Source organism: Anoplolepis gracilipes, chromosome 16, assembly GCF_047496725.1.
Source record: "Anoplolepis gracilipes chromosome 16, ASM4749672v1, whole genome shotgun sequence".
NCBI classification, from domain to species: domain Eukaryota; kingdom Metazoa; phylum Arthropoda; class Insecta; order Hymenoptera; family Formicidae; genus Anoplolepis; species Anoplolepis gracilipes.
The window spans coordinates 7994921-8138376 of record NC_132985.1 but is presented as its reverse complement, the minus strand read 5'-3'; the positions used below and the strand labels follow the sequence as shown (position 1 = coordinate 8138376).

Below are 143456 nucleotides of genomic sequence, written 5' to 3'. Positions count from 1 at the left end.
TAATACTAGTTTCACTCTAAGGCCTAACTTGAGTTTTTTCTAGCAAATTTACAACTCGACTCTCTAGTCTGATATTAATGCAATTCATGCGCTGTTTATTTGGTGGCAGATAATTTTTATAGAACACATATAGAATGTTCATGACCACCCGTATCAGCCGATTTTATTTCAAAAACAAAGCGCGATAGACAAAAATGTTTCGCTCTATGCATTGACAACCTGAAGAGTCACACACATAGTTACATAACACATAGACACATCGTCGGCGCGCCTAATATCAAGTAACAGTGGGAGGCTTCTTCGTCCCGCGCGCTCCTGCCAGGCGCCGATTGACTGATCTCTTATAATTAATATCTCATTAACTATTGCGAAAATTGCAAAATGGTAGATAACTTTTTTACTTAGTTTAACCTACTCTACCTGCACCTGACGGGTGGTTCGCGAATTATGGGACACCCTGTATAGAAGTTCTCTCTTTGAATTTTGGCGTTCAGGTAAAAAAAAATTTGAAACTGTTTAGCATAGATACAGAAAGGTCACAAAGAGAGAACTTCTATATAAATGGGAAGCACAAATTGCTGAAGGTGGAACGAGAAATGAAAAGTTATTGCAAATTTCCACTTATGTATTAAATCAATTTCAGAATGCATTGGACAAATCAGTGCCTATACATGATCTGGATATTAAAAGATGGGCTCTAAAGGCGAGAGATGATTATAATTTATCACACGACATTTATTTACGGCTTCCTCGAAATGGATACATATATTTAAAATAAGACACCGGATTGTTTCGAGAAAAATTAATAAATTTGTCACTCGAGCGCAAATAGTGAATAAAGAACAATTGAAAGAAAAAGCTAACGAATTTGTGGAAAATGTAAAGTCAAAAATTGTACTAATTGGGGAAGACAATGTGTATAATTCAGATCAATCAGGTTTCAATTTGGAAATGCATGGAGGACGTACATTATCCTTCATAGGAACATCAAAAGTTGAAACTTTAGCACAATCTCTAAATTCCTTAACCCATAGTTATACAACCTATTGTATCTGCAAACGGACATTTAATGTCTCCTTTGTTGATAGTTTTGAAAGAAAAAGATGGTAAATTTGGACCAATAATTGAAAAAGTTTTATACAAAGCAGATAATATCCTTGTTTTTGCTTCTACTTCCGGTAAATTGACATCAGAACTCGCAATTAGGTGGTTTGAACAAATTTACTTACCTAACACTAATAAAAAATCTGTCTTGTGTTTAGATTCATGGACGGGGAAAAGCGAAACAAAATTTAACAGTATTGAACATGGAAAAGAGATAGATATTTTGACAATTCCTGCCGGAACGACCGGTATAATTCAGCCATTGGATGTATATACATTTAGGCCGTGGAAAAATTTTTTAAGACATTTTTCAGATTTAATTATATTATATAATTATAATATAAACTTACATTTAAGAAATAACATACTAAAAATTCAATCTCTTACTCACAATCAATTTTCATCTCCCAGATTCAGAAATCTTTTCAAGTATGCGTGGTATAGAAGTGGTTATATTGAAGAGAAACCACCTAAATGCGAGACACCAGCAAATTTTTGTTTTATAAATTGTAATCCTTTTTGTAATTCTTGTAACAATATTGCAATTTTTAGATGTGCTTGGTGTACGAAATCAAAATGCATAAAGCATTTTTTCGACCCAAGCAATTCTGGACGTCCTCATTATTGTACAAATTTCAAAGAGTAAAAATTGTTATTAATAAAATTATACCTATATAAAAAAATAAAACAAAAAAAGGTATAAAAAAAAACTTACAAAAAAAATTTTATATTCCATAAAATTTTAAAAAGTCGCATTGAGGAAAATACGGATGCGTCGCGTGTATATAGCGTATCGCGCGTGTATAAATGTGTGATTATCCATAGATGTAGCGGTCTTTCTGAAAAGTGCGATTTCGGAATACAACCTTATCATATATGGTTGAATTTGTCGACAAATTTGAGACAAATTTTAAAATTTTCAAAAATGGAGGGAGGGGGTGAAAATTTCGTAAAATTTGACATTTTCGGAAAATCTGATTGTACTGTTATAAACTATGTTAATAGCCATAATTTTTATTTGAAACTTTTTCTTATATCTCTTACTGTTTCGACAGTATTTACTCAGGAACATAAAAATTAATTTTTTTCAAGAGGGTGTTTCACTCCTTTAACGACCGTATGGGCACGTATAAAAAAATACGTGTCTCTTATTTTGACCTAGATTACAAAATACTCAAAGCTTATCAAAATCGGAGTGTAACACTTGGGTAGGGTTACTTGTTAGTATCTCGTTAAAATAAAAACAGCTTTGACAACAGTTCTACTGTATAAAAGTTGTTGTAACAATGTGCAAAAATTCATTTGACATTTTCTGAAACTTAATGACATGTAAAAATACAAATAATCCATATGCAATTTGCTGCTTTATTTTCATACATTTACATATACGTATATCCCACATAGCACAAGATATCATTCGAATATTCTATACTCATAGTGTGAATATACGTGGTGTACATAACATACTGAAAACGTCCCTATAATATCTCGTATAGTATATTATTTTTCGTATATTCTTGAGATACACTAGTAATATCTCGTATGGTATATTAATTCTCGTATATTCTCTGAATATACTTTTGAGTTACGCGTCTGTTTTTATAACATGTTCATATTTATATAATGGATTGGTTAATTGATATTAAGCTTTAAGATAGGCTTAAATATTGTAAATGGACTCTATGAATGTTAGCTTAGATATATATAAAAGCGCCTTAATTTTGAACATTCGGTGCCGGTATTGCGGCACACATAGCTGCCTCTTTTCCGCCTACGCGTTATGCTTGTGCGTAATGATACATGTGTGTTACTATACATCAAAATCGTTTTCATCAGGTATGTAATCTTCCTTTTTTTATTCTAAAATAAATTATATTAAACATAAAATAAAATTTTTGGATATATTTTTGCATATATTATATTTATATTTTTTGTTATAAAGTACAGGATAAAACATTTCACAAATTTGAGGTTATGCTATCAATAAGTTGCATAAGAAAAGCAAAAATATAATAAATTTTTAAATAGGGCTCTGCCTTTTTATTATCTATTTTTTTAAATATGCTAATTTATATGTATAAACTTAATTTCTACAATAATTTTATATATAAATATGTATAATATAGCGAGCTCTCTAAAAATTCCAACATTTATAAACATATATACTTAAGTTTATCATATACTTAAACATATAAACAGTTTTTATTTGTATAATACTAATCTAAATCTCATTATCGTGATCTAGATATTTCTGTTCTACTCAATATCATAAAGTTTTGTAAGCGTGACAAAAATTGTAACGATATAATAGCGATCGTTCCCCCATCTGTCAAAGCTGATAATCTTTTGGTTTTTACCTTGAGATTCAAAAATTGAGAGAAGGAGGAGCAGTCAGCAACAGACCGTCAAAGAGTAAACACGTGTGAGTTAGCGAAGGACCGTCTATCTTGAAAGATAGTGAGCGAAGAACTGCTTCACTTATATAAATTTTGCGAACGTTTATTAATTACGAAGTGTCTTGATTTACTTTTATTTTATATTTTTTTGTAGTGTAATATCGTCTGCTAAATATAGTATATGTATATCTTTTTTTTATTAAACAAAGATCTCATTTATATATAGACCAGCCATCTTAAAAGAATTGCTTACAGACTCATTTTTATATCAGAAGTGGGATACGAAAACGCGTCACGGACAAGTAAAACGCGTCATATATTAGAGCGAGTGTTTTAATAAAAGAGAAAAAAAGGAAGTGCAAGCCTCAAGTAGAGTACAGTAAGAGCATTTAAGAAAATTCAATAGGAAACAAAAGGACCGGTAACGGTGACGTGGCTAAACACAAAAAAGGAAAAAGAAGACCTTATCAGCTGTTGTGGAAAGGTCGAGGTAAAGAACGTTCTGAAAGTTAAAAATATAAATACATTATCAACGACTCTTGAGGTCACCGCTATATACATATATACAGGGTGGACCATTTTAATCCATCCAGTCGAATAACTCGAAAACCAAGCCCAGGAGAGAAAAATGTTTCAGATAAAAGTTATATGGTTTCGAGGGGGCCATAAGATGGTACCATTGGTTTGACCTTGAAAAGTCATTTGAAGGTCACGTGAAGGTCACGTTTTTTAAATGGAACACCCTATATATTTTTACATATTCTTGTAGCTCATCTCCAGAGCTTCCCAAAATCTTATGAGACAAATCAATTGGTGTAAAGAAAACATATAATTATGTTAAAGTAAAAATGTGTAACTGTTAGTTGCAAATTCAGATTTTTACTTGAACATAATTATGTGTTTTCTTTACACCAATTGATTCGTCTCATTATTCTGTGCATAAAAGTATTAGAGTAAGATAATCAAAAAATGAATATTTTACGAGATATCTTGTATTTTATGTCAAAATACTGCAACTTTGAAGCCTTATAACTCAAAAAATACTTAATGAAAAATACTTTGTCATAAGTGTTTCGGAAAGCTCTCGAGATGAGCTACAAGAATATGTAAAAATATATAGGGTGTTCCATTTAAAAAACTTGAAGTGACCTTCACGTGACCTTAAAATGATTTTTCAAGGTCAAATCGTCGAATATCTCAAACATCAAGCCCGGGAGAGAAAAATGTTTCAGACAAAAGTTGTTTGGTTTCGAGGGGGCCATAAGATGGTACCATTGATTTGACCTTGAAGAATTATTTGAAGATCATATGAAGGTCACCTCAATTTTTTTAAATGGCATCCCCTATTTTTTGTTACATATTCTTGTAGCTGACCGCGAGAGCTTTCCAAAACATTATAATCAAATGTTTCTTCATTAAGTACTTTTCAAATTATAAAGCTCCAAAGTTGCAGTTTGAAAAAATTCAAAATATCTCGTAAAATATTCACTTTCCGATCGTCTTATCTTACATGATCCAGCCAGTCAAGGCAAGATCTAGGCATGATCCAACCAGTAAAGATAAGATCCGAGTATGATCCAACCAGTGAAGGCAAGATCTGAGCATGATGCAGCCAGTAAAGGTAAGATTCAAACATGCTCCAGACCCTACACACACACACGCGCACGTACACACACTTTACATACACTTGCACACACTCTACACACATATTCCACACATACTCACACATAGGTTATGTGACATAACCTACACGCATGTACACACACTTTACATGCTCTTACACACACCACACAAACGCTTCACACACATACACACACACATCCCGCATACATTCACACATAACCTATACACACATACACATACTTCACACACACTTATACATACACATCCCACATTTATATACACACAGATAATCGGCCCATATAGACGATTGCTACAAATTCTGTTCGCAGAAGTACAAACCGATTGATCCCTTGATTGTTCTTGATGTTCTACTCATCTCAAATAGTCTATTTTTTAAATAATATACCCTCTATTGTTTCCAAAGAAAATATCGACCAGAAAATTTATTTGTCACTATTTAGGAATCAATTGATTACGAAAATCTCTTCCACTGTTGATCGGAGTATCAAACTTTATTACTCACAATCAGAAGCTTACGTCTGCCGACAATACCTATGGCTGATTATCGTCCCTCAGAGATTGTTGATATTCTCCTTGGTCTCGGAAAATGTCAACTAAATTATCATGAAGCTTCGCAAGTTTACCGGAATCGTTACCCCGAAAGAAAATCATACATCCGAATCATACTACAATCCGGGACCTCGAACTAAGAGCTCGCCAAGACCGTTTAGAACGTCAAAGAACACATCATGAGTATGATGAAGATGATGTGCGTGTGCACGTTATCTTGGCATTCATTCATCTTAATCCTCATACAAGTAGTCGTATTATGGCTAGAGAAATTGGTATCCCGAGAACAACGATCTAAGAATTTTGAAGAAAATGAAGTACCATCCTTACCATATTACGTTAACACAAGTTCTTACTCAAGCAGATATGCCGTTGCGTGTACAATTTTGTCAATGGGCACAACAGATGATCCGAGCTGATCCGAATTTCTTCTATTATGTTATGTTCTCTAATGAATCGACGTTCAAAAATAATGGTGAATTGAATAGACATAATTGCCATTATTGATCGGATGTTAACCCACATTGGCATAGACAAGAAGATAATCAACATCGCTGGAGTGTGAATGTTTGGTGTGGTATTATAAATGGTTTCTTGATTGGTCCTTATTTTTTTGAAGGAAATGTTAATAGTGCAAATTTTTTGGAACTTCTCAGGGACCACAATTGCTTGAAGACGTTGATTTTCATACACGTCAAAGAATGTGGATACAAATGGGCACCACCTCATTATGCGGCAATAGTGAGAGCTTATCTAGATCGAGAATACAATGGCAGATGGATTGGGCGACGAGGGGCCATCGCATGGCCTCCACGATCACCTGATCTAACTTCACTTGATTTTTATTTATGGGGATATATTAAAAATGTGGTTTATGAGCATGCTACAACTAGAGAAGATATGATAGAGAGAATAAGAGTAGCTTGCGCAAATATACCGCGAGCTGTCTTATTCAAAACGGTCAGGCACTTCGAAAATAGGTTGGAATTATGTATTCAAGCCAATGGAGATAATTTTGAACAGTTCCTTTGATAAAGATCTTACCTTGACTGGTTGGATCATACTCGGATCTTATCTTTACTGGTTGGATCATGCGTAGATCTTGCCTTGACTGGCTGGATCATACTCGGATCTTACCTTCTCTGGCTACATTATGCCTAGATCTTACCGTCACTGGTTGGATCATGTCCAGATCTTGCCTTGACTGGTTGGATCATACTCGGATCTTATCTTTACTGGTTGGATCATGCCTAGATCTTGCCTTGACTGGCTGGATCATGTAAGATAAGACGATCGGAAAGTGAATATTTTACGAGATATTTTGAATTTTTTCAAACTGCAACTTTGGAGCTTTATAACTCGAAAAGTACTCAATGAAGAAACATTTGATTAAAATGTTTTGGAAAGCTCTCGCGGTCAGCTACAAGAATATGTAATAAAAAATAGGGGATGCCATTTAAAAAAATTGAGGTGACCTTCGTGTGACCTTCAACTAATTCTTCAAGGTCAAACCAATGGTACCATCTTATGGCCCCCTTAAAACCAAACAACTTTTGTCTGAAACATTTTTCTCTCCCGGGCTTGGTTTTCGAGATATTCGACTGGATGGATTAAAATGGTCCACCCTGTATATAAATAGAATTTGAAACGGTTGAAATTACCGACGGTTAAAATAAAAAAATTTTGGAGCATTGATTATTAAATTGAATTTCGAGAAAAATATACTAATTACTAGAAATCAATATGAATCGCGAGATATTGGAAAATTTAACCATCAACGAATTGAGAGAACTGGCGGGTCAGCATAAAGTGGATACTAGAGGCAGTCGAGCGAGTCTATTTGAGCGATTATTAAGTCATTTTGAGAGAAACGGTTGGCCAGAACAAGGAATCTCCGGAGCGGATGGAAGTGAAGAAGAAGAGGAACCAAGCCACGGCGCGGCGTAGCCATTAGCACGGAGGCAGGGCCGGCGTCTCCGGAAGCGAGAGCAGGCATGCCTGCAAATAACGGAGCGCTAGAGGGGGGCTAAATATGAATGACATAGTACAATCGATGATACAAGTGTTGCAGGAAAGCCAACGGACGGCATCTTCAGTAGCTACGGTTGGAAGTATACACGTGAACGGACGTGCTACTCCATCGAGACCTACGGAACGGAATTCTTCGCAGAACTGGCATCAAGTGAAATGTGCGGGAAAATTAATTCCGAATTTTACGACTAAAGATGAGGAAAATATAACTCGGTGGTTGGAAAGAGTATCCGGCATTGCACGTATGTACCAATTTGAGAACAATGTTTTATTATTAGCTGCTGTCGGTCAGTTAAAAGGGCGAGCGCTAGACTGAATTTCGAAAAAAATATACTAATTACTAAAAATCAATATGAATCGTGAGATATTGGAAAATTTAACCATCAACGAATTGAGAGAACTGGCGGGTCAGCATAGAGTGGATACTAGAGGCAGTCGAGCGAGTCTATTTGAGCGATTATTAAGTCATTTTGAAAGAAACGGTTGGCCAGAACAAGGAATAATCGTCAACCATTAGAATCAGTCTCTACTCTGGGAAAAATTCAAATTTCAAATTAGGAGATATTTTGAGCGTAAGGAGTCATACACAGCAACATTGGCGAGAATAAGCGCACGGATATGGAAATCGCACACGGAAAAATTCGTAGATTACGCCGAAGCCAAATTAAATCTAATGCAATTCTTATCTTTAACGGAAAAGGAGAAAATTGAATTATTAGCAGATGGAGTGCGGGATTATACACTACGCAAATTAGTTCTAAATACATGGATTGATAATGTTCCAGACTTTATAGATCATGTGAGGAGAATTACCGAGGATAATATAATGGTCAGAAAAGGAGAGTCGACTAATAAACAGCCGTTTAAGAAAACTAATTCTTATGGAAAGAATATGGAAGAGGGGAAAACATGTACCATTTGTAGCAAGCCAGGTCATGTTGCAGCCGACTGCAGGATGAGGAAAATTTCTTGCTTCAAATGCGGTCAACTCGGACATTATAGTACAAAGTGTCCTAAAAAAGAGGCAGAGCAAGGTTCGTTGAATCATGTGGAAGAGTAAAAGCAAGAGGCGTCCAATACGGTAGCACCGCACGAGAAGGATGTCGAACAGATCGGCCAAATACGCAGAGTGCAAGGAGCTAAGTCATATATTAATATTTTTAGATTAAGTAATAATAAGGAGAAAATTCGCGCATTGTTAGATACGGGTAGTCCCGTTAATTTAATAAAAAATCAGTTTATGAAAAATTGTTTAACAATCGGGAATTATTTAAAGTTAGCAAAAATGTTAATTATATAGGTGTTAATGAATCGCCGGTAATGATTTACGAAAAGATTTACGATCAAATTGTTATTGAGAATGTAACTGATGCGGGGTTTGACATTGTATTCTTGGTCGTTGATGACAAAACAATGTGTTATGATGTAATTATAGGTAGGGAATTTTTCGATAGTTCAGATTTAAAATTAACATATTGTTACGTCCAGGCCCGTGAGAAGGATGGGTCATAGGAAGGGCGTAACAGGAACTGTTCCGATGTCAAAAGTTTTATCGACGAGTGACTCGATCGAGCGAGCTGCAGATTACCAACACAGGTAAATGACAGGTGTCGTTATTACTCTGTTATGCAAACGCTCTCTCGGTGGTCCTTTTTTGGTAAGAGAATCGAATCTCTTTTACGCGGGACCAAGTGTGATCTTTCGCGGGGAGAGTGAGGGAGTTAAATAAATTTACCGATCATTTAATTATTTCTGTTTACAATTATTCAATTAACGCTATACAAGATCTTATTGTTTTAAAGTCGGCTTTAAAATTATTTGTATGAGTATGTGTGTGTGTGTGTGTGGATCGCGGGTGTTACATAAGTACAAAGGTCATCAACCAGAAAGGAAGGGGAACGAGTGCGATTTTAAAGATTTTATTCTGGTTGGTATTCGTTACAATAGTTTATTAGAAAAAATAATGAAAATTTAGGAAAAGTGTAATACGTGTTACGACGCGATTTCGACGTCCTCGAAGACGCTATCTATCAGGTTGAGGAGAGGACATATGTAGATGAAAGCTCCGATTCTAAAGAGGGAAGCGCGAAGGTGTCAGGATCTGCTGGGGAGTATTCCAGAGAGGAGTCGGGTAATTCTATCGTGTGGTTTGACGAATTATCCGAGAGGATCACGGACGAGGAATCAAAAAGGTTGGGGGAGACGACGGCGGTCATCGGATATGTCGATAACCGAAGGTGAAAGGGGTATATGACGGGGGAATATGACGGGGAAGGAAAATCTGTTTCAGGGTAATAATGTGTAGGTGGGAAAAGCGTCTTCAATGGGGTGGAACAGCGCGGGTACTGCGGGAAAGAAGGGGGAGAATCAAAACTGTTGTTATTGCACACGGTCGTGTCGTCCGATTTATGGTCTCGGCTGGCTCGCGAGAATCGGCGGGTCGGCGCGATTTTAGGCACTTAATAAAAGAACAGGTTTGAATAAAGGGAAAAGAAACGACGGCAAAAAGAGAGAAGGAAAGTAGACTTACTACTTAGGCAGATTTCGTCGTGTTTCGGCTGTTGTCCAAGTTGTGGTTCAGCTGTGGCTTTTGCTCAGCGGGTGGTCGTTGCGCACTGACTTTAATTGTTTTTAAGATTTAACCAGAACTCTTGATATGTAAAGTGAATTTTTTGAGGTCAGTGAACGACCGAAATAAGTATGATTGAGCGAGAGTTAACTGTGCCGAATGACTCTAATGCTGCACTACTAACTAATTTGAATTTTATGTGTCTCTAATGCGCGAGTCTTCCCTTTTTATATTAAATCTTGAGGGCGTGTAAATTAACAATTTTGGACGGGAGTATTTTTAAGATTTCGACGTGTAAAAAGCTGTCGCTTGGTGAGGTCCTTCCCTCCTTATTTTTGATTATTGCTGATTGGTGAGCTCTGTACGCCCTCTTGGGAGATTTGGAGGTTTTTCATTTGTTTATCTTTTGAGATTATGCAGTTGTGTTTGTTGTTTATTCATTTAGGAAATCTCACTATCGATCTTTTCAGGCATCATGTTTAATGACGGTCCTTTTTATTGCGCGACCCTTCTTTTTATGACTGATCGGACGATTATTGTTTCGTTTTCATGGGAGGAAAAATGTGGAGCGTAACAGTATTGTACAGAGTAGCTTATCGCTATTTAGAAATTTATAAACAGCTGTCACTTTAGATGGTCCGTCAGGTGAGCTCTCTTATCGAATGCTTCTTAAGTTTTCGTCGCTGTTTCAAATTTATGCAGTTCTAAATAACAACTGCTTCGAGTTACGGTGACTCTGTTTTATTTAAAATTCTTTTAGAGCAGTTCAAGTGTTTATACTTTATTCAATTTCTAAGACTTCTTTGGTTGTCTTATTTAGAGTTGGTCTCGCCTTACGGAGGATTGTTAAAAATTTTATTGTCGACGTAACGTAAGATTCGTGGAGTGTGACTAAAGTGACAGCTCTCACGGTTTGATATTTTGCCGTAGAGCGTTCTCAGAATCACTATCTCTAAATGTTTATGCATTTCGAAAAGAAAGAATATAGTGAAGTCTACAGAACGTAACAATATTATAATAACCATTTTGAGGTTGAACGAGTGAAAGCATGTAATACGACAGTTGATATTCTAACGATAAACGCGATAGAAGCAACGGAGAAATATGATATTATAACAGCCAAATTAGACAAGAAATTACACTTAAAAGATAAACAGGAAAATGTATATTTGTTAAATGTATATAAAGAAACAGATGAAGAAGTAATTGAAAAAGAAAAAAAATATTATAGCCATGAGTTGAAAACGTTAGCTATTGTTAAAGCGATAGAGCGCTTCCATGTTTATCTGCAAGGTGTGAAATTTCGTGTCCTCACTGATTGCAACTCATTGGTATTAGCAATGAAGAAAATCAATATCAATCCGAGAATTGCGCGTTGGAGTCTTATGCTTCAAAATTATAAATTTGAATTAATACACAGAGGTTCTAACAAAATGTTATATGTGGATTGTTTGAGTCGCAATATTATGACAATAAACTTAGTTACATTAGAAGATGAAATTATGTACAAACAATTAACTGATCAAAAGCTCAAAGAATTAGCAGAAGAATTAGAGTCAAAAGATCACAAATATTTTGCATTAATAGATGGCTTTGTATTTAGGAAATATAAAGATAAACATTTGTTTGTTGTTCCGGATAACATGGTTAATAATGTGATTAAAATTTATCACGACGACATGGGGCACATAGAAATAAACAAAACAGTACACGGACTTTTGGGGCATTATTGGTTTCCTTGTCTGAAATTGCGAGTCAAACAACATATAGAAAATTGCGTCAAATGTTTAAGCTACGGGTTAATAGGAGGAAAGCCTGAAGGTGAGATGGAGATTTTTGAAAAGGTTGCTATACCGTTTCATACTCTTCATTTGAATCATTTCGGACCGCTTGAAATTACTAGAGAGGGTTATAAATATATACTTGCGATTGTAGATGCGTTTACAAAGTTTACGTGGCTTTTTGCTACGAAATCTACAACTACTGAGGAAGTAATAGAGAATCTAACAATGTTATTTGACCTTTTTAGTTTTCCGAATCGTATAATCAGTGATCGAGGAACCGCGTTCACGTCTAAAAAATTTGCTCAATTTTTAAATGATAAACATATAGATCACTCGATGACAGCGGTAGCCTCACCGTGGGCAAACGGGCAAATTGAAAAGGTCAATAGATTTCTCAAATCAATATTATCAAAGATCGCAGAAAGTCCAGAAAAATGGAAAGAGGTGTTAGGTAAAACACAGTTTATAATAAATAATACTTTACATAAAGCAATTAACACGAGTCCAAGCAAAATGTTGCTAGGATATGAACAGCGTCAAAATCAGGATGCAGAATTGGCAACGCTAATCGAAAAACTAACATAATAGATAGTGACCTAGAGAAAACGCGAATCGAAATTCGAGACTCAGCCCAAGCCGTAAACCGTGCATTGCAAGAATACAATAAAGTGTAATACGATAAAAAACATAAAAAACCTACTAAATATAATGAGGGAGACCTAGTTTTTGTTAAAATATTGCAAAATAAACCGGGTTTAAACCAAAAATTGTTACCGAAATTTAAGGGTCCGTACAGAATTAAAGCGGTGTTAAAGAAAAATAAATTTGTTGTTACTGATGTACCGGGATATAATTTAACACAAAAACCTTTTAATACAATATTATCGTCCGATAAAATAAAACCGTGGATACGAGTAACCGAAAAAGAAGATAGCGAAGAAGAATAATTGAAAGTAAAAAAAATTAGCATGTAGTTTTTTTATTATTAAGTAATTAGATTAGGTTTATATAGAATGCTAGAGTAAATCATTTTTATAATAACATAAGTATTTGCTTTATTTTTGTTTATTTATATTGGAAAATAAAAGCAATATAGCGTTAGAATTAAGTAGATTATGATAATGGCAAAATATGTGTAACAGAAAAAAAAATTAGCGTTCGAGGATGAACGATAAGGTCAGAATGGCCGAAAACTGTAAGCGCGACAAAAATTGTAACGATATAATAGCGATCGTTCCCCCATCTGTCAAAGCCGATAACCTCTTGGTTTTTACCTTGAGATTCAAAAATTGAGAGAAGATGGAGCAGTCAGCAAAAGACCGTCAAAGAGTAAACACGTGTGAGTTAGCGAAGAACCGTCTATCTCGAAAAATAGTGAGCGAAGGACTGCTTCACTTATATAAAGTTTGCGAACGTTTATTAATTACGAAGTGTCTTGATTTACTTTTATTTTATATTTTTTTGCAGTGTAATATCGTGTATTAAATACATATATCTTTTTTTTTTGTTAAACAAAGATCTTATTTATATATAGACCAGCCATTCTAAAAAAAATTGCTTACAGTTTTATATTTGATATATGTAAAGTATATTGCTATCCTTATGTTGCAGCGTTGTCATACAAAAGCAGTTTCGCTTATTGTTAGTAGAAGCTTGGTGTGGAATATAATATAAAGCTTATTGTAAGTAATAATAATATATATAATTAGTCAAAACTTTATAAATGTTTTGTTTCCGCTCTCTTTTGATTGTATTGTGTAGCGACTTATTATTAGTACATCTTTAGATATATTAAAATAATGTCAATATATTTATATTTGTATAATACATTATATAGTTTTGACACTGATATATATACATCTTCAACACATTTTTATCAGTGTCAAAACTATGATGTGTTATACAAATATATAAATGCTTCATATATATATTGTAATATATCTAAATGTGTACTAATAAGTCGTTACGTGCAATATAATCAGAACACACACACACACACACATACACACACGCGCGCGCGTCGTGTGTGTGTATGTGTGTGTGTGTATATGCGCGCGCGCGCGTTTTTCTTATGTGAAATTTTTTTTATGTTACAGCGTTGCTATAAAAGAATTTAAAAATTTATAAGTAGCAATCTATTTTAAAAATCTGAGCCAAAGTAGTCAGAAAAAACATTGACTATAAAAGACTACAAATCAAGTACGTTTTATATATTTTTAATTATGATTTTTGTAGTCATATTGATCAAATTATCTTTAATTGCAACTTTTACAATTTATTTAAAGGTAGGATGTCTACTTTCTGAACAAATATAGAAAATTTGCGATTATCAGGGATTTTTTTATAAAAAATTAACGAATGAAATTAAATGAAATTTTCACATTTTTTACAAGTTTTGAAAGTAGATTTTTTGAACTAGGACACATTAAATCACATTATTACATAGTGTGCGATTTTTTGTTGGAACAGTTATATAAATTTTTGAAAATATATTACAGAGTTTTCTTACTATTTTAGAGATTTTTTTACTATTAATTAATATTATTAATAGAGCTGTTGCAGCTCTCGAATATGTATGTGTATATGTATATATTTTTTAATATATATATTTATATGTATTTATATATATATATATATTTATATATATTTTTTATAAGAACAACAGAGATAAGGAAATTTAAAAAAATATTGCACTAATAATTAAATGATATCGAAGAATAATAGCTTGTAATAATTTAAACTTGTAAAGTTTATGTAACATATATGTAAAATTTCCCATTATCAAATTTTGCAATAATATAATTGCTATGACATGTTAAAATAAACTTTGATTTCCTATTACCAAACATTGCAATATTTGCTATAATATATGCTGCAGATAAACTTAAATTTCCTATTATGAAAAAACAAAATTTGCTTTTGCTATTTCATAATGGAAAATCAAAGTTTATCTTAACATATCATAGCAATTATGTTATTACAATATTTGATAATGAAACATTTTTATACGCTATATTACATATCTTTATACTATATCAATCAGTATAATTGTGCAGTTGATATATTTTGTGGATATGTAATCAATAATATATTTTTTAAATGTATGTATTTTTAAAAATGTTGATCAATCTTTGATCAATTTTCTCGAAAACATTGTATTTAAAAATATTGTGTGCTAATTGGGTAGTATTACATTATCATCTGTGTCACTTGTTGGAAAACTTCTCTTATTTTATTTTGCTAATATAAAAAATTTTGCATATTGAAGAAATATTGTGTATATTTTTATATTATTTTTATTGCTATACTTTTATTGTTATTAAAGTATTATGCATAATTTTAATATAAATTATTATAATATAATGAAAACAGTGTAATTTACTATACTATTAAATCTTATTACATTAAAATACATTATATTTTAAAGATATATAGCAAAATAATAAAAATAATATAAAATACAGTATAATAAATTAATTTAAGATAATTCTCTTTCTCTTTCTTAAAAAATGCAGTAATAATTACTATTTAATCTAAACAGAAATATATCAGGTTGGCAAGGATGAAATTTGTAGTTAATAATATTGCCAACTTTAACAGTTTATTATTTGACATTGGCTTAATATTTTACCGTTCTGTTTTTTTTATTAGAAAGTTACACATCTCGCCTGTTTAAAGAAATCATTGTAAGCTCTAAAAAATATTAAAAACTTTTTTTAAAAATTAATTTTGTTGAAAATGGAACGGTCGCAAATTCGCACTATTATGCAGTATGAGTTCTTACGTGGAACTATGACATCGCAGACCGCGCGAAACATTAATAGTGTATTTGGCTCTAGTGTTACTACGCAGCAGACAGTATCAAATTGGTTCGCCAAATTTCGTACAGGTAACTTTGACCTCACAAATGAGCCACGCGGTCGTCCAGAATCAAAGGTCAATAATGACGAACTAAAGGTCACCGTTGAGTCTGACCCATCTCAGAGTGTCTATGAATTATCGTTGAAGTTTGGTGTTAGCAAACAAACAATATTAACTCATTTAGCTCAAATCGATAAAGTGAAAAAGTTGGATAAGTGGGTTCCACATGAACTGAATGAAAAACAGAAACAAAAGCGTTTGGAAGCTTGCTTGATGTTGCTTTCTCGTCACAAATCTGATCCATTTTTTAATCGAATTGTCACTTGTGATGAGAAATGGATCCAATATGACAATCGCAAACGTTCAGCACAGTGATTGGACAAGGATGAATCATCAAAACACACTCCAAAGCGTAATATTCATCAAAAGAAGCTGATGGTGAGTGTTTGGTGGTTTAGCGCAGGTGTGATTCATTATAATTTCATGAAACCTAGCTCATCGATCACAACAGAAATATACTGCAACCAACTGGAGGAAATGATGCAAAAACTTAAAGAAAAACAGACTAGATTGGTCAACAGATCGACTCCTATCTTATTGCATGATAACGCTAGACCACACACTGCACAAATGACTGTGGCAAAACTACAGGAATTGGAGTTGGAACTTCTTCATCATCCTCCATACTCACCAGACCTAGCCTCCACTGACTACCACTTCTTCCGCAATTTGGACAATTTTTTAATAGAAAACAATTTAATTTCGACAATGCTGTAAAACTGGCCTTCCAGGAATTCATTGACTCTCGTCCGCCAGGGTTTTATACCACCGGCCTGAACAACCTGCCGCTTAAATGGCAAAAGTGTATAGATAATATGGGTGCATACTTTGATGAATAAAATAATTCCTTATATTCGTAAGTTATCAACCAACTTTGCCTTTTTTCTACAAATTTCATTCTTGACGACATAATAATGATTCGAAGACGGGCCAAGAAAGACATTTCGTGCATATCAAAAAGGCACTTAAATCGATTAATTGCACAAAAGTGAGAGATTATATGTGATAGTTTATTAAATACTGCAGCATTGCGTAATGATAACTGTGAATATCAAAAATATTTAAATAAGAATTTTGATAATAATTCACGTATAATAGATAAATATCATGAGATATCCATTGCAACTGAAAATAACACTATTTCTGAAAATGAGAATAATATGAGATATGAAAATGACGAATCAGTTATGCAGTTAAATAAAGAAGATTCTGAAGAATCTTCTGGAAGCATTTCTCATGAATTAATATCTAATGTGATTCTGAAAATACTAATGCAACAACAGACAACGATTTGAAATATAATCTTGTTACATGGGCTACAAAATATCAAATTTCACTTATTGCTCTCAGAGATTTACTTCAAAGATTAAAACAACATTCTTGTTTTTCTAAATTATCGATAGATGCACAAACACTGTTACAAACACCAAGAAAACAAGAGATACGCACTGTGATACCAGGAACATATTACCATTTTGGATTACTGCATTCTATATTACAAATATTGACTTTTACAAAGGATTATATTGATTGTATAAAAATAAGTATTAATATTGATGGATTACCACTGTCAAAATCTTCATCACAGTAATTCTCGCCTATATTAGGTTCTGTTATTACATATAATAATGTCTTTATAATAGGACTTTATCATGGAAATGATAAACCAGTAAATGCTAATGATTTTTTGAAGGATTTTGGCAGTGAAATGAAAGATATGTGCGAAAATGGCATTAACTTCAATGGTCGTAATATACAATGCAGACTTGAGACTCTAATTTGTGATGCACCAGCAAAATCATTCGTTCTATCTATAAAAGGGCATTCTGGATATTCGAGTTGCACTAAATGTCAAACAGAAGGAGGATATATAGGAAACCGAATATGTTTCCCAGAAATAAATGCACCACCTCGAACAGATGACAATTTCATCCGAAAAATGATAATTACAAGCCAGATATTATCTGTAATTTATTGGAAGTGCCTCATTTTAAGCATGTTACACATGTTCCATTGGATTATATGCACTTAATATGTCTAGGAATTATGTGCAAATTAATATACTTATGGCGAATTGCATAATCGTATACAGCACAGAGCTGTCGAAGAAATTTCGACATATTTAGTGACACAGATAAAACCTTCCATACCTGTCGAATTTGTAAGAAAACCACGAGCACTTAATAGTGTAAAACTATGAAAAGCAACTGAATATGATATTGTTATACATAGGTTCATTGGCTTTTCAATCTGTATTAAAAAGGAAAATGTATATAAATTTTTTAACACTACATGTAATTATCAGAATTCTTTCTTCACAAGATTTATATGAATATTTATAGTACGCGCAAGATTTGACACTGTTTTTTATCAAAACATTTATAAAACTCTATGGAGTTCAGAATATGTCGCACAACGTTCATAATCTTGTACATCTTGTTGATGATGTCAAAAGATTTGGTTCACTTGATAACTTTAGCGCATTTAAATTTGAAAATTACATGAAAACATTAAAAAAATATATTAGAAAAGCGGAGAGACCTTTACAACAAGTAGTAAGAAGATATATCGAAAAAGAAATAAACTCAGATTTGTCATTATCTATTTTATCACATTCTGTTCTGGGACATTGGAATTTAACATCATTGCATCATCAAAGTCCACTTGTATCGAATTGCAACAACCCAAAATATAAAGTTGCAAAGTACAATGGAATAACATTAAAAGCTGAAACTCTTGCAGACAGCTGTTGTAGTCTAAATTGTAATGCTATTGTAGTTGTAAAAAATATAGCATATTGTACTAAACAAAATGTACCTGTGATAATAGGCCATGAATTTTTAGAAAAAAAGGATTTCTTTAATGTTCCTTGTCCATCTTCATTGCTCGGAATTTATATTGTACACTCATACTCAAATTTAAAATCATGGACATTAAAAAATATAAGAAAAAAATATGTACAATTGCTATATGGCGAAGATAAATATTGTGGGATTATATTATCACTTATATGCGTATCTGTAAATGTGTGTGTGTCTGCGTGTGAGGGCTTACTAGAATTTGTCGGCGAGCTCGCGACAAAGATGCAACAACGGCGTGACAACCTCGCGACAACGTTGCGACAACGTCGCGACAACGACGTGCGATTTCATCACGGCGTATGTGTTGAAATAGCTTTTGGAAGACTGAAAGCTCGCTGGCGACGACTACTTAAACGAATTGACGTACATTATACTTGCGTACCACATATAATATCAGCTGCCTGCATTTTACATAATATAGTCGAGACGCGAAAGGAAACATTTTTATCTGCGTGGGAACATGCAGTAACAGATGTACAAACCGGAATTCAGCAACCAGAACTAACAAGAGCTCGAAACTTAGATAACTTTGTTGCCAGTCAGATAAGGGATACCCTAAAAAATTATTTAAGTGAAAATTTTGAGCTCCGAAGAACATTTATAACATAAATAATATAATATATATAAAAATAACTTGTATAATAAAATGTAAATAACTAATAATGTATAATTGATAATATAACTAATAATAACTATATGTAAATACTTGTATTACTTATTTAATTTTTATATAATATAAAAAAATTTTGTACTCTTCATGAGTTATTTTTTCGCTGCCTATCTTATAGCACAAATTATAATATAATAAAATAATTATTAAAAAATTGTACAATGTTATTCATATGTGATTATCGGTATTTAAAGTAATTTATAATTTATAAAATAATTTTCATTTGTAATTTTTAAATTAATTTATAATTTACTTTTTTTATTTATTTTTATTATAGTAATCACATAATACAATCAGTACAAGTCAATCAGTACAATTATTAATATATATATATATATTTATATATATATATATATATATATATATATATATATATATATATATATATACATACAGGGTGGACCATTTTAATCCATCCAGTCGAATATCTCGAAAACCAAGCCCGAGAGAGAAAAATGTTTCAGACAAAAGTTGTATGAATTCGAGGGGGCCATAAGATGTCACCATTGGTTTGACCTTGAAAAGTCATTTGAAGGTCACGTGAAGGTCACTTCAAGTTTTTTAAATGAAACACCCTATATATTTTTACATATTCTTGTAGCTCATCTCGAGAGCTTTCCAAAACACTTATGACAAAGTATTTTTCATTAAGTATTTTTTGAGTTATAAGGCTTCAAAGTTGCAGTATTTTGACATAAAATACAACTTTTTTAAATTTATATCGAATCTTTATGGCGACCATTGCACATTTCTATTGAAGTCATGGATCAACTGTAAAAAGAAGTTTTTCACCTCCAAACATCAATTGACTTTCTTATTACGGTACAGAAGACTGGATCTCGTTCCTACACACATAAAGAACCTCAAGATTGACATTGAATTTCACAGTTTAAGTGTTAACCACAAATTTCAAAAGTTTTTAACTTTAAGTCAGCATTCTTTGCTAAATTTCGAGATCGAAGACTTGAACATTAGTTTGATGTATTTTAGAAAAAGGATCAGTGATATTGAAAAAGGACTCTTTGAATGTTTACCACACGACTTAGTTTTCGACTTTTTTAAACTTAGCAAACAAAGGATTTTTTCATTCGGTTTAAAGATAAAAAATAATTTAATTAATAAGATTGACAAATTAAAATTAAAAAATGATTTCAAAGAGGATCCTTTTTATAATATTGATAAATCCAAATGGTTTGTAAACATTAGTGATAAGACCATTCCTGATTATGTCTCCACGCTCTTAAGTTTGGGTGACAATTTTGCGCTACCCATAAATCCGTCACGCAGTAAAGATCGCGTTGATTATGTATTAAACGTTGTTAAGAATTTTGAGGCGTGTTCTAGCAGGAGTCCAACTGATCTTTTAGAGACTATCAGAATTTCTGTTGCGAATACACTACAGAGATTTTTGTGTTCGCGTTGTCATGTCAGTTATATTGAAAGACATATTGGGCAGGCCTTCTCACTTTCGAGAAAGTTTTTGTCTGATAATAATGATTTATTAGTTACCAAAGCCGACAAGGGACAGTCCACAGTCGTAATGAACAAGACTGATTATCTGTTAAAAATGGAATTGATATTGAGTGATGAATTTACTTACAAGAAAATCAATAAAAATCCGACAAAACCACTTACGAACAAGATAAATTCATTATTAAAATCTTGGCTCAGCAACGAGCTCATCGATGAAAGAACTTACAAACATCTTAATTGTACAAATGGAAATTTGCCTCGTTGCTATGGGTTGCTCAAGATCCATAAACCTGGTTTTCTATTAAGAATCATTGTTTCGACTGTTGGCAGTGCTTTGTACAATTTATCTACTTACATACAAGATATACTGCAAAGGTCAATTATAAAACCAGCTTCACATATAAACGACGGATGGTCTTTTTCCAAAAAGATCAAGGACGGTATTATTGAGAGTGGTCAAGTAATGATATCATTGGATGTTAGCTCGTTATTTACTAATGTCCCCAAAGAATTGGTTCTGAGCGCCATTGAAAAACGATGGAATAACATCAGTTCTGCTACTAGCTTTAAGACTAAAGCCTTTCTCAATTTATACATGTGGTTTTATACTATGTTGAAATCAGACAACATCGTGTATTTTTTACTGATACATCATTTCATACGCATATGTAAGCGTATGTAAGCATCGATAATAGTAAAATATAAATATGAGTGACTTTTTTACATAATTTGAACTGTTCACATTGACATATATATTTTTATACATTTAGGCGCAAATAACATTTAGTTATTTCTGATGTACATATATGACTAAATTATTTATGCATATATATATATATATATATATATATATATATATATATGCATAGTATATTACACACACATACGTGCATACATATACGCATATATATTTTTGTCTCTCACTGTATATATATATATATATACAAAGGGAAAGACAAAAATATATATGTATATGTGTATGCACGTATGTGTGTCTACCATACCATGCATATGTATATACATATATGTATATACAAGGTGTCCAAGAGCACTTGTGCCATAGAATGATGTTATTGGTTTGATCTTGAATAGTCGTTTGAAGGTCACTATCATAAATGGAACTCTCTAATATTCTATTGCAGCTTACCTCGAGCTTTTCAAAACACTATGATACAATATGAATAAATAATAAATATAAATATGAATAAATATGTAATATGATATAATATTTGATTATATTTTTTGTTTAACATTTTTCGGTAAAATGTATTTATATTTGAGGTCGTTATTTCAAATGAGACATCCTGTATATACAGGGCGCGTTCGGGGAGACACTATTAGCGCTAACAGTGTCATTCTATCTTTGTTACTCATTAAAAGTTGAACAAAGATAGAACGACGCTGTTAGCGTAGCGTCTCCACGAACGCGCCTACAGTGATGTGTGTGTGTTTGTTTATATACGGAATTTTTTTAAAGGGAGAAAGGTGATATAAAATAACAAAATGCCACTTCCACATTTATTAACTGCTTTCATAATTTTACACCTTTTAGTATAAAGCTTTCTTACCACGACAAGGTAGTTGTAAATCGAGAAAGTTTAATTAGAAATATAATCGTAATTACAATTTCTAAATATTATCCAATTTATGTCGCGTTTGGTGTCGTTTTAATCGTAAAAATTTCGTTAATTGATTAAAATTATTTTCAAGCTGATAAAATGCGGAATAAGAAATTTTATTTTTTATAATAAGATAATATGTGATGCGAAAAACAATTGATAAGGGAGTCCTCGCGAGCGGGACTTCCTTAGCTATCTCGCTTGCTCCTCGTCCGTCCTTTTATTGAATAAAATGTTAGATTTTTATTTCGCATTTTATCGGCTTGAAAATAATAAACGACCCCAAATAAAATGTTTAAATTAAATACAATATAATTAATATAATTAATATAATATTAATTAATATAATATAATACTAAATAAATATAATATAATAAAATGTTCATATTTGTAGAGATAAGGAAAGATCGCCGATGCCGTAGAAAGAGCGAGGACACATAACATATTACCTTATTATAAAAAATAATATTTCTTATTCCGCATTTTATCAGCTTGAAAATAATTTTAATCAATTAACGAAATTTTTACGATTAAAACGACACCAAAATAAAGATATTTTGTATTTGCTACAACTCTCAAGCTTTATTACTCAACAAGTTATTAACAAAAATACTGTATCATAGTGTTTTGAAAAACTTTTGAGGCAAGCTGCAATAGAATATTAGAGAGTTTCATTTATTTGATAGTGACCTTCAAACGACTATTCAAGATCAAACTAATGGCATCATTCTGTGGCCTCCTTCGAACCGAATAACTTTTGTTTAAAACATTTTTCTGTAAAATATATTTTTTACTAATATTTGAGGTCAATATTTCAAATGAGACATCCTTTATATGTATATGTATAAAGTGATATGTATGTTTATATGTGCGTGCGTGCGTGCGTGCGTGCGTGCGTGCGTGCGTGCGTGCGTGCGTGCGTGCGTGCGTGCGGGAGTGCGGGCGGGCGTGCGTGCGGGCGGGCGTGCGTGCGGGCGGGCGTGCGTGCGGGCGGGCGTGCGGGCGTGCGTGCGTGCGGGAGTGCGGGCGTGCGTGCGTGCGGGCGTGCGTGCGTGCGTGCGGGAGTGCGGGCGTGCGGGCGTGCGGGCGTGCGGGCGGGCGTGCGTGCGGGCGTGCGTGCGTGCGTGCGTGCGTGCGGGAGTGCGGGCGTGCGTGCGTGCGTGCGTGCGTGCGTGCGTGCGTGCGTGCGTGCGTGCGTGCGTGCGGGAGTGCGGGCGTGCGTGCGTGCGTGCGTGAGTGCGTGCGTGCGTGCGTGCGTGCGTGTGTGTGTTCATATATTTTAAAGATAGAAGCAGAATTTTTTTCAAAGGGAGAAGGGTGACATAAAATGTCACTTCCACATTTATTTAAAACTGCTTTCATAATTTTATATCTTTTAGTATAAAGCTTTCTCACCACGACAAGGTAGATGTAAATCGAGAAAGTTTTTTGGGTTTTATTGTTACCCAGGGAGGAGGCAAGTAATTCCATTGCTCTTCCACCCTGCAAACACCCAATATTTGCGATATTCATGGAATTATACAATATTTGTATATTGAAAATATGGACAACAGAAGGCCTCTTCATCGCGTACATTCCCATAACAACGCAATCACAATATATGTATTTTTTTCGTCTCCGACTAATTGCAAGTGAGTCATTTGCATTGAAACGTCTTTTTCCAAAGATATTCATTAGAATTTTTACCATTTTGGAAAAGCCGACAGTTCATTTTCTATTATAATGTTTAGAAAATGTTCATATATTTAACCCGATTAGAATATTTCTCATTACAAGGATTTCCTCCTAAAGCTATAGTTGTAGCAAAAGTTGCAGCATAAATTCCACAACATGTGCCATCAGGTTGTGTTTGAACCTTTTCAAATATTATATTACTTGCACTTATTTGTGGATAACGATGATGAATGTAATTTTTTTCTTTAGGTATCAATTTATCGTATGTACAACCGGGTACTGTCGTACACTCGAAGCTTGGTACCGTCAAAAAATATACATCGCCAGTGATCACTGCAATTTCCCCCAATAATTTGTAAGTTTTTGTCGCTACCACTTGCTTCAATTAAGTGAGGATATTCCAAATATAACACACTTTGTGTTTCGAAACAAGACTTATTTTTTACGACGTGTAAAAATCGATCCAATGATTCGTCGTTTATTTTGCTATGTATAGGTAATACATTATCCTTTACTAGATTAAAAGGAGCAATCGCTTTGTCTAGAAATTCTTTTTGTTTTGTCATATCGTCTGCAGTTAGTTCTTCATTTTTCGAATCACTAACAACGATGAAATCGTCATCTTGCTCTTCACTCGGAGTAATAGCAGCAATATCAGTTATTGTTGCTTCCAATGGCAAAACGTTCGGTTTGAATCTTTTGCTCTTTTCTGGGCCATTTTCGTTTTCGATTATATTTCGTCTACTTGTTCCACTAAATTTTTTTTGTGCTGCTGCTTCTTTAGCTTCTATAATATATCTTGGATTTCTAATAGGCATATGCCTTTTATGACGACTGTCCAAGATTTCTGGAAGCATGCATTCATTATAGAAGCGTGTTAAGAAAGGAAGCATTTGATATCTCCAAAAAATATTGTCTACATCAATACGCAATATTTTCATGCTTTTTGGAGTCCAAATGACAAAAATGCAATATTCTCGTCGTGTTATATTCAACTGACCCTAAATTTGATAATAATATTGGTTATTTCGATTCATTTTGTGTGGATCTTTTTTATCAAAAATAATTTGTAAAGAAGACAATGTCTCAATGGCTTTTTCTGCTGTTAAATTTTCAGCCAACAGAGGACATTTGATTTCCACTAAACCATTTTAATTGATAAGTCCGTCAGGAGAAACACCCAAAAATGGATTTTCAGTATCGATGAATAATCCATAGAAGGTTTCACTTCTTTGTTTAATTTTTTGGCTAGTTCTTTCCTCGCTATTTTTTCATTGTCACGACCATATTTTACAGCTGCATTATCAGTGAATGAAGGATATAAAATGGATTTTACCGTTGATGCGCAAGGCGTTGTCGGTCTCATGCGACATACGGTTCCAAAATTGGATGCCATCAACATTTCTCGTCTTAATGAAAACCATAATTCTGATTCATTTTGATTTCTTGTTCCGAATTCGATTTGTTGCCAGTTTTTCGCATTTTCGAACAATTTTTCTAAATGGTTTTGTCGAAGTTGTTCGAATACCTCAGATGGAAGATCTGGTTTTTGCAATTGCGGACCATAATGAAGATCTGCTCCTGGCTCTGTTTTGAATTTTTTTTGTCTTCCTTGTTCCTTTCGAGATTCTCTAGTTTTTGCAACTTTTATTTGTCGTCTTTTTTCAAGATTCTCGACAATAGGTGGAACAACTTTACACATGTTTTCATGCAATTGCGTAAGGACTTGTTGTGTATTATATTACACAACTGCTCCCGCAACTCTAGCATCATAAGAGCCTCGTTTGCCAAAATTAATACGCTTTCCACCAATTTCTTTGCAGATTATCGAATTGAATGATTCTGCAGGATTATTGGTGAAATGCAACAACAAGCTATCGGAATAACCGCTTATGTATGTGATAGCACTTTCTATTTTTTGATATAGACCGTATAATTTCAGAGATGGCACATAATTTTTTTTCGTTTCATCTTCACTCTCTTTACATATACGACCGCGTGCTTCGCATCGCTTATGTTCGCCAAAAACATGGCTAGGAATGCTCAAGATATCTTTTTGCAATTCTATAGCCTTATAATGTTGAGGTATTCGTTCCTCTTTTCTTCGTAGTTCTGCTGCCTTTTCTATCTCTTTTCGGATATTTAAAATGTTATTTTTCACTACATTTCGCAGTTGTACAAAGCCACGCTGTCTTTGCGTTTTTGGCTGAGTCGTCTCTGCCACAGTTTTCAGCTTTTTGCACAAATTGCAAAGCAAATGATTAGTGCATTCTATTTTTTTTACCGTCACCATTTGCTCACGATATGGTCTGTTATCAAGAATGGTCTGATATACGCTACTGTCACCATCGGCAATAACCGTTTTATAAATCAGACCATGCATTTCGAGGCTATATTTAAAATCTTCGGCGATTGCATCGCTCTCCATCTTTGTGGAGCTTGTGTTTCGATCAAAATTTTTGTAGCATTTGTGAACTCTAGGTTTCACACTTTTTCGCTCTGCCATATCGCATATTGCGCAAAATTTATTGCGAACATCAACGAAGAGAATCTTTTTCGTATGGTAACCAATTATAGCTCCAACACCGGAAAGAGAGTTATAAGCGGTACCATATGATCTCTTCATCCAACTACCATCTGCTACAACAGGTATATACGGAATACCGTTTATAGTATCGTTTCTCTCAAGAGCGAGTTGTTTTTCAACTTCGCCAGCCATTTTCATATTATCTAAGACTGTTTTTTTAAAATCATCAACTAAATTTTCTCTGTATTTAATATAAGATGGTTCGGACATACAAGGAACATTCATGGCTGCACATTGCTCTTGCAGCTGGGCAAAACCAATTCCAACTGTAATAGTTCCTGCTACAGCAGCCGTATTAATGTCCATTGTTTCTGACTCTGTGGGTTCAGACCAGACGCTGTCTTCATAATTGCACATTTGGCACTTGAAAAAAAACTGCGTCTTTAACCCACGGCGACGAGAACTTACGAGTTTCCAATCTTTAAATAGGCACTCTATTCCTCGCGCATGATTGTCAAAAGTTCTGTGGATTTTATTCCACATGAAAGAAAAGTCGACAATGCGACGGCCTTCGCGCATATTTTCCTGGATACGATTCATATCCAAAGGGCCATTATCGATAACAAAATCATTGCTATCTTCGCAATATTCAACATTTTTACTATATGTACTTTTACTTTTTTCTTTATCTACTTGGCATTCCATTACTCTGATATCAATTTCCGAATCAGAGAGTGATTCCACTGATTCTCGAATGGATTTGTTATTGATGTTCTGAGTAGCAATGTCTACAATAAGATGGCCTTCAGGCAAGCTTTCTTGGATACAAGAAGCGTTTGGAAGGGCTTTATTATTAACATAATAACAAAAGTATTGTTATTATTGCAATTGTCAACATTTTGATTAAACATACCTTTCTTTAATGGCTTCATGAACTTTATTACCTGGGTACTAATTTCCGAATCCATCGTATAAGGTAATTCCACTAATTTATAACAATCGATAGATTTTTTGCTAGTACCCTTTGTAACCACTGTGTTCATGGAGTCATTTTTCTCTTGTGTCCGTGCTAACTTGTTCAACTGCCTCCTGCAAAGAAAAATAAATGAATTATTTTTTGCAAAATCTTGCTGTAAAAATAAAATATATATTTATTACATAGTTTTAAAATATATCGTACATAATTTCTTTTTAAAAAAGTAAAACTTGCATCTCTGAACAATAAATATAGTCCTTCGTTTATATTGTTACATAATTATTACTAAAAAATAAAATGGCACAATAGATTATGTTTAGACAATACATATAATGCCATAATTTTTAATAAATCAAAGCGCACATGCAAACCGCATCTGGTATAAAATATTTTTTTAATAATCAGCACACGAATATCGCCTCTGGCATTATTTTTGCAACAACCAGCACACGAATATCGCCTCTGGTATTATTTTTGAAGCAACCAGCACACGAATATCGCCTCTGGCATTATTTTTGAAGCAACCAGCACACGAATATCGCCTCTGGCATTATTTTTTAAGCAACCAGCACACGAATATCGCCTCTGGCATTATTTTTGCAGCAACCAGCACACGGATATCGCCTCTGGCACTAACTACTTATAAAAATATGGATATAATAAACGATTTATGTATACCTTATTATCAAAAAGTACCCGGAATTTCTCATTTAAACGAACCGCGCTTGAGATATTGTCAAAATAATTTTTTTTCTAGATTGGTACATCTGTCAGTTGTTTACATGTCACTTTTGAAATAAATAAATAAATAAATGAACCGTTTTCATTTTATTGACAAATTCCGGGTACTTTTTGATCATAAGGTATATTTATGCTAATGTATGTATATATAAGTAATGACATATAAAATGATATATAAAAATAATGTAACAAAGTATTAGCAATAAAGAAGGATATGCATTTCAAGCAATTATAGCAACACGCCAGAATTGTTTGATTCCTTTTTCACACTTAGTTTCATTTTCATGAAAAAGGAACATAAAAGGGATATTGAAATCATGCATATATCTCATAGTAACATGTTTTTTTGCTCGATATGAAAACGATTGTTCTATCTAAAATGAACCCAATGATCCTATCATGCTCTCCAAACTGCTTCAAATGCATACCTTCCTTTAAAAATTTTTGAGTAAATACCATTTTTTATAGATATACAGGGTAATCCAAAAAGATATTCTGATGAAAAAAATTATTTAAAAAAACGCTATTAAATAAAATAAAATATAACTTATTACTCAGGAATTAGACTATAAAAGTTAATAAAAATGTTTAATTATTTTTCAACTATGACTTTGAAATATTTCAAAAATTGATCGATAATCATATGTATATGTCAGATGTAATGCTTTTTACTTCTTCAGTTATGTGTTTCTGAAGAATTTCTAAAACTGAAAGTGTAAAGATTCTCCAGGAACACGTGAATATTACTGAAGTATCACGTGTAATGAAACATTTTTTGAAGATTTTTATAAACTCGTTATTTTTTATGAAAAGAAAATATTTAAAAAATTTTGTAATCCAATTTTAGAATAATAATAATACTAATTTATTTGTTATTTAATATATTTTACATTTTATTGAAAATAATTTTCCGTCAATAAATTTTTTTGGTTACCATGTATAAAAATAATAAATGATAATAATAAGAGAAAAATAATGAGATAGAGATAAAGAGAGAGAGAGAGAGAGAGAGAGAGAGAGAGAGAGAGAGAGAGAGAGAGAGAGAGAGAGAGAGAGAGAGAGAGAGAGAGAGAGAGAGAGAGAGAGAGAGAGAGAGAGAGAGAGAGAGAGAGAGAGAGAGAGAGAGAGAGAGAGAGAGAGAGAGAGAGAGAGAGAGAGAGAGAGAGAGAGAGAGAGAGAGAGAGAGAGAGAGAGAGAGAGAGAGAGAGAGAGAGAGAGAGAGAGAGAGAGAGAGAGAGAGAGAGAGAGAGAGAGAGAGAGAGAGAGAGAGAGAGAGAGAGAGAGAGAGAGAGAGAGAGAGAAAAAAAGAGAGAGAGCAAATAAGCGACCAAATGTCTTTGTAAAAATCATAAAGCAATATATTATCAATTGTATTTATTACTGAGTACTGGGCATAAAGTATCGATGGATTTCTCTTTTTTTCTTATTTACACCATTTATCTCACAACAGTGCAAACGATAAGATATACAGATATTCGCTCACTCATTCTTTTTCTCTCTCATCTTTCTTCCTATAACCATCCCTATCTTTTTATTACATACGTGCTATATGAATAAATGATTATATGTCCACTAATCATAATGATATTGGATTTTTAATTTTTTATTCCCAATCTGAGTAAGTATAATTGTTAACTTATTCGAATAGAATTCTAGAATCTAGTTCTTTAAAATTTATATATCAATAGTTAAAATCTTGTATTATATTAGTATGAAGATATGTTATATCTAGGAATCTAAACAATAAAAGGAATAAGAAAATTTCCAACTGCACCAAAAAAGGTACAATTACAAATGAAGTTATAATAAATGTATGCCTAATTATGATTGAATTATAAATTTGATTATTTTAATGTGACGTCGTTCTAATGATCCCAATTCTATTCGAATAGGATAAATCAATTATGTTTGCTCAGATTGTAAATAAAAAATAAAGAATTCCAATATCTTTATGATTAGTAGATATATAACCATTTATTCATAGCACGTATATAATAAACAGATAGAGATGCACGTATGTAATAAACAAAAAGGGACGGTTATAGAAAAAAAGATGAAAGGGAAAAAGAATGTTAAATCTATATCCATCGATATTTTATGCCCAGTACTCATTGTCAGTAATAAATACAATCAATAATATACGTTATAATTTTTGCAAAGACATTCTCTCTCTCTCTTTCTCTCTCTCTCTCTACATCTGTCTTCTTTTTATCTTTCTGTGTAGCTGGAATTCATAGATTGGTCTTACATTCAACATCTTCTCAAGTAAATTTTCCAGATTCCATTCAGCTATCTTATTGGCTGAACAGAATCCTAGAACTAGACTTGAGATGATCCTGAATAAAAGATTCATCTATAATTCCGATTTGTATGTCTGTATCTATTTGTTATGGATGTATGTACGTAATAGATATACAATCTGTGTATGTGTGTGTGTAAGTGTGCGTGTGACGTCTGTCGACCTAGCCCCCCCCACCTTGTAAAAATAAAAAAACAAATACTGCAAATTTACGAGCTATTTATGAGCTTTCATATCCCGCAAATTAAAAATTTTGAGCTCGTCACACTAGGCAGGAATTTAATAATTTTGGTGGGGGGGCTGAGTCGACGTCGACTCAGCCCCCCCGCCCCTTAAAAATAAAAATATTCAATCGTTCTTTGCGGCAGAATTAGGAGCTATTTATGAGCTTTTAAAATAATATAATTTCGATTTTTGAGCTCACCGTTTTAACCCCAAAACAACCCTTTCATTATTTAACTCAAGAGATAACTATGCTTAAAATGAAAAAATTTAACACTTTTGCGGGTAAATATTGTTTATTGATTTATGAGCTCTCAAAATACGTGTATTTTGATTATTGAGCCGCAACCCCTTTATAGAAAAACCACCCTTCGTCTCCCCGGCACAAGAGAAAACTATACTTAAAATGAAAAAATTTAACACTTTTGCGGATAAATATTGTTTATTGATTTATGAGCTCTCAAAATACGTGTATTTTGATTATTGAGCCGCAACCCCTTTATAGAAAAACCACCCTTCGTCTCCCCGGCACAAGAGAAAACTATACTTAAAATAAAAAAATTTAACACTTTTGCGGATAAATATTGTTTATTGATTTATGAGCTCTCAAAATACGTGTATTTTGATTATTGAGCTACGACTCCTTTACAATGAAACTACTCCCAAATCTTTCCAGCACAAAAGAAACTATACTTAAAATAAAAGAATTTATTTTACGATTAAATATTGTTTATCGATTTATCAGCTCCAAAAATACGAGCGATTTTGATTATTAAGTTACAACCTTTTTACAAAAATAATCACCACGCATCTCCTTCACATAAGAGAGAACTGTAAATTTAAAATGAAAAAAAATTATTATTTTGCGAACCTATAAGAGACATTAATAATATAAAATATTTAATTATAAAACAGTTAATACGAAATATTTAATTTCTTTCATTTTAAGTATAGTCCTCTCTTGTGCCGGGGAGACGAGGGGTGGTTTTTCTATAAAGGGGTTGCGGCTCAATAATCAAAATACACGTATTTTGAGAGCTCATAAATCAATAAACAATATTTACCCGCAAAAGTGTTAAATTTTTTCATTTTAAGCATAGTTTTCTCTTGTGCCGGGGAGACGAAGGGTGGTTTTTCTATAAAGGGGTTGCGGCTCAATAATCAAAATACACGTATTTTGAGAGCTCATAAATCAATAAACAATATTTATCCGCAAAAGTGTTAAATTTTTTCATTTTAAGTATAGTTTTCTCTTGTGCCGGGGAGACGAAGGGTGGTTTTTCTATAAAGGGGTTGCGGCTCAATAATCAAAATACACGTATTTTGAGAGCTCATAAATCAATAAACAATATTTACCCGCAAAAGTGTTAAATTTTTTCATTTTAAGCATAGTTCTCTCTTGAGTTAAATAATGAAAGGGTTGTTTTGGGGTTAAAACGGTGAGCTCAAAAATCGAAATTATATTATTTTAAAAGCTCATAAATAGCTCCTAATTCTGCCGCAAAGAACGATTGAATATTTTTATTTTTAAGGGGCGGGGGGGCTGAGTCGATGTCGACTCAGCCCCCCCACCAAAATTATTAAATTCCTGCCTAGTGTGACGAGCTCAAAATTTTTAATTTGCGGGATATGAAAGCTCATAAATAGCTCGTAAATTTGCAGTATTTGTTTTTTTATTTTTACAAGGTGGGGGGGGGCTAGGTCGACAGACGTGTGCGTGTGAGTGTGCGTGTGAGTGTGCGTGTGAGTGTGCGTGTGAGTGTGTGTATGTGTGTGCGCGCGTATGTGTATGTGTGTTTGATATAACAATAAAAAATTGATGTTGTACTCACCTTTTAAACCATCCTCTCTTTGTCGAAAGCCTGGGAGCATTGAGAGGCAAGCATTTTTCGTGGTACTTGCGTCCCATCGTATATGCACATACACACTATAACTACACTAATATAAATAATCAAATTCTATAACACTATAATAAATTCGACGTTATAACCTTTTTTGAATTTTATCGCGTGCGGTTGTCACGTTACGTGCACGTTATCACCGCGCAATAGATACATGTATATTTTCGCGAGATTCATTTGTTTATACCGCGCGTCTTCAAATAAATTAAACAAATTATTTTTATTTCCAAAAATAAAGCATTTTGTCACTCTTTTCCAAAAATAAAAGATAAATTTAGAAGTTGAATATTGAAAATCAAACTAGTAATTATATGTCAATAAATGTATATACAGAGTGTCTCATTTTAAATAATGCAATCAAATATCTTCGAAACGGTACGTTAATAAAAAAATGTCGAGGTCAAATCATTGCCACCATCTGATGATCTCCTTCAAGCCATACAACTTTTGTTTGAAAAATTTTTTTATTTCGCACCGTTTCAGAGATATTTGAGTGTATTATTTAAAATGGGACACCCTGTGTATGTATCTTTATCTTCATACATTTATGTAATTTTTTATTATATCATAATATTTATAATTTTTAAATTATAGCAATATTTATAATTCATTATATAGATATATATAAAGAAATAGTATGTTATTATATAATTATATAATATGCATAACTAAAATTGTCTCAGAATATATAAAATATTATATATATAGGGTGTCTGTCCATAGATGTCGGAGCAAATATCTCATAACTGGTTGAAGTTACAAAAAAGTTTAAATTTGTACAGTTCTGAATCTGCTACAAAGTGCATGTAAAAAGAACCCCACGAGGTTTCACTACTGGCGTTAGGTTATTATAATATGGATTTTCGCCTGAGGCTCTATTGTACTACATTTTATTCTTTTATACATATGTAACATAAATTATTCAACGTAATTTTTCTGGAAGGTTTAACTTTGAACGCCGTTGCGACCTCGGGCTTCTCCGTGATCGGTCGGCGGAGTTCGAGGCCTCGGCGAGCATCGAGACCGTGTCGCCGCTCGGGTGTTTACGGTGACGGTCGGACGGTACCCGAGCGGGACTTAGTCTCTCGCTCGCCGAGATCCTTTGGTCGCAACGGCCGCGAGTTAGAAGTCTAAAAAAAGGGCGCACCCTCCGCTTTTGCCCAGTTGATAGTCACCGGGCTGCGGACTTCCGACTAATGGTCGTTCGGGAACGAAGCTGTTATCAGTAACGGGAGGTGCCTCGTTAAACATATAATAACTTTTACATTTCTATATTTATATATTACTTTGCGGGGTGTCTATTTAGACATGATACTTTATATATATATATATATATATACACATATATATATATATTTATATATATATAAATTTATATAATAAATATATATACATTTATTTTATTATATAAATATAATATATATATACATATATATATATACATTATATTTAAATATATATGTATATATTTAAATATAATGTATATATATATATATTTGGTAATCATATATACATGGTGGACCATTTTAATCCATCCAGTCGAATATCTCGAAAACCAAGCCCGGGAGAGAAAAATGTTTCAGACAAAAGTTGTATGGTTTCGAGGAGGCCATAAGATGTTACCATTGGTTTGACCTTGAAAAGTCATTTTAAGGTCACGTGAAGGTCACTTCAAGTTTTTTAAATGAAACACCCTATATATTTTTACATATTCTTGTAGCTCATCTCTAGAGCTTTCCAAAACACTTATGACAAAGTATTTTTCATTAAGTATTTTTTGAGTTATAAGGCTTCAAAGTTGCAGTATTTTGACATAAAATACAAGATATCTCGTAAAATATTCATTTTTTGATTATCTTACTCTAATACTTTTATGCACAGAATAACGAGACGAATCAATTGGTATAATTAAAACACATAATTATGTTCAAGTAAAAATCTGAATTTGCAACTAACAGTTACACATTTTTACTTTAACATAATTATGTGTTTTCTTTACACCGATTGATTCGTCTCATTATTCTGTGCATAAAAGTATTAGAGCAAGATAATCAAAAAATGAATATTTTACGAGATATCTTGTATTTTATGTAAAAATATTGCAACTTTGAAGTCTTATAACTCGAAAAGTACTTCACGAAAAAACATTTGATTATAGTGTTTTGGAAAGCTCTCGAGATAAGCTACAAGAATATGCAATAATATGTAGGGTGACCCATTTAAAAAATTAAACATGACATTCATGTGACCTTCAAATGACTCTTCAAGGGCAGACCAATGGTACCTTCTTATGACCCCTCCGAACCAAACACTTTAGCCTGAAACATTTTTTTCTGCCGGGCTTGGTTTTCGAGATATTCGACTAGATCGATCAAAATGGCTCACCCTGTATATATATATATATATACTATTATACATTATTTTTATATAAAATGTTCGGAAAAGATATTTTGGCAAAAAATTATTGTTTTACTTTCTAAAAAAAATATTATTTAAAAATCAAATTACAGAAATTAATAATTTCAAAAAATAATTAATAATTTTTATATCGGGTGTCAATTAAAATTGTCTTTTTTTAGTTATGCACTTTTGGAAAATGTCCATAAATTTTTAAATAGTTTGAAATTCTTCACTAGCATCTCGGGAAAAAAAGGTCCATATAAAATTGGCCATATATGGATTTTGTCAATATCTGAGCATATCTTGCCAAATATAGTTATATATGATAATATGATAATTAAATAAAATCACATATATGATATCATATGATTTCATTTAATTATCATATAATATCATATATGACTATACTTGGTAAGACATGATCAGATATTGACAAAATTCATATATGGCCAACTTTTTTTTCTGGGACATTAGAGGAAGAACTAATAAAAATATAGTTATACAACTAAATCTATATGTAATTATTGGCGATTCTTTGAATCATAATTGTAGTAGTACATTTTTTGTCTTGAATACCTAATTCTTGAAAAAAAATTACATTTAACTGAATTTTATTTATTTTGCCTCTGTTATGTCCCAGCACCAAAAATTTTTTCATTAGCTTTAAGAAAACACCAAATTTATAATATAAGTCTAAGCGATAAGTTACCGATTACATCTTAGCCAATAAGTTACTCATTAGATAAGTTACCCATCATAATTGTTACCGACTCTAGCCGACAGTCCGAAAACACAAATCATAAATAGTCGCCTTCCCACCACCATGGGACTCCCCCGCTATTCCGAACCCTTAGATAACCCTTCCTACGCGTCCACCCCCACTCTTCAACCCTGACCTGCACAAACCAAGGGACCTCGAAACAGTCCCAAATTTCGACACATAACTCGAGACTCTGAGCGATGCACTTCTCTTTCTAGAAGTGCTCCTCATTCTTGTAATACTATTTCGACACGCGATTCCATTTCAAAGTACCGTTCCAAGTCAACACGTTTTTCCATATCCATATTCGTTTCCATTTCAGTACGCGATCCTATTTCATACGGTTCTACTTCAACCTTATTCTACCTCACGCGAGCGCATACCATACCGTCACCTCGTTATACTACGCCTGTACACCCTGCGTCAGTTCTCCGCGCCGATAGCTCTCAGATTTATACTCACGCGTTACCTCTGTAAACCATCAAATGTAAGTGTAGTTAAAATATACATATTTTCGTGAAACTTCATTGTGCATTAATAACCGAAACCCACCTAAAGCCAGTGCGCATTTTCTGCATTCGACGTCATACTAACTTCTGATCCGACCCCTCAACAAAACCTGGTTTCGACCATTAATAAAAACTGACAACATAGCGGTGCAGACGATTGCACACTCGTTACCATCCCCAAACTTGAATAAATACGAGAAACCTATTTTCGTTATTTAATTATTTGTATTCCTAGCTACTCCTTCCCCTTTCCCGACCGCTACTAACAACCACGTTTTATACGGATAATAATAATAATAATATTTAACCATAGCCTACTAATAACACATCTACATGTGTTACGAGCGACTGCGCCCCGCACAGGAGAGCCACCCCTCCCCTCCCACCGTCAAAGCGCGCCATCGATTAGAAAACGTCCGCTGTACTTATATCTCGGGATTTGCTCACAAATCCGAGCTTACTCCGTATTGCGCATCTTGCTTCGTAAATTCCAATAAAATCGATAGAGACTTACGCGTACTTTAACGTACATCTCGCGATCGACAGTACGCGCTATACCGGTGTATATTGCGCGGCCTGCCTCCGTAACCTAGCAGAGTTTTTCTCGTTCGACTGCGAACGGTGTGTCAACATCTACGCCGACTTCCTCAGAGGTTTAAGAGATAAAAATATTTCCTATTATTCGTTAGAGGACCCTGTTAAAGTATTCGTTAGCGGAACTATCCCCGAGAGATTCGCATCGCGAGACTTCCCTTAATCGGTAATCGCCATTTCTTGCTACTGCCGTATCATCATATATACGGCATCTGGTAACACCACCGCCGACAAAAAAAACATAACGCATCGCACCGTCATACTCCTAATACACCGCCTTTGGTAAAGGAAAATATTCATCGTTCGGATAGCCCTAGTCGCGGGGAATCCCCAGAAGCTTAGCTTCTGAAAATAAGCGACCGGTCAGGCGAAAGGTCCGAGCACTCTTAGGAGCCGCAACCCCGTTTGACGTAACACCTCTTTTTTTTGAATAATTGAAATTTTTCACAAAAATACCTTTTGTGTTATTACACTATTTCTTATTATTATTTATGTGCACACTTACGCGCACGCGCACACACACACAGCACGCACACGCACACGCATACACACACACACACACACACACGCACGCACAAATAATCGTGAAACAGTGATTATATTTGAAAAATAAAAGTATAGTCTTTTGTTTATCTAATATTAAAATAAAAATTTATTTAATATATATATATATATATATATATATATATATATTATTATAATAGTTAGTGCCAGAGGCGATCTATTCGTGTGCTGGATAAAAAATATTTTATATCAGATGTGGTTTGCATGAACACTCTGAAACTATTTATTCCAGATGCGATTTCCGTGTGCTGGGTATTTAAAAATTATTTATCCCAGAGGCGATCTATTCGTGTGCTGGATGAAAAATATTTTATATCAGATGTGGTTTGCATGAACACTCTGAAACTATTTATCTCAGAGGCGATTTCCGTATGCTGGGTATTTCTTTATCCTAGAGGCGATTTCCGTATGCTGAGTATTTAAAAACTATTTATCCCAGAAGCGATCTATTCGTGTGCTGGTTGAAAAATTCTGTATATCAAATGCGGTTTGCATGAGGATTACAGTTTTTTCAAAATGTTGAAAACGCATTTGTTATTAAAATATATAATTATTAATTTTTAGTATTAATTAGATAAATATTTGTAAACAAAAGACTGTGCATTTATTTTTCGAAGAATATTATTAAAAGTGATAAAATAAATCTTTTTGTATCAACTTTACATAATATTAATTTATTTTTTGCAGGCGACAATTATTGAAGCTAGTGAAGACCAAAGATGACTCCAAGAGCACTAACATTAGTATGGGTACTATCGACGGATCCATCGATTTTCGTAAATCGACAGAATCACTTCCTGATGTGACGGATTCGAAGGGTTAGTATCCAGACAATACAGTGCCTGGAATCAACCTCAGATACAGGTATGTGTAATGAAAATGTCGATCATTGCGAAGATAACTATTTTATTATCGATAATGGCCCTCTGGATATAAATCATATTCAGAAAAGCATGCCTGAAGGCCGTCGCATTGTCGATATTTCTTTCATGTGGAATGAAATCCACAGAACATTCAATAATCATACGCGAGGTATAGAGTGCCAATTTAAAGATTGGAAACTCATAAATTCTCGTCGCATTGGGTTCATGACGCAATTATTTTTCAAGTGCCAAATGTGCAATTATAAAGCCACCATTTGGTCAGAACCCAGAAAATCGGAAACATTGGACATTAATACAGCTGTTGTAGCAGGCACTGTTACAATGGGAATTGGTTATGCCCAGCTTGAAGAGCTGTGTGCAGCCATAAATGTTCCTTGCATGTCCAAAACAACTTATGTCAAATACAGAGAGAATGTGGTTGACGATTTTCAAAAGACAGCCATTGAAAATATGAAAATGGCCGCCGAAGTTGAAAAGCAGCTCGCTCTGGAAAAAAACGAAGTTATAAACGGTATTCCGTATATAACAGTCGTGACGGATGGTAGTTGGATGAAGAGATCGTACGGCACCGCCTACTTACCTCTCTTTCCGGTATTGGAGCCATAATTGGTTACCGCACGGGAAAGATTCTCTTCGTTGGTATCCGCAATAAGTACTGCACATTATGTGATGTAGCAGAGTGTAAAGGTATTGAGCCAAGAGCTCACAAATGCTACAAAAACTTTGATCGCAACGCAAGCTTCACAAGTATGAAAAGCGATGCGATCGTGGAAGGTTTCAAATGTAGCCTCGAAATGCATGGACTGATTTACAAAACTGTTATTACCGATGGTGACAGTCGTATATCAGGCCATTGTTGATAACAGACCATACAGTGAACATAATGTGATAGTAAAAAAAATAGAATGTACTAATCACTTGCTTCGCAATTTATGTAAAAAGCTGAAAGCTGTGGCAGAGACGACTCAGCCAAAAACCATGCAGAGACGGCATGGTTTTGTAAAATTGCGAAATGTAAAGCACAATATTTTAAATATGCGTAAAGAAATAGAAAAGGCCGCCGAGCTACGGAGAAAAGAGGAATAAAATAACATCTTCGATAAAATAACACCTCAACATCATAAGGCTATGGAATTACAAAAAAATATATTGAACATTCCTAGTTTTTGGTGAACATAATCTCGACAAACACAGGGAAGGCAGACAAAATTAAAACAGGAGTCAGGGACAGATCGTTATTACGGTCCGCAATCACAAAAACCGGATCTTCCATCCGATATGTTCGAACAACTTCGACAAAATAATTTAGAAAAGTTGTCCGAAAATGGAAAAAATTGGCAAAAAATTGAACTTGATACCAGAGACCAAAATAAGTCCGAATTATAGTTGTCATTAAGACGTGAAATGTTAACGGCATCTAATTTTGGAACCGTATGTCGCATGAGGCCGACAACGTCTTGTGCTGCGACTGTCAAAAATATTTTATATCCTCCATCTATTGATAATGGCGGCTATGAAATATGGTTGCGATAAGAGGAAATAGCAAGGAAAGAACTGGCGATGAAATTAAATAAAGAGATAAAACGTTGCGGATTATTTATCGATACTAACAATCCATTCTTGGGTGCGTCTCCTGACGAACTTATTGAAGAAAATGGTCTTGTGGAAATTAAATGTCTTTTGTCGGCTGAACATTTAACAGCAGAAAAAGCCATAGAGACATTGCCTTCTTTAAAAGCCATTTTTGATAAAAAAGATCCTAATAAAATAAATCGGAATCACCGATATTTTTATCAAGTTCAAAGTCAATTAAATATAACACAACGAGAATATTGCATTTTTGCTGTTTGGACGCCGAAAAGTATTAAAATAGTGCAGATTAGTACAGACAATACGTTCTGGAAAAATCAAATGCTGCCTTTTTTAACATGCTTTTATCACGAATGCATGCTTCCAGAAATATTGGATAGTCGCCATAATAGGCATTTGCCAAGCAGAGATCCAAATTATATCATAGAAGCTAAAGTAGAAGCAGCTAAACAATTAATTAATCGAAAATCTGTTCGGAAAAATATTATAGAAAACGAAAATCTCCAAGAAAGAAAAAGATTTAAAACTAATATTTTGTCCACAGAAGCAGCAATTACTGCTACTACTACTGCTGCTGCTTTGGATACAGATCAAGATGATAATTGTATCATAGTTAATTATTCAAATCACAAACGTGATATAACTAAAGATGATTTAGCAAGACATGAAAAAATTTTAAATGCGATTGCTTCTCTCTTTGTTATAATGAATAATATCTTGCCTATTGATAACAAAATAAACGATGAATCATTAGAGCGTTTTTTGCGTATCGTTAGAGAAACTTCAGATTATGAAACACGAAGTGTGCAATATCTGGAGTTCCCTCATATGATTGCAGCCAGTCAGAGTAAGAAAAGCTTACAAATCATTGGAGGCAATTGTAGTGATCACTGGAGATGTATTTTTTTTGATGGCATCAAACTTCACGTATATGACAGTCTATCTGGCTGTACATACGACAAGTTGGTAGCTAAAGAGAAAAACTATGTACATCTACGTTATCCTACAATAAGTAAAAGTGATATTATTTTTGAAAAAGTTAAAACACAACCTGATGGCATAAGTTGTGGAATTTATGCTGCAGCTTTCACCACAACTATAGCCTTAGGAGGCAATCCTTGTGAAGAAAGTTACTCGAACAATGTTAAATGTATGAGAGAGCATCTTTTTAACATTATAGAAAGCAATAAACTGCTGCTTTTTTCTAAATAATTTATCATTATCTTGCAGAAACTCTGCAGAAAAAGATGCCTCAATCTTGTTCGTGAATTAAAATCGGAGAGACGTAAAGATAAATAAAATATTTTGGTTGCGTTCTCACGGGAATGGGAGGGGCCCATTATATATTTTCAATATTCAAAACATTTCACATTTTTGCTGATCTATCGTCTTTTATACGTTTATCTAACTGTATCTAAACGTATACATAACAGTAAAATAGATGTATCTGCTTTATCCGCTTTTATGTATTTGAACACAATATTTCTTATATTAATTATTTGCTAAGAATGAAGTGTGACTATATGCCTAGTAAACACAAAACAACAGTAATATAACATTGTTATAATTTTTCACTCAACAATATAAATGTTATATACAAAGCATGTTATATTGCAATTACATTGTTGAGTGGGCAATTATAACATTGATGTTACATTACTGTTTTGTGTTTACTGGGTGTATATGTGTGTGTGCATATATACAGGGTGCCCCAGAACAACCTTCCGTCCGTAAAATGACGTATTCCTGACACAATCTTAAGACAATTTTTCCTTTACCAAAATTTGATTTGAAGCTTAGTTTTTGAGTTATAAGCAAAAATAGCAAATCACACGTCGAGTACAGAAGGCAGATAGGAACGGCGCGGCACATCGCGAGCGCGGGCGCAGCTGACCGTTCGACGAGTGATTACCGCCGCATGAGTCGCTAACTATTTTATCTTATAACATAAAATTATGCTTTAAATAAAATTTTGGTAAAGAAGAAAAGTCTTATAATTACGTCAGGAATAAGTGGTCCTTAAAATAACGTTGGACGCTGCGATCAGCTGATTGCTACACGCGATGTGTCTCTCAGCTGAGCCGGAAAATCAATATATCGATCAGTCTGAAGTCGTTGACGACAATGTCGATGACAATCGAAGGAGCGTCGCCGTCGCGGAGGCGGTTATTTCTCTCTCTCTCTTTTTTTCACTCACTTTGTCCCTTCCTTTTACGCACACACTCAGACATACACACATCGCGTGTAGCAATCAGCTGATCGCAGCGTCCGACGGCTGGCGATCCGGGACAACTTTTGGTCATTAAAGTAATGTTATTTTAAGGAACACGTATTCCTGACGTAATTATAAGACATTTTCTTCTTTATCAAAATTTTATTTAAAGCATAATTTTATGCTACAAGATAAAATAGTTAGCGACTCATGCGGCGGTAATCACCCGTCGGTCAGTTGCGCCCGAGCCGCTCCTGCCTGCCTTCTATACTTGTTGCTACCTGGATAAAATCTAGAGAGGTAATTCGAGACACAAAAAGGCTTTTACAGTAGTATAGATATAGTATAGATATATCTGCGGCATATTATACATTTATGGATCACAGCTCGCACAGATTTACGACAATGTAGGATCCAAAATTTCTCTCGTAGATTATTCATAGTAATGTTTATACCTGCATGATTGAATTTCACATGAACGTGTTGAATGATTTTTTCAGTTAGTAGATGTTTCGGATCAAGAATTATTGGATATCTGAAATTGAGATTATCTTGGCGATTGGAAATGATTGTTCGCGTACGGAGTAGCCTCTTATCCTCAAATATATCCAATCCTTGTAAACGTGGATCTTTCACTCCTTTGAACGATTCTTGTTGTGCCAATCGACACAGAAGCAACTCAGATGCGATTATTTCTTTGGCCGTTATTTCTTTATCTTTGATCACATCAGTTTTCCTGCAATTAGTTAAGAATCTCAACGTCCATGCAGTCAAGCGCAAGATTTGAGAGTACGATGAAAATCTTCTCAAATACCACGGAACATTATTTTCTACCGATTCTGCAGAAAGATTGCTCATGACGATATCTTCTTTAATACTAGAGGGGCTTTTCTTCTGTGCTGAAGTCTTGCGAAGTTCCTCATTGACTAATTTTTCATCCACTTCTATATCTTCAATTGGCCATTTTTCGTGTGGCAATTTTAACCAGGACGGATCTTCCCATCATCTAGACTCAACAAGTTTCTTTGCATCGCAACCCCGTGATGGTAAATCAGCTGAATTCAATTCTCCTGGTATGTATCTCCAAGACTCTGGGTGAGTGAGTTTCCTTATTTCTTGAACTTGATTCCATACAAATGTTGCCCATTGTTTTTCTTTACGTATCCAGTATAGAACTGTAGTCGAATCGCTCCAGAAATATCTTTTAATGTGTTTATAGTTCATTGCTCTGTCAAAAGTACGCATCATTCTTGCTCCAATCGAAGCAGCAAGCAACTCAAGTCGAGGTATCGTTCTTTTTTCTTGAGGTGCTACTCTCGATTTTGCTTCCACAAGCTGCACCCTGACTTCAGAGTTCAAGCTTACTCGAACGAACAGAGCAGCTGCATAGCCATTTTTACTCGCATCTACGAAAATGTGAAAAGATATCGAGTTTTCATTCCATTGTTCACCAAATATCTACTTAGGAATTCTTATAATTTGAAGTAGATTTAACTGCTGTAACCATTCCAGAAATTCGTTTTTACTGTCTGCATCAATTTTTTTGTCTCGGTGCAACCGTTGAGTCCAAAACCGTCGTAACATTAATTTTGGTTTTAATAACACAGGGCAAGTGAAACCCAATGGGTCAAACATCTTCTGTGACCAAGAGAGGACCACTCTTTTGGTTATCTTTTCCGGAATTGCATTCAAGGAGGGTCCTGATAAAGCCAACATATCTGTGTCTGTATCCCATAGAATTCCGAACACCGTAGTTTGACTATTTTGCTCTTTCATGCCTGTATATCTCCATTCTCTTAAGTCAAACTTAGCTTCATTCATTAAGGAGACGGCTTCATTTTTAAAGATGTGAAAATCTGCATAAGACTCAACACTAGTAATGCAGTCATCTACATAAAATAATTTTGCAAGTTTCTCACAAATCTTCTTTCTGTGTGGAGAATCCGTGGAATTTAAGATTTGCTCAATATGTAACTCAATAGTAGCTCCCAATAGGAACGAACTACTTGACACTCCAAAGACTACACAACGATGTCTGTAAGTTTCAATTCTTTCTTGAGCATCCCACCACAAGAATCTAAGGACATCTCTGTTTGATGGAGCGATACTTACTTGCAAGAAGGCTTTAGCAATGTCTGCAGACACACCTATCTTCTTTTCCCGGAATCGATGCAACATGGCTGGAATCAACTCAATTAAATTAGGGCCCGTCTCTAAACATTGATTTAATGAGGGCTAATTTTTTGTTTTAGTTGAAGCGTCGAATACAGGTCGAATCTTCGTCGTACTTCCTTGTTTAACGACATGTTTGTGCGGGAGATAGTAACTCCTATCAGCAATTTCATCGATTGGTACTTTCTCGATGATACCTTCATCTAGCCAATTGTCGAAAACAGCATTATAATCCTTGAATAAATTTTCTTGCTGTAGCCTTTTCGTTATTAATTTTAATCTCTTTTTGGCCGTGTCTCTGTTGTCTTGTAAAGCAGGATGATTTTTCTTCCAGGGCAATAAAACCTCATAACGCTTTTTCTTGTTAATCTTAGTTGTATCTTGAAATAATGTTTTTACTTTTGCTTGCCGTGCTTCCTTAGACATCATCTCTATAGGATCATTAATACCTAAAGTATCTAGTCTCCATAAATCCGATATGTCACTTCTTGCGTCATCATAGATACAACCATCAAGGTCGCATCTTCTTCATTTTCGTCAAGTAGATTCTTACCCAGTAAAGTCCACCCTAGTCTAGTTTCTATGGCGGTTACGTTATTATCTAATTGAAGAATGTTCCCCGTGAGCAATTTGCCAGCAACGTCAGCTCCTAGTAATAGAGTAATACGTTCGTTTCCTTCTCCGGTATCACTCAGCTCGAGATTATTTTTTCTAACAAGTACATCTATCCATGACCTGTCGATTCTCTCGGTTCGGGAAGTGTTATGACATATGACATCTTGTTGAAAAGCTATAAAATTACACTTATACGAACTATTCATATTTTCTACATAGATTCGAAAAGCCTTATGAATTTGCGGTTTAGTCTGAACTCCTCCGAACAATAGATGTACCATCTTTTGTTCACCTGCGGCCTCATAACCTAATTCCTCAGCTATTTGACCTAAAATATAAGATTTGTGTGAGCCTGTATCGATAACAGTACGAACATTTTTGGTTTCTTTAGGACCTCGCAATCTAACTTTTAACATAGGCAGAAATAATTTAATATCTAAAGATAAATTCGTAAGACAACTGCTTTCTTCATTAAAATCTTGTTGACTGGCATTTTTCTCTTGTTTTCTTTCCGCGACTTTATTTGGTCCTCCTTTATTTGCAAAACTATTGCACAACAGTAAACAGTGACTCTTTCGACATCACGGACATTTTTCTTTGCTACGACATCTTTTATAACTATGACCTATTTTTAAACATTTAAAACAACCCTGCTTGTCCTTTACAATATTAATTCGCTGATCCATAGGCATGTTCCTGGCTTTCTCGCAATGTACGCTGTCATGACTTTCTCCACAGAATAAACATTTCGATAAGTTTACTTCTTTCGTGAGCAACCCAGCGGCTGTAGCTACATCTTCATCTTGACCGTTTTTCGTCTTCTTTTTATTTTTGTATTTCACCGGATCATCATTTGCATCAAAGCACGTCTTTGCCATGTGAATGCGTTCCTCGCTCTCCACTTCTTTCCCTAGAAAGATCATTAAATGCGTAAGACGATCTTTTACAGTGACATTTGTATTAGAAACATGCGCTGATGTAGTCATTGACCGCTGCCACGTTCGCAATATTTCTTCTGGCAGTGAGGATTCAACTAAAGGGAATAACATAGCCGCACACATATCCGTAGTCACGCCTAGAGAATCAAGTGCTCGAATATGCGTTTCTAATTTATCATAAATGGTCACGAGCGAAATATTCTTATTCTTATTTAAGACTAACTTTAAGAGTTCACGTACATAAAATTCTATCAACAAATCTTTTTTACCGAATCGGGATTCAAGACTCTGTTTAGCTTTTTCGTAATTATTTGCCGTTGGAGGGAAACTATTAACAATCTTAAACGCACGCGAATCTTTTACTGTTGACTGTAATAAATAATGAAATTTATCTTCTCTTGACAGTGTTGTGTCATCATGAATTTTTTTAAAAGTACTCCAAAATGATAACCAATCTTTAATTTCACCTCCAAATTTTCTTAATTCAATCTTAGGTAATTTTAATGCACGTATACTTTCCTGAGCTGAAGCGACTGTCGGTTGTAACGACGGCATCGGTGCATCGGTTATATTTTCTTGTTCCGTTATAAGTGACAACAGTATCTTTGCTTGATGATGTTTTTCCATATACTCGTCGGCATTCTCCATTTCCTTAGAAAGAGCTTCTTCCGTTTCTTCAGCTTCGAGCATTGCATCCTGTATCCTGTGACTCAGTTCGCCAAGTTCACTCGCCTTTTCTCTAATTAACGCAAAATGTGTCTGCAGCGAGGTTATGTCAGGCGACTCTTTTTCCATTTCCTTTTGGAAAGAATTGAGTGCTCTCGTGAACGAGTTTCGTGTAACTCTCTGTGCTCGTTTCAATTTATCCATTGTATTCTGAGATAACCTTTTACTACTGTCTGTTCTGAAACCGGTCAGCAACAGTCCAACTAAAATAGTCCTGTCACGGTCGCCAAAATGTTGCTACCGGATAAAATCTAGAGAGGTAATTCGAGAAACAAAAAGGCTTTTACAGTAGTAATGATATGTTTAATAACGTAAATCAGATACAGAAAAACTCTTACAACACACATAGGAAAAAAACTGCGAACAAAGCGGGTACAAAAAAAAGTCGAGAGTGCCAGCGCTCTCAGTATATAATAGCGGATAAAACATCGGTACGCATCGGGACACGTTGAAACCAAGAGAATCGACAGTAGCGCCATCTTTAAATATTCAAAGTGAGAGTGTAAACTAAAAGCTTATTCGCAACAATACTCGATGCGTGATTTGCTAACTATTTTTGGTTATAACACAAAAACTACGCTTCAAATCAAATTTTGGTAAAGGAAAAATTGTCTTAGAATTGTGTCAGAAATACGTCATTTTACGGACGGAAGGTTGTTCTGGGACACCCTGTATATATATAAATTAATAACTATATTAACTCTATTTAATATAATAATCAAATTTTATATAATACTTTGAAATAAAATTTAACTTATTGCTTGTTATTATCTCATGTTATTAGATTACCATGATAGATGACTTAGATGAATATTTTGGACTTCCTGGGAAGAAAACAAAATATCTCTGCGAGAATACCGAAGTATTTTATAAGAGATCAATCAAATCCTTTTGAATATTTTTTTGAAGAAGCTTTCACTAAACGTTACAAATTTACTAAAGATCAAATAATACATTTAATATTACCCTTAGTAAAAGACAAGTTAAAAAGGTCTAACAATAGAGGCTTGCCAGTACCTCCGATCCTTCAGCTTATTATGGCGCTTCGTTTTTATGCGACTGGAAATTATCAAGTCAGTACTGTAGTAATGCATTAAATTATTAATTTTTTAGTGCTAATAAACGTCTGATTTCCAGGCTGTTACAGATGATCTAAGAAACTTTTCTCAAGCTACTGTTTGTAGAAGTATCAAAGCGGTATCAATAGCACTTGCTGAAAAATTACATAATTATGTAAAATTTCCTACAACTATAAACGATCAACGAAAAAATATTCGCAAGTTTTATCAGATTGCTAGATTCCCTAATGTAGCTAGATGCATAGATAGTACACTCATAAAGATTATCTGCTCTGCTAAAACAAATTGGAGAAATGTTTCCCTGTAGAAAAGGCTTCTTTGCTTTAAATATATTGGTAAATATATTGTCAATCAATTTAATTTTTATGACAATTAAAATTTTTATAAACATTTTATAACATTTTATGTAGGCTACTGTATGTCCAAGAGGAGAATTTCTGTTTATAGATGTGCGACATCCAGGTAGTACCCATGACAACACCTGCTTTGACCGTAGTGCTTTAAAGTTGTACTTTGAACAAAATCAAATAAAAGGTATTATAGTTCATATTTTACTTTGTAATTAAAAGAAAATTTAGTTAAAAATGATATAAATAATTTATTTTTAATTTTTTAGGTTTAATGTTAGGTGACAAATAATACGGTTGTAAATCGTATTTACTTACACCAATTTTACATCCAGTAATTTGAATGCGATTACAATAAAAGCCATATAAAGACAAGAAATGTCATTGAAAGAACGTTTGGCAGATGGAAAGAAAAATTTTCATGTTTAAAAAGGGGACTTTTGAACAAATTAGATAATACCATTGCCATCATTTGTGCTACCACAGTTCTTTGGAATTTATACATTGACTTGAATTATCCAAACGAAAATTTTGAAGATGTGGAACCAAAAAATGCTGAGTATCTTGATGATGATCTTCGCAATATGAATGAACTAGATTATCGTTTGGACTTTATTAAAAAACATTTTACTAATTGATTGTTATATTCTCTTGAAAATAATTAGATTTCTCTTAATAATATTTTTGTAACATAAATTTTACATAAAAATTTTTATAAAGTTTACTTATAAATATTAAGTACAATTTTAAGGAACTTGTATTATATATTTATATTATATTTAATTATGTATAAGTAGATATATATAGAGAGTTCTAATCCAGGGATATGAGGGGGGTGAGGTAAGCGGGGGGGACGAGGCGAGGTACCTCGTCACCCCCCGCACTGACGGGGGGAGGGGGAGGGGGGTAGTCCCCCTCAATCGCGGGGGAAGGGGCAAATGTCCCCCCCTAGACTGAGGGGGAAGGGGGAGGTACCAAATGCCCCACCCCCCAGATTAAGGGGGAGGGTGGTACCAAACATCCCCTGATTGAGAGGGGAAGGGGGGGGCATACATATGGTTCCGCACGTGGAGGGAGTGTCCTCTCCGAAAGACTGCGGAGGTCTGACGGTGAGAGAGAGGAATGTCAACTGTTATAGATAAAATAATCACCCCACTCTGTTTATTCAAAAATGTATATTTGCAATAAATAATTACGTTTGCAACGCGGTAGAGGGAGACGGTGCGATAGACGTCCGCAACGTGGTAGAGGGAGACGGTGCGATAGACATCCGCAACGTGGTAGAGGGAGACGGTGCGATAGACGTTCGCAACGTGGTAGAGGGAGACGGTGCGATAGACGTTCGCAACGTGGTAGAGGGAGACGGTGCGATAGACGTTCGCAACGTGGTAGAGGGAGACGATGCGATAGACGTTCTATATAGCGTAGGACAAGGAGAGTATGACGTGGTGTGAGAAGGAAAGCGCTGTATGTGTATGACAAGGGAGTGCATGATGATAGGAAAAGGAGGACATGATGGTAAGAAAAGGAGAGCATGATGGTAGGAAAAGGAGATATAGGTGCGAGAGAAAAGAATAGAGATGAAGAAGGATAGCGAGAAGGAGAGCGTGTTATGGGGTGCGAGAGAAAGAATAGAGAGGAAGGAGGATAGCGGAGGCGCGATAAGACGGAGGCTAAGGCGTACGCGAGAAAAAGATATTTTTTGTATGTTACGTTTTTTTTTTTTCTAATATTAAATGTTATCTTATTATCTAATTATATCTAATACAGAGGAAGAAGGATGGGATAGATGATGAAGGTGGAAATAAGTAATATATATATATATATATATATATAAGTTTAACATAAATTTTTATTTAAAAAGTGTGTATGTGTATACATATAAAGTGTGTGTGTGCGTTTGTGCATGTATTAAAATTATTATAATATAAAAAAGAATTAAAATTGTAATAGAAAATTGAAAAAATTAAAATATAAAAAGAATTAAAATTATAGTATAAAATTTAAAAAAATTAAAATAATGATCTAGGGTAGCAGCTCTGAAACAGAAAAAAACATTTTTTATTAGTACTTTAAAAATATTTTCTAAAATGATAAAAATTATAAATACTTACAATCTATTCGGAGTCTCTCTCTCTCTCTCATCTGACGACCTGGAGTCCTCCTGCAGAGTTTCGGGGAGCCACGGTTCCTCTGTCTCCCACACCTCATACGGAAGCTCACCAAAGAGTTTCCGCAAACAAAGACGATCCTCGTTAAACTGAGGAGTCACCTCCTCGCGCCTCCGGTTCTCGGGAGTGTCACCCCAAAGATCATCACGCACCCATGCGTATAACTCTCTCTCGTGGCGCCGGAACATCCTTTTAATTTGTCTATCATAAATATTTACGAATCCCTTAATTTTTATATCAGCCTGTGACTCGTACTGTAAAAAAAAAATTTATTATTAGTACTATTAGTAACGCTATTAGTGCCAATATTATTTTTAAAAAAATAAATACTTACATTTTTAAATGCTACTATATTTAGCACAACTCTTATTAATTCATGTGCGAGATCCCTCATCGTCCTTGCCAAATAACCCCAGTTTTGAATAAAAATTATATCCACTAACGAACACATCTCGTGGTGTGGCATCCTTAAAACTTGCGCACTTTAGTCGTTCACAGACTAACACAGTCTTGATGAAAGTTCTAACGGAGTTAGCCAACGTCTCGGGAAAGAAAAGTAGGGGATGTGTAGCAGCATCTAGGCTTAAATTACACAGCAAGGTCGATAGACAAAAGATCCTTTGAGCCTTTTTCAGTTTTTTTCAACACATGTGTATGCATTAAATGAGTTATGTACAAATCGCTTTCTTCTTTCTTCTAAAAAGGCTTTCCTTCTTATTCTTTTTACCAGTCGCAGCCTAATTTTTTTAAGATACCTCATTTCCGGAATATGTTTTAATCGCGTACGTTCTATATCGGTATTTTCATCAATGAAATCACATAAAAAATCTATTTCATCACGGATCTCGAAAAACAGTTCTAACGATCTTGTATAAGTCTTTGGTAAACCAATTTCACGATTTTGTAAAAATTGCACTACAGAATTCATGGCACTACCGAAGGCGTTGTAGTTTAATGTGTGTGTGTGTATCAAATGAGTTATGTACAAATCGCTTTCTTCTTTCTTCTAAAAAGTCTATCCTTCTTTCTTTTTTTATCTGTAACAGCCTCTCTTTTCGAAGATACTTTATTTCCGCAACAACAGGATCTTCAAATTGCATAAGTTCTATATCGGTATTTTCATTGACCACATCACATAAAAAATCTATATCGTCACGGATCTCGAAAAACAGTTTTAACGATTTTGTATAAGTCTTTGGTAAACCAATTTCGCGATTTTGTAAAAATTGCACTACAGAATTCATGGCACTACCGAAGGCGTTGTAGTTTAGGCGATACTAAACTATTCAAAAGCTCGAGCGCCATGTGTGGCTGTCGTATGATGAAATCTAATCAAATGTATACAACGATTGAAATATTCGGTTACAAATGTATACGCCAAAGCGTGAGATAAAATTTTTGGCTAAATGATAACATAAACAGACCGTCGACAGTACGGATGTTTGCGCTAAAGAATAACGTGCCGCATAGTGGGTGGGCATTATCATATATATTTGACTATAAATGTAAATAATAAATATAATCAGGCGTTCTATAGTACGATGTGGTGTATGTGTAGGACAAGGAGTGCATGACGATAAGAAAAGGAGAGCACGATGGTAGGAAAAGGAGATATGGGTACGAGAGAAAGAACAGCGCGCATGGTGAGAGAAAGAATAGAGAGGAAGGAGAGCGCGCATGGTGAGAAAAGGACAGCGCTATAGACGTAGGACAAGGAGAGTATGATGTGTAAGGAAAGGAGAGAGCATGATGGTAAGGAAAGGAGAGAGCATGATGGTAAGGAAAGAAGGTGACAAGTAAAAGAAATATATAAATGTATAAAAATTCCAAATTTATTTAAAATTAAAAAAATTTAATTACAGAATATAGAAAATAATACTTGAACTATAGTTTTTTAATGTAAATATGGGTTGATTGAACCTTCATGATGATGATTCGACCACCAATTGAATATTTTAAATACATTTTGTAAAGCGCAATTTCGTACATGTCTATCGCAACGCAGAGTAGCATCTAATTTATCTAAAGCAGGAACGTCATCATAGTCGTTATCCAATGTCTCGATAATAAGACCGATTCTCGCATCGTCTTCCAGTAAATTTGCCAACCATTCTCGTTTTTCATGTCCTTTGACATACACTCGAGAAGATGTATCTTTCAACGTCACAGCCTCAGTGATTAAACGTTTAGCCATGTAGTATGGAACGTTCCCATCTTCCCATTGCAGATTATGATGTTTTCCAACCAACCATGCAACCTGAGATCTCTCAGACCTCGTGAGCAAACGAAATGGTGTAAGACTCGTAAAAATATAATGAGAGAGTACAGATCCCTTCGTCAAAATCGCAATTTCTTTCACGATAAACTTTCCTCCAACGATAAATCCTTGAAGATCCACAAACGTTGGCACAACCATAATGAAGAGATATTAGCGAGAACTACGACGACGAACGACTAACGTTAATCATCGAGTATCGCAAGTTTTTATGTTATATGATCCGGTATGCGATTCTCCAATTTCGTTTGCAGAAGAATCGAACGTTGGTTGGTTGGCTGATAAGACGAGCGTTCCTGCTAGTGTTGATTCATGTAATTTTACATACTACGTTCGTTAGAGAATTGTATTCGACAACGCGATCATGCAAAATGAGACAATAAGCGGTAGTGTTTGCCGGCACATTTTCTTTACAATCAAATTCTATTCTTACGTCTACGGTAGCATTTTTCACCGATTCGTTTTGTCGAGAACAATCGATGATTACAAACGGACCGTAAAGTAGAAACAGTGAGACGGTGAGGCTCGGTTCGAGGTACTCGTATCCGTAATAGTTTTTGCAGAAACGCGCGTACGTGTCGTATAGAATCGACCATCTGTTTTTATCGAAATCCAGATTCATATCGTCGTACGGATAACATTCCGAGTTCAGATAAAGTTTCACGTTTGTTAATTTGCAGTCGTCGAATTTACTCATATCCTCGAGCATAACATTCTTCCGACCTGTCTGCAGAGCAAAGATAACGTATCGTGGTTTCTCTAGCTGAGTCGCGGTCTTAATGGCCCACGAATGCTTGGTTGTACGCTGCAACAGCGGAAACTCATACAGATCCCACGAGCGAAAACCCATGCTGAGGTAGCGTCCGCTTTCCAGAGCGCGCAGCATAGACAACTTCTTAATTTCACTCAACAGCACATGTGGCATTCGCCATTGTATCTTGAATATGTTGATCACAGGCTCCACCACCGAAGCTCCAACCAGACAATTGTTGTCATTGCGCGATCGTATTAAGATCAACTCGTGACGAGCGTTAATTACTATGCGTCTGTAATCCTCGCAAAATCCCAATAACATGTAAAGCGGCACGCAAAAATTAAAATGTCCATTTACAGTAGTTGGATCACTCCAGCCAGCATTTCTCATAATCACGCTTTTATCGGATGATATTGTTACATAGTTTTTGAGCATACTCGTTATTCCCACGTTTCTGTTGCGATCAATCTCCACGCCATTGAGTTCGTATCGAATCTCATCAAACATGAATGCTACGCAATTATTTTGCAGTACCACATTAGATCCGTCAGTTGGATTTTTTATCTTCAATTCTCCCTCGATGTATAAGAAACTCTCGTACGGTAATGTATACAGATCCTGTTGTTGTATGGGTATTCTTATCTCGTCACTGTGTCCGAACGTTGTGTTGGCGAATGGGTTGTATGCGTGAGTCTCAATCTTGACGATGCGATCGTCAAAGATCGGTTCGTCCGCGATGTTGAGAATGTCAGTCATCGTTCAAATGTTTCGCACCGCGAATCCCAAAGATTGTAAAAACGCAACGTTTGATGCGTTCAATTTCTTTTTCTTAGCGCAAGATGATTGCGTATTAGCAAATCTCGATGTTGTTGTTGTTGTCGTCACGGGCGTCGTAAAAATTGTGTTGTCTCTCACGTCTTTCGATCCGTTCAGCACGAGCATCACACGCTAATTTTGTCGCCGTCGTACATGCACTCTAATGGTGATCTCTTCTCCTCGAAAATCGAGTAATCGTCCTTCCTGATCGACAACGCGTAACGTTAAATCCGTAATGCTCCGTACGATGATCGGTAGGTAAATGATGTGCGCCGGTGTTTCCGATATCTTATATCCTGGTGGTACCCTCGGTGAAAATTCATGTATCGTATGAACGAGTTTACCGTTGTTGTACGCACCCGCGGTGACATTACATTCGACGCGGATAATGTTCACGTTGATAATGTTAATCGGCACGTCCGACTCGTACCATTTTCGCGGCTGCAGTATACGGTTCGAGAATCCTAGCAGCGATCCAATATTGTTAGGCTTGCTAAAATTTATTCTGTAGGCGCATTTGATCTCGCTCCGCATCGTATTGTAATTAGCGCGGAGCACTATCGGCCATTCTCCAGCCTCGAAGTCATCGTCGTCAGTTTGTTTTTTATCACCATCACGAACTGCGTGTTGCGAACGTTTTCGTGAAATTGTTTTTTTTAAAAATTCATGTATCGCTTGCAGCTCGTACGATCCCTCGGGAATCGTAATTTCAGCATCGTCTTTGCCAAAGTAAAATTTATTATTCGAGGAATTCACGTTCGATATCGTGTGATAACTCTCAAAATCCGCTAGACCGAGTTCGTATTCACCATCGCTTAAATCTACGGTGGGCGAGTAATTTGCCGCGAGAACGCTGCTCTTCCCAGTCAGCGTGAATGTCATAGACATGTTGACCAAACTGTTTAACGAATACTAAATTAAATAGCGGAATGTATGTCTTTAAATTCGCGTGCATCGACCCGCTCGGAAAAACTGCAAGCACAATAGAGCGTATGACAAGGAGAGTACGACGTGGTGTAAGAAGGAAGGCGCTATAGACGTAGGACAAGGAGAGCATAATGGTGGGAAAAGGGCAGCGCTATAGACGTAGCACAAGGAGAGTATGATGTGTAAGGAAAGGAGAGAGAGAGAGAGAGCAAAGGAAAAGGTTGCAGTAAAAGAAATATAAACGTAACTTATTAAGATATTAAAAGTATTCTTGACACATTTCCAATAAACTATACATTTCGATTAAAAAATATATCAATGTAACATATTATTATTATTATTATATAATATACAGGAAGAAGGATAGGATTTTATAAAGAAGATACATAGCGATATATATGTTTAATATATAATTTTTATTCAAAATGTGTTTTCATACATATAATGTGTATGTGTTAAAATTTAAATTCGCGTGCATCGACCGTTCGGAGAAACTGCAAGCACAATTGTCCGCAGATGCTTTGATTATAAGTTTGATAGGATGTATAATTATAATCTATTTTTGACACATTTAAATATCGTATCAATTCATTCGGCGGGCGAAGATTGCCAAAACTGTCAAAATATATAGCGCGATTCCCTCTCTTTGCATACGCTACCCAGTGAGTACCCGAGCCTTTAGCGTTATCCAAATTTATGATACCGCTCTCGTTTCGATATATACCACCGATCGGTAATGAGTCACGCATAAAAACGCCTCTAAAATATGGAATGCGCATACGTTTTGCTAGTTGCAGCAGTTGTACGTTGGTAGTTGCACCCTTTGGCATTTTTAGTGTCTCTTTGACGTTTTTTTTTTTCTTCTTCTTTCTCATTGAGATTCCTCGTCCGTATTTGTATGGCGCGAGATACAATCCGCGACCTTCCATGGCGCGATTGTGACGTAGCATCTCTTGAAACTGACGTTGCGTAGATTTTCCGTCGTTTACCATCTTCGCTACACCAGCCGCTCCACCAATCAGAGATCCGAGAGCACCCAACACTGGTAGAATCGGTAATACGCCTCCGCGTTTCGCTACCGGAAGTATTCGTTTTTTCGTAATCTTTTTCTTCGTCGATGACTTTTTCATCCCCATACCCATTTTCGTCTTTGCTTTCATGACCGTCCAAACGGCCGTGGCGGCTGCTCTTTCGCCAAAATTCGAATCTTTCGCGGTAATACGTTCCCGCGCCCTCGCAGCTAGTATACTATCCGCTACGTGTCGTTCGCCGAGGTTGTTGCTTCGCGAGTAAGCTAAATCGTGTTCGCGAGACGCGACGTCCAATGGGTTGATGCCTCGATCGCCTCTAACCAATCGTTCTTGTAAACGAGTTCCCGGTCCGCAAAACTGATATCCAGGAATATGTAATTCGATAGGGAGTGCGTTTATCGCGCGATTCAACAGACCACAGCCTCTTACGGTTTTCGCTGACATTCGTAACAATCTTTTATCATCGGCGCTGGACCGTCAATGTGCGTTCGTTGCCACGGTCGATTGTAATGTTCGAAACAGCGACGATAGGTCTGAACCTCCGAATCAGCCTTTATATATTCCGGAAGTTTGTCCCACAGACGTTCCACGTAACGACCAAACTGTTTCAATAAAATAATCTTCGGTATATATTGCAACTGTTCTGAGGTAAGGTTGAGAATATCACAGTCATCCGACAGTGAAAGAAACATGTTTGACACTGAGCGGTTTCGATTTGATGCGCATCTATAAATAGGCTCTCCTCACCCTCCTCCTCCTCATAAAGTATCGTTAAGTCTGATTAGACAAGTCATGCGATTCGTGCTACAACCAACGGTAATTAAAGTAACAAATTTTGACAATAGACTAATGCCTGAAAAAGAAATACACAAACATGGAAAAATGTTACCGAATACAATACGCGGTCTCATTTGCGGCCCTTCGAATTGCGGTAAAACTAACTTGTTGATAAGCTTGATAGAAAGTCCAAACGGCATACGCTTTGAAAATTTATACATATATTCAAAATCTCTTCAACAACCAAAATATCAATATTTGGAAAATTTACTATCATCGATAGATGAAATTGGTTACTTTACGTTCTCTAATAACAGCGATGTCATTTCATCGAGAGAGGCGCTTCCGAATTCGGTTTTTATCTTCGATGACGTGGCATGCGACAAGCAAGATACGATAAGAGAGTACTTCTCAATGGGTCGACACTCAAGCGTCGATTGTTTCTATCTCTGTCAAACGTATGCCAAGATACCCAAGCATCTTATACGCGACAATGCTAATCTGTTGATTTTATTTAAACAAGACGGTACAAACTTGCGACATGTGTACAACGATCATGTAAATACTGATATGTCGTACGATGATTTTTGCGCGTTATGCCAAAAATGTTGGCAGCACAAGTATGGATTTCTAGTAATTGACAAAGACAGTTCAATGAACAATGGACGTTACAGAAGAGGTTTTAATGAATTTGCGGTACCGTAAAATGATCAGTTGCTATCGAAACATTGACAGAGCAACGTCTACATAAAAAAAACATGAGTGATCGTGAAAAGATTGCGCGAAAAATTGTACAGACGAGCGAGTCAATTCGCAAAAAATATCGCGCGTTAAAAACTGATAAAATTGAGGAAGATGTAGCGTTGGAGAAACAGTTTAAACCGATTAGCGAGCCTCTAAAACAGCTTGTTCAAAATACCATCGATGTAGAATCCGACGTATCGAAAATCGAACCGTTCGATATACTCGAAAAAGACCATGTGGAAAAGAAAATTATTAAAGTTAAAAAACGACCAAGAATCTCATATAATGATTTGAGCTCAAAGCAAAAACGATTAAACGTCTCATTAAATGATTTGCCGATAACTTCTACACCTAATCAAAGACGAACGATACCGGACACATCTACTCAGATAGAAATTGCGCAACCGCGTCAATTATCGTACGAGCAACCACCCGTCGACGAAATTTTTGAAACCACACCCGATTCGTTGGTTACGACGGTACAACGTGAATTGCAAACGTCCGCAGGTGTAAACATATTTCGAGAGCATTTAGGTCCACTCGGACAAAAATATATATTAACTGTTATGAATCAAGATAAAGATAAAGCTATGGATTATGTGTACGGCATTAAGTTTTCTAACGATGGAATAATGCTCGGTGATAAACATTTTGACGTAGACAAAAATGATAATATAATTATCAATGAAGTAAAATATACGGGAACGCCTGGTCTCTATGAATTAATTTTCAAAAAAATCCCCGACGATGAAATATATACCGAAGATGATTTGCTTAAATATAAAAGTATATTATTAGCGACGAATGCGCATAAACGTGGGAACAAAGCACATAATCCAGTATTAGGGACTAAAGGATATAAGTATAAAAATGTAATTGCGCCGTTGTTGTCTAGCAGAAAAGCTGGAAAGGGTATACTACCGCGCGCTATGACTCTAAACGACAATAAGATCGACTACGTGCATTGGAACGATCCAAACGAGTTGGTAGATCGTCTGCGATTACTGGATGCTTCGCGTCGAGCCGGTAACAATGCTCACGACAATGAAATCATGTCGATTATCGAAGAACTTCGCGAAGATGGTCTTATTATAAATTGAATGATGTATCGACAAAACTAATCAGTCGATCAGCGTCGCGTGACACTTTACGAAGCGTCGGAAAAAATGCCTATCAACAAATTTGGCTTATTCGATTCAAGAAATGATGCAACCGGTACAAACGGCTCTTGGGATAGATTGGTAAAAAGTTATGTGCACGAAAACGCTCTGTGTCGCATCGTTACAGACTTCGATGCGAGGTCGCGTAAGATTCGTCGTGTAGCGCAACCTGAGGCTGACACCGATGCCGTCAACAAATTGTACGTACAGTCTTGCGTTAAAAGATTAATGAATCGACAGAAACAATCAGACGAGAAGCTTACTTCGCTTGAGAAGGACGTGCGAGCATTACAGATTGCGCTAAACAATCTTCAACGCGCGGCTAACGTTAACTCAGAGACGGCTATCAACCCGAATGAGCATCAGTGAACGGGTTAGGAGCGGCTATCGAACGGCTATCGAACAGCTACGAAGGATTATCGAACGGCTGCGAACAATTATCGAACCGCTACGAAGAATTACCGAACTGCTATCTAATATACTACAATGAGTGGCAGTGGTAGTGAACGACCTAGCAGCAGCAGCAGCAACAACAGCCTCGAACGAGGCTATCAACATCTCAAGCAGGGCTGTGAACGAGGCTACGAACACGTTCTTCACGGCTACACTCAAGGTTACAAACAACTCAAGAACTCCTACGATCGTTCGAAAGACGTCTGTGAACGAGGCTACGAACGGGTCAAAAGCGGCTACGAACGAGTCAAAAACGACTGTGAAAAAGGCTGCGAACGGATCAAGAACGATTTTCGAATGGGTGAAGGACGGCGGTGAACAACGCAAGAACGGATTAAGAACGGATCAGAAAACGTGAAAAAATAAAAAAAACATAGAAAAAACGGAACTTAAAGAACGGCTCTTAAAGGACGATAAACGAAAAATGAGTGATAAAAAAGCAAACAACAAACAACCATCGAGAAAAACTGGCAAAGCAAAGAATCAACATAGTTTGGAGAGACGGCAGTTGGTAAACGAGCTGCACGCGCCAGCGAGAAAAAATTTTCCCCGAAGACACGTCATAGTGCGGGGATACGATGATCTGTGGCAAGCCGACATCGTCGAGATGCGTCCGTATGCTCGAGTCAACAAGGGATACAATTACATACTCACTGTTATCGATGTGTTGAGCAAGTATGCGTGGGTCGTACCGCTCAAGAGTAAAGGTGGAAACGAGACGGCCGATGCGATTGCGGAGATAATTCGAGACGATGCGAGATGCCCGAAAAATTTTCAAACCGATCAAGGAAAAGAATTTTACAATGCAAATGTACAAAACCTCATGAAGAAACACGATATTAATCATTATTCGACATATTCCGTCATGAAAGCCTCGATCGTGGAACGCTTCAATCGTACTTTGAAGAATAAAATGTGGAAAATGTTTACGCTCAATGGAAACTACAAGTGGATCGACGAACTATCGAGACTCGTTGAAGAGTACAACACGCAAAAACATCGCACTATCGGTATGAGACCTATCGATGTTACTCCAGCCGTCGCGGAGAAACTTTTACATACGGTGTACAGCAACGTAAAGATTGCGGCGCTGGCGAAATTTAAAATAGGCGATTCGGTGCGCGTGAGTAAATTCAAGACTTTATTCGAAAAAGGCTACACACCAAATTGGACCACCGAAGTGTTTGAAATTGTTAAGATACAGAAAACTAATCCCGTGACATATATATTAAAAGATTCGCGCGGAAATCCCGTCGCCGGTGGATTTTACGAATACGAACTACAACGCGTTGCTAATCCCGATATATATCTTGTGGAAAAAATATTGAGGAAGAGAGGGGATGAAGTTTTTGTGAAATGGTTGGGATTCGATAGTTCACGGAATTCTTGGATTCATAAAAATAATGTATTGTAAAAATATAACAAATATTATATAAAGTTTACATATATAAATATATATAATATTCAAATATATACACTTTTTTTCTTTTTTACAACGGTATTCTGTAATGCCCCCATGGTAGCGTATCGATACTTTTAGGTATTATATACCGTTTATCATCGTGTGGACTTAGAGCAATTTTTTTCTGCCGCATGGTATATACTTTATGCATTTTTGATCTTATAGTCGATTGCTGTCGCGTCATTTCAATTCCTTCGTTCAAACATTGCATGTAATCGTCAAATGTTATCGTTTTCGCGACGACGCTATTCTTGACACCTTTTACCTTTTTCGTATCCTTTTTACCATCTATTTTTAGCGCGTACATTTTTGCTCTAAGCCCGACAAATTCTGTCATTATCATACCGTTGTTTTCATCCTTCATCAGACCCGGTACCTTTTTATTCACGAGCGGTATACCGTACGCATTGTCTATCGCATAGTCGCTCGTGTCGAACTTGTCGATGTCGCGCTTCATATTCTCGTACACGTCTTCGCACTCAATGTGATATATGAGACTATCCGTGTCGGTGTACATGACTTTACATTTTTCTCTATACATTGGAATCATGTAATCGTGATGAAATTCGTACAAACACATCTTGGATACATCAAGTATACACATACCTACATAGATTGGTTTGTAAAACTTCACCTCGAGTCTACGCAATTCCACAGCGATTAAATTTTCCGAAAAAATGCTCCTGCTATGAAAATTTGGTTTCGCGATCATCGCCTCTGCGCCGTACCTATCGTCCCATTTTGTTATAAGTTTTACATCTACGCGATTGCGCACATTTTCCATCGTTTTGCCGAAAACTGCATTATTCATTAATTTGTATAAATTCTTTTCAAAATCATTTTTAGCCATTGTTCTAAATTGCGTGTTTAATTCAATATATGTACGTAACCATGGAGATTGCGCGAATTGTAATATGCGATGAATTTTTGTAACGCGAAGACCGTGTCGCGTACATTGCTGCAGATTGCGGTAGTGTATTACGTATCGTTTCTTATCGTATAAGGTCGCGAGCAACTTGTTCTCTCTCTTGCCGGGTGGTTTGTCACGCGTCGGACAAAACGGTAAGTCAGTATGCGCGTCGTGAAGATGTTGCGGGTACTCGAGATCGACTTCGAGGATATAGCCTGTAGGCGAATCGGACGCGATCGATGATAGATCAAAATTGCATATATTGTCGACCCATTGAAAACTAGCGTAAGGCAAAGGTTGACACATTGCCCATCCGTATAAATTATTTACATCGAAATACATTAGATACGATGACGGTTTCAATGGGTCGTATGACTGCATGTACTTGTTATTAGCATGCGCGTATCTGTTGGAACATTGACTCAAACCACCGCGTATACCTCGTTCTATAAACATTACCATATCGATGTCAGTGAGCAATTCAAACTTAATATTTGTATGCTTCAACATGGCATCCCACGTGTATCCGGGCAGAGTATAATAATGCGCAGGGTCGAGCCCGTAACTCTTGATACAATTGTCACGAAAATTTTCAAAAACATCTGCTAACAACAAAACATCGATTTTTAAATACAGATCGCTATATTCGCCTAGCGTTCGAATGGAGAATCGCTTCCACACAATCTCAGCGTGCGCGTAATCGCTCTCAGATACTGTGTTACCTGTCAAGGAACTGTAAAATAATTCGCGCGGAGGTAAACATGTATCGTGCAATTTATCTACACAATCGATATATTCGTACGGAAAGACGCCTTTACGCGTTAACAGATCAAAGTCTTCTACCCGCAAATTTTGATATTCAGATTGTAAAATTTTTAATTTATCTTTACTGAGAAAAGATGCTAATTTGTTGAGACTTGTTGTGAGAAATTTAAAAGAATCGATGAAACGTAATTTAATGTGATTTCGCCAATTGTCTTCCGTAAGTTTAACATCTTTCGTAAATGAAACGTATTTTTCTTTAGTTATCGGAAGTAGATCGATTCTTCCTTCGAACGCTGTAGCTATTTCCTCGATTATAAAATGTGAATCGTAACCGGATAAATTGTGGAAAATAATTGGAATATAAAAGGATTCCTTATAATTTAGATTGCAATTTGAATGCGCGGGACCTCTGTACCGCCCAGTGAGGTGGCAATGATCGTGTACGCGCGTATCGTCTTCCACGAATGGTTTCTCACATATGTGACATTGAGTAGCGCTGTTAAACTTTTCCAATTCTTCACGCGTCAAATTTATCATGGGAAGATTTGTAGATAAAATTGTTTTCACGCTCGTTGCTAAATTTTTTAATTCTTCAGCAAACCATGCGACGCAATTGGCTTCGCGACGAGAATGATACGCGGACAACAAATTATCGTACGAGCAATGTACATAATAAGCGATACTAAACACTTGATGATGCTGATATAAATTTTTTTCTGCTTCTTCTTCTTTGTACGTCTTTCTCAAAACACATTCCAGGTCGGCATACACGACGAAAGGAACCTGCTCCTTCCTGTTATAGTTGTTAAAAGCGAGCCACTTATCCTTATCGCTCGGTAATCGGATAGCGCAGTCGTTCATCTTCCCGCAGTCTACAGTATGTGACTGTAGTTTCTCATTCGAATAAAAATAATGTAGACATCTATAAAAAAGAAATAATAATTATATATATATTTTAACATTTATAAAAATAGAAATAATAATTATATATTTATTTTGAAAAAAATCAATAATATTAAATATACATACCGATCACAGATATATTTTTGTCCATTGTGTTTATTGAGTTGCGAACTCACGAGTCGCGATAAATTCTTGATCCACGCGAAATGTCCGATATCTTGCGCATCTTGAATGTAGAGCAAATTGGCGTGCTTGTCCCTCTTTTGCTCCGAAAGACGAATAGGAACAATATTTTCGTTTTCGATGGTATACACATTGATTGAAATATTGTTGTTAATTTCAAACTTTTTAATTTGATTAAGAGTCACTGGAAACTCAATGTCTCGAAGATTTAGCACATCCGTGTAACGCGGGTACGATAATTCTCGTTCAACCCTTCTTTCAGCGGGATACATAGCAGCAGTCACTGCCCATGCGAAACATGCATTGTCTTTGGATCGCACGTTAACTATCGCTCGCTTCATCATTATCTTTCGCGGTAATATAATATGACATCCCGCACGCATAGGATTATATTTATTTATATTTACAGTCAAATTATGTATACGCGATAATGCCCACCCACTATCACGTTCTTGAAATTCTTCGAGAGATGCTAAAGTGGGCTCGATAACACGTTGCTCGTACCATTCGCGTAAATCAGATGTACGAAATAGTTCACAGTTTTTTGTACTTACACTTTTATCGTTGTGCTTTTCACCCGCCACAAACTCACCGTTAAACATAGTATTCACTTTCACACTGCAGTGTGTTTCGATAGCGTCTCGCACATGTTCGAGCACGATATCACTCGCGTCTTCGAGAAACTGGCGAGGTTCGATATAATTGCTATTGATTATCGCACCAGTCGATATACGGTTCTCGAACGCTGTATCAATTTCTCGCCAAAATAGTGCAGCTTGATGCGCGCTGTGTCCGGCACCCGCGTGTACGAAACGTTTGCGCAACGCATTTTTCAGTCCTTCGAGTCGCGCGATCTTTGCGATCAACAATTGTCGATATCCGATCGATATTCGCGGTCGTTTAATTCGACTCTGCTCTTCCAACGACTTGATATAATCATCGCATCGCACCTCCCACGCAAAGTACTCCTCCACCGAATTTATCAAGGTGGATTGATGCGTTAAAACCTGCTCCATTTTTTTTTTTTTTTTTTTTTACATATAAGGTACACTCGTGCAAGCTTCGACAATAATGGCGAGATGTGACTCTCCGTTCTGATTTATATCTAATCGTTATATTCTTTTCAGATTGCGAAAACGTTATTCTTTCGTATAAACATCCGTCATTTCTATAATATCACGTCTCTTTATCTCACGCATATTTTCGTGGTAATATAATATAATATGACATCCTCTCCGCATAGGATTATATTTATTATTTATAATCAAATTAAATATACATGATAATGCCCACCCACTATGCGACACGTTATTCTTTAGCGCAAACATTCGTACTGTCGGTGCGTTATTCTTTAGCACAAATATCCGTACCGTCGACGGTCTGTTTATGTTATCATTTAGCCAAAAATTTTATCTCACGCTTTGTCTTATACATTTGTAACCGAATATTTCAATCGTCGTATACATTTGATTAGATTTCATCATACGGTGGCCACACACGGCGCTCGAGAAAGCACGTGGGGACGCGATTTTTAATAATTTCTAGCAACCTTACATTGGCGCTTGCAAAATTACGTCACAAATACTCCCCTCCTCATTACGTTTTGCGATATTACAAATTGATCGCAGTACTTTCAATAGTTTAGTATCGCATCAGTTGTCCGTGCATAAGGTTGTGCTAAAAAAAATGTGCTCCACAAAAGAAACCAGCAAGATGAATTTTTACATTCCGATTGAGAACGGTGAAATTCAATCAAAGAACATGTAAGTTTCAATTATTTTCTAAATATTATTTCCTAAAAATTATTTTCTAAATATTATTTTTTAATATATTTTAATATTTTATATAGCGTTTCATCTCGTCGTGCGGTTTGCATACTTGGAAGAAGGTATATCTTAACCCCGACATCTTACAAATATTTGGAGATTGGAATAAGCGTTGGAGCTATGTCGTATGTCGAATTGATACTTGGTGACAACCGAGGTAATCGATTAGTATTGCCTATCGTACTCTGGCACTCATTGATGCAGAAACGTGCAGACATTGAACGACATGTACAATCGACTGAAAGTCAACCATTATGGATTTGTGATCTATCTATCCAAATGATCGCATTAAACGGATCGAGAATTGTTAAATTAACATTATCTAATAAGTCTTTGTATATGCAACCTCAAACATTATTACATTTATTCGATTTTGAAGATTGCATCGATCATATGCATTCATGGTTGTGTCAAAATACACATTTCGTGAATGAAAAATTTAAACAATTTTGTAACGTCTTGCAACGAAACAATATTACTGATGTAAATGATGCTGTGAAAGCGATTCGCGAGAGTGACGCGTTCGATAGTGGATCACTCGTAGATTGCGAATTGTTGGCGTGTGCTATAAATGATATACTTTATGATACTTGTAACAAATAAAAAATTATTATTAACATTAATGTTTCTCTTCACACTATTTTATTCTACGACTCTTCCTCCTCCTCCTCGCGCTCTCTTAGTCTCAGTCAAACAAAGACGTTTACCTCTCATAGGATCATATGCATAGTCTATTTAAAAAGAGATACTCTGTTTAGAGAGAGATGGGATATGGGATCCCGTGTATATATTTGAGATAAATGTGCGTGGCGCGTGGTTAGTTTTTCCTATACGCTCTAAGAAGAAGCTTATTGCGTACTCGTGTCGCGAGGAAATATATGAATTGTGCTCGTGTCGCGAGGAAATATATGAATTGTGCTCGTGTCGCGAGGAAATATATGCGTTGCGCGTGTGTCTTCCGAATATGGATGAAGATAATGGTGATAATTATTTTATGATAATTTCCGATGAAGAAGACTCAGACATTGAAGTGCCGCTTTTAGAACTATCTAGTGATGATGATGATGACAATAACGCCAATATTGGAAATATTGGTTTGGATGTTATAGAAAATAATGGTGATATTGATATGAACAGTTCTGACGAAGAGGGTGATTTGGACGTTGAAGTACAACACTTAGTTGACAGTGACTATGAAAGTGCTGAAAGTGTTTTCGAAGATAGAATTGATCGTGCATTGGACTTAGCGGATATTAATTCTTATAATGAATTAACAAGAATGTGTTGCATATATTTTTGTTATGCAACTGCAGATGGCACATACTTCTGCACATCGTGTTTCATAAGAATGGCGTACCTTTTTGACGAGATTTGTGCTGTGCGTGAACACTCGATTAATATGTACGCATTAATACTCGGTTTATTTTGTAGTGAGTGTCGAACTCCATTATTTCAAATTTGACCTTGCAATATATGCCCCATTTGCATGACTTAAGACTTGTGTGAATACTACAAAAAAACTTTTATTATTATTGTGTAAGTGTAGCACATACACCGAGGACTTATGTGTAAAAACTAAACAAACTATTATTGTTACCTTTGGGGTGACACTTCCGAGAACCGGAGGCGCGAGGAGGTGACTCCTCAGTTTAACGAGGATCGTCTTTGTTTGCGGAAACTCTTTGGTGAGCTTCCGTATGAGGTGTGGGAGACAGAGGAACCGTGGCTCCCCGAAACTCTGCAGGAGGACTCCAGGTCGTCAGATGAGAGAGAGAGAGAGAGAGACTCCGAATAGATTGTAAGTATTTATAATTTTTATCATTTTAGAAAATATTTTTAAAGTACTAATAAAAAATGTTTTTTTCTGTTTCAGAGCTGCTACCCTAGATCATTATTTTAATTTTTTTAAATTTTATACTATAATTTTAATTCTTTTTATATTTTAATTTTTTCAATTTTCTATTACAATTTTAATTCTTTTTTATATTATAATAATTTTAATACATGCACAAACGCACACACACACTTTATATGTATACACATACACATATGTACACACTTTTTAAATAAAAATTTATGTTAAACTTATATATATATATATATATATATATTACTTATTTCCACCTTCATCATCTATCCCATCCTTCTTCCTCTGTATTAGATATAATTAGATAATAAGATAACATTTAATATTAGAAAAAAAAAACGTAACATACAAAAAATATCTTTTTCTCGCGTACGCCTTAGCCTCCGTCTTATCGCGCCTCCGCTATCCTCCTTCCTCTCTATTCTTTCTCTCGCACCCCATAACACGCTCTCCTTCTCGCTATCCTTCTTCATCTCTATTCTTTTCTCTCGCACCTATATCTCCTTTTCCTACCATCATGCTCTTCTTTTCTTACCATCATGCCCTCCTTTTCCTATCATCATGCACTCCCTTGTCATACACATACAGCGCTTTCCTTCTCACACCACGTCATACTCTCCTTGTCCTACGCTATATAGAACGTCTATCGCATCGTCTCTCTCTACCACGTTGCGAACGTCTATCGCACCGTCTCCCTTTACCACGTTGCGAACGTCTATCGCACCGTCTCCCTCTACCACGTTGCGAACGTCTATCGCACCGTCTCCCTCTACCACGTTGCGAACGTCTATCGCACCGTCTCCCTCTACCACGTTGCGAACGTCTATCGCACCGTCTCCCTCTACCACGTTGCGGATGTCTATCGCACCGTCTCCCTCTACCACGTTGCGGACGTCTATCGCACCGTCTCCCTCTACCGCGTTGCGAACGTAATTATTTATTGCAAATATACATTTTTGAATAAACAGAGTGGGGTGATTATTTTATCTATAACAGTTGACATTCCTCTCTCTCACCGTCAGACCTCCGCAGTCTTTCGGAGAGGACACTCCCTCCACGTGCGGAACCATATGTATGCCCCCCCCCCTTCCCCTCTCAATCAGGGGATGTTTGGTACCACCCTCCCCCTTAATCTGGGGGGTGGGGCATTTGGTACCTCCCCCTTCCCCCTCAGTCTAGGGGGGGACATTTGCCCCTTCCCCCGCGATTGAGGGGGACTACCCCCCTCCCCCTCCCCCCGTCAGTGCGGGGGGTGACGAGGTACCTCGCCTCGTCCCCCCCGCTTACCTCACCCCCCTCATATCCCTGGATTAGAACTCTCTATATATATCTATTTGTATATTATTGAAGATTTGAAATAAAAATACACATTAATTTTGTAATTTTCTGCTTTATTTATTAAAAAGACAATTATTTTCAACTAAAAAAATTTGACACTTTCTTAATTTTATAATAAAAACAAGTATTTTCCTTTGGTTTATAAATGATTCAATATAAATCAATTTATGACAAAAAGTTTTATATGATATAACAGTATTTTGTAATAATTTGTTAATATCTTTTCTCACTATATGTATATGCTTTGTGACGGCACGCCGTCACTAGCGGTCGCGAAGCCGAACGCCTGCTCCAAATTTTGCGACCCGGCGCCAATGGGCGCCCCACCGCGCGAACGATCGCGCACGCCACTGGGATCCCCCTCTCTCTCGAACGATCCGAGAGAGAGGGAAAGCTCCCGGGTATATAAGCCTGACCGACCGACGACCAGACACCTGTCCTGATCCTGAATCCGGCCGGGCAAGAGCTAAGCTCTGAAGCGAAGCCCACAGCTAGCTTCGATTCTCTCTCCAAGTTCCTGACCGTCGATCCGGGAGAAGGGTGTTCCCGGTGACCGACTCCGCTCCCGACCACGCGATCCGGGAGGAGGGTGTGCTCTCCTTCTGCCGGGTGTTCCCGGCGGTCACCAGCAGCGCGCCCCGGCGGCCCGCTCGCGAATAACAGCGCCGCGATCAGCGTACCCCCACGGCGACTCGCCCAATTGTATATAGTCGCGTTGCACCGCGAACCGTTGCGCACCCGCCTAGCCTGTAAGATCTTGCATGTACGGCGACCCGCTCGCAACCTCGCGCCGCTCAGCCTGATAGCACACCGCTTGTAACGCTTGTACCGTTCACGTCGCTCGTAGATAGCCGCTTGCCTAGTTCGTAAGTAACCGCACGCCTAGCCTGTACGTACACATACCGCTTGCCGACCTCGCTTACACCCCACATACACTCATCACACCTACACAACTACACTTGTATAAAGCACACGACCCATCTACATGTAAATACTCCCAATAAATAAACCACTGTTGTACGCAAACCCGGTCTCGTCAATTGGAGTCTTCCCCTTCTCCCGAGCCCTGGAACCGACGAGCTGGTCCGAGACGTCGGGAAAGGTGCACCGTTACAGCTTTATCACAATTTTTTTCTTACTCTGTAATATATTACAACTTAAACATTTAATAAAAATACTATATATATATCACACAAACTTTAGTATCCAAACTTTAGTACATACGCTTTATTATCTAATAATTATAAATACTTTATAACTATGTTAATTTAACAGCGTCTAATTATATTTTTCATCTTATCTTTTTTTATTTAATTTTTGTCATTAATTTAAGAAATAATTTTTTATCAAAAAATTCTTTTTTTTTAACTTAAAGTCTTAATAATATTTATATACTAATTTAAAAAAATTAGTAGCAATATAAGTTTTAATATTTTTTTAAAATAAAAATCTGTAATAATAAAAGCAGTGTTTTCAACTCTTTGTATCTGTTTGGTTATATTATAAACGTATTAAAGCTTAAGCTCTGATTAAAAAATTATGTTCTAAATATAACTAAACTTTTATATCACACGCACATGTTTTTACAAGGTACAATAAGTATAAAAAGAAAAATATGCTTTAAATTGCAACACTTAAGTTACATAAAATATTAAAAAGCAAAGTAATGGTAGCATTATTTCATTATTATAAATTTTAAAATATAAAATTTATACATAAAAATGACATTAGGAAAGACCATTAGTACCTAATTTTGTTTCTCTTCCCAATACTTTATTTGTGCTTTCATTGCTTTAATTTCTAACATATAAACACTTTTTTTCAATATGACAGTCTTTTTCATTTCTTCCCAATACTCTTTCTCCATAGTTATAGCGTGAAGTCTTTTCTGATGTAATTCAACTTGCTGTTGTGTTGCTTCTTCCAATTTCTGTAATCGAATATCTTGCTCTATTTTAACGCCAGATGAAATTTTGCTTTTGTTATATAAAATTTCACGTTTACTTTTTTCTAGTAATAAAAAACATTATTAATACATCAAACAATCAATGAAAATTAAAGTTACAATAATAAGTAATCCATAAATATAGAAAAAAAAGTTATTCAAAATTTATATACATTTAAAAAAATATATAATTATTTTATATAAATCTAGTTTTTTTGTACATTTTTTTATAGTAAATATTGAAAAACATAATTTTAAATTTAAATTTGAAAAAACAACAAATATAAATTTTATATGTTAATTATATGTAATTAATATGTAATTAATATGTCTCTTCATATCTTTACATTTATTAAGACAATTCTTTAAAATTTTGTTATTATTTATTGTAGTATTTGCTTTTACAGAATATTTCTTTAATCTATTTTAAATATTAGATATATTACTTTTATATATAAAATACATCTTAATTTGTTTTCATATGTAGATATATTATATATGTTTCCAAAATTACCTGACACTGCATTTTTGTTAAATTGACTCAATGGCTTTATGGCAAAAATATTGGTATCTGTTAACATTTTCTTTGCAACGTTTTTAACACTGCTTGTAAAAAGGCGTTTCCTTGGCTGAACATTATTTACACTTGAATCAGTGCTTGCACTGAAAGTTGGAATTTGGTCGTTGTTTTCACCAAAGTCTTCATAATACTTATCATCATTATAAGTCTCATGCATTTCCATATTTTCTTTTTCACATGAATTATCAAAAAGCTCTTTATTTATACTGCATGTTATATCTTTTAAATTAAATAAGCACATAAATTTCATTTAAATATGCATACATGAAATATATCATTATATAAAATTAAAATAAAAGTAATTATTACTTTCTAATTCAGCTGTGCTGTCCTATGGATTTTCTAAAGTTAAATTTATTGTAAGAACAATGGAATGAACAATTTCATTTATGTCTTCGTTTTCGTTCATTTTAGCTAGTGGACCACCACCAGTCTGTAGCTGATATTGTTTTCTGGCTGAATCAGATTTTCTACATCTACAAAAAAATAATGTTTTCATTGATTGTAATCCTATTAAATATTATATAATAAGACTTAATTATAGAAATAATTTTAATTAACGGCATATTTAACACACATATAGACATAGGTAATTTCAAAGACATAAATTTCAAAGATTATTTTTAAAAACATAGACATAATAGACGGTTATTATATTGTTAAAAATAAATATAATAAATATAATAAATGATACAAATATAAACATTCAATATCAACACGATAAATAATAAAATTAAAGCAACAATAAAAGATTTATTTATGTATAGGAATTTGCATTTCTGTTTAATTTATTTAAAAAAAATATATATTTTAAAATTAAATTAAAAAGATGATGACAGACAAAAATATTGTATTTTGAATATCAACTTATGTTGACATAATAACTTGGCTAAATATATGTTAAAGTCAAGTATCAATTTATTGCTGTTAATATTTGGTACATTATAAGAAACATGATAAATATGAAAAAAACATTAAATATTTTTTTAGCAAATAATCAAGATTTAATCGAGATCTGTACAAACTATGGAATAAAACATTTTTTCATTAAAATCTTAAAAAATGTTTATAATGTACTTTGTCAAATCTTTTATTTTAAATATAAAATTATAAATTAAAATATATAGGTTATGCCTGATCTTTATTATCTTAGTATTTAAATTTTATAAAGTACTTCTTTGCTTGAATTTATAGTTGACGATTAAATTTTTAGTGAAATTTCTAAAATCGCTATTGAAATTTTTAAAAAGCACTATAATTATACATTTACATATATTTCTTACCTATGTTTTAAATTAATCCAACATCTTTTTAGCTGGGCCTCTGTTCTTGGAACAAATATACCATTTTTCATTGCACTAACTCCATACTATTGAGCAATAGCTTTCCAAGCATTGTTTTTTTTCTATTGTTGCTCCATCAGTTTTTCGACTTTCTATGATATCTTTATAATCTTCAATTATCGACGTCAATAACATAAATTCTTTTTTAGAAAATTTTGGTGTTGTTTTTTGCAATTCATGTACCTAAATTATATTTATCACAATTGACAATAAAATTTTATAAATAATGTCAGTTTTTGAAATATAAATGAATTTGTTCTGTTTACCTTATCATAAATTTTAGATTCCATTTTGATACACTAAATGTCGAAGTGGAAAGAATATTAGACAATATTTTTTTTACTTTTCACTTTTTATTTATTATAGTCACTTACATTTTACATATTACTTATTAAAGGTTATTTTTTGTTTTTCTCGCGAGTTACCTTTCTTTCTTTTCTTGAACCATAGATTATAAAACAACCAAGATCAGCTCTACAATTTAAAAAGATTTAAGATTTAAGAAATTCTTAAATCTTGAGAAACGACTATGAATTCGGGCCTTAGTAGAGCACAGTCGACTGATATCGGAACAGGGTAGATTATTGAAATATTGACATCTACTTGAACACTTATTACGTATCTCTCGTTAATTAACAAAACATTGACGATAGTGTAAAAGTCACCGTAACACGGAAGAACAAATTCACTACGAACTTGCGGCTCTCTTGGCTTTTCCTCCCGTACGAGCGGGTGAGAACACGCGGCCAACGGTAGTTTACACATATATACACCGCGGACCGCCAATTAATGTTCGAATGTTAACTAACAACTATAATTGTCGACACGTGCGCGTAACCCGATTGCAACAACAATGGCGGCCATTTTAGGAAGCGTACAGCATCGAACATAATACCTGGTTAAGATCGAAGGCATAGGTAGTTCGCAAAGTCACCAGACGGAAGGCTGGTTCTTATGAGCGAATGCGTTCAGCGGCGGCCATTTGTTTGACGCAGCCAACCTCTCGTGTCACATTATGAGGAAACTAGGGCGCGTACAGGTGATTCGAGCATAGGGTAGCGATCACCAATGAGAGGCGAGCTCGAAATCAGTGACCATTGGTGCAAAGTTTAGGGCCTGCGCAATTGCGCTATGTGTGCCTCCGGGGATGCGCGTCGAGATTTTTGGGGACTAGGAGACCTCCCCCCCAAGCACCCCGAGTATCTAAAAGTTACTATCGATGCGCAGTAAAATACTGGTCTTCGCAGTGCATGCGCACCGACACGGGGGCATTCTGGGGCCTTCATAGAGTGCCCTTGACTGGCTGATATGGTGATTTTATCCCCGAGTCAGCTATGGTAAACAAAAAGCGTATATCATCGCATGACGCTTTTATAGTGGACTAGATGGACTTGTAGGCTATTTGTATATACGTTTGATTTATTTATTTACTTGCGTTCACGATAGTTATATAATTTTTGTTGATCGCGATATTCGCACCGCGTTTGATTATTTATTTAATCCTTTTGTTAATCGCGATACTCGCACTGCACTATATTTGATTTTATATATTTAGCATAAGTTATAAGTTTGGCTTTGTTTTGTTTATTAATTACTTATCTTGTATATACTTAATCTATAGTGATAGATAGATGTATTTAGTTCATAAGTTAGCTTAGACCTCGTGCCTACGGTGTGAGGACGTGCCAAGGGGCTCGTGGTTGCAACGAGGTAAATAGGTGCAATCTCGAACGACTCCTGGGGGTACCGGCCGACCTCTCCCCCAGTGTTGGTAGGCTTACCTGAGTAAGCGGCTCTACCCAGGCCGACTGTTAATTCCGATACCACTCGTGGGACAAAAATGGATAATACTCAAACTCAAACATAAACAAAATTAAATAAGGAAGAAGTAGGAGCAGGGGCGGAAGCAGGTAGTGCTGCGACCGCTCTGGACGGAAAGCTAGGAACGGAATCGTCCGCTATGCAGGAAGTAAGTAGGGCCGCTTCTATTACGAGAATCGTAGAGTTGCCGATAACGACGAAAGAACTGTTTTTCACACCGGTTAGAAAAGAACCGGGAAACGAGATGCAGGCGCTGTCAACGACAACTAGTCGAGATCTAGCAGGTAATTCCTCTGAATCGGAGGAGGAAATGGAAGTGCAACCCAATAAAACTGCGAAGAGGACACGGTTGTTCTCGGATGACGAGGACGATGAAGGATCATCAAGAGCCAGCAAAAGCTAAAGAAGGACATCAGACGGCGATGTTGTTGACCTAACGGGAGTGGACGAACTCGTATTTAGCTCTGCACAATTCACGGATAAAAACGGCTCGACGGAGGCTGAAAGGAATTCGTCCAGCAAGAAGCGGACCAGGAGAAAACGGGCGATGAAGGACCCCAAAGATGTCTCGGTCGAGTCGCAACTAGAATCGTTGCCGACGGACCGTAAATCATTAAAGAGTCTTCCCGCCGCAAAGCTGAAGACGGATATCAATAGATGGATCCACGAAGCGGACTTAATGAGGCACGGTACCATTAATATGAAAGGCACCTTCAAGCGATGGATAAGAGATAGGTTTGAACTAGTAACGGAAGCTGTTAAAATCCTGGCTGATCGAGAGCAAGAAAAAAGAAATCCGGCACAGCTCAAAATCGAAAACATTGAGTTACGGGCCGAGGTCGCTAGCTATAAAATAGAGATGGATGGTCTCAGGAGCGACCTGCAGGCCATGCAGAAGGTAGAAAGCCTCCAAGCTACTAAAGCGAGACTGCAGGCGACAGATAAGATCCTAGTAGATAAATCTACCTCTTCTAAAGAGAATTTCGCGGAATTTGAAAAAACCACAAAAAAGAAGAAGGAAGACTTCCCAGCGCTTAAACCCTCGGCAAGTGGAATGGATATGTTGATACCAGGTGTAGCGATGAATCCGCTCCCTGGAACCCCCAAGGCAATATCGGAAAAAGTAGCACTTTTTGGTTTGCCGCAGAGAACCCCTCGGGTTAGAGGCGTTCCAAAAGTTATAAGCAATGTGCAGATTGCCTCACCACGGGAAGCGCTGCATCTACAGCAGACAGTGAAACAACGACGACGGAATGGCGAAGACCTAAAAGGAAAAGGAACAGAACACCCACAGGTAAACACAAGGAAGCCACAACAGTTACGAAGCCCACAACGGTCCCCAACAACCCTAAGGTGAGACGGAGGGTGCCCAGGACAGCAGCGGTTGCTATTAAGGGCAACACGGGTGACTTCTCATATGCTGAAGCAATTAGAAGAGCCAAAAAGGACTCTATCAGTGACTTTGGAATTACAAAACCAAACATGCGTAGAACAATTAACGGAGGTCTCATAATTGAGATATCCGGCCCGGATAATGGCCACAAAGCAGCTGCGTAACAAGCTGGCTGAAGTGCTAGGTAGTGAGGCTACCATAACTAGACCCTCCGCGAAGGGGGACATCAGGCTGATCGGCTTTAACGGCTCAGTGCAGGCAGAGGACATTGCGCAGGTCATCGGAGAAACTGGAGGGTGTTGCCAACAGGACCTACGGGTTAGTGCAATTAAACCGATGCGCAATGGTATGTACATGGCCTGGGTACAGTGCCCTCTGGCGGTAGCGGTGAGGATGGCCAACCTAGGAAAGATCCTTGTGGGATGGACGATGGTACGAGTAGAATTGCTAGAAGCAAAAGCGCCCCAGTGCTTTAGATGTCGGAAGTTTGAACACACTATGGGAATGTGCAAATCACCGACGGATAAAAGGGGCAACTGTTTTCGTTGTGGATCGGAGGGCCACCAGGTTAAGGATTGTAGTAGTGAGTGGTTTCGTTGTCTCCCGTGCAGGGAGCTCGGTTACAATATTATCCACCCACTGAGATATGAGCGTTGAGGAAAGCGCAGAATGGCTGACAAAATCGCTTAGGGATGCGTGCAACGCGGGAGTCCCAAGAACTTCTAAACCACCAGATAAGAAGCAGATGTATTGGTGGAATGAAGGCATCGCTGAATTGAGAAAAGTCGCCATTACGGCTAAAAGAAAATGGAAGCGGCATCTGCATAAACGGATACGAGGAGATGGGTATGACCAGTTAACCAGCAAGCTACATTGAGAACATAGACTGGCTAAAAGGAATTTAAGGATCGGGATCGCAAAAGCCAAGAGTTAATCGTGGCAAGACCTCATTGACACCATAGAGGAGGATCCATGGGGGCTACCATATCGAATTGTCTTCAAAAAACTCAGGAGGTCATCTCCTACCATCACGGAAACGATTGGCCACAGTGAGGCTACTAAGCTAGTTTCATCACTGTTCCCAGCTAATCCTGGTGTTGGTATTAGAGACGCGACGCGTTATGAAGGACTACCAGGACGACGGAGAGTGAACTAAGACATAACGGAGATCACTTGGAGAGATATGACTCAGGTGTTCCCAGCAGGAAAAGACCTGCTGGGAACACAGTACCGGGCCCGGACGGAGTACCCATGAAGGTGCTGCGTATGTTGCCGGATGAAATATTGGAGGCAATTAGGTAAATATACAACAGCTGTTTGAAAGAAGGGGTCTTTCTCAAGGCGTGGAAAAAAGCCCGTTTGGCCCTTATACCTAAAGCCGAGCAGAACGCTAGGGCGGTACCAAAGGTAAGGCCTATTTGCCTCCTCAATAACATCGGGAAGTGCCTGGAACGCATCATCATGGAGCGAATCAAGGAGGTTATGAAGAACAACTTTGCTATCCTTGTCAAACATCAGTTCGGCTTTAAAGAAGACAAGTCGACCGTTGATGCCCTTGATCTAGTGAAGGGTATAGCCGTTCGTGCGATGGACCGGGGAAACGCCGTTGCGGTCAGCCTGGACATTAGGAACGCGTTCAACTCCATACCGTGGGTGGTGATCAAGAATGCTCTGCTTAGGAAGAGGTATCCTTGGTACATTAGAAGGATTGTGCGACGCTACCTGTCGGATCGCCGAGTGAAGTTTCAGACCGAACAGGGTATTGTGGAAGTGTTGGCTGTGCCACAGGGATCGGTGCTGGACCCGGTCCTGTGGAACATCGCATTTGATTCAATTTTGGACCCCACCGGGAAAGACGGTTGTGCGACTATTTGCTTCGTGGATGACACATTGGTGCCTGCGGAGGCGGGTAGTGCCGGCCTCGCAATTGAAAAGGCCAGAAATCAAGCCGGTAAGGTATTGAGAAGAATTAAGAATCTAGGGCTAACTGTGGCAACCGAAAAGACCGAGATGATGATTTTCTACGGTAAGCGATCAAAACCGTCGCATCCTCTATCGCTGAGGGTAGGTAGTGACAATATAAACGTAGGATTTTCTATGAAGTACCTCTGATTGATCCTAGATAGTAGGCTTAGCTTTAAGAGATATTTTTCATACGTCGAGAACAAAACCTCTAAGGTGATTCGAGCGCTGGCGAGACTGATGCCTAATTTGCGTGGACCTGGCGAAAACAAGAGGCGGCTGTATGCGTCAGTCCTTTTATCAGTCATTATGTATGCGGCACCTGTGTGGTCCGATGCGTTTAGACGGAAAGAGATGCGTATTGGTCTCAATAGAGTTTGGAGAAGCACGGCGAGCAGAGTCATCTCAGGCTACCGGACAGTTTTCCTGGACGCGGCAACCCTACTCGCGAGAATGCCGCCATTACACCTGGTGGCAGATGCGAGAACGCGTGTATATGATGAAACCGTAAAACTGCGCAGGAGAGGAGCGGTCACCGTACGGGCAACCAATGAAATCAAAACCGCAGAAGAAGAGCACCCAAGGAAGGAGTGGCGCGTCTAGCTTGGTGGGAATGATGTGGCAGGAGCTAGGATCATTGAGGTCATTTAATCCTGCTTCGATGCGTGGTTGAAGAGGAGGCACGGGAGGCTGAATTTCAGGCTCACTCAGGTCCTGACTGGTCACGGCTGTTTCGCGTCCTACCTCTATAGAATAGGGAAGCTGGAAAAACGGGACTGTTTTGAATGCAACCAATCAATTGAGGATACGACGGAACACGTACTTCAAGCATGCCCCCGATGGACCACCTACCGGGAGGAGCTGGCAGGCAAGATAGGACGCGACCTTGCGCTACCCACTGTGGTTGGCGCTATGCTAGCAGCCAAAGAAAAATGGGAAGCTGTTTACATCTTTGCGGGAACAGTCATGTCGATCAAGAAAGAGGAGGAGAGACTGGGTTTGGTTCCTTGTCGCTCCCTGTCTTCACATGAGATGAACCCCAGGGGGCAGGCGGTGGAGAAAATAGTTTCCTCGTCTTTCTCCCGTGGAGTGCCTGACTTAGAAATAGAGTCTTGATTCAGACATCGACTCCGGTAAATAAACAAATAGTGAGCCCATCAACAAAATAGCATAATTTAGGGATAGTATTTATAGTACTCAATAAATGTATTATAAACCACTCATGAATGTAAACGTAAATATAGCTATAGGATAGTATGTAAGATAATTCTAAGGAGTGAAGTAGAACTTAGGGAGCTCTTGTGGTCTCTCACGTTCTGCTTCCGCTAATAGGAATGGCGGAGCATGACAGGGTCTTACGTGACCCGGTGTCCCGCCTAGTGTAGGAGGACCCGAGTGACAACCGTGTCAATATGGGTCGAACATGGAAGAGCGGAATACGAGGACCTACACGACAACCCCAGGTCCCCATTATTGCTATCCCCGGCCCCAAAACTAGGGCCTCGCCAGGAACAAGAAGCCCCGGGCGGGGGGAGTTGGTGGAAGCGGGAATTAACTTGCCTTCCCCCTCTCCTGTTCCCCGGAGGCCTAAATTAGGAATTGGTAAGATGATGGATCCAACCGGGATGGAAACAGAAGAGGCGCTTTGCGCCACACCGCCCGGGTTGCGGTAGTAATGCGACCGCGTCTCCGTGACCCGGGTACATCGGTGGACAGACAGGCAATTGCCTGGCGGGGGGGGAGAGTTTGACTCCTCCCCAAGGGGGGTTTAGCGTGGTAGGCTCAGGGGCAGTTAGCCTGTCCGGTCTATCTACCGGCGGCTTATCGCTTCTATTGCACAGCAGTCCCGCACTATCCCTGGGCCGGCCTAGGGATGTACATAAAGTATTTCCACCTCCCGGTCAACGAAACAAAAAAAAATGGCGACCGTGGCCTGAAATTCAGGTAAGAGAGCCCGTCTTCGGGGTGTGCTCGGGAAGAGCGTCTTAATAGACCCTATAGGGGACCAATAAATTTGAACGGTTCGGTCACACTCCAACCGTCCATGGGGTTCCCCGGTTGGCACCACCTGCTGTGGTACCTACGAGGTCGGAGACGTAGGATCCCTGAAAGCCCATGGAGGCGTAAAAACCTCAATGGGTCAGTAGGGGGCTGGGGACCAATGCTGGGGATGGCCATCCCCCGGCCCGTGTCGTATGCCACCTCCTCGAGGGAACTCGGGGCCCGGTCGTGGAGTGTTGCCGCTCATGTTTCGGGACACTCTGCGACCGGTGAGGGTACACCCTGGGTGGCGGAGCGGGGCGTGGGATTTACTAAAAATGAATCCTAACGATACACATTAGTTTTGACAACTGCGATTTCGTTTCGCAGCTGTCGGAGGAGCAGGAACAACAAAAGGCTCAACTCATGGATAACATGAGCGGGGTAGTGGACGGAGAAGGCGAGGTGCTCGTTGGGAGGTGCAAAAGCTCTCCCAAGGTCACCTGCGTCGTGTCCCTTGACCGGCTAGTGGCAGTGGCAGCTAAACCAGGCCCTGCTTAAAAAAAGCCTGAGTTCATCTTGAACTAGGAAAACTTCTCCCCTTCTCTCTCCTGGTGAGAGGGATAGGAACGGGAGAAGGAAAAGGAGGACCGAATCCTCAGATAGTGAGGAGGATAAGAAGCGTAGCAGATCCAGGGCTTTCAAAAATAAGCAAGGAGATGAGTCTTGGGACGAGACAGAGGTCATCTTGGGCAATAAGACTCCTCCAAACACCTGCTTTAGGGGCAAAAAGAAGAAGGGAAAAAGCGGGCCAACAACAATAACAACTGGTAAATATGTTGGCCTAGCCAAAGCTAGGAAGAACCTAGTGGCTATTACAGAGAAGGAAAATTTCCTTGCAGCGAAAAAAAAACTCTGGAACAAGAAAAGTCCCAAAGAGAAACGAGAACCGCGATGGCCAAGAGCTGGAAAGAGGAGGTGACCCGAGACCCCGGAAAGGCAGAAGAAGGAAAACGTATAATCTGCCTTAGACAGGCAGAAGACTATGCAGATTCTTGCCTAAGGGTCGCGAGAATGTTCAAAAATTTAAAAGGGACGTTTGTAAAACTTCTAAAGAACACAGCGGAGAATATAAGAGATGCCTCCAAGAAACTGGGAGAACTCACCGCTACGGACGAAATAAGAGCCCTAGAAAGAGATAAACTAGCCCTCCGTGGAGAATTGGACCTTCTCAAAAACGAGAAGATCAAGGAGGAAGTGAGAGGGCTAGACAGCGACTCTCACAACCTTCAAATGGCCTTCTCACCACGGAAATGGCAATTACCGGAGTGGATAAGGGGATAGCAGGCTCCTCCATGCTAGCGGGAAAGCAAACCAATGCCAACCCGACGAGCATGGAGGAAATACTTCAGAGATGGGCGGGAGACGTCCTCCGGCAAACAGGACAACTGATATTAGTTTCGAAGTAATCGAGGACAGATTAGTGTCTGAAGAAAAAAACAAATTCAGGCATACATCAAATAAAAAGTTGGGAGCTCTCACCACAAGCTCTAAGAATTTGGCAGAAGCCAAATCCAAAAAGAGCAAAAAGGAAGCGAATATAAAGATCTCCTCTCCCATAAATTCTGCAAGCTCACCACAACAGAAAAAAGAGAAAAGAGGAGAGAATGCCATAAAGGAAGTAAATGCAACAGCCCATATGGATGTAGCAGCAACAGCCCATATGGATGCAGCAGAAGCCCACCCCTCCCAAAAGTCTCAATCAAAATGAGCAGAAGTTGTAGAGAGGAAAGGAAAAGGAGAGAGAAGGAAGGAAAAGATAGAAGATGTCCCTAAAAAGGATGCCCCCAGAAGAGTGGTCCTCCCTCTTCCACAAGGGCCTCCTCCACCCCCGTAAAAGGTGTGGGCTCAGGCCGAGGGAGGAAGGAGTTTTACCCAAAAAGGGGAAAGGTAGGAAAAGGAATAGAACGGCAGCGATCACCTTAAATGTCCTACCGCAAGCGGAAGCAATGGGAGAATGCACCCCCTTGCCAACATAGCGGGAGAGCTCATGCAGAAAATAGACCTCAAAGAATGTGGGATCGACTACTGCAACCAAGAAGAGCGAAAACAGGAGGACTCATTTTGGAGATACCAGAGGAGGACAGTGTTTCCAAAGCCAACCTCCTAGCTAAAAAGATGGCAAAAGCCTTGAAAGACAGGTTGGAGGTACGCATGGCCAGGTCGGTGGAAATGTCAGAATTTCGTATAACCGGTCTGGACGATGCGGCCACAATATAAAAAAGTGGCAATCGCAGTAGCGGAAATTAGCGGATCCAATGCGGACGAAATCCGAGTGGGTGCGATTAAAAAAGCCCCGTCGGGCTTAGGAATGGCTTGTGTTAAGTGCCCTAAGGTTGTAGCCCAAAAGATTGCGAAAACAGGAAAGGTAAAGGTGGGGTGGTCTATGGCAAAAGTAACGACGTGTCTCTTGAGTGTTGGACGGGTTGGGACATGTCGATACTTGAGCCAAGACCACTCCAGTGCCACTGCAGGGTTTTAGCCATGTCAGGGCCAAATGCATTGCTCTGGAGGACCGTAGCAATAAATGTTACAGGTGTGGTCTTCCGGAACACAAAGCAGCAGAATGCAAAGCGGCTCTGAACTGCCAGCTATGTCAGGCCAAAGGAAACCCAGCGGGGCACAGGATCGGAGGAACAGTTTGCTCTCTCTCTCTCATTTTTAAAGGAAAAAAGGGAAAGAGAGCAGACAAGAAGAAACTGTCAAAGGGAATGAGAAGGAAAAGGCGGGACAGTAATCCAAGCCCAAGTCCTAGTCACCAAAATAGGAAGAGGTCAACAAGCCAAAGAAGAAGTCCAAGCCCAAGGAAATAGAGGGCAGTAAAACAGCTCTTCTCCCTCCAGGAAAGAAGGAGGAGAAAGAGAAGGGCATAAATGAGGAGAGAGGCCTGGAGGAGGCGATGGACAATCGTAAATGACTGTCTATCGCTTTCTCCAGGCCAACCTGAACCACTTTGTCGCGGCGCAGGATTTGTTATGCCAGCATGCGGCGGAGTGGTCAATAGACCTGGTAGTGGCGACCAAACCGTACTCAGTTCTCCCGAACAAAACGCTTTGGGCGGGGGACGAGTGTGGCTCGGTTGCCATAATGTTCAGTGGTAGGCCGGGCTCTCTCCCCTTCGCACCAGTGGCGAGGGGGAGGGGTTTTGTGGCCGCTACGTGGGGAGAGGTGCTCGTGGTGGGGGTGTACGCCTCACCAAATAGAGGTCGTGTCAACTTGGAGTGTTGGACGGGGTGGGACATGTCGTTAGACGGTTCCTGCCCCGCCCTGTTTTGGTCGCCGGGAACCCTAACGCCAAATCGCGGGCGTGGGGCTCATTGGTGACCGATGCAAGGGGCACGACCCTTGAGGAGTGGGCCGAGGAGCTTGACCTGGTAATCTTAAACCAGGGCCTGGTCCTCACATGCGTTCGCGGCAACAGAGGATCCATCATAGATGTATCGTTTGGATGTCCTCGTGTCGCGCGCAGGGACTCCGGGTGGCGCGTTATGGATTTAGCAAAGACGATGTCTGATCATAGATATATAAGGTTCAGCGTCTCCGACCCGTTCATGGATGCCATGTCGGGGAGGCCCACTGGACGGGGGGGGGCTACACCCCCACAGAGAGAATGGTGCTTGAAGAGGCTCGACTGTGACCTTTTGATGGTTGCCGCCGTCGCTAAATCGGCGACAGAAGAGATGACCCGTCCCGTCGAGGATGTTGACGAGAGGACGGCTCGACTCCGGGAGATGCTCACAGAAATATGTGACGCATCCATGTCCCTAAGAGGAGCGTGTACTGTGGTGGTCGCCTGAGCTTGCCGAACTCCGCTCGGTATGCAATAGGGAGCGCTGCCGGTACACGCGCCAAATGAGACGACGGGACTGGGCTCAAACGGCGGCATCGCTGCGGGAAGCGTATTATGACGCTAAAAAGTCTTTGCAGCGAGCCACCAGAGCGACCAAGGCCGGGGCATGGGACGAGCTCGTCCAATCGGTTGACGGTGAGGCACATTTGGACGACCAATTTTACCTCCTGTTGCAGGTTTTATAAATAGTAAATAGCAATCTTTATGATATCTGGCCTCAGCAGCAACCAAATCCTCCTCATAAATAATTCTATTTGTGACTGCCTTCGCCACGTTGTTGCCATGTTGCCCGGCAGTAGCAATAATGGAGTCTTTGAAACAATGAGTCACTACTCGACATATTATTCTACGATATTTATTTCCCTTCCTATTCTCTTTTTCCTCATTAGCTTCTTCACCACAAAAAAATACATAAATTTTTAAAATCAAAAGAATATTCACTTGAACGCATTCTCGTACGCGGCGGACTCGTAGACGTGCTGGCATCTTCATCTTCTTTTCGTCGCGAGAATGCTACTCTTGCGAGTATATTTTTTACGACATTGTACATAAATTATGATGGAATTAACACGTCGTAATTGTTCAATTTTTCCATCATTCCTTTCAACACTCGCGTCTCGCAATGTTTGTATTCCACGCTTTACAACAACAGTATTTCTACTCGATAATGACTCGCAGCAAATCAAGCAAAGTTCTTTTATTGTCGCAGATATTAAAAATTCGTTGTAATTTCACAATGAAATAGACGAATATTAACGAAATATTAACTGACACGTCCGAGTGAGTGAGTAAAGCACGTGAAACGCATGAGCTGCCGTTAGTTGTTTTGTTTTTCCGCTTCTCATTTATCTCTCGACTTCAACGTTATTGCGCAGTATACATATAATACTGTATATATGTGTACGCGTTTGTAATAAAGATTTATAAAGATTGCTGAAGCTTTGATTAGTTGAAATGAGAAGCAGGATCATTGCAATCACACAATAGAAGCAATAACATTCCTTTTTATTTCAATCAAACGAAGTTTTATGTTAAACATAGCATGTTATCTTCCTAAGAGCTAGCTTCCTAAGAGTGAATTTGTTCACTCGTAAAATGAAAAATTCACTTAACAAAACAGGGAATATTCATTTCTTGATGGAGTGAATTATTCAGTCCGAAATAAGTAACACGTTTACTTTATGTTAGAGTTAACAATTACTTTTGTGAAAAGTAAAATTTCACTACTTACGAGTATTTTCACTATCACATGATGTGAATATTCACTCGTTTGGAGTTATATTTCGCTCTAAGAAATTTAGAAAGTACAACCTCAGCGGTGGTGTGGAAAGAAGTGCATTTTATCAATGAAATACGATCGTACAACTTTGTAAACCGTTTTACTCAAGAAAAGATAGTCCTACGAAAAAAAGGAATTGTACTTTTTTTGTACCAAATTTCATAAGCTATAAATTATATCTGAGTCATTTTTACAAAATAATCAACATTTTGCAAGATATAAAAATGGTTTTTCACTCCCTTTCAACCTCTGTAAAAAATTTTCCTTACATGGTATCGATAAGGATATATATATATATATATATATATATATACACCCTAGGCAACAAAATTATCGCAACAAAAATTTATACCAAAATTTCACATAACTTCAGATAATCATAACTCCACGAAAAATTGTCGTATTTAAAAATGTTTTTATTTTATAGGTTAAAGCCTTTACTTTAAGAAACATTTATTACATTTTGAATTTTTCCTTCCCCCTCCCGCCTTCTTCTCAAAAGTAATGACGCGTTTTGTCTCGGAAACTTTTGACGCACAGTTTGACGCACTGCACGGAATGGAATGAATTTTTTTCACAAGTATCATGATAATCATTGTAAAATTTGAATTTTTCCTTGCAAATTAAAAAAAATTTAGATCGATACAATTTTTTTTCGCGGATTTATGACGATAATATCAAAGTGACCTATACATTTTCGTGCCTGTTACCACCAATATTAGCATTATCCGATGCATACCACAGAGAAGTTGTTGAACGGATTTTGTGCATTATGTATATGTATGTATGCGTGTGTGTGTGTGTTGCGACCATTTTCTTGAAAATGACTGCGGGATAGGAAACGGGAGCGTAAAGATTCGTGCGGAATCGCTGTCAAGAAGAAGGGGATCGAAAAAAGGTAATACGCGCAAATCAGGGAACGGGGATGAAGGGAGTTCTGTGCGCGCCGTGACGGACACAAGAAATATCGCGAAACCGAGAAATTGGGCGCCAGGCGCGGTCTTTCACGCGCCAATTCACGAAACGCAAAATCTAAATCGCTAATTGTCGACAATTCTCAGTCCTTCACGGGCGGGCTAGCTCGCCTAACGGTAGAGAGGCAGGGTGGTGTTGTAGGCGCGATAATCGAAAGGTAATCGACACACACTTCGACACGTAACGACGAACACGAAGTAAGAATGCACGATATAGAAGAAAGAAGAATAACAAGGTTTATTAGAATAAAAAGAAAAAGGTAGAAAATAAGCGAGAATATTGAACAGCGATAAAAATGAATAGAAATCAGACTGGACGTCGAATTATACACGCGAATAGAAACGTACCCGACGTAAGGATAATCGGCGCGAAGAAACGCAGAACGATAGTCGCCAAAAAGAGCGCGCAATTGCAACGAGTCGCGCGAAGACTTTTCGTTAAACGCGAGATATCGTGATTAACACGCGAACGGTCGTACGTCCCTTCACTCACCCTTTTCGTTAACACTACCGCTACGTACGATTCTCGACATACGTACTACACACGCTACGACAATTCGGACGCATAACACACTTAAAAGAAATTTACAATAGTGAGCGCCGAGACGTCTTCCGCGAGACTCTCTCTCTCTCTTTCTCTCCCTCTCTCTCTCCTTCCCTCCCCTCCCACCCTCCTTCCCTCCCTCCCTCTCTTTCTCTCTCTCTCTCTCGCTACACTCACGGGCGCGATAGATTAGTGGACAAACCATACATGCGAAATATACAATGTACGGAGGCGCGTTCCGTGAGGCACATATACACACACGCGACACGTACGCACTCGCGGGGCGCTAAATTCTTTCACCGACGTAGTGACACACACACATACGTGACGAGCGAGCGCGATGCACGGGGCGCGAGTCCTTCAGAGAAGCGAGACGCAATTTCGAATCGGACCGCAATCAATCGCGAGAATTACAGACGCGGGGCCGTCTCTGCGAAGGCGTCGAGGGCTCTTTCCGCTTGACGAATGTCGCACAAATTACTAATTTTCCGGCCGGGCCGGTGCGACGAAGCACGCGGCGAAACTGGAACGCTAACACTAAGAAATGGCAACGTCGTCAGAGACGGAGAGCCCGAATCGTTCGCACGCGGTCGTTTGCAAACGAGAGTGACAATGACATCACCGGTAGCAGGATCCTCCTGGAAACGTAGCTTCGAGATCCGTGACTTCTCGTCGTCCGCTCGGCCTCTCGTATTCTCTCTCGTATCATCCGTCTTGTTTTTTCTCTCTTTCTCACGAGGAGCGCTCAACTTCCCCTCTAGCTGGATCGGCCGTGCAAGTCTCACTGTTTCAGGATTTTTCCGGCGCCGATCGATAAGACGCTCGATGTCGCTCGCGAGGGGTAGCCCTTCGTGCGGCCAATCACGTCACGGCAAGCTATCACGCCGCTATCGCGGGTCGCATACGCACGGATGTATCGAGGGTTTTTGCGTCCCTTTTATGATATCGCTCTCGGATCCGGAATTTTTAGACGGTTTCTTTTCGTCGTCGTCTCCACCCTTCTTCGGGGTGGCAGGCCTCCTGGGGTGTCTTGAGAGCCTTTCCTTCCGTCGGCGATCCGCGGATCCGGCTTCCGTCAGGGCCCTCAGGGTTCCTTACCAGGGTGCGTTTTCGGGCGGCCCTGCTCTCGTATGGGCAACTTATCCAGCGAGTGATTGTTTTCGCGCATCCGGTATACCGTGATCACGCCATGATGGGCTGATCATCGATAATCCATTATACCTTCTGCGTCCCTCGAGGTCGTGAGGCGTCTTTCAAGAGCCGGGTGTTCGATGATGTTTTTCCTCCTTGCCGTCGTCGATCTTCGGTGAAGCCCGTTATACAAAACGTATCATCGAAAGAAAAGAAAAATTAAAATTAACAAAAGAACTATTTCGCTCGCTCTAATTGCCCCTCTGAAGGTCGCGGCAAGTTCCTAGTCCGGAGCGGACTTAGCGCGGCTAATCCTATATTGATCCGCGACCGCGGGAGCCGGGCGGACGCGCGGGACGGCCACGTCACAGTGTGTGTGTGTGTGTGCGTGCGTGCGTGCGTGCGCGTGCGGGTGTGTGCGCGTGCGGGTGTGTGCGCGTGCGGGTGTGTGCGCGTGCGAGTGTGTATGTGTGTGTGTGTGTATGCTGTGCGTGCGTATGCGTGTGCCGAAGACAAGGCAGAAATACACACTTTTAAAATTAAGTACAATATTTCTTTCCAACACACACACACGCACGCACGCACGCACACACACACACACACACACACGCACGCACGCACACACACACGCATACACACATACAGATGATGCGTAAAATTTGTCCAACACCTTTCCGTGCGCATCGGATAATGCTAAATGTTGGCGGTAACAAGCACAAAAATGTATAGCTCACTTTGATACGTCATAAGCCCGCACGGGGTGAAAAAAAATTATATCGATCTCATTTTTTTAATTTGCAAGGAAAAGTCCAATTTTACAATGATTATTATGATACTTGTAAAAAAAATTCATTCCACTCCGTGGAGTGCGACAAACTGTGCAAAGTTTTCGAGACAAAACACGTCCTTACTTTCGAGAAGAAGGCGGGAGGAGGGGAAAAAAATTCAAAATCTGACAAATGCTTCTTAAAGTAGAGGCTTTAACCTACAAAATAAAAAAAAATTTTTAAATACGACAATTTTTCGTGGAGTTGTGATTATCTGAAGTTATGTGAAATTTTGGTATAACTTTTTGTTGCCTAGTGTATATGGGGCATTCTTTGTCAAGCGGATCACCCGCCGTTCCAAAATTGTATTCGACGTAGAACCATCTTGCACACAAAGTTAGTTACAGGCATAAGCTATCGAAAGCCATGTGGCCTTTTGAAAAATTCAAACTAGCAGATCTAATATGCCGGACATAAAAGTTCAAAATGTAAAATAGTTTACAAAGGATATAGCGGGATAAGGGGAGATAAATTGCCTCCGTAGATCTAATAGTAGTGGCTCTTTGAAAGTAACTTGTAATGAGTAAATGCAATATGCAATATTTCAGCTTCCGAGATCTCTTCGTTAGGGTGTTACGGAGGTGAGTTTGAAAAACTAACATATTTTAGATCTTCTGAACGGTTAAAGATAATTTAATTTAAAAAATATGCATAAAGGGGGACATTAAAGAAACATTATATATTTTTTCAAATGTGTATATAGTCATCTAATGCACAAAAAAATTCAAGATTTTTTCTAAATGAACCCTTCGAGTGACCCTTTTGAAAAAAATTGTGAATAAATCTTATTTTATTATATTTATATGAAAAATTAGCTAACTAAATCGATTTGGTGGAACAGGTTAATAATAATAATAATAAGAACTAAACCAGAGAGCGGTCCCACTGATACTGAGATTTGCTTGCGGCACGCGGACTACGTCCATTGTGCCTCCCTGGCAAACCTGGTCCCTCAGTTTACTCCACTCCTCCAGAAACGAAGGAGGTCCCCACCTGAGAGACCTCTAACCTGCTGGGGTTCCATGAAGGCGGAACGTTAGGAACCTAGCTCTAGCCGCACATTCACAAATCACATGGAGGCTTGATTTCTCCAGTGACACACCGCCTACAATTTGGCCGTTCGCTTAGCCCCAACTTATGTAAGTGGTAGTTGAGAGCGCCGTGCCCAGTGAGTATCCAAGTCATTAGCCCAGCCTTTTCTGCTAAGGCCTCTGACTAGGCGCATCGCCCAGCAAGGCCCTAGACTGCCTGCACTCCACCACACTTCTCCAAGTGGCTAAATGTTGGTTTCGCAGTCAGCGGCTGATATATTTCCTGTCCAAGCAGCAGGGAACTCCCACCCCTGGCTCCGGTCCTACAAAAGCAGAGGCCGACCCCTTTTTAGTGAGCTAATCGGCCTTTTCGTTGCCTTTAATGCCCGAGTGCGCGGGCACCCACACTAAGACAACCTGGGTGGGAGTCTATTGACCACGTCGCCAATTAGCCAGTTTAAAATGAGGCTCTCTGATTGGTTAATCGTTGCTGATGACCTTAGGCATCGGTCGATATAAGTGGCTGTGGTCAATCGTGACGTGGTCAAACGGGACGCTCCCGACAACCTCATTACTCTTCGCTAGGTCTTTCAGAGCTCTCTTGCAGCTCCAGACCAACCTGGAGGATATTGTCGGAGCGCTAAGGGTCTTAAGGGCCGCTTAGCTGTCCAAACAGATGTAAAAGCGTCCACCCTTCTCTCTATTGGCAAAAAGGGTCTGCGCACACTTCATAATTGCCACCACCTCTGCTTGAAAGATGGTAGCAAACTTACCGAATGGGACTGATTCGCAGATCTCCTTCCTTCGGCAGTAAATACCCGCTCCAGAACCTGAACTGGATCCGGAGCCGTCCGTAAATAGGAGGACCCCATTGCCCAGGACCTTGCGGTCTAAGCCATTTTTCCCGCTCCGGAAATCATACTCTAAAGGCCGTCTCCAGAGAGCGAGTGACAGCCATCCTGTCTTGCCTCATCCAAAAAATTGGATGGGAGAGAACTCCCTTAGGAAGTATAGTATGCTTGGTACCAGGCCTTCACTTTCCCTCTGCGTTAAGTCTATACGCTGCTAATGCATCCGAGGCCACAATAGTTAGGTAGAGCGGTTCTATGCCAAGCAAGAGCCCCATTGCAGCAACCGGGGTGGTCCTCATGGCACCCAGAGCCCTTCTTAAAACCAGAGCTCTGATGTGCTCCAGAGCCACTTTCACCGTCGCTTTCAAGACCTTAAGCCACCACACGACGGCCGCGTATGTCAGCCTACGGCGTAGAATAGCTGAAAAGATCCAGTGAACTATCCTCAGGCTAATATTCCAGGACCGTCCAAAGGATTTTCTGCACAACCAAAAGTAGGAGATTACACTCCTGCATCGATCCTCAAGATGCTCCCTTCATAGCAGCTTCCTAGCCAGGATCACTCCTAGGTATTTCCCCGATGCGGACGGAACTAACTTGACACCTCTAAGAACAGGCCCTTCAACGTTGCCGACCTTATACTTATTGGTGAAGATGGCAAGCTCGGTCTTGCAAGGGTTAATCGAAAGGCCAAAGCCATCGCACCATTTGTCCACAATCTTCAGAGCCCTCTGAATGAGCTCTAGAAGTATTTCCAGAAAGGGGCTTTGCACCAGGATCGCTAAATCATCAGCATATCCCTGCGCATAGATATCTGCCCCATTAAGGCATCTGATCAGCCCATCGACCACCAGGCACCATAACAACACTCCATTTTGCAAGCAGCCACGTTCCACCCAACCATCGATGCTGGTCGCGCCGAGTGTTGTCGTGATGCGCCGACGGAGAATTCCTCTGATCCAATCGATCAATCTATCCGGAACGCCCCGCTTCGTAGCCTCCCTACAAACAACCTTGTGCGGGGTGTTGCTGAAAGCACCTTCAATATCAAGGAAAGTGCTCACCATCTGGAGTTGCCCTTCAATTAGAGCCATCAGCGAGTGGAGAGCCGTCCTGTATGCATGCTGGTTTTTGTGTAGCAGATGCCGCCCAAGACTGATCGGCCTGAAATCCTTGGCTGAGGTACAACATGTTCTACTCAGCTTCGGTATGAGCACCACTCTGGCCAGCCGTCATGCTTTAGGAGTGTAGCCCAAGGCCACACACGCCCTTAGCGTACGCGTGAGTCCGACAATATAACCTCGATCCTCTTCTGCAAAAGTGCCGGAAAGACGCCATCGGGACCCGTGGCCTTAAAAAATTTAAAGGATCCGATCGCCCATCTTACCCTGTTAGACCTTACGATGCTGGACGCCATTTTCCAATCCTCACCCCGTACTCCTATAAGGGACTCCTGGGTCTGGAGGCAGGCGTCCGCTTCAATCCTTTTGAAGCCAGGAAAGCTGACCTCCAGAAGATGAAGCAGACATACCTCCCCGGAGACCAGACCGCCATCAGACAGCCTCAGAGCCTGCAGGGTTGAGTCCTGGCGAAGATTCTGCATAGCCTAGAAGCCTCAGGAATCTCCTCCATAGACTGGCAGAATCTCCTCCAACTCTCTCTTTTGACAGAGGCAATGGCATCCTTATAGGTCTTCTAAGACCTCCGGTAGAGATCCCAATCAGAGGGACGACCCGCGGTCCTTGCCTTATTCCCTCCATCCTAAGCCTACTCAGACCCGGCCACCAAGAGACCTTCCTATTAGGGTTAACTATCTTCTCAAGGCAGTTCTTCTTATAGCAGGAGACTAGCTCCCTCTGCAGATAATCTCAGACAGAGCTCCACCTTCTCACCAGTGCCATGTTTCTTAGGAAAATCCCGAAGGCTGACAACCAGGTCTCTTCGAAAAGAAGCCTAATTCGTCCTCCTCGGATTCCTACGCTTGATCACTTCGGGCTTGACGTTTCTTAGCCCGAAGTTGATCTGTCTATGATCAGAGAGTGAGGGCTCATGCGAGACCCTCCACTTCAAGATTTCACCAGCCAAGTCCCTGGAGCACAGAGTGAGATCGAGGACCTCAGTCCTCCGCGCAGTCAGAAACGTCGGCTCGTTACCTCTATTCAGGATCCTCAGGTCCGTGGCCACCAAGTATTCCAGGAGCCTGCTTCATCGTTCGTTGATGTTGGTGCTCCCCCAGGCAGTGTGGTGCGCGTTAGCATCGCACCCAACTACCAGCGATAGCCCCTCTTTCTTACAGTGGTCCGTTAGTCTTACCACTGGTTCCGGCGGGAGTGAGTCTCCCTCTTCGTGCGAGAAGTACGCAGAGCTCACTTTTCTGATTTCTCCAGTGTCCGCTTTGGTAAAGTTGACCAAGACTGCCACCACATTCATAAAGCAAAACTCTGGCAATAGTTGCACTCTCAAGCCTTTGACCACAACAGCAACCCCAGGCCTAGCTCGCCCATATGTTTAAAAAGACGGCCGCACGCCGCGATATCCCTAATACATCCCTTGTAAACCCAAGGTTCTTGTATTAGGCAGATGCCTGTGTACATCATAGCCATGCTCCAGAACAGCCGAGGCGCTCTTGCTGTGATGCAAGTTGATCTGGGTAAATCTCACCGTTACCAGACCCACTTTATGGAGGACACGACTCAGGATAGGCCTTACCTTGGCCCTTTCCCTCCCCTTCGCTACGAGGCCCGTGCAGATCTATAGAGACCTGATCGAACCGTAACTTAACCGCTAATCCACTGCCCTCAATTTGAGGACACTGGATTCCAGTACTGCGAGAATAAGGTTCCTCCCCAAGGTGAAAGCCCCTACATTCTCGGCGAAGACATGCCAGGCTGCCGTGGAAATACCCGGATTTTGCCTCTCCAGCAGCCCCAGAACTTCCGCCGCGGGCACCGGGGGACCCGGTACCTAAACGGTAGTCCTGTGCCGCTTTTGAAGCGCTTCCTTACCCACCACTTTGAGCCTGGCACCCTCCCAGATTGAGATGTGCCCAATCCGCTCAGTAAGCCAATTGAGTGCCACCTCATCCTCCACCCTAATCACCACGGCCCCGCTCTTAAGAGCCGCAGGAGCCGTGAACCTAGGCAAAGGACCCTCACGGATACCTGCTACACAGTTCCCTCACTATAGATCCTCTTACTAAGGTCAACTGTTCTGGAGTGACCAACCCCGCGGGGTAGGTCTCCATCACAATCGCCCTCGCCAGGGAATCAGCAACCGCCGCATAGGACTCAGCTTCCTGAGCCCTCGGCCTCTTCACCGCTATCTTCGCCGAGGGAGGGGTATCAACTGAGCCCGGCCGGCACCTTTTGCCGGTGTGCTTCTTCTCCCCATCCCTCAATAAAGTAGCGAGAACTTCAGAGGGGCAGGGGGTCGACCCGCGAATTTTCCCCCTATCTCTCTTGGTCCTCCTCTTCTCGGTCCCGCATCTGTTCCTCTTCCGAGGAGTCGATGCTTCGCCTGTACCGAGGCCGTTCCTTTCCGAACCCTTACAAACCCGTTCCAGAGCCGACCCCGAATCTCTAGAGACTGAGGGCCCTTGCGAACTCTCAGCCTCGTCCCCCCCCCAAATTTAAATTTTGAAACATATCTATGTTGTTCCCACGAGTGGCGAGAAAACAACAGTCTACCCGAGCAGAGCTTCGCTTTGCCCGGGCAAGGCTAAATACTCTGGGGTTTCGCCCGGTGCCCCAGAGGCATCGTTCGCGACACTGCTCCCCCAGTACCACGCAGCCCTCGCCACGATAGTTCTCAGCTTGGTTTGGAGAGTTGATCCGCGGTGGCGGCCTTCCCAGCCCACTGTTTAGGGTTTTATGCTCGCGTTATAGCTCGTCACTATCCAGAATCTACCCCAGCGACCAGCGAGTCTACTCACTAGAAGTCGGGGGGCACCTGGACGTCCTCCTATCCGCCACTTGGAAACGCGCCCGGTAGATAACTCAATCCCCGGGTGGAACAGGTTAAAAAAAATAAAAATGACAATTAACTCATGTTTTGTTACTTTTAAATTAAAAAGTTATTTATTATTTTTACATAAAATATTATATTTTATATATAACATATTATATATAATGTATATAAGGAAAACTACATATTAGAATTATATTTATTATTAATTATAAAAATATGTGTTATATATATGTATATAAACAAGTGACAAGCGTGAGACAGATAAAAACGCGCGTATGGTGGTATATAAAGATATTTTTACCTTATTTTTCTGAAAAATGCGACTTTGGAATACAATTTTATCATATATGGTTGGATTTGTCGTTAAATGAGCTGTAAGTTTTGCTAGAAGACAAATTTAAAAATTTTTTAAAATTGTAAAAGGGGAGGGAACTCGAAAAATATGATATATTCGAAAAATCCGAATGCATGATTTTAAAGTACATTAAAAACTATAAAACTTTTTTTTATATTTCTTACCGTTTCGACGATATTCGCTTAGAAATATAAAAACTGATTTTTCTCAAGAGGGTGTTTCACTCTTTTAACGGCCGTATGGGCACGTATAAAAAAATATGTCTCTTATTTTGGTCTAGATTACAACATATTCAAAGCTTATCAAAATCGGCGAGTGACACTTGGATAGTGTTACTTGTAAGAGATTGATTTCTGACTGGAATTGTACAATATTTTTTATATATTAAAATTAAGTTATTAAAGGAAAAGAATAGAAGAGGTCATAATTCTTGAAGTTGAACAGTGGAAGGAAGGAATTTTTTCCAAAGTGCTTGAATAGGAATGACAAGAAACGGCAAGAGAATATTTATGGCTTAGAAGAAACCATGGAATAATCGTCTCGAGAAGATTTGTAGTGAGAACCGCATAGAGACGTTGGTGAGCTACAGGGTCAGAGCCTTGTATATTGGATTAGGAATCGGTCCTTGAATCGGAGAGAATTGGGCGAGAAAATACTAGAGGAAATGTTTGAACGGTTGTTGGTCACCCTCGTGTGATTCCGTGTCACAATCTCTCTTCTTGTTTGTAGAATCGGATAATTCCTCTTTAAGGTCGAGGTCACATGTTCTTTAAAATGAAGAAGAAGGTAAGTCACCAAGGATGATGATTGAAGCAGCGGAAGGTGGTCGTGATGTGGGTTATGAATTAAATGTGGGCTCACTAGGAGAGTATGAGGTATATCAGTAGTAGCAGGGAGAGTGGATTTGGAAGATGATGTAGGAAACTAAGAAGGAAACAGGAGGAAGTAAAGGGACCGGAATCTGTATGTGTGCAAATTGTTTACTGAAGTGTAAATTTAATTAAATTTATATTTAATTTAAATATATCTATGGTGAAGGTTAAATATGCTTGAGCCAAAACCCTCCGCCTGCGACGATTAACTCGTTTCCAGAAAAACGTCTCGCTCTTGCTTATAGACGTTTTAGATATATAGCTTTCACTAATTGTAAGAAACCCACGCAAAAATTAATAATATTTTGACAAATTTTGGAGAAACAGTTTTTGTTCAATAAATAACTGGTAAATATGCATAAGTACTACTCCAAAGAAAACTCAAATTTTTTTATTGTAATCAACAAAACTAGTGTGAAGATAGTATGTATAAGTGCTTATACGAAGGCGCAAGTTTTTCTGAAGAAGTTATGACGATGGAGAATACTAATATTCAATTTCGAGATATGCGAATTTCAAGTACTAATAAATTTGATTTTTATTCGCATAGAATAATATAAATACGAAGGAATATTTTCATAACATATACACACACACACACACGGGAGGGGGTGCAAGGAGGGCCGTCGGCCTCCCTCCCGCACCCACCCCGTTCACCTCGCTTCACGTAAAAAGATGCAAATCCATATAAAGTTTGTTTTGTCTTGCAACGTACATGCGAAGCGAGGTGGACGGGGTGGGTGCGGGAGGAAGGGTCGAAGGCCCCCTTGTACCCCTCGTGTGTGTGTGTGTATGTTATGAAATTAACTAATATGTTTTTTTTGTAAACAACGGGTTAATTAAAACGACCTGACTAGCCAAAATCATTCAATTTATTCACATGACGTTTCGACCATATAGTTATGGTCCTTTTCAAGTGTAAATGTAAATTAAGAAAGAGAAGAAAGAATCCAATGGGACATGTTTAAAAGTAGAACTTAATTATGAAACAATTAAATATGTCACTTAGTTAAAATCAACGGTTATTAAATTTGAGATAAACACAAACAACGAGACACGTCATGTCAACATGAGTTTTTAAACGAAACTGTCAATTTGACAGTTTAACAATATTTAATTGTTTCATAATTAAGTTCTACTTTTAAACATGTCCCATTGGATTCTTTCTTCTCTTTCTTAATTTACATTTACACTTGAAAAGGACCACAACCATATGGTCGAAACGTCGTGTGAATAAATTGAATGATTTTGGCTAGTCAGATCGTTTTAATTAACCCGTTGTTTACAATTAAATACTAGCGATTTTAATCTCTAACTTATAATGTTTTTTTTTCTTTCTATCAACTTTTTTTGAAGATCTAATGAATGATGATGAATAAATTTATTTATGTAATTTTTTCATTTAAAATTTATAAAAAGACTTGCGCCTTCGTAAAAACACTTGTACGTACTATTTTTGTACTAGTTTTGTTGATTACGATAAAAAAAATTTGAGTTTTCTTTGGGGTAGTACTTATGCATATTTACCATAACTTTAACATCACCAAAATAAGAATAATAATAATAATAAATACCGTTACATAATAAGCAAAGAACACGTAAGCACGACAGACATCTATATATGGCTACAACAGGGAAAACTATTTTCAGAAAGAGAAGGATTCTTAACAACAATACAGGATCAAGTAATACCAAAAAAAATTACCTAAAGTACATCATCAAAGACCCAAATGTACAAGACGACAAATGTAGAAAATGCAGACAGTTCCCGAAAGCAATAGATCACATAACAGGAGGATGTAAACTATTATCAAGCATAAAATATACAGAAAGATACAATACAGTAGTTAAAATAATACACAAAGCAATTATCAACACATACAACACAGAACAAAACAATACACCGTATTATAAATGTACGCCGACAACAGTAATTGAAAATGATAACTACAAACTGTATTGAGACATGACAATACACAAGGACAAAACAACAAAAGATAAAAACCCTACTAATAAGCCTACTTTGATCAAAATCTGAGGTGAGGCAGCTCTTCTGGATAATTACCAAATCCTTAATAGGGAACCCAGCTCTAATGACCTTGACCTTGATATATGTTGTCAAGGTCATAACTCTGAGTAGCATTCAAAAGGTTTTAGGCTTGTTGTTTATTAAAAAGTTATAAACAAAAAAAGTTTCATAAATAGGACATAATTTTCTCATATCATGTATATTTAATGAAACGTACTCTTAATGGATCTATTTATTTAAATGTAATACATTGAATGAAGCTCCGCCTCTCCCCTTGCGCCCCACAAACTATTATTTCAAACTGAAAAAGAAGTTAAATTGCACAAAATAGCAAATTTGTGACAAATATTAATATTTGAAAGTATATACCTAAAAGAATATTATAATATTAATATTATAATATTATAATATTCTTTTAAGTTCGCTATTTTGTGCAATTTAGTTTCTTCTTTTAACAGTTTATTACGCGTTGATAGTGTGACAGCTAGTATACTTCGTCAAAAATGTACGTGAATAATCTGTATTATTTATTCCTGCATTACCAGCCTTCCGCTCCTATGAGCAGGCAACCCGTCGTAATAAGCTGTACATTGACGAAACACCCTGTACACTCACGCTCCGCGTCTCGCGAAATTACATAATTCAACCGTCATATTCGTGCGGATTCATATTATTGTGTTTTACATGTCTTTTATTAATAAGTACGAACTTTTTTTGGTGTGTGGGCGAAGTAATATATTGTCACGGCTTTGAACTCTACAGTAGAGATGATAAACTTGTAAAAGTACAGCAGAGCCCCGTACGCTGCACTATTAAGAGTTTTCAGTGTATTTTTGTTTTTTTATGATTATATAAATTACAATCAATATTATCACTATTATGATTGTTCCGTTTATCGCCATTGGATTTACGAATTGTTTTTGCGCAAAGAAATTTTGTTCATTATTTTTTCAAATTGTTATCTACTTCTTCTAATTTTACTTTTAGTTATGTTAATTCCGCTCGGTGCTGACCTATGTCTTCTATGTATCGTTGTCGTGTATTATCGTATTATGTTTTCGTACGAGTGTCAGGTATTCAGGTAGGTAAGTTTCTATAATATATCTGTTTCATAGACTACTTATCTCGCCTGTATGGTCATGTATGGGTTATTAATTTACATTTTCGTTTTAATATAATTTTCCCTGTGTTTCTAATTACTTCTTTGTACTCCTGTCGTTCGTCGTATCGTATCGTTATTTGTTGTTCTTTAGCAGTCAAGTAGAGCTATGTTTGTGGCTGTTGTAACGCGATTTATGTGGCACGGCTTGATATAAGATGTTTTATATTAGTTATTTTGTTGACGCTGTTGTGTGTACACTTGTACTTTGCATGGTGAGTTTACATTTACTCTATATGTTGGTATCGCATCTTTACATGTGTATTATGAGTTAATCTTGATACAATTTTTTAAATCTTTTTCCGTTATTATTAAGTGTGTGTGTATGTTAGTTTCTCTTTATCTATCGCGATTATTTTATTGTTAACCTCTGTTACTGCAAATACATTATTATAATCGTGTACAAGTAACGTAATTACGTTCATTATAGTATAATTCGGTTGCGCAATTAACGAAAAAATAAAAAAAAAGTGGAAATAATTGTTTTATCGTAAAACGCGCTTATTGTCGCATATTTTTTTATTACGAGCCAGTCTTTGGCGTGTATTTGGAATGGAAAATACATTCCTTGCGGCAACTGATGCTTCTTTTAAATGTTTTATCCTGTCTATCGACGTTTTTGGCCGCATTGCTCCTTTACTTATATATGTTAGATATTCTATAAGGTTTTCCGCGTCTCGTATTAATTCCGTTATTACTGTGGTAATTATCGTAAAATATTCATTTATTTCGCTGCGTTCTGCGTACTCGTTTTTGTAGGAGTTTTTCATTACAATTTATTATATTTTCTAGTCTATTAATATGCGCGATAGTTGTATTTATTATCTTAATTTGATTTCGTACGGAATGTTGTATCGTCTGTTGATTATTTTTTAGTAAGTTTAATTGTGCGTTAATCTGTCTTTCGTCGTCCATTGTACCGAATAGTGATTTTGTTAAAGAACCTATTCCATTTATTAGTCCTTGGCGTCTGTTTGTCTGTTTTTTGTATAATGTTTCAACTCTTGTCATGATACTTTTAAGTATTCTGCCTCTCTTTTTGCTAAAGTGTCAAGGTTCGTACATGTATCTCTGTGGTAGCGATTTTGAAATCTCATGGTTTCACACATTTTCTCGGTTTGTTGTAAATATTCATTTATCTGCTCGCGCGCGTACCTTTGATCTAAAGATAAATCTTTTTTATTACTAGTTTCCAGCTTTCCTTTGCAAGCGAACGCGTCCAATTTCTTCGAATACTGGGTTGTACCTTAAATTCTTGTATGTGATACCAGGTCTCTATCTCCTCTAACTTCATGCGGCTTGGACTGATCCAACTAACGAGTGTCCTGTAATATCATATTGAGTTTAATTTATCTCTTGGGTTGACTTAATTCTTGTGCTGCATTTTTTTTATCGTTGAGAGCATTTTGAATCTCTCGTATGAATTTCTCGATGAGTTCATCACGCATCATTTTATCCGTCAGACAGTCTACTCGCCGCGTTACTCTTTCGATATGAAGCAGTGGATCGATGAATGTGTCAATTGCGGGGAGTTATGTTCCGGCATTATAAACTTTTTTTATTGTAGGGTGTGCCGGGTTCTGGTTGTTCGGCCGGAACTACCGGACGACCCGGTCAAGCGAGCACTCGCCGCAGTCTATACGAGCGTGGAGCCTTTCTCATTATTTATGACGTCAGACGGAAAAAGCGGCAAGTGCATGAGGTGGTACTCGTCCTGTGTCGTCGGGTGTTGTGGGTCCTCGGTTTGGGCCGAGCAGCAACGCTGCGGAGATAATCTGGGCCCTTCAAGGCGCAAGCGTAGCGCGACGAAGGCCAGGGAACCTCAACCAATGCAGGTGCTACTATTGTCGTTCCGATGTCTCCGACTAAGGTAAGTGGCGACGAAATTTTTTTCTTATCCCCTCTTCTTTACTTTTGCTTATGCTACAATAAATGGCTTGAACTTATTAATGTGCATGCGGGTTGTTTTCCTCCCCTTTATTACCGTGTAATTTTCTTTGAAGTATTTTTCGGTAATTTTATACGGTCCTGTCCATAGCGATTCGAGTTTTTCAATCTTCCTCGGCGTAACATTTCATTGTAAATTAATTTATCGTCTATTATAAAGTTTGTTTCTTTTGTATTTTTGCCGTAATATTTCTTTGATTTTAGCTTTTCTTCTTTAAAATTTTCCCTTGCTACTTGGTTCGTTGCCCGTAAATGTTCTTTTAATTCTTGTGCGTATCATCGTAATTGTACGTCGGTTTATAGGCGGTTTCCTCAGGGCTGTCGGTATTTTCGAGAGTGAACGGTGTGCAAATAAACGGTGCGCAAGTAAATGCTGCGCAACTTTCTATATCTAAATGAACAGTGTGCAAGTTAACGGTGTCTAAGTGAACAGTGTGCAAATGAACGATGCACAAGTAAACGATGCAACTTTCTGTGTCCAAAGGAACGGTGCGTAACTGTACCGTATCCAATTGAACCGTGCGTAAAATATCGTGTCCATTTGAAACGTATCTAATTAAACTGTGTCCAAGTGCCCTCGTCCCCCATAGATCGTGATATTCGTACAATATTTCTTTCTTTTCTTCTTCACTGTAAATACGTGTATTATCATTGGTTTTCGTCTTCTTCTTCGTCTTTTATTGCAAGTATCTCTTTTTCCTTTTCTGTTTCATAGACTTCTGGTCACATTACAGCTTAGCGCGTCGGCGTTCGCGTTCGTTCGTTTGGTCTTATGTATTATTTCGTAATCATATTCTTCTAATTTTAATCTATAACAACGTTGTTTTTCTCGATGCCTCGGATTTCGCTCGTGTCAAGGTTCGGGATAAAGGTAGATTCCGGTTTAGAGAAGATTCACTCCGTTTCCAGTGATCAACTCTTTATTGGTGTTTAGCTGTACAATTGATAGCGATGAAATGATAGATGGATGATATTCACAGTATGCGTGAGTAGATATACCATGTCGGTTCTAACTCTGGGATCTGAGAGGGGTTAGGTAAGCAGGAGGAACCGCCGGCGATACCGATGGGTCTACAGGAGGAGGGGAGAGTGTTCGCTCCGGCTGATTTCGGAGGTCTGGTGGCGAAAGAAAGGTTTGTCGACTTTTATACGCGTAGATTTATTTCTCCTCTGCTTGTCCATAATTTCTATTTACAGTAAATAATTACATTTATTTATAATAAATGCATATAAATATAAAGTATTTTATAATGTCCCCACAGCAGAGAAGCTAGATTCAGGGTGCGCAACATGCCAAATAGAGGGGATACGCCGGTAGAAGGGATGATGCACACAAGCGCAAACCGCGTACGTGTGTGCTCGGAGATTCGGTTAGCTTCGGATAATAGAAAAGAACAGATGTACTGTTTTCTGTCTCTTTTTTACCAAGCCAACGATGAAAACGACGGCAATACTGCTCTATTGTGTTGTTCGCTTCTCGATTCTCCATACGTGCAACAGTGAATAGGGCGAAATGCTTTCTCAAGAATTATTTAAAAAATGATTAATAATGTAGAACATTAAAATTATAACTATAAATTATATCATTAAAAATTAAAATTAAATTAAATTAAATTTGATATTAATATTAATATTGATATTTTTAATAAATTATTCAACTGTTAAATTGATTAAATATTTAATTCTATAGATAAAAATTTAATAATTGAATAATTATAAATAATCTAATATTAAAAATATTAAATAATAATAATAATATTAATATTATATTTAATTTTATTTAATTTTAATTTAATAATTTAATTTATAAATAATTTTATAAAAGAGACTATAAATCTCGGAAAAGCATTTAACACTCACGCATATTAAGAACCAAGCAGCGTTGTACTAATAAAAAAATAATAATTGTAACAAATATTAGTAATAAGAAACTATATATTTATAGAAAATATAATATATATAATAGCACTTACATATTTAATTTAATTTTACTTTTTTATACACGTATATTTTTGTAACACAATACGACACATAAACATATACACATCACACGTATCGTTTTGACAGTATTAAAATAATAAATGATGGTGAGTTTCCACACCATCCGTGAGGTATCACCAATGGCGCGTTTAATTTTTTTTTAAATGGACCTTCGCCTGGAGTCCTGTTATATCACATTATATTATATTGCATTATATTATGTTGCATACGAATGCCGTACAGACAAGATATCTTTTGCACACCTATTTTTTTCAAATGTGATGTCTTTTGCAGGCAAGATAATTTTTACATATTTGTTCTTTGCAAAAAATGTTGTCTTTTACAAACAAAATATCTTTTACACATTTGTTTTTTAAAAGTGTGGCGTTTTTTACAGACAAAATATCTAACGCATTTGTTTTTTTCAAATGTGGTGTCTTTAATAAACTTTTACACCTCTTTACACATCTTTTGGGTATGATGTCCTACAAATATTAAAATAAAAATAAAATAAAATAAAATAGAACATGTAAAATTAAAATAAAAATATATAATTAATAAATTATTAAATAAAATAAAAAATAAAAATAAAAAATTAGGTAATAAAATAAAAAATAAATAAATAAATGATTAATAAAATAATAAAAACAAATAAATAATTAATTAATAAAATAAATAATTTAATTATTTGTTTATTATTTCCAAGAGGGACCAGCTTCGTCAGCATCCGCAGCATATAATACTTAAAATACTTTTTTTTTCTTAACAGTGGGAGCATATATTATCTGCTGACATAAGAGACAAATGTTTTTTATCAATTGTCATGTTTAAAACTGTTTCTCCTTTCGTTTTTAATGCTGATTTAAACACACAAATAGCATTAACAGAAACTGACGAAAATTTATTTCGCTTTTTAGTTTTAACATTATTTAAACAAGAAAACATTCTCTCCAAATCGGTATTTGAATTTGGAAGTGATCTAATGCTACTTATAAGTTTTGTTAAAATTGGATATATTTAGCAATATTATTAATATACCGTTTATTAATAGTTGTAAAATTTCTTTCCACATATTGTCGAAATTTAATTTAGAGAGACTTTTTTCTTTTCCATTGTAAAATCTAATGATAACGCAATTCATTCTTGTTTTAAACCATTTTCGTCAATACCGCCGAAAGTTTTAGCCACGAAAGAAACATCATTGAAAGATGTTTCTTTATTATTACTGACTAAACTTACACATGCTTGAAAAACTTTTAATTTTGATAAGAATATATCATTTATAGGTAATCTTTGATGAATTTCCTCTGCAGCAGTCACATAAAATGTTAATTTTTCTCGAATAGTTGTAATTATGTTTACGTGACCTTTTATTATTAATTCGTTAAGGTATTCTTCACATTCTGATCCTAAACTAATTTCATTAAGAGCTTTTTGATCTTGTTTTAGAGAGAATATAATATCTGTAGAAAATGGTTTTAAATGTTCCTCTTTTAAAAAATTTTGACAGATTTGGAAAAGAAAGGTTACAGATTTCGGTTGCAACAAATGAATTCTCGTTTCGGCCGCTTGAAAAAAAGCGTTAAATGCGTTAAAGAAATTTAAAACGTACTTTAAAAAAAGAAAATAAGCTTTTGTTTCTACATTGTTCAAAGTAGACAGTAGCTTTCCTCTATTGTCTGTTCTCTCACTCATTATCATTTCAGTAAGAAAGTATATAATTGTATCCCAAGATTCAAGAAGTCTTTCGACACATAAATAATGAGAACGCCAGCGTGTATCACATAATTATAATAATTTGAGATGTTTTTCTTGAAAACATTCGCAAAATTCTTTAAAAATTGCCGTACGTTTTGGACTAGTATTAAGATAACTAGCAACTTTTTTTTTAAATTTCTCGCAAAATTCGGGCAATTTATTAGATGCAACATGCGCTACTAATACGGCAGAATGACAAGGACATGAAAATGTTAATAAATGTGGACATTTTTCTTCCAATTTTTTTTTAAAAGATAAACGTTTTCCTGTCATAACCGACACATTGTCGCATGATAAGGCAACAATATTCAAAAATGGTATTTCTAACTTTACATTTTATTTTTAAATGCATTAAATAACTTTTCTGCACTTGAATCTTTGGCATCAATATCAATTAATTTAACTAATTGTGAGTGAATATTGTCTCCGGATCAACATATCGAACAAAAAAGTCATCCATTTTTCATTTGTAACATCGGATGTTTCATCAATGAAAATTAAAAATTTGGTATTTTGAAGCTTATTAACGACATAATTCGTTTCAATTGGACACAAAACATTTGTAATAATGTTTGTACATTTTGTTCGACCCATGCTAACGTTTTTCAATGCATTAGGATCTTTTCCTATGTTTTGAAAGAAGCTAAGAATCTCTTTCGCAGTTTGATGAGAAATATTTTTGTCAGCAATTAATGCGGCATATCTTATTTCTGCTGCTTTTCTACGGTCATTAAACGACAAAAGCGACTCAATATTTGTATCTTCGATTACATTCGATTTATTTTCATTTATTTTATTTTCTTTAAATTTAATTGTATGACTTTTACATTTTGCGTGTCTGTGTATTTCCGACAGACCGTTAGCAATTGATTTATTACACACCAAACAAAAAAAAGAAAAAGCGGTGTTTGGTACTTCACGTAACCATGACTGATATTCTTTAATTTCCAGCCACTCATGTCTAAAAGTTTTTTTGTATTGTGTTTTAGGTTTTTTATCATGATTATCATGATTATCAGGATGATCATCATGATTATCATGATTATCATCATGATTATCATTATTATTATTATCAAATTTAATATTATTTTTATGACTTAAAGTATTTGCATGTCTGAAAACAGACGAATGATATGAAAAATTTTTTTTACACACTATACAATAGAACAGAGAATTATCGAAAGAAACTTCCTGTATCCACGATTTGGTTCTTTCATCATTAAGCCAAGCTTTGCAAAACTTTCGCTTAGGTTTTTTTATTATTATATTTTTGTCACATATATTATTACAAATTAAAAAATGGCAAGACAGAGGAAAAAGAAGAAAGTTAATATATATATAATATTTATAAAATTGAAATATATATATATATATATATATATATAATTTAAATTAAAATTAAAATAATAATCTTACAATTGATTTGCTGGCGAGACTGTTTGACACCAACACTGACACTAACACCAAGTATACACATGAGCAAGTGACAACTTAGCACAGTACACAAGACTTCTTATAAGAAATCTTTGTTTTATTTACGTTCTAAGTACCACACTAGGTTATTTGCTCATGTTTATTTTCACCGCTTAGTATAGTCTTTACAAGTATACTAAAACAAAAATAAATAAAACAAATTTAAATACAGTTGAGATAATTATATAAAATTATATATCTCGGTAACTCGAAACTGAAACTCGAAAAACCGCTTTAATTCGAATTTTTTTATTCCTAAAAAAACCTTTATAAGTCGAAGAAAAATAGGAGATTAACTAAAAATTAAAGTTTTTTTACAAGTTAAGAAAACATATTTGCAAAAACACGTGTGTAAAAGATACATATCTTGTCTGTACGGCATTTGTATGCAACATAATATAATGTAATATAATATAATGTGATATAACAAGGCTCCAGGCGAAGGTCCATTTAAAAAAAAATCAAACGCGCCATTGGTGATACCTCACGGGTGGTGTGGAAACTCACCATCATTTATTATTTTAATACTGTCAAAACGATACGTGTGATGTGTATATGTTTATGTGTCGTATTGTGTTACAAAAATATACGTGTATAAAAAAGTAAAATTAAATTAAATATGTAATTGCTATTATATATATTATATTTTTTATAAATATATAGTTTCTTATTACTAATATTTGTTACAATTATTATTTTTTTATTAGTACAACGCTGCTTGATTCTTAATATGCGTGAGTGTTAAATGCTTTTCCGAGATTTATAGTCTCTTTTATAAAATTATTTATAAATTAAATTATTAAATTAAAATTAAATAAAATTAAATATAATATTAATATTATTATTATTTAATATTTTTAATATTAGATTATTTATAATTATTCAATTATTAAATTTTTATCTATAGAATTAAATATTTAATCAATTTAACAGTTGAATAATTTATTAAAAATATTAATATTAATATTAATATCAAACTTAATTTAATTTAATTTTAATTTAATGATATAATTTATAGTTATAATTTTAATGTTCTACATTATTAATCATTTTTTAAATAATTCTTGAGAAAGCATTTCGCCCTATTCACTGTTGCACGTATGGAGAATCGAGAAGCGAACAACACAATAGAGCAGTATTGCCGTCGTTTTCATCGTTGGCTTGGTAAAAAAGAGACAGAAAACAGTACATCTGTTCTTTTCTATTATCCGAAGCTAACCGAATCTCCGAGCACACACGTATGCGGTTCGCGCTTGTGTGCATCATCCCTTCTACCGGTGTATCCCCTCTATTTGGCATGTTGCGCACTCTGAATCTGGCTTTTCTGCCCCACAGTAACGTACCGGTGGCATTCGCAACGTGGTAACAGAGACAGTGCTGTAGGCGTTCTATATGACGTTGGACAAGGAGAGCGTGTATAGTGGGAAAAGGACAGAGCTATAGGCGTTCTATATGGCGTAAGACAAGAAGAGTATGATGTGGTGGGAGAAGGAGGGCGCTGTATGTGTAGGACAAGAAGAGCATGATGATAGCAAAAGGAGATATGGGTGCAAGAGAGAGCGCGATATGGCGTGGCAGTAGGAAGATATGCGAGAGTAAGAATGGAGAGAGGAAAGAGGATAGCTGGATAAGATGAAGGTTAAAGGCGCACGCGAAAAAATAAATTTTTTATATTAAATTTTTTATATTAAATTGTAACTTATTATTAATTTGTAACTTTATAAATGATGTAAAAGGCTTAAAGAGCTAGTAAAATTATTATTATTAATTATATAATGTGTGGTGGAATAAAGATAGGATAGATGAAGGAGATACAGAAATAAAATAATTTTTAATATTAATATAAATTTTTATTAAAAAATGTGTATGTGTGTACATACCATATATATGTGCGTGCGTACGTCTGTGTGTATGTATTAAAATTATTTTAATACTAAAATCTAAAATTTAAAAAATACAAAAATATAAAATATAAAAAGGATATAAAAGATATAAAAATAATAAAAAATATAAAAGATATAAAAAATAATAAAAGATATTGTTACGGACTGCGACAGAATTCGTGTCATGTAAGTCGGCCATAAGTTTAGAATCGCGAGATTGATAAGCGAAATCCATATCAGTGTGAGCGATTACATAACGCCGCGGTGGCAGCACCCGCAGAGCCGCGAACGACGCGATCTCAGCGCGAATCGCGATGTATCGATTATCCGCGTGGATCAATGACGCGCCGGCGCGATCGCTTCGAGAATAATCTTTTCCGTTTTCAGTACTTCCTTCTTGTTCAGACCGTCGACCCGATAGGACGTGTATCCGCGTGCTCTACGTTTCGCGGGAACAGAGTTCACGCTCGCGATAGTCGGAGGTTCTCCATCGTGAGCACGTTCGTATCGTACGCTCGGCGTTCCTTTCAGCAATAAGAAGCCGAATCGGTCGCAACAACCGCACGATTCGTATCGAACAACTGTGATTAGCTACATGGTGATTCACCATTGCAAGTTAGCGTTCAGCGGACGTCGCGTCAAGATTTCCGTTCACATCGTCAATCCGCTCGTACCGTCAAGATATTCGCTTGTGTCGTGTGTGAACGTATCAGCGTCCTTCGTTGGCCGAAACCACGTGTATAGCAGTCTCGAGTGCAAGCGTTAATCGGCTATCCTCGCTCTCTCGTCCCGCAACGGACAATTAGGAGTTTGTCCCGCAACGGACAAAGGTAACCAACATTTCTCAACGGGAAAATCGGTAATTTCGAGGCCGGCGGCGGCCATTTCGTACGTCCAGAAGCGGGTTTCTTCAGTCCACGTGTTACACATGTGATTTTATGTACCGCCATTTCGTGCGCCCAGGAGCGGGCTTGTTTGGTTCACGTGTTACGCACGTGATCATTGTATGCGAGTTCTTTGTGGATTGTAAAACTGTGATATTTGAAGTGTTTATTGTTAATTGTTAATAAACGAATTTACTTTCGATCCGACACTGGTTTAAATCACGACCTTTTCAGCGCACCAATCGGAGCGTGAGCCACCTTATTCGAACATTCTACTAGTCCTTCGAGTACAATTCTAAATCACACCCGCAATTCGTGACAGATATAAAAAATTAATAAAAGATATAAAAAATTTAAAATAAGTATATATATATATATATATATATTGTTGGGGAGGGGGAGGGGGGGGGGAGAAGCGGACAACAGCTCTGAAACAGAAAAAACAAATAATTTTATTAGTTTTAAATATATGTTATAAAATGATAAAAAATTATAAACACTCACAGTCCATTTAGCCCTTTTGCTCGACGGCCTGGAATCCTACTGCAAAGATTTGGGGAGCCACAGTTTCTCTTTTTCCCAAACTTCATATGGAAGCTCTCCAAAGAGCTTTCGCAGACAAAGATGATCCTCATAAAATTTGGGAAACATCTCCTCGTATCTCCGGTCCTCAAAGGTATCGCCCCAAAGGTCGTCTCGCACCTATGCGTCCAATTCCCTCTGATGGCATCTCCATTACCGTGTTAATCGTCGTTCAGCAACGTCTATTTTTACTCCAACTGGAATTTATACTGAAAAAATATTGTTATTAGTATTAATATTAGTATTTTTATGAAAATTAAAAAATTTACATTCTGGGACGCCATCAGGTTCAAAACCCGTATTAGTTAGAGGGCAAGGTCCTTCGCCCACCATGTTGCGTAATACCTATTGCATCGAAGATGATGTTCACTAACGATGGCATCTCGTAGTACGGCATTGAAAAACTTGCACACTTCACTTTTAATTTTTGTTGATCACAATATACGCGTTGCCTGTCTAACACTTATGAAAACTTTAACGGGGGTTAGGCAACGTCTCGGTAAAAAGAGTAGGGGATGTGCAGCAGTGTCCGTGATAAATTTACAAAGAGATACTGTTGTAAATCACCTAACTCTCATAAAATAACTATAAAAAAGAAAAAACGAATTAATTTATACAGCAGATATACGAGAATAATTAAACGGCTTATGATGGCCGTTTTACGTCACATGCGCACGCCGCGCCGCCAAATCCGAGCGCGCTCCGGGAGACGCTGCGCAAATCATAAACAAACAGTGCTATTGAATTCAAAATGTCTCTTATCGCAAAACGGCCGCACGAAGGAGACAAACAACAACATTCAATAATTACCTTAACAAAAGCGGACTTTGACAAAACAATAGGAAAAAAGATCCGAAGAGTCTCGAATGTTCTAGAAAATTTAAGCTATAAAATCTCCTTCGTGCAACCGTTCGACGCATTCGATCTTGAGCTTTCGGAGAGACAGTGTGTTGTTCTGCTTTCGTAAAAATTCACTCGCGATTAGAAGAACGTGCGATCTTCTAACTTTTCCGTCGCTTGCGGAACGCGATTTCGAAGTTTCTCGGGCTTTTCCTGCCCATCTCTAAATAATTGTAAATAGCCAGTGACCAGTCGAAAACTAACTTTTATTAAAGACCGATACAAGGTTACTTGTAGGTCGCTTTTCCTTTCCTTACTCGCGAAATTCCGTAATCCTCCTTCCGCTCTCACTGCGCTCTCGCACAGATACGTTTCGGAACTATATGCTCGTGTGTATATATGCGTCAAGGGCGGTCAAGTGTGTTTACACCATTCTCCAGAAACGCAGCAAGGTCGTACAAAAGATCCTTTTCGTTTAACACATATGTGTATTAAATGAGTTAGGGACAAGTTGTTTTCTTTTCTTTCTAAAAAGTCTATCCGTCTTTCTCTTTTCGCCTCTAGCAGCCTCTCTTTTCGAAGATGCATTCATTTCCGCAACAACGGGATCCTCAAATTATAAAAGTTCTAGGTCGGTACCTTCATTGCTTATATCACACAAAAAATCTATTTCATCACGAATTTCGAAAAACAGTTTTAGTAATCTTGTACGAGTCTTTGGCAAACCAATTTTACAATTTAGCAAAAACTGCACTACAGAAGTCACAGCGCCATCGAAGGCGTCGGAGCGTCCTCTCCCCTTTATCCGTGTTAAGTCTAATTCTGTATTACTGCGTCTCAGAGTGTTCTATAGTAAAAAATTATAACAATATAATGCACCCAAAGTTTAGTTCAAATTAGTGCAAATCGGGCACATATTGCCACATATACAGGGTGTCTCAGAACAACCTTCCGTAAAATGACGTATTTCTGACACAATTCTAAGACAATTTTTCCTTTATCAAAATTTGATTTGAAGCGTAGTTTTTGTGTTATAAGCAAAAATAGTTAGCAAATCACGCGTCGAGTATAAGTAGTAATGGGGCAGGTATGGCCCGTCAAAACAAACCCCCACCATCGCGCCCTCGGGTACCGCGGAGGGTGTCTGGTGTTTTCCCCCACCACCACCAAGACTGACAGGAAAAAAAAATGGTGGTTGGAGGGGGAAGGGTTCGCGCTCAGGTAAGAAAAATTTTCTGGTTTTCTCGGGACTTGAACCTGGATCCTTCGTATTGCTGATCCTGGTTCTGGTGTGCTGAGCTAAATAAGAACTTATTAGAGTAAAGGTTAGATAAGGTATTTATGTTACGTAGTGGAACAGGTATGGCTCTAGGGCCGATATCGGTTATGGTGCTGGTGGTGGGACGGAAAAGCGCTTTGGCGTTCTGCACGTGGGGCAGGTATGGCCTGTCAAAACAAATGACGTCACATGGTAGTTGACCATGTATAACGTCATGCCTGTGAAAATGAAAAAAAAAATAATAACACAGGAACGTGCAGGTTCTGTCAAACGCGATGGTATGACGCAACGAAAGAAATAGTATTGTATTATCGGTGTCTTATATTACGATGAGCGCCTATTGTTGAAAGAGGTTGCGGAACATCCTCTTTCAACAATAAAAGTAACCGAACTACTTATATGTAAAATGGGAAAGAGGAGTGGGTGAAAGAAATTGACAATAGATTTAAATGTACAAATATGTAACGTTTATATTTAAAATTTTTTACAAAATCAAAATTATTCAAGAAGTTTTTACAAAATGAATAATTGAAGAAAATATTCCTGGGATAATGATTATAATTTTCGTTTTGTTACTATCATATGTACAATTTGATTGAGGTAAAGCGAGATTATTTCTAAAAATGTTATTTCAAAGTATATATCGAGAAATCATAAATCTTTTAGCTGAATACGAACGTTACGTTCTATTTCCTTGCTATTACTCTTGATCAGAAGTTTTATAATACTGCTATTAATGTTACTATTGATAGGAAGATGTATCTCTATTTCGTTTATTAGATATCGCGCACATTCATTTACACTGTTCGAAATTAAATTTAGTTGATTCAAACGAGCGTTTACACATCCAACTATATTTTCCAGTCCCAGAAAGGTTGCTCTCTGCATTACTATCGCAACGCTGTAAGTTTTCCGTTTCTTCGGTGTAAGTCCGTTTGCGTTCCTATCCTCGATGTTTTCGGAAGGAAGATCTTGCACGTTTTCGCGATACGCTACTAGCACAGCTCTAGCACCATATGCGATAGTAAAATTTATAATTATTTTGTCGATGATAATCGTACTCTGTTTAATTTTATCACCGTTTAAGTACAAAGACATCTGTTCCATGTTTTCTTGAAATTTCTGCCACGATTTCATATCGAAGCAAATTCCTTCAGCGCTATGAGATGATAATTTAACAATCGGTAGAAAATCCAGTTCCTCTTCATCCGACGCCATAAGGCCCAAATGAATTTTCTTCGTACAGGATGAATTCAGGCCATATGTTGTAGATAACAACATACGTTGCAGTTCGATTTTTCCCACGAAATTGCATTCTGACTTAGAAGCGCTGACTGAATACAAGGATTTCTTGAAATTTGAAATTTCCTTACGATTGTCCATGATAGCTGCTTCTGCGTAGAAAATCGAAGTTCGAATAATCACGCACAGAATACAAACGAAAACAACGAACTTTTACAGTTGAACTTGCTAGTTCGGATGGCAGGAAACGAACTTAATTTTCCCCAATACTTAAATTAGAAAGATGAAATAGAAAAGTGGTGGGGGAAATGCGCGCGCAGAATAATAAAAAATTATGTGTATGGAATTTTAAATCAATTTAAAAAATAGATTATAAAAATGTACGTTACCCTCCATAGCTTGCCTGTGTCGCGTCTAAAGTTCAGAGAATAATATTTTCATAACGTAGTTTTACAAAAATCAAGAAAAATATAATAAAAGAAAATTTTTCATATATATATATATATAAAATTGTATTCAATATAAATTTAGAGAAAGAATTTCTAAAAAGTGTCAAGAAAAAAAACAAAACCTTGCGTCACATATAAAAGTTATAAAAAAAAAGATATTTATTTATTGCTTGTTGGTTTTCCCGAAATTTTTTTCACGACATATTTCTTATAACGTGCCGCCGGGAAAATAAAGAAAATAATAAAGATTATTTCGCGTAACAAAAAAAAAAAAAAAAAAAAAAAAAGGAATAAGCGTTTATTGCTTGTTGGTTTTTCCGAAATTTTTTTCACGATATATTTCTTATAAATAGTCGGCGAGAAAATAAAGAAAATAATAAAGATTACCGAAATTTTTTCACGACATATTTCTTATAACGAGCCGCCGCGGAAATAAAGAAAATAATAAAGATTACTTTACGTAACAAAAAAGGAATATTCGTTTATTATCGTACGTAACAAGAAAAGAAATGTAAACGTGGGAAATAGATTATTTCCAAAACTTTCTTTGAACTTACCGTTAATCCACCATAAAAGAAGAAAATATAATAATAAAACATTCTTTCGAAAGTTTTGCATTGTATTGTCCTATCGCATTTTGTTTAACAATCCGACCAATGCAAAATCAAAGAATTTTCCCCTCTTCCTAAAGAGGCGTTTTCTTTAAAATGTATAAATATGGTTCTCCGTATTGGAAAAAGTACATTTTAAGTTCCGAATTTGAATTTTATCCATCACGCGAGTTACAGTGCAAATAATTAATTATCATGTCGAATCTTAAAAACGTTGTAGAAATTTGCCTTTCACTGGCACAGAGTTTATGCGGCCAGAAATTTGACAAATTGTTATCGGGATTAACAAGCGACGACGAAAAAAATTATAGCGTCTTCGGAAAATTCGCTGGCGAGTGTCCTAGCGTGGTGCTCGCGGTATTATTCCGCCTAGGGCATTTTTGCAATTTTCGCGAACTTTTGAATATCGTCGGAGAAGTTATCGAATCGCGGATCTGTTTTGATGAAAAAGAGAGCGATGCTGATGGGCACATAGAATTTCTTCGGCTGCATTTTCATCGATTTCTCCAGAATTCGAATGGTAAGTTTTTATTTTTACTTTTATCGGGTTTAAAATTATAAAAATATGTTATTTAAATCAAACAATTTTTAGACTCAACGCGCCCGATCGCGATCGCGAGAGTTGAAGGAAATCGTCACCCTCGAATAAACGAAGATCGAACCGGTAAATTAAGTTTACGCAGGAGACGTCAAGCAGACACGTCGCCAGAGGCGGGACCTTCACGTAAGTTTTAACACATATTTTATAGCGTTGATGAAAAACAAAATATTATTTTTCAAATTTTAAAATACCGTACATTTCAGGACGGGCTCGCATAGTGTTAACTGCAGAACCTCCTGTTATCGATTTAACAGAGGGGGAAGAGAATGACACAGAGGAACCGCTTTCATAAATAATAACGTAACAATTTTACATTATTAACAAAATTTAAACGTAAGAAAGAAATATTTTACAAAATATTTCATAAAAATAATTTAATTATTCTTATTTTTCACAGTACAGATCGGGGGTGGAAGAAGCGGCGAAATACAACGTCAACAAGATCAACATCAACAAGTACGCGTAAGAGAAGAAGAAAATCACTCGCATGCAGATGAGGAAATACTTAACGCTGTGGAAAACGAGCCCGATAAAAGAGAAAAGGAGGGTGTATATACTGGCGATCAGGTAGAAAATAATTTTAGAAGTATTGTATTATTATCAGAAAACGTGCGTCAATTTAGAAATTTCGGTATAGAGGGACGCGAAATTAGTTTTCGTATCCGACCCGCACCCGAGGGAGCTAATATATATAACTGGCTAGAGAACGCGTTTCGGGAACTTCACACATACGTAACGCGTTCGTATGTATCAGGTGATTACGTCGGGATGACTTTTGATTCCGGAAATTTTACGCGTGGACCCGCAGGTATATCGTTCCGACCATTTCGCGACTTGACTTACGAGAATATTTGGAATCTTGTTAGTTCGTTAGCGCAAAGTTGCGACGGTCATGATATAGCTCTAGCGTTTAATATCCGCGTTTCTAAAGTTACTCCTCCTCAGGGATGCGGACGTAACGCACTTACGCGGGATATTATTGTTAAGCGTTCGATTTTAATGATTTCCAATTCGGACAATTTATGTCTCCCTCGTGCGCTTGTATCCGCTCAAATTTTTAACGAGCGTGGAAATTTGCGCACGGGAGAGTTACATGAAAAATGGAACGCAGTGAGACGACAAAACTCTGTGTTACAACGCGACTTAGCGTTGCAACTTACGAGGAATGCAGGTGTCACGATTCCTGAGGAAGGAAGCGAAATTCCCACAATCGAACGCTTTCAATAATATCTCGCCGGGGATAATATTGCTATAGTGATATATAATATCGTTGCTTTTGGTCGAGGCGGTAAACCGTTGTACAACGGGATTGAATTCTTAGCCTCTCTACAGAGAGAGACAAGTACGTGCTTAAATATATTATTTCATCCGGACATAAAGCATTTCGACGTAATTTTAAATTTAAGGGCCGCCGCGGGTGGGCGAGGATACTACGTTCCGTGTAATTTAAGTTATCGCTCCGATAAGGGGGAGCATTGATGCTCTAACAAATGTCCGCGATGTAACGCGATACCGCCGTGCGAGTAAACAGATACGCCATATATTAGGTGCGATAATTGTGGACGGGGATTTTTTAATCGTGAGTGCTTGGAGCGTCATTGTGCGCGGAAATCATACGATGGAAAATCGCAAAAAAGCGTTTGCGAAATTGTACGATCTTGTAATGATTGCGGCCGGTTAATTCAAAGAAATAAACAACACGAATGCGACATGGCTTATTGTGCCGTGTGTCATTCTTTACAATCGCTGAACCATCTTTGTTATATGTTACTTATTCGGCGCGGCGATAATTTCAATCCTTATTGTGCGGAATTTATCGAAGAGAATGGGGAGCAACAACAACGGAGGAACGGTGGCGAAAATAATTGTATATCCGCACGTAAAAAAAGCCGTGTAGCATTCGTGTTTTACGACTTTGAGACGAGGCAAGACAAAACGCTCCACGGTACCACGAATGTAAAAATTCACGTGCTTACGCTCTGTGTCGCTCATCAAATTTGCGAGTCATGCGCGGAAATAAATGAAACCTCGGTGCGATGTCGTTGGTGCGGGATTCGGGAATATATATTTCATCGTAATCCCGTATAGGAATTTTGTAACACGTCCGACAAAATATTTTAAACAAATAATTTGTATCGCACATAACGCTAAATCGTTTGATGCTCAATTTATTTTACATCATATCGTGGAAAACCGTATCTCGTTAGAGCCGCGAGTAATTTTAAACGGAACGAAAGTAGTTGTATTAACGGTGGGACGTACAAAATTTATCGATAGTGTTAATTATATGCCAATGCGTTTATTCGAATTATCTAAGACTTTTGGTCTGACGGATATTTCGAATAAAGGTATTTTTCCTCACTTATTTAATACTATCGATAATCAATCTTATGTCGGTCCACTGCCCGATGTACAATATTATTCACCTGATTCCATGCAGGTGAAAGAACGCGAAAAATTTTTGGCATGGCACTCAGAGATGACGCGTGCAAAGAGAGATAGGTGTTATTCCTGCGGGTGGTTACAGACGTGTAAATATTCAGTCGCGCAAAGCTCTACAGTGGTTAGTGTGGAAGGAGCGTGAGCTCGGTCATCGCATTATCCACGCAGGGCGAAGCAGGGAATATCGTTTACCCGATGGCACGCTTGTCGATGGGTACTACGAGTCTGTGGAAAACGGAGTAATGCAATATTACGTGTTACAGTTTCACGGATGTTTCTGGCATGGTTGTCCGAGATGTTTTCGAGTCAATCGCGATAACCGCTTTCGTCAGATCATACCGATACAAACGATTTACGTTATGAGCATACCGTCGCAACGACATCGCGTCTTTGAACACGGGAATACAGGGTGATAGAGAAATGGGAGTGCGACTTTGATCACGATATAAATGAAAATGTTGAGATGCGTGAATATTTACATCATCAAATGTTAGACAACGAATCGCTCGATCCTCGACACTCCTTCTACGAAGAGCGCACGGAAAATATTGTGACGCGCTACGAGATTACGGGAACGGAGAAGATACGATACGTTGATGTATGTTCACTGTACCCGTATGTGTTGAAAACCGGTGTTTTTCCAATCGAGCATCCAACGGTATACGTAGGCGAGGAATGCGCGGAATTAATCGAAATATCACCGAGATATAATTTCGACTCGGTCGAAGGAATTGTTCGTTGCAGAGTACTCCCTTCCCGCAATCTTTTTCACCCTGTATTACCCTATCGCGTGCAGGGTAAATTATTATTCGCATTGTGTCGTGCTTGTTGCGAAACATTTTCTCAATCCGCGTGCGCTCATGAACCTTCCGAACGCGAATTCGAAGGTACATGGATATCGTGCGAATTAAAGAAAGCTATGGAGAAAGGTTATTTTGTGACAGAGGTTAGTGAGATTTGACAGTATAATGTCACTCGTTATAATCACACCACGCGCCAGGGAGGTCTATTCGCCGAATATATAAACACATTTTTACAATTAAAGCAGGAGGCTAGTGGTTGGCCGAGCGAATGCAAGGATGACGATGCTAAAGAGCGATATCTTTGTGAGTACGAGGAAACAGAAGGTATTGCTCTTGAGAAAAATAACATCGTACATAACCCCGGTTTACGTTCGGTCGCAAAACTAGCGTTAAATTCTTTTTGGGGAAAATTTGGTCAACGCGAAAACTTGCCACATACTAACATCGTTAAAACGCAGCAGAAATTAATGAGCCTACTCACTAGCCCGCAACATGAAATAACCGATATATTGCTCGTAAACGACGAGGTAATATATGTTCCGTCACGAATGCGACAAGAAACAATCGTACCATCGCCTCTTACTAATGTAGTAATAGCAGCTTACACAACGGCACAAGCAAGATTAAAATTATACGGATATTTAGAAAAATTAGAAAGCCGCGTTTTGTATTATGATACCGATTCATGTATATACGTGAGTACCGGCGATCCTCAGGAATACGAACCGCGTACGGGTAATTTTTTAGGCGATATGACGGATGAACTCGCAAACTACGGCGAGGGTAGCTATATAGAATCGTTCGTATCCGGTGGACCGAAATTTTACGCGTATGTGGTTCGTACACCCGATGGACTCATTCGCGAAGTTTGTAAAGTAAAGGGTATAACCCTGAATTTTGAAAACTCGCGTTTAGTTAATTTTATTAGCATTAGAGAATTATTATTACAAAGACAAAGAGAGGAACAGGCAGAGGAACAAATAGAAGAAACAACCCCTGAATCGAGGATAAATCTTCGGTTTAAAGCCATTCGGCGCACAGTGTTTCATGATATAATTATTCGAAATTTTACGCGTGATGAAACAAAAAGATGTGCGCCTGTGCTATTAAAACGAAGATTTATAAAAACAAAACGATATTCTCTACCGTACGGGTATTTATCAGAAACTTGATAGATATTAGCATACTTTTTTGTTCACTCCTCTAACTTTGCGTGTAAAAATATAGAATTGCGCACGTTTTCCGCCCACCCTGCGTAAAACATAAATATTGTCAAAATGTAAAGTTTTGTAAAATAAAATTTTAGTTTTAAATATAGCTGTAATTTTTTTTATAACAAAATGTAAATCTTAGTTTAGTTGAAAAATGTAAATATAGCTAATAAGAAAAATGCTATGTAAATGCATATATAAAAATAAAAATTCATTTTTAATAAAAATACTGCTCCTATTTCCTTCCAACTTTTTATATTTTTTAGTTTTATTAATTTAGTTTTTAAGTGGTATATTTTTTATTTAGTAAAACAATAATTTTTTTAAAAATTGCGCGTACGCTCAATCCCTTGTTATCGCGAGCATATATATGCTGGTGAGAGTATTTTTACTAAAGATACAGCTTATCACCGCGTCATTACGCTCACCGAGATATTCGCTTGCGCGAGCACGCGACCGCCGCGGGTGGAGGACCCCGAAGCGTTGATAAGCTTATTCCTCTGCATTCCAACGTTTAATTAAAAATTTATCGCGCATGCGCATTTTTAATAAGCTTATTATTATTTGTAAGGGTGACGCTGAACTTATTTCATTTATGAATTTGTGTGTAAATGCGCAATCGCTCATTTTGCAAAATGGATGTACGTTGGAAACATCTTTGGACGTCGATCGTCTGCGGTTCTACGGGATGCGGAAAAACGATTTTCGTGGAAACTTTCTTTCGAAGTTTATCAATCATGTCCGATGTACGATTCAAGAGAATTTTATTTTATTACGCCGAGTGGCAAGATGCGTATCAGCGCTTACAACACGCTGTGAGTGAAAGAGAAGTAGAAGAGAAAAGCGCGCGAAGAAGCGGATACTTTAGCGGTAATAATACTTTGAGAAACGCGAAAAAAAATATAATCGAATTTCGAGAGGGATTGCCGCGCCCGGAAGATTATTCCAACGATCCGCTTTCTCCGAAATTGGTAATAATCGACGATCTTCTGAGAGAATCATCATCGTGCGATGCTATCGTGGATCTGTTTACGAAAGGAAGCCATCATAAGAATCTCAGTGTTATTCTTATCTCACAAAATCTGTTCCATCAGGGGCGTGGACAGCGTGACATATCTCTCAACGCGAATTATATAGTTGTTTTCAAAAATTCGCGTGATCGTGCCCAAATTCGTCATTTAACACATCAAGTATATCCCGACGACCCAAAGTTTATGGAAGAAGCATACTACAACGCAACCTCGAGACCGCATGGGTATTTATTGCTTGATTTAAAACAATCGACTACAGACGAATATTGATTTCGGACGTGTATCTTTCCCGACGATTCGCTGCATTACGTCTACGTACCTCGTAGATCGAGCAATAGAGGAGAGGGTATATAAAAGGAAGGTGATTACATACGCATCTTGCCAGTTGCGCTATTACATCGTAATGGTAAAAGAAAATAAATATCCTTTGTCACGTCGCGGAATTCGTCGGACGGAGCAATAAAAACTGCTAGACGATCAATCGGCGAGCGAAACGCATGTCTTTTGAAAACTTTGTGCTATCTGAAAAAAAATCAAAGAGTGTCTTTCTTACGTACTGCAGATAATAAACTAATAAAGTGCATACAAAAGTGCGCTTATAATACGCTCAAAAGAAACGTACCGCTTGGAAGTAACGAAAAAAGACGATTAGCCAAGCATAAAACCATCCTACGACGCGTCGCGACAAAACGAGATAATTGGAGAGGTAGAAGAAAGCTACTGGTACAACGGGGAGGATTCTTACCCTATCTTATTGCTCCTTTACTCGAGGTTATATTATCACGGATTATCGGGAAATGAAAAATTATACAACTTTTTATATCAGTTTTGTTCAGAATAAAAAGTAAAGCATTAACGATTACGATATTTGAATAATGGAAAGAGCTAAAAAAATGGTTTTAATTTCTACGGAAAATCTCGAGAGAATGCAGCGCATTCAACATCAACATCATCCGGAAATAGCACCCAGCGCATCATCGTCGGATAATTCGATAAAAAAAAAAATCTGGAAAATGTTAACGAAAATAATAATACGGTGCAGACGCCTGGAACTACTTTATCGCGACTCGATACTGAGATGTGCCGTATTCTTAATCTCGCGACTCCCCGCGACGAGGGGGAAAGATGGAAAATGTATAAGGAAGTACTTCAACGTTATCTTCACTTTGTTCAAGCTGCGAGAAAACGTTTACGCAAAAATAATGGCGAGGTAGATGAAGAGCAGAACGAAGACATGAAAGATTTGTATAATGACGATAACGGTGAACTTTTGGAAACGCAAAATTTAATTAGCAGTGACGGTAACATTAGCGGTAGTAATGCTAGTAGCAGTTTCGGGAAAAACGCGCTCAATCGATGGAAATGATAAAACAAATAGTCGTCTCCGTGCCGAAATCTTATCGTGACAAAGCACGCGCTCTATTGAAATATTTGGTAGACACCCCGGAGTCTAAGATTAGCTGGGATAGACGCGGAGTTGTGACTATAGACGGTATAGTCGTAACGGGATCGAATATCTCGGATCTCATAAACGACGCGATACGGGAAAGAAAAATCGTAAAAGCAACCGGAAGAATTCAGTTTGCTCGATTACTGCATGATATAAACATGCCTTCCAATCTCATAGGTAATCGCGATTTGTTACGAGTTCATCGTATTAAAAATCCTCGCGGGAACTCCACTCCGAAGAAAACTCTGCGCTCAAAATCATACATTCGTAAATTAAACGAGTCCGACGCAGACACGATATTTGTATCCGCCGGCGAAGACAGCACCGATGAAACATTAACACGATAACGAAGATTCTCCGTCGAAAGGGAAAAAACGTTTACTCAATTGGATGAGACTCTAATGTCGGAATTCGAAAAACTGTATTACGATCCCTCGCACTACGTAGGATATTCCGCGGTGGACAATTTAACGCGAACCGTTAAACCGAATCTTAGTCGCAACAATGTTCTTGACTTAAATCGCAAGACGCGTACACGCTGCATCGACCGGTACGACGAAAATTTCCGCGTTTACATTATAACATGACAAATATCGACATTTGTGGGAAGCTGATTTGATTGATCTCCGTAATCTCAAGAGCTATAATGACGGTTATTCCTATTTACTCGTAGTAATCGATGTGCTTAGTAAACTTGTATGGGTTGAACCTTTACGTGACAAAACAGGTACTGTGTAATACGAGCTTTTGAGCGTATATACTCGAGAAGCAATGGTCGTCTACCGGTTTGCCTACAGACCGACAAAGCTAAAGAATTTATCGCGCGTCCTGTACAAAAATTCTTAAAAGAAAAAGACATTCGCTTTCGCGTAACTCGCAATCCTGATATTAAAGCAGCTATAGTGGAGCGTTTTAATAAAACACTCAAGGAACGTATGTGGCGTTATTTTAGGCATAAAAATACACGACGTTACATAAATGTTTTGCAGGATATTGTTCACGCTTATAATCACACGCGTCATTCCAGTATCAAAATGCAACCTGTGGTCGTTACGCGGGAAAATGCCCGCATCGCGCGCGAAAATATAACTCTTCGTTGGAAAAACGAGAAATGCGAAAAACAAAAGGCTAAATATCGCGTTGGCGAACTCGTGCGGATCAGTAGAGCAAAAGTCACCTTCGAGAAAGGATACGAGGCGAAGTGGAGTGAGGAGATATTTCGAATTCATCGGGTTTTTGATTGGCGAAAACCGCGAGTGTACGAACTAAGTGACTTAGCCGGCGAGGTCATAGATGGTATTTTTTACGAGCAAGAATTAGCCCTAGTCGAGAAAAATTTACAGGAGGAAGAATTTATCGTCGATCGCGTGATAAAGAGCAGAGGACGTGGTGATAATAAACAGCTGTTAGTTAGCTGGCGTGGTTATCCTAGCAAGTTCGATAGTTGGATTCCCGCTTTAAGTTTAACAAATCTTTGAAATGAGGGAGGACCAATTTCTACTGGTTCTTCCGAGCAATAGCAGTATGCGTTATTTTCCGGACAATACTACCTCGTCATTTATTACGGAATTGCCTCAATCGATACAGTTACACGGCGAATGGGAAATCGCGCTCAGCGAAATTCAATTTCCCAATATTTTTTTTCATATACAACACGGTGAGAATATACTCACATTCGCCGATGTTGACATTCGAGGTAACGAGGAAAAAGATTCTGTGATAACTTCGAAGGAAGACGAAATACGGGCTGGCATTTATAAAAATATGGACGAACTTCTCGATGCGATTAATACGACGTGTAAAGGAGTCGGTTCGCATTTTCGTCTGGATCGACGGGGGTTATCCGCCGGTAGTATAGAGTTTTACCTCGAGTGTGATGAAAATAAATGCAAATTAAATCATTATGTAAACTTTTCCGATAAACTTCTACGAATACTCGGTTTAGAGGATGCACTTTATAATGCTCCTAAGTGGGAAGGACGATACTATACTATGCTTATGACGTATAATCCTGATTCAAAAAAAATCTACATCAATTTTTGTTAAACTCGGGTTTGAAAAGGGATACTTTGGATTCTTTAGTTACGAACCCAATAGTTTGGCTCGCGGTATTCCCAATAAACTATTCGTTTATTGTGATATTTGCGAACCTTACATAACAGGCGATGTGCAGTCTCCTCTTCTCCGAATAGTGTCGGTCGAGGGGCATGGTCGCGATTACGAGTACGGAACGAATCAAGTAAAACATTTCTCTTCTCTGCATTATATCCCGTTACGACGAACAAATTTCAGTAGGGTTGAAATCGATATAAGAGATCAGTTCGGAAAAAAATAGCATTCGAATCCGGAACGTCGACTGTGACGTTACACTTTAGGCGAACCCGTTAGTATTGCGAACGTCGGTGTCATAGGAAAAAAGATAAAAATTAAGTTCTCAAACGCAACATAACAGATTACTACGAGTATTACAATTTACAAAGTGGCAGAGGTGGTGGAATTCCGAGAGTTTTCGTCGGCGCACTTTATCAAGGCGGTCATGGAATCGGAAGTTTTCTAGGAGGATTATTTAGACGTATACTACTTTATCTAAGTAGAGGAGCGCGTGCAGTAGGGAAAGAAGCTTTACAAGCAGGTGTTAATATGATCGGTGATATTGAAAATAATATACCGCTAAAGGTGTCGGCCGAAAACCGTTTTAAAGAATCGCGCGACAATCTCAAGAGAAAAGCTAAAGAAAAAATAAGCAGTCTGATGAAAGGCTCGGGATATAAGACAGATGCGAAAATGCACGCAGCTCTGTTTCCTTTCGCCGGGCTTAACGCGCGTATCGTTAAATCCACGGTAAACGTCGGCGATCAAGTAAGAAAAGATTACCGAAAAAAACCAAAGCGCGGAATAAAACATTAAAAAGCAAGGGGAGAAAGAAAAATCGCAAGTCAAAGAAAAGACTTAACTCCTCCATGAAACGTCGTAAAACTTCTAGAAAGCGCACCGTATCCGACATATTTTCTTAAACGATACCACGCTAAACACAGTAGACAACGAAAATATCGGTAAAAGATATTGATAAAAATTTACGGTAAATAATCATGTCTTTTCTTCATACGCATTCGAGCGAGTGTTTAAAAAGTGAACTCGATCTTTTTTCTTTACCACTCACGCAGACTAGCATCGAAAGTTCACAATGGATCTATTACAAACCCGTCAGCTCGCTCTCGGACGACTCGCCGATAGAATTCGTCATCCTAGGCCATGGAGAAGAATATTTAGATCTCACACATACCATGCTGAGCCTTCGAGTGCGTGTGGAAACCAACGACGACCTCGCGCCGCGAACGGGAGGTACCACCGCCGCCACAGAGGTCAAAGTAGGGCCCGTAAATCATTTACTCCACTCCATCTTCAATCAGATCGACGTGTATTTCAATCAAAAGCTCGTGTCGCCTCCGAACAACGCTTACGCGTACATCGAGGCGTTGTTAAATTACTCTTCACCCGCAAAAACTACCCATCTAACCTCGAGTCTGTGGGACGCGGATACACTTGGATACATGGACGATCTATTGGAATCAAAAGGCAACGCCGCGCTCGTGAGACGAGCTCGATACATTCACGGAGAACGAGTGCTAGATCTTATAGGACATCTTCATTGCGACGTTTTCAATCAAAACAAATTTTTAATTAAGTAGAAGTACGCTTACGACTCGTATGCTCGAAAGATTCATTTTGTCTCATGGAAAGTAACAGTTTATCGAAAATTCATATATTGGATGCCAGCTTACTTGTGAGAAGAGCGAAAATAAGCGCCGGGGTGTTACTCGCACATGCTAGAATGTTGAGTAAAGTTACTGCCAAGTATCCACTTACGAGAGTCGAAGTTAAAACTTTTACGATTCATAGCGGGGTAATGGCGGAATCAATAGATAATGCAATATTAGGTCAACTACCGAAACGAATAATAGTCGGCTTCGTCAATAATAAAGCATTTAATGGTGATAGAAAATTAAATCCGTTTAATTTTAAAAATTGGGGTTTAAATTTCTTCTCGATGTATGTCGATGGTATGCAAATTCCCAATAGGCCGTTACAGCCGGTTTTCTCGGTTGAAGAACCGTTTTATGTTGAAGCTTATCAAACGCTTTTTTTGGGGACAGGTATCCATTTTTTGAATGAAGGAAATTCTATAAGCAGAGAGAATTATTTCAAGGGATATACGTTATTTGTTTTTGACCTTACACCCGATTTGTCCGCTAATTGTGCCGGCCATTGGAATCTTGTGAAACATGAAAGTTTGCGATTAGAAGTGCGATTCGAGAGAGCTCTCGCCGAGACCGTTAACTGTATTGTTTACACAGAGTTCGATAATGTGATAGAAATCGACGCGTCGCGTCAAGTCATCGTCGATTTTTCCGGCTAGTTTATCTATGCACGATTTATGCCTCGTAGTGTAATACTCGGTTAAAAATTCCCCCTCCATTTTCAAATAAGATATCGATATTGCCGTGGTTTCTAAAAACGTGTATTGTAACAAAAGAAGATTTAGTTTCATTCGAGACGTGAACGCGAGCGTTTCGTGAAGAGATTATACTTTGTCATTGCAAGCACATAAATTTTCACAATATGGACATAGTCATCGACATACAAGGCTTCCATGATGTCAACGATAAATTTACCCCAAAGGAAGTCGCCATTGTCTCGATTGACGCCCAATCGTCGGCCATTGGATTATGATGCCTCCACATCCATTTGGAGAATTATCCGCAAAAGCAAGACGAGAAAACAATTGGCTCTCGCAAAATTATCACGGTATCGAGTAGTTCGACGGTGAAACTAATCTGAAATATTTTATTTCACATTTGCGCGAAATTACAAAACGTGTGCGTTACATTTACGTTAGAGGCAACGAAAAGGCAAGCTACTTGCGGAATATACTTTCCAGAGATATAAATAATTTGGAAGATATCTCTCCGCCATTTAAAAACCTATCGTCAAAAGAAGAAGACGGACAATATTGCTCTCACCACGGATTTTGGAATCTTCCGTTGCGCATTACACAATGCTTATAAACTAAAATGTTGGATAGTCACACAAAATAATCGTGATATCGACGTTACGTTTAGTACTCAAGTTAGTTGTAGTACTGAGAAAGATTGTGAAATATACTCCGAGAACACAGACGACGAAATCGCCGAGGAAATCGAAAGCAAAGATTATGTTTTTTGTGACATGAATGAAAATATTAAATCGAGTAATGAAATAGAGAAACAAAACCTGCAAAAAATCGAACATCTAATTGAAAAAGAAGAAGAAGAGGGATTCGTGAAATTGACGAAATCAAAGACGTTGCTGGATGAAAACAAGTTCAAAATTACTAACATTTCTACGCAAACCGACATTGAAAACCCGAAAGCCGATATTGATAAAATCGCATTATTAAAAGAGGTAAAAACCGACGTTATTCAAATAATACCGTACGTTCGTTCGCCTTTGTTGGAAAAAATGAACTCTCGCGAAATTTTGCAAGCACTCCACCATCTCGATGCCAGACATGTGGGAGTGTATTCTGCCGACAGAGTTCCGAGAGTGTGGACGAGGTCGACGGCCATCGTTGCTAACACCAACAACCATACTCGACCTGGAGAACATTGTGTCGCTTTCTTCCTCGATAAATACGGTACAGGCACTTACTTCGATAGCTACGGATTACCCCCTTTGTATTCCAGATTTTTACTCCGACTGCGGCGAAATTCCACCATCCACCATTGGAACACCCACCAATACAAGGAATTTTTTCTCAAACTTCCGGGCAATACTGCTGCGTATTTTTATATTATATGTGTAGTGGTTACGATCTTGGTGGTTACTAATCAGTTTCTTACTCTTTTTACCGAAGATTGCGTAACGATCGCTTGATTGTACGATTATTTAATAAAATTTTCTTTCACGAAAAACGTATTAAATATACCGACATGTAATGTTTAAACATATAAACCTTTGTGTAATAAAATATAAAAAAATACATTGTACTATTACTTAATAAAAATTAATTATTACCTTAATTATATGTAATAAGAATATTGATTTTTGTAATAAAAATCTGCATCAATAAATGTGAGCAATTTTATTTTTAATCATTTATTTCTTTCACTCACTCCTCTTTCCCATTTTACATATAAGTAGTTCCATTACTTTTATTGTTGAAAGAGGATGTTCCGCAACCTCTTTCAACAATAGGCGCTCATCGTAATATAATATAAGACACCGATAATACTATTTCTTTCGTTGCGTCATACCATCGCGTTTGATAGAACCTGCATGTTCCTGTGTTATTATTTTTTTTTTCATTTTCACAGGCATGACGTTATACATGGTCAACTACCATGTAACGTTATTTGTTTTGACAGGCCATACCTGCCCTACGTGCAGAACGCCAAAGCGCTTTTCCGTCCCACCACCGTCACCGTAACCGCTATCGTCCCAAGAACCATATCTGCCCCGCTTGCAGAATGTTAAAGCGCTTTTTCCTCCCTTCACCAGCACCGTAACCAATATCGGCCCAAGAGCCATACCTGCCCCACGTAACATAAATATCTTATCTAACCTTTACTCTAGTAAGTTCTTATTTAACTCAGCACACCAGAACCAGGATCAGCAATACGAAGAACCCAGGTTCAAGTCCCGAGAAAACCAGAAAATTTTTCCAAAAAATAAATTTTTCTTACCTGAGCGCGAACCCTTCCCCCTCCAACCACCACTTTTTTTTCCGGTCAGTCCTGGTGGTAGTGGGGGAAAACACCAGACACCCCCCGCGGTGCCCGAGGGCGCGGTGGTGGGGGTTTGTTTTGACGGGTCATACCTGCCTCATTACTACTAGTATAGAAGGCAGGCAGGAGCGGCGCGGCGCACCGCGGGTGCAGCTGACCGTCCGACGGGTGATTACCGTCGCATGAGTCGCTAACTATTTTATCTTATAGCATAAAATTATGCTTTAAATAAAATTTTGGTAAAGAAGAAAATATTTTATAATTACGTCAGGAATACGTGTTCCTTAAAATAACGTTACTTTAATGATCAAAAGTTATTCTGGATCGCCGACCGTCGGACGCTGTGATCAGCTGATTGCTACACGCGATATGTGTATGTCTGAGTGTATGCGTAAAAGAAAGGGACAGAGTGAGTGAGAGAAAGAGAGAGAGAAATAACCGTCTCCGCGACGGCGACATTCCTTCGATTGTCATCGACATTGTCGACGACTTTAGACCGATCGATATATTGATTTTTCGGCTCAGCTGAGAGACACATTGCGTGCAGCAATCAGCTGATCGCAGTGTCCGACGTTATTTTAAGAAACACTTATTCCTGACGTAATTATAAGACATTTTCTTCTTTACCAAAATTTTATTTAAAGCATAATTTTATTATAAAATAAAATAGTTAGCGACTCATGCGGCGGTAATCACTCGTCGGACGGTCAGCTGCGCTCGCTGTGCGCCGCGCCGCTTCTGCCTGCCTTCTGTACTTGACGTGTGATTTGCTAACTATTTTTGCTTATAACTCAAAAACTACGCTTCAAATCAAATTTTGGTAAAGGAAAAATTGTCTTAAAATTGTGTCAGAAATACGTCATTTTACAAACGGAAGGTTGTTCTGGGACACCCTGTATAGGGTAATATTTGATACAACAGATTTCGGCAGTCGCTGCAAAATAGTCCGAGAACTAGTTTATAAACGTTAATTTCATGTTCCCGCACGGCATAGACGGATAGACTTTTTAGAAAGAGAAGAAAACGACTTGTCCCTAACTCATTTAATACACACAGCACGAATATCTACAAACAGGTCCGACACTCTCATGAAACACGATGTGCGAAATCGAACACTACCTGCAGTTATATAATAAAAATATATATTACACATTCGTTTCAGTTCATCAAAAGTATTAATTTCGGTGAAGATCACGTTCGATTTTTTCTGAAAAATCACTGATATCACTATTATAATCGCTGTCTTCTAAAAGTGGTATTTCAATGTCCAATCTCTCTTCGTCAGAAATGTCCAATAAATTGTTATCATTATCTCCGATAATCACTTCCTTAACACAAAAATCGTCATCAATCACAATATTATCATCATTTTCAGCCATATTTGAAAAATATTACATAATGCACACACTTACTCAAGATACGAGCACATACTAAAATTCATCTAGTCGTCAAAAAGCGTAGAGAAAAAACTATAACGCCGCGCACACCTATCTCAAATATATAGCACAAGATCCCATTTTTCATCTCTTTATAGAGTATCTGTTTCTAAATAGAGTATCGCATCTCAACTTATGAGAGGTATACAATTTTTATTTACTAAACATATGGAGAATAGAATAGTGTGAGGAAGAACAGTCGTAGAAATGAAAGAAATATTAATGTTAATAATAATTTTTTTTATTTTTTACAAGTATCGTCAAGTACATCATTAACAGCACATGTTAAGGTACGTGTTCATGGTGTCGCTCGTCGCTCATTTTTGGCGTCAAAACAGATCACGTGATCAAAATTGACGAATTGGTATTTTTATTTTTGGTCACGTGATGTCTTTTGTCGCTGAATATGAGCGACGAGCGACACCATGAACACGTTAGAAATTTGAAATAAAAATAAAAATTAAAATTAAAAGTCGATACGCAATTTATCATAGATATGGTCATAGCGGCAATAATTGAGCAGTGTGAACAATTAAACGTACCTAATAAACTAATTATGACAACGTCAAAATTGCTAAAAAACATAATAAATTACATAATAAATAGAAAATGGAAATTAAGAACATATAAGTACAAATTATAAAATAAAGGGTCAGAATATAAAGGTCACATGTAAACGAATGTTTCGGCTTGATTTTTCAGGCCATCTTCAGCGCAAGTAATTAAAAATTAAAATTAGTCAATGTCTAATAAAAATACGCAAAGGTGTAAATGTAGTAAAAGATCTTCATTAGTTCGCCGTCTCGAATCAAACAACAAAATGAACTAGTTTCCATGTGTTTTCTACCGCATTGATTCTCTAGTTTGTTGATTAGGGTGCACTTGCAGTAATAATTAATACTTATATGACGTAATAAGTAAAGGTGATAAAATGAACGTCGACTTAATTTGAAGGAATGTGCACAATGAAAATTATGTATTCTTAAAGATAGTGAAGATTTAGTAACTTACATACATAATTAACGGTACAAGTTCTCTAGTTCGTTGTAAATGGACTTCCATTGTGCAGAGACAATAATCGTTGAGTATAGACGGCGAACTACTGTCATGAGACGTAATTGAGCGCGATATTTATATGTGTGTCGCCTGATGTCGCGGAGCTTTTTAATCACATTAGTATAGGTTTCAGGTAAGCATTCTGTATCGGTCTGCAAATTCAAACTGTTATGTTGCGTTTTTATGTGCAACATTTCGGAAATTAAGCGCTTACTGTAATGAGACTCTTTATCTAGAATTTCATCACATTGTCTTAGTCAAATTCATGGTTTGGTTAATTCGATGTTCAGTTATAACAGATTTACTGGTAGTGTTCTTATATATTTGCTGTCGATGTTCATTGACTCTGGTTTTTAATTTTTTACCGGTTTGTCCGACATATGATGCGTTACAGTCGTTGCACTTAATTTTGTAAACAACGTTAGTATTGCCGTATTTAGGTACCGTGTCTTTCTGTGTTTTAATGATATGATTTAGTTTATTGAGACTAAAATGTGAAATAGTCGTTGCCGTGTTCTAGACGATATTTCTAAAATTCTCAGTTAAGCTGAGAAGGAACGGCATAGTAAAGTAGGAAGCCTCTTCTTTTTTATGTTCTGTACTGTTGTTAATGGTATTGTTACTTCTATGGAATAAAAATTGCCGCTGATTAATGGTGTCAAAAATAAAATTTAGAGGATATCCATTTTCCAGTAGGATGCTAATCATTGAAAAGATATTTTTGGAATGGAACCGCGGATGTGAAAGTAAAAAAATCCTGTCAATTAACCGGATGACTGTACCTTTTTTTTGACTTATAAGATGTTGGGAGAAAAAGTTTAGATACCTGCCGGAGTATGTTGGTTTTTGAAACTAATCGAATATAATGTTATTATCAACAATTATAGTAGTGTCCAAAAAATTCAATCTGTTATTCGATTCTGTTTCCAATGTGAACTGGACTCTCGGATGGAGTGAATTAAAGGTCGTCAAAGTGTGTTTAATAAGGTCGGATGGAGCGGCCATAATTATATCGTTCACGTATCGGTAATAAAATGGTGGACCAAATGATAGAGATTGCAGAGCTTTATCCTCTAAATCTTGCATCACAATATCCGCTATGATGGGAGAGAGGGGGGTACCTGTGTTTGTTGATACACTTGTCCATTGAAGGTGAAAAAAGTGGAATTGAGGACGTTTAATTGACCCTTCATTTTATATTATGTACTTATATGTTCTTAATTTCCATTTTCTATTTATTATGTATTTATTATGTTTTTTAGCAATTTTGATGTTGTCATAATTAGTTTATTAGGTACATGTAATTGTTCACACTGCTCAATTATTACCGCTACGACCATATCTACGATAAATTGCGTATCGACTTTTAATTTTAATTTCAAATTTCTAACATTGTATTAAACAATTTTATAATTTATATTATACTTGGACGGCTTATTTATTGCCTTTGTACCGCTTCTTCCTCTCTTTATATATAATATTTGTAATATTTTTTTACAATACTTTATTTTTATATATCCAAGAATTCCGTGAACTATCGAATCCCAATCATTTCACAAAAACCTCATTCCCCTCTTCTTTAATATCTTTTACACGAGATATACATCGGGATTAGCAACATGTTGTAGTTCGTATTAGTAAAATCCATCGGCGACGGGATTTCCGCGTGAATCTTTTAATATATATTTAATATATCACAAGATTAGTTTTCTGTACCTTAACAATTTCAACACTTCGATGGTCCAATTTGGCGTGTAGCCTTTTTCGAATAAAATCTTGAATTTACTCACGCGTACCGTATTTAAAATCAGTGATCGCAGGAGTGACATCGACACAGGTCTCATACCGATAATGCGATGTTTTTGCGTATTGTACTCTTCAACTAATCTCGATAGTTCGTCGATCAATTGTAGTTCCCATTGAGCGTAAACATTTTCTACATTTTATTCTTCAAAGTATTGAAGCGTTCTACGACCGAGGCTTTCATGACGGAATATGTCGAATAATGATTAATATTGTGTTTCTTCATGAGGTTTTGTACATTTGGATTGTAAAATTCTTTTCCTTGATCCGTTTGAAAATTTTTCGGGCATCTCACATGGTCTCGAATTATCTTTTCAATCATTCTTTTCAAGCATCAAACATTCCACTCTTGAGCGGTACAGCCCACGCATACTTGCTCAACACATCGATAACAGTGAGTATGTAATTGTATCCCTTGTTGACTCAAGCATACGGACGCATCTCGATCACGTTGCCTGCCATAGGTCGTCGTATTCGTGTATAACGATGCGTCAATGAGGAAAATTTTTTCTCGCTGGAAAGTGCAATTCCTCGATAAGTATCCGCTTTTTGGACGTGCTTTTCCAATACGTCAGATTCTACATCGACGGTATTTTTGACAAGCTGTTTTGGAGGCTCCATAATTGGTTTAAAATGTTTCTCCAACACTACATCTTTCTCAATTTTACCAGTTTTTAACGTGCAATATTTATTGCAAATTGACTCACTCGTTTTTGCAATTTTTCGCGCAATCTTTGCGCAATCACTATTATCACTCATGTTTTATATGTATAGACGTTGCTTTGTCGGCATTTCGATAGCAACTGACCACTTTACGTTATCACAAATTCATTAAAACCTCTTCTATAGTTCATTAGTCATTGAACTGTCTTTGACTTGTCAATCACTAGAAATCCATACTTGTGCTGCCAACATTTTTGATATAACGCGCTAAAATCATCGTAAGATATGTCGGTATTTACATGATCGTTGTACACATATTGCAAGTTTGTACCGTCTTGTTTAAATAAAATCAACAGATTCGCATTGTCGCGTATAAGATGCTTGGGTATCTTGACATACGTTCGACAGAGATAGAAACAATCGACGCTTGAGTGTCGACCCATTGAGAAGTACTCTCTTATCGTATCTTGCTTGTCGCACGCCACGTCATCAAAGATAAAAATAGAATTCGGAAGCGCCTCTCTCGACGGAATGACATCGCTGTTATTAGAGAAAGTAAAGTAACTAATTTCATCTATCGATGATAATAAATTTTCCAAATATCGGTGTTTCAGTTATTGAAGCGATTTCGAGTATATGTATAAATTTTCAAAGTATACACCGTTTGGACTTTCTATCAAGCTTATCAACAAGTTAGTTTTACCGCAATTCGAAGGGCCGCAAATGAGACCGCGTATTGTATTCGGTAACATTTTTCTATGTTTGCGTATTTCTTTTTCGGGCATTAGCCTATTGTCAAAATTTGATACTTTAATTACCATTAGTTGTCGCACGAATCGCATGACTTGTCTAATCAGATTTAACAATACTTTGTGAGGAGGAGGAGGAGGAGGTGAGCCTATTTATGGATGTGCATCAAATCGAAACCGTTCAGTATCAAACATGTTTCTTTTCCTGTCGGATGACAGTGATATTCTCAAGCTTACCTCAGAACAGTTGTAATATATACCAAAGATTATTTTATTGCAACAGTTTGATCGCTGCGTGGAGCGTCTGTGGGACAAACTTCCCGAACAGATAAAGATTGATTCTGAGATACGACAGCATCGTAGATGTTTGCGACATTATAATTTACCATGGCAGCAAACGCATATCGACGGTCCAGCACCATTCATAGAAGATTGTTACGAATGTTAGCGAGAACTGTAAGAGATAGTTGTCTGTTGAATCATGCGATCAACGTGCTTCCTATCGAATTACATATTCCTGGATATCAGTTTTGCAGACCGGGAACTTGTTTAAAAAAATGATTGGCGAGAGATGATCGAAACATCAATCCATTGTATGCCGCGTGTCGCGAACACAATATAGCTTACTCGCAAAGCAATGACCTCGGCGAACGACAGCAGATCGTATACTAGTTGCGAGGGCGCGAGAACGTATTACCGCGAGAGATTATTCGACTTTTGGTGAAAGAACAGCTGCTACGGCTGTTTGGACGGCCTAACCATGAAAGCAAAGACGAAGATGGGTATGGGGATAAAAAAGTCGTCGACGAAGAAAAAGATTAGGAAAAGCGGATACTTCCGGTAGCGAAGCCTGGGTTTTTATCACTTTTACCATTGTTGAGAGTAGTCGGTTCTTTGGCTGGCGGAGCGGCGGGAATCGCAAAGGATGTAAACGATAGCAAGGCCGCGAAACGTCAGCTGGAGAAATGCAACGTCATAATCGCGCCATGGAAGAAATGCAACGTTATAATCGCACTATGGAAGGTCGTGGACTTTATCTCGCTCCGTACAAGCGTGGACAAGGGTCCTCAACGATGGTTAAGAGAAAAAAAAAATGCCTATGGGTGTAACCACTAACATACAATTGCAACAACTGGCTAGACGTATGCGCATACCATTCTTTAGAGGCGTTTTCATGCACGATAATTTACCGATAAACGGCGTACGACGAAACGAGAGCGGTATCATCAACTTGGATAACGTTGATGGCCCCGGTACTCATTAGGTAGCGTATGCAAAGAGGAAATATTGCGTCGCGTACTTTGACAGTTTTGGAGATCTTCGACCGCTTAAGGAACTAGTGCGATATTTTGGAATGTATTGAACAGAATGTATTGAAAATTGAATATAATCACACGTCTTATCAAAATTATAATCACAGTATTGGCGAAAAATTGTGTCTACGATTTCTTCAGACGATTGTTTAAAGCCTGGCACACACCGTCGCGGCTCAGTATTCAATCGACATGTAACTGTCACTAACATTGACTGGTAAGAGTAGCATACTTTCTGTAAGCTATTTTCCAGCTATAGATTTGACCGATATGATTACGAGCTAGGTTTAATGGATTTTGAAATCTATAATACGATACCAAACGTGATTTCATCGAACAATACATTATACTTTAACAACGACGACAAGGAAGTTACGATTCCCGAAAGATCGTATGAATTGAACGCTATAAACGATTATCTCATACGCGCAATATCACAACTCAGTTCCCGTAAAGTTAACAAAGAGGAAAACGATGATGAATATCCAATAGTGCTTCGCGCTCATCATAATATGTTGAAAAGTGAAATTAAATGTGCTTACAGAATAAACTTTAGTAAGCCTCAAACATAGGATCGTTATTGGGATTTTTCCTCGAATCGTATTTTAGAACTACAAAAATAGCACGAATCGGATGTGCCGGTAAATATTAATAAGATAAATATTCGTATTGAATGTAGGGTAAACTCGGGAAAGATGGGCATAGTATTCTTTTTATTATAAAAGAAAAGAGGAATTTTTGTATGAAAAAAGGGGAAATTGATTTAATTGATGAAAAAGTCACACATATATATAAATCAAAGGACTTTAAAATAATAAAATTGAATTTATATAGATGACGATATAAAATAATTTCCCGACGAAGTTCCCTTCTACAATAAAAGATCTTTGAAATGTTATTTATTAAAAGACAAAAGAATGACTTGAATTTACAGACAGACACGGAAAATTTACCAGTATTATATTATGACGTAATAAATTAACTTCCGAAAATTTCAAAGTCATGAATCTGTATATAAACCGACTACCTCACTGTTTATTTGGCAGTAACCGATCGACACAAAAACTATTCTGTTATTCATAGGAAAAAAATTTTTACGGAGTAATTTGACTTTGAAGTACATTACTGATCAACTGTAGTTTAGTGAGTTAGATCATGTTAAAATAAAATTACATATATATAAAAAATCGCCTGTACCATTCTTTCAAGGTTCAACTGGTACTGTAATCAAGTAAATACACGAAATAATTCTTCTTGGCTTACCAACCGTGGAGTTTTATATGATTGACAATCATGAATTAATATTGCATGTATGCGAAGTTTAAAATTGCGTTCCGTCGAGGTCTGGTTATGATTATTTTTTAAAAATTCTGTAATTTTATATTTGCGTATTTTCACTTTTATATTTAATTCAACACGTTTTATACATTGCGCTGAAGAAGATTCAAAACAAGAGCCCGAAACGTTCACTCATTTAATTTTAACTTTACTTTGTTTACCGTATCTAATAACCTTTTATTTATGTTTTTCATTTTTATATCTTGATTTATTGAATTGCACATTTTTATACCACTTAATTCTATTCTAATTTGATTTACTTCCATGCTTTCTACTGGCTTTTTGATAATTTAATTTTTTGTTATTCGAAAGAGAGCTCTTTTTGATGTTTAATAAAATTGACGTATTATTTTAGAAATACAATAGTATTTAGATAGATATGGTATTTATTGCATTCCCTCGGGTTTACAATCTATTTTTACAATATGAACAACTTAATCTACTTACATCCTATGCGCCTTAAAACTACTTAAAAACTATTCGCCTCATCTTAGCCCTACCTACACACACACGCCTCGTGGACTTCTGTTTCCGTTTACAAACACCTCTATATCAATTACTCCTCATTCTCTCATTCATTCCCCCTTCCCCTCCCTGATCTTTTCCAAATCCTTCAGCCATTCCTCTCCCTGTCCTTCCTCCCCCAACACTTCCCTCACTACTTCCTGCCACCCCATCCCGTCCCCCCATCGTCCACATTCCTGCCATGCATGCTCCCATGTTTCCTTACTCCATCCACACACTCTACATTTACTCCCCGACTCATCCTCCCAATATCTGTCCCTTCATCTCATTTCCCAACCTATACCTTGCCAATCTCATCCACCTACTTTCTCCCCAATTTTTCTTTAGATATTCCGGTACCCCCTCGCTCTTAACCACCCCGTACCATTTATTAAATTTTAATTCCCTAATCCTTTCCCAGCTTTCCTCCTTTTGCTTCCTCTTTTCCTCTCATATATGTCTTCTCCTCTCAGACCTCCCTCGTCCCTCAAATCTTCAGCCTCCTCCATTCTCCATTCTCTTCCTTCCCAAAATTCTTTTCTCTCCTCTTCCCATCCATTCCCTGCTCTTCCCCTTCTTGTCCTCTCCCTCATTTCCCTCAGACATTCTCCTGCCAGAATTCCTTCCCTCCCTTCCTCTAACCTTCTCTCGTACTTCCAAACCCTCATCCCTGCCCTTCCCCTCAACAAATTCCTCTGAAATTCCTTTCTTACCATATACCCCGGTACACTCTTTCCTACCCCTACCATCCACCTCAAGTATCTATCTTGTATTCTTTCAATTTCCTTTCTTTCCCCCCACCCCCATATCTCTACCCATAACTTACTACCGGCCATACCAACCAACTATCAAATAACCATAACCTCCTACTCCAATCTTTCCCAAACTTCTTTTTCCCTAACCCCCAAACCTGTCCTAAAATTGCCGCCGCCTTCCTTACTCTCTCCCTCACCTGTCTATCCTGTTTCCCATTATCCCTTATTACATACCCCAAATAACTAAATTCCCTCACCTTCTCCACTTCCTTCCCTTTCTATTTCCATTCTATTTTTTTCCATCTTTCTTCTCCCTTTCTACACCTCATAATCTTTGTCTTCCCCACGTTCAGCTCCAGACCCTTTCTATCCAGATACTTTTTTAACTCCTTCATCATCCCTTTCATTTTTTCTTCACTCTCCGCCAGCAGTGCAATGTCATCCGCATATGCTAGCGTACATACTCCTTCTTTCTAGCCTTACCCTTTCCCATCCCTTTCTTCCTAACTCTTCGTCTAAGTCCGCCAGAAGTATTGTAAACAACGTTGGACTTAGCGGACATCCCTGTCTCACCCCCCTTATCGTCCAAAATCTCTCACCCTCTCTGTCTCCCATCCTCATCCTGCTTATTGTTTCCCTCAATACCTCGTCACACCTCTCTATTAAACCCTCCCTTACTACTCTTCTTCTCATCATATCCACTAAAACGCTTCTGTCCACCGAATCAAACGGTGCCTTCATACCAACAAACAGTAATACCAAACCCCCCACCTCCCCTATCTGTCTGTTTACCAAGTAATTTAACACGTAAATATTGTCCACCGTCCCCATCCCTCTTTTGAACCCCGTTTGACTCGGCGGTAACACACTTCTTTCCTCCATCTCTATTCTCAGCCTCTCTGCCAGCACTGCCACATATATTTTGTACGCCGTCTGCGTTAACGTAATTCCTCTATACTCTTCCACCCTTTTACTCTCTCCCTTTTTTACAATAGGAACTACTACTCCTTCCCTTCAATCTCCGGCCATCCCTCCTCCCTCCATACTTTCCTGCATATCTCAAATATCCACTCTTCTACTTCCTTTCCTCCATATCTCCATATCTCATTTGGAATCCCATCACGCCCTGTCGCTTTCTCGTCCTTCAATTTTTTAATCACCCTCCTTACCTCCTCCCTATTCATTTCTTCCTCTATCCCCTCCTTTCCCCTTTCCCCCATCTCTCTCATTACCCTCCATTCTACTCCTCCCAGTAATTCTCTGAAGTACCTATCCCATTCTCCCATTTCTATGCTGTCATTCACCCTCATTCTTCTCTTTCTTTCTCTATTCAATATTTTCCACACCTGCCCTTCCGATCTTACATAATATTGCATACCTCCTTTTTTCTTCACTATAACTACTCCCATTCCCCCTCCTTTTCCTCTATCTCCTAAGTTCCTTCCACACCCTCCTCTTTCCCTGCCTACATTCCTCATCCCACCAACCTCTTTTATCATTCTCCTTTCCCATTTTCTCCAGTGTCTCTTACTTTTTCTCTCAATTTCTCCCAATTTCCCTCAACTCTTTTTCCCTGTCCTTCTTTCTCCCCAAACATTCTCCTAAACTCCTTCGTCCCCTCTTCTGTCCAAACTCCCCTTCCTCTTCTTCTTCCTCTTCTTCCCCTTTCCTTTTTTCTCTTTTCCTGGATCTCCCTTCCTTTTCCTATCTACACCACTACTGGCTGACGATCAGAGTCTACTTTTTCTTCCACTACCAACCTTTTCACTTCCTCCCTTGTCTTCTCATCTCCTATCACATAGTCAATAACCAACTCACCTCTTCCCCCCGTATATGTTAACTCCCCTTCCTCATCCCCTCTCACATCTCCATTAAATATCCCCCACCCCTGCTCTTCGAGAAACCTACACAAAATATTTCCGTCTTTATCTATTGCTTTATCTTTGGATCTTCTCTTATCCCCCTCATCCTCCTCCCTTTCCCTTCCTCCCTTCCTGCCCGTCCTTGCATTAAAGTCTCCCCCTATCAACATCCTTATCCCTACCCCTCCCTCTTCCATCCATTTTCTTAAATGCTTCATTTTCCTTTCTAAATCCTTATAAACATATACCTCTATCACTCTCCTCCACATCCCTCTCAACCAAACCTTTACCAACATTAGCCTCTCCTTTCTCCCTCCCTCTTTTCCTCTTTTGATTCCTCTTCTCACCCCCACTATCATTCCCCCTTTTGCCCTTCCCTTTTTATGCTCTCTGATTGCCTCTGATTGTATCTCCCACACGTAATCCTTTGGCATCTTGCCCTTTATCCTCTCCCATCCTTTTTTATCTATCCACGTTACACGTAACACCATTATATCCCATCCACTTAACCCTCTCCAAAAATCATCATCCTTATTCATCAAACCTGCCACATTTCAAAATGCTAACTTATACACCTCCTCTCTTTTCTTTTCCACCTCCTCCCTTTCCTCCCCCTTCTCCTCTCCCTCCTCCATTTCATCCACTTCCTCCCCTCTCACTTCTTTCTCTACTTCCTCCTTCCTTCCTCTCTCCTTTCCTCCTTTTTCACCATCTATTGCCCTTTCCTTTCTTCCCCCTTCTCTCCCTCCCAAAAACTCCCGCTGCACTCTCTCAACTTTTCTTCCCCTTCATCCCAATACCACCAAACCTTATCAATCCAAATTTTATTAAATCTTATTCTAACTATTTTTCTTTCCTTTTCCTCCTTCATCGCGATCTGTCTTAAATTCCATTTCATCTTTCTCTCTCTAAACGTCAGATCATCATCTATCCGTCCCTCGTAATCTACTTTTATTCTCCATAATTCTCCTTTTCATCTCCTCTGTCTTCAAAGTCACTACCATCATCTCATCCTTATCCTCCTTTTCTGAATTTATCCTCCTCATCCCCTCAATTTCTACGTCTCCCCTTAAATCACTTCCCAACTTATTCAACTTCTTTTTCACATCTCCCTCTCCCTTTATTCCCTTTATAATAATGTTTCTCTTCCTCCTTTCCTTTTCCCTTCTCTCCCTGTCCCTCTTTAGCTCTCTCATCCTTTCTCTCAACCACTCTTCCTCCTTTACTCCCCCCTCCCTCTAACTTCTTCATTCTTTTCTCTACCACCTCCCTCTTGTGCCGGGGAGACGAGGGGTGGTTTTTCTATAAAGGGGTTGCGGCTCAATAATCAAAATACACGTATTTTGAGAGCTCATAAATCAATAAACAATATTTACCCGCAAAAGTGTTAAATTTTTTCATTTTAAGCATAGTTTTCTCTTGTGCCGGGGAGACGAAGGGTGGTTTTTCTATAAAGGGGTTGCGGCTCAATAATCAAAATACACGTATTTTGAGAGCTCATAAATCAATAAACAATATTTATCCGCAAAAGTGTTAAATTTTTTCATTTTAAGTATAGTTTTCTCTTGTGCCGGGGAGACGAAGGGTGGTTTTTCTATAAAGGGGTTGCGGCTCAATAATCAAAATACACGTATTTTGAGAGCTCATAAATCAATAAACAATATTTACCCGCAAAAGTGTTAAATTTTTTCATTTTAAGCATAGTTCTCTCTTGAGTTAAATAATGAAAGGGTTGTTTTGGGGTTAAAACGGTGAGCTCAAAAATCGAAATTATATTATTTTAAAAGCTCATAAATAGCTCCTAATTCTGCCGCAAAGAACGATTGAATATTTTTATTTTTAAGGGGCGGGGGGGCTGAGTCGATGTCGACTCAGCCCCCCCACCAAAATTATTAAATTCCTGCCTAGTGTGACGAGCTCAAAATTTTTAATTTGCGGGATATGAAAGCTCATAAATAGCTCGTAAATTTGCAGTATTTGTTTTTTTATTTTTACAAGGTGGGGGGGGCTAGGTCGACAGACGTGTGCGTGTGAGTGTGCGTGTGAGTGTGCGTGTGAGTGTGCGTGTGAGTGTGTGTATGTGTGTGCGCGCGTATGTGTATGTGTGTTTGATATAACAATAAAAAATTGATGTTGTACTCACCTTTTAAACCATCCTCTCTTTGTCGAAAGCCTGGGAGCATTGAGAGGCAAGCATTTTTCGTGGTACTTGCGTCCCATCGTATATGCACATACACACTATAACTACACTAATATAAATAATCAAATTCTATAACACTATAATAAATTCGACGTTATAACCTTTTTTGAATTTTATCGCGTGCGATTGTCACGTTACGTGCACGTTATCACCGCGCAATAGATACATGTATATTTTCGCGAGATTCATTTGTTTATACCGCGCGTCTTCAAATAAATTAAACAAATTATTTTTATTTCCAAAAATAAAGCATTTTGTCACTCTTTTCCAAAAATAAAAGATAAATTTAGAAGTTGAATATTGAAAATCAAACTAGTAATTATATGTCAATAAATGTATATACAGAGTGTCTCATTTTAAATAATGCAATCAAATATCTTCGAAACGGTACGTTAATAAAAAAATGTCGAGGTCAAATCATTGCCACCATCTGATGATCTCCTTCAAGCCATACAACTTTTGTTTGAAAAATTTTTTTATTTCGCACCGTTTCAGAGATATTTGAGTGTATTATTTAAAATGGGACACCCTGTGTATGTATCTTTATCTTCATACATTTATGTAATTTTTTATTATATCATAATATTTATAATTTTTAAATTATAGCAATATTTATAATTCATTATATAGATATATATAAAGAAATAGTATGTTATTATATAATTATATAATATGCATAACTAAAATTGTCTCAGAATATATAAAATATTATATATATAGGGTGTCTGTCCATAGATGTCGGAGCAAATATCTCATAACTGGTTGAAGTTACAAAAAAGTTTAAATTTGTACAGTTCTGAATCTGCTACAAAGTGCATGTAAAAAGAACCCCACGAGGTTTCACTACTGGCGTTAGGTTATTGTAATATGGATTTTCGCCTGAGGCCCTATTGTACTACATTTTATTCTTTTATACATATGTAACATAAATTATTCAACGTAATTTTTCTGGAAGGTTTAACTTTGAACGCCGTTGCGACCTCGGGCTTCTCCGTGATCGGTCGGCGGAGTTCGAGGCCTCGGCGAGCATCGAGACCGTGTCGCCGCTCGGGTGTTTACGGTGACGGTCGGACGGTACCCGAGCGGGACTTAGTCTCTCGCTCGCCGAGATCCTTTGGTCGCAACGGCCGCGAGTTAGAGGTCTAAAAAAAGGGCGCACCCTCCGCTTTTGCCCAGTTGATAGTCACCGGGCTGCGGACTTCCGACTAATGGTCGTTCGGGAACGAAGCTGTTATCAGTAACGGGAGGTGCCTCGTTAAACATATAATAATTTTTACATTTCTATATTTATATATTACTTTGCGGGGTGTCTATTTAGACATGATACTTTATATATATATATATATATATATATATATACACATATATATATATATTTATATATATATAAATTTATATAATAAATATATATACATTTATTTTATTATATAAATATAATATATATATACATATATATATATACATTATATTTAAATATATATGTATATATTTAAATATAATGTATATATATATATTTGGTAATCATATATACATGGTGGACCATTTTAATCCATCCAGTCGAATATCTCGAAAACCAAGCCCGGGAGAGAAAAATGTTTCAGACAAAAGTTGTATGGTTTCGAGGAGGCCATAAGATGTTACCATTGGTTTGACCTTGAAAAGTCATTTTAAGGTCACGTGAAGGTCACTTCAAGTTTTTTAAATGAAACACCCTATATATTTTTACATATTCTTGTAGCTCATCTCTAGAGCTTTCCAAAACACTTATGACAAAGTATTTTTCATTAAGTATTTTTTGAGTTATAAGGCTTCAAAGTTGCAGTATTTTGACATAAAATACAAGATATCTCGTAAAATATTCATTTTTTGATTATCTTACTCT

The 143456-nt window shown here is 37.6% G+C and overlaps 7 protein-coding genes, 1 long non-coding RNA gene and 5 pseudogenes across 8 annotated transcripts; 6 read left to right on the top strand and 7 right to left on the bottom strand.

The window, feature by feature from the left end:
• Positions 1–6059: 6059 nt before the first annotated feature.
• On the top strand, positions 6060–6834 carry LOC140674904 (uncharacterized; annotated as a pseudogene).
• Positions 6835–15815: 8981 nt separating this feature from the next.
• Positions 15816–16837, top strand: LOC140674788 (histone-lysine N-methyltransferase SETMAR-like). The gene is given in 2 exon segments (XM_072908554.1): positions 15816–16680; positions 16683–16837. Coding segments are annotated over 2 exon segments (1020 nt in total).
• A 334-nt stretch (positions 16838–17171) lies between these two features.
• On the top strand, positions 17172–23043 carry LOC140674787 (uncharacterized; annotated as a pseudogene).
• Positions 23044–24303: 1260 nt separating this feature from the next.
• LOC140674786 (uncharacterized) lies at positions 24304–27865 on the bottom strand (annotated as a pseudogene).
• A 14831-nt stretch (positions 27866–42696) lies between these two features.
• LOC140674785 (uncharacterized) lies at positions 42697–43332 on the bottom strand. The gene is made up of 2 exons (XM_072908552.1): positions 42930–43332; positions 42697–42755 (listed from the first exon to the last, which is right to left on the bottom strand). The coding sequence occupies exons 1-2, from the start codon at positions 43330–43332 to the stop codon at positions 42697–42699; spliced, it is 462 nt and encodes a 153-aa protein (XP_072764653.1).
• A 193-nt stretch (positions 43333–43525) lies between these two features.
• LOC140674784 (uncharacterized) lies at positions 43526–44652 on the bottom strand (annotated as a pseudogene).
• Positions 44653–57828: 13176 nt separating this feature from the next.
• LOC140674688 (uncharacterized) lies at positions 57829–59009 on the top strand. The gene has a single exon (XM_072908442.1). It carries the CDS (start codon positions 57861–57863, stop codon positions 58944–58946), a length of 1086 nt encoding a protein of 361 aa, XP_072764543.1. The 5' UTR covers positions 57829–57860; the 3' UTR covers positions 58947–59009.
• A 1911-nt stretch (positions 59010–60920) lies between these two features.
• Positions 60921–63463, bottom strand: LOC140674512 (uncharacterized). Its single transcript, XM_072908098.1, has one exon. The coding sequence runs from the start codon at positions 63455–63457 to the stop codon at positions 60950–60952; it is 2508 nt and encodes an 835-aa protein (XP_072764199.1). The 5' UTR covers positions 63458–63463; the 3' UTR covers positions 60921–60949.
• A 96-nt stretch (positions 63464–63559) lies between these two features.
• On the bottom strand, positions 63560–64698 carry LOC140674783 (uncharacterized). The gene has a single exon (XM_072908551.1). The coding sequence runs from the start codon at positions 64696–64698 to the stop codon at positions 63580–63582; it is 1119 nt and encodes a 372-aa protein (XP_072764652.1). The 3' UTR covers positions 63560–63579.
• A 6852-nt stretch (positions 64699–71550) lies between these two features.
• On the bottom strand, positions 71551–72920 carry LOC140674811 (uncharacterized). Its single transcript, XR_012048281.1, has 3 exons — positions 72848–72920; positions 72522–72764; positions 71551–71714 (listed from the first exon to the last, which is right to left on the bottom strand). It is a non-coding gene; the product is annotated as an uncharacterized lncRNA (long non-coding RNA).
• Positions 72921–111840: 38920 nt separating this feature from the next.
• Positions 111841–112670, bottom strand: LOC140674465 (uncharacterized). Its single transcript, XM_072908005.1, has one exon. It carries the CDS (start codon positions 112570–112572, stop codon positions 111943–111945), a length of 630 nt encoding a protein of 209 aa, XP_072764106.1. The 5' UTR covers positions 112573–112670; the 3' UTR covers positions 111841–111942.
• An 8368-nt stretch (positions 112671–121038) lies between these two features.
• On the top strand, positions 121039–125389 carry LOC140674464 (uncharacterized; annotated as a pseudogene).
• Positions 121533–122609, top strand: LOC140674782 (uncharacterized). Its single transcript, XM_072908550.1, has 2 exons — positions 121533–121681; positions 121859–122609. Exons 1-2 carry the CDS (start codon positions 121533–121535, stop codon positions 122607–122609), a joined length of 900 nt encoding a protein of 299 aa, XP_072764651.1.
• Positions 125390–143456: the final 18067 nt, after the last annotated feature.

Bases quoted from the DNA above. Each gene is read 5' to 3' on its own strand.
- LOC140674465 (XM_072908005.1), bottom strand. From the start codon at position 112,572: ATGTTGTTATCTACAACATATGGCCTGAATTCATCCTGTACGAAGAAA.
- LOC140674688 (XM_072908442.1), top strand. From the start codon at position 57,861: ATGAGTGATCGTGAAAAGATTGCGCGAAAAATTGTACAGACGAGCGAG.
- LOC140674783 (XM_072908551.1), bottom strand. From the start codon at position 64,698: ATGGAGCAGGTTTTAACGCATCAATCCACCTTGATAAATTCGGTGGAG.
- LOC140674782 (XM_072908550.1), top strand. From the start codon at position 121,533: ATGTCGGAATTCGAAAAACTGTATTACGATCCCTCGCACTACGTAGGA. The intron at 121,682-121,858 runs GTACGACGAAAA...GTGACAAAACAG, and splicing joins CGTACACGCTGCATCGACCG to GTACTGTGTAATACGAGCTT.
- LOC140674512 (XM_072908098.1), bottom strand. From the start codon at position 63,457: ATGAACGACTGCGCTATCCGATTACCGAGCGATAAGGATAAGTGGCTC.
- LOC140674785 (XM_072908552.1), bottom strand. From the start codon at position 43,332: ATGAGCAATCTTTCTGCAGAATCGGTAGAAAATAATGTTCCGTGGTAT. The intron at 42,756-42,929 runs GTATAAACATTA...GATTTTATCCAG, and splicing joins TGTGAAATTCAATCATGCAG to GTAGCAACAAGTATAGAAGG.